This window comes from Pleurodeles waltl, chromosome 3_1, assembly GCF_031143425.1.
Source record: "Pleurodeles waltl isolate 20211129_DDA chromosome 3_1, aPleWal1.hap1.20221129, whole genome shotgun sequence".
Classification (NCBI taxonomy): domain Eukaryota; kingdom Metazoa; phylum Chordata; class Amphibia; order Caudata; family Salamandridae; genus Pleurodeles; species Pleurodeles waltl.
The window spans coordinates 515,042,308-515,186,486 of NC_090440.1; the positions used below are offsets into that span (position 1 = coordinate 515,042,308).

At 45.4% G+C, this 144,179-nt stretch overlaps 1 protein-coding gene across 1 annotated transcript; it reads left to right on the forward strand.

Annotated features, from left to right (window-relative positions):
• Nucleotides 1–17,877: 17,877 nt before the first annotated feature.
• SYNM (synemin) lies at nt 17,878–115,334 on the forward strand. The gene is made up of 4 exons (XM_069222769.1): nt 17,878–18,907; nt 49,006–49,130; nt 68,866–68,939; nt 109,272–115,334. The coding sequence occupies exons 1-4, from the start codon at nt 18,107–18,109 to the stop codon at nt 113,423–113,425; spliced, it is 5,154 nt and encodes a 1,717-aa protein (XP_069078870.1). The 5' UTR covers nt 17,878–18,106; the 3' UTR covers nt 113,426–115,334.
• The last annotated feature ends 28,845 nt before the right edge of the window (nt 115,335–144,179 follow it).

A 144,179-nucleotide genomic window follows, 5' to 3' on the forward strand; every position in this document is an offset into this window, starting at 1 on the left:
AATCATATATTGGTTTTCACACAGACAACCTATAACATTATGTACAATTGTATATATGCATTTGTACACTGGTATGTGTTGCCAGTGTCTAGTTTTAAATTCAAGGTCTGTATGTTGCTGGCGTTGACGACGTTTCAACCCTGTACAGGATATGAGGATCTCATCAGGACTGTAATAGCCTGGAGGATGGCAGAAGGGGGCATGGTCTGTGTGCAAACCTGCAAAATATGCTGCTATGTGTGTTCCAGAAGGTGACCCCAAATAAAGAAAAGAAAGGCATGATGAAGTAGCTGCAAGGTACACACAGCAAAAAGGACACATGCACAATCCATATCAGGGGAAAACGTCTAACACCATACATGCTGACATTCGACCACACAAGATGAAATACTTACCATACCAAACATTACAAAATGCAGTGACACCACAATTGCATAAACAAACACACGTCCATACAGTCAATATATACTCTTGTCCTGGGTGACACCAGCACTGCCCACAAAGTCAGAGTTTCATAACAACAGCAAGGGGATCAGCAAATCAGGCTGAAACACACACAACTGTAGGCATACAACACAAATTACTCTGGAACAACATAAAAAATAGAAAAGGAATTGTAGGACAAATCTGTACCCCGAAAAAACTACTATTTGGGTTTATTTGAACCAAAACGATTATGGCCAAAGGCCATTGGCCAGTCCATCTTTTTTGTGAAGTAATTCTTTATTGATTTTGTGGCATATTACAGTAACATATGAGAGTATAGAGACCTTGAGGAGGAAATGATTTCCTCTATGACATCTACAAACGATGATATCAAGCCACAAACAGGTATTGAGTCATAGGATACATATAGGATAACAACAGTATTTACATTTGGGGTCTACAATGGGGATCCAGCCTAGAGGTTCATTTTGCAGAACATCATTGAATGGCCAGTCCATGTTAAAGTCTTTACACAATACTGTGCCCACACAACTCCTATTACTGCCAGGGAACCTCCACAGGTAGGGGCATCAAGTGGGCAGGCAGACACCTCAGGGATCATTCTTGGGGAGGGTCAGATTTGGGATGGGTTGGTTTGGGTTTGGGAGGGGTGGACTCTTTCTTAGGAGGGGTGGGCTTCTTCTTTGGGGGCGGGCTATGAGTGCTTGGAGAGGGGCAGGTGTCACAGAGGAGGACTTGGATATGGAAGAGATGGGTTGGGACGTGGGTCGGGACCTCTAGGGTTTGGGATGGGGTGGAGGGAACAGGGGAAAGAGCAAGCTCAAAAAGGAAACTCCTTCAGAACATGGGGACGGTCATCAGAAGGGGTTGTGAATTTGGAGGTTGAGGGAGTGGTCATCTGGTGTGTTGGGTAGATGTCTTGGGTGTGTGCATGTGTGAGGTATGCTTATGTTTGGGTGGTGTCTGTTGCATGTGTGAGTGAGGGCATTTGCATGTCTTGGGGGGCTGGGAGGTGGAGATGCTGGGTGATGGAGTGGTGGATGTGCATGTGTTTGTTGGGGTGGTGTCTGCAGGTATGCTGGTAGTGGTGGATGTTTGTGTGTCTGTTGGGGTGGGATCTGCAGGTATGATGGATATGGTGGATGTCTGTGTGTCTATTGGGGTGGTATCTGCAGGTATGGCGGGTGTGGTGGATGTGTCACTGGCTGTTGTGGTGGTGCCTCTAGGTATGCTTGCTGTCGTATATGGGTTGGTGGGGGTGTCTGCTGAAGTAGTGGCTAATGTGTTTGTGGGTGTATGTTGAGTGCCTGCATGCTGGTGTGTCTTGTGGTGTTTGTGTTTATTTGTGCTGCTTGTGTGTATTTAGGTGGGTGCATGTGGATATGTCTGTGTGCTTGTGATAGATAGGGGATTTGGATTAGGAAGAGGGAGGTGGAGAAGGCAGAATGTAGAGGGTGACTGGCTGCCATCAATGAGGAGGCCAGAACCTAAAAAGATCTCTGGAGGCCAGACATGGCACTATAAATGCTTTCCAGGGAACTAATGGTCTGCTAAAGCTGGCTGGCCAACCCCTGGATGGCATTCACAATGGCAGTCTGACCCACAGAGCTGTTCCTCAGGATGTCAAGGGCAGCAGGGGTAACAGTGGCTGGGGTGGAGGTGTCTGCGGCAAAGGAGACGCCCATCCTCTTGTTTGAGCGGGCACGGGCAACTGGGTGGGGAGCAACAGGGAGGGGGGTGCGATATAACTGGGGGTGGTGGACCCTAGAGGATTAGGTCCCTATGGGTCCACCGCTACTAGGGAGTGTTCACAAGGTAGAATCTGATGATGAGGATGTAGATCCGGTCTCCTCCGTGGCACTCCCTTCACCCTCTGGGCCACTGGGTCCCTCTGTGTCCATGGTGTTTTGACCAGAGATATTGTTGCCAGATGCTTCCCCACTTGGTTGTGCCCTGTCTCCCTCCTTTGCCTGGGCTGATGCGGAAAATGCAAAGAGAAAAATGGTCACCACATGTTCCTGATCACACTTGAACAACAGCTGTGATTAGCAAATATTATCATGATGTCAAGGGCCAGCAACAAACTCCACCAAAGTGGCCCCTACATGTACCATACCATATACATGCATGCCATCTGAACTGTCAACAGTTACCCACAGGAAAATCAGAATCTCAGAGAACTACAATTGCATGGCTGAAGTTGTGCAATCTCAGTAACCATTGAACAAGTAAGAGACCGCATCACCTTCAGTACTTTGCCTCATGAAGCATACCTCAGCTGGCCTCATGGAGCATACCAATAGTTAACTGTTGTCATACAATAGTAGGCCAATGCCAAGTTCATTCCCACAGATCCCACACAAGGTCATGCAGACATTTATTTGCCACGTACACAATAACACAACAATGTGAAATGATGCTCCCAGAACATGCCATGTTGCTGACAACACTACAGTAGCATGGAGAAGGTGACATGGAATTACTCATGTCACACTGGAACAATATCAACAATGTACACTTCACCAAGTGCAATTTGTCCCAGTGGAGTCATGGTGGTAGTACCAATGTTGCTCTGATATTCTACACATTTGGCATGAAATGTACACATGTGTAAATTGACAGGTAGATAGGTCCCTAAAATCGACAACGCAGTGAATCAGCAAGGCCCAGGGTAATCACCACTAATGTCTGGCACCCCTTACAATTACATACTCTGATTGCATCAGTAGACACCATTAGTCGTTTGTATGTTGGAGAGGCCCAGAGATTTCCAAGTACCTGTAGAAGGCCCTCAACATGTTGTCCCATGGAAAGGTACATCACTGTCTCCATTTTGGCCCTGCAAGCCCATATGTCTGTGGATGAATGGTTGTACCCAACCACATGTGATTTCAACGTAACTGTAAGTCATTCCATGATGCATGCCAACAGCCAGGTTACAAACCTTCCCCATTACACATGTGCAGTGAATTTTGCTACATGATGCCACATCAATGGCCTGGACTGCACATGATGGCTAAAAAATCTAATCATACACGTATTGTTCCTCATTGCCACTGCAGTTGTACATGGCAAATGATGACATGTGATGGCGGTTGAGGGTATGTGTCAGCCAACAACCAATGGTAACACACTCCTGTCTGTGGCACCACATGAAATGCATCCCCATTGCAAATGTCCTACTCCACACACAGGTTGGCATGCATATATATGTGAGGGAATACAGAAATCATCCCATGAACACAGGTAGACCATGCATGAAACAGCAGCGTACACATTTTGTCAAAGGAGAAAGGGACACGTGTTAACATGTAGGCACAAGGAATGTTGGCAACAGTGATGGCACACAAATCATGTCAATGGACATTCCCCACTTACCAAGGGAAAGTATTGATCTGCAGCTGACCTAAAGAACAATGGCCCTCATTCTGACCTTGGCGGGCGGCGGAGGCCGCCCGCCAAAGTCCCGCCGTCAGGTTACCGTTCCGCGGTCGAAAGACCGCGGCGGTAATTCTGACTTTCCCGCTGGGCTGGCGGGCGGTCGCCTTCAGACCGCCAGCCAGCCCAGCGGGAAAGAGGCTTCCACGATGAAGCCGGCTCGGAATCGAGCCGGCGGAGTGGAAGCTGTGCGACGGGTGCAGTTGCACCCGTCGCGTATTTCACTGTCCGCGCAGCAGACAGTGAAATAGATGTAGGGGCCCTCTTACGGGGGCCCCTGCAATGCCCATGCCAGTGGCATGGGCACTGCAGGGGCCCCCAGGGGCCCCGCGACCCCCCCCTACCGCCATCCGGATCTCGGCGGTCCGACCGCCGGGATCTGGATGGCGGTAGGGGGGGTCGGAATCCCCGCGGCGGTGCAGCAAGCTGCGCCGCCGCGGAGGATTCAATGGGGCGGCGGTACACTGGCGGGACCCCGCCAGTGGTGCCGGTCCGACCGCGGCTTTACCGCCGCGGTCGGAATCCCCATTGGAGCACCGCCGGCCTGTCGGCGGTGCTCCCGCGGTCCTCCGCCCTGGCGGTCAAAGACCGCCAGGGTCAGAATGACCACCAATGTATGCTCTGTCACATGTATAATGGCCATCTTCACATTACAGATGGTAGTGAGGCACAAGCACCCGTCACACACTGAAGACAAGTAGACTCTGGGTGGCAGATGCCAATATACTCATTTGACCAGACACATGGCTGAGGACAGTGATCCATCACTTCCTTTCCTTTGGCCTGTAACACTGAGGAACAGTGCTCTGTTGCATAGAATGTACAGTAACAGTACTTGATTGATCAATGTACACAGTCATATGTTGTCCCTGGAGAGCAAATTGTTTGTGGATTGTTCATAGTTGTGGCCTAGGTCCCTGAGCCACTAGGCAAGGCACATCAGTATGCACCACGTGACATATCTACACAAACAGGCCCTCATCTACTGTGTCACATATGGCACATCCCTAATCACCAGGGGGCGATGTCAGAACCTAACACATTAACTTGGTAATATGATAGGCAGGAATAAGCCATGTACTCACTCCCTTGTGGCTGCTGTGCTCCCCTCAAATGCACATCAAGGTCTGGGTAAGCCACTGCCAGAATGCGGGCCTTTATGGGAGTCATGGTCTGACATCTGCCCCACCCACGCTGGAATGACAGCCCCAGTTGGACCTCTGCTATCTTCTGGACCCAGGTTCTCAGGTAAACCCACCTCTTGATATAGTGGGCGCTCCTCTGGCTATGGACGCCAGGGTCCGCACCTTCGGGCGATAGCTCTCCAAATCTCCTTCTTCTGATGGGTGTTTACCTGCATGGATGCGGAAAACAAATCAGGAGATTATAATCACACGTTTTGGCACAAGTGGTTGAGTCACACACATGTCAGAAACACCATATATATCCATCTGCAGACTACTCCACTACCCTGCTCATGGGCTACAATGACTAAGCAGGCCTACTGACATCATGTAGCCCATGCTCCAGCAATATGTATGGTGGTGTGAGCCACAATGGAACACTACACACATATGTGGTCTCTGAAGGGTAAACTACTTAGGCCTGAATGGGCCCACACATTCACACTCTGCGAGATTGACGCACCGCATACAGTCCTTACAGGCAACTGCCATAGTCTGACTTCACCCTTACACTTGAGTGATAATGAAGGGGGTGGTGTGGTAGGTACAGAAAGTGTCTTCCTTGTGTATGTATGGTCATGTGGCCTACCATATGCAGACTCATGCCACTTCAGGGGATGGGTTCTGTGATATGTACCTGTACCACAGAACACACCTTTGGACATATGTATCTATCCTACAGAGAAGGCATCCAACATACAAAGGTATGCATTGTACAATTTCTGGTACGTGACCAAGGTGGACAGTGGACTCACACATCATGGCCTCCCAGGAATCAACACACTTTTCTGCACTGTAGGACTGTCATTTGTGCAACAAGCCTGTACAGGACAAATATGACTTATGTGAAGGTGACAACAGAGCTGTGGGAGTAAGAGACCTGTCATGAGTCAAAGACACACATTGACAATGATGCATAATGCACATATGGACTACTTCTGGGTTGTACCTCAGTACCCATTCCTAGATCAGTCAATGGACTGAGGCATTCACAGCACGTTTTGTCACTAGAACATTATATTGTCCACATGCTAGGATCTGCTGGTGCACAGGGAGTGAGCACAGTGCCACATTTGCATAGCCACAGTGACTCCACCCAAGCCTGGACTATGTCCCATTCTGGTAGATACATTTGCAGGCCCTGGTCTATGCAGGCTGAGCATACAGAACCTAAATGTAACTACATTTCCGTTACTCCCATGCATGACAGCACATCCTGTGGCCATCAGCAATTTGGCATGTGGTGTGTGTGGCAACCTAAAGAGCAGAGTGAGTCAGGATGTGGATTCCAGACCATAGTTTGGCAAGGCTAGATGTGGATTGAAAGATCCGTGGTACTATACACATTACTTACAAGATCCACAAATTAATCATACAAGATGCATACACAGCTCATGTGTCATGCACAAACATGTTGTCTAACATGTACAACAATCATGAAGAAAGAGATGTCATTGGATGGCAGTAAAGTATCTACCTAGTTATGTGCATCCAACACAAGGAGGATCTAGGACCCCAAAACCCTCACACAACACAATGTGACTGAACTTAACATATAGTACTAGCCACCAATACCTACACAATGTACATCCCATTAATGCCGCACAGACTGCAGCAACAGACACACAGGAAGCTTATTGGCACACAAGGGCACATTGTAGCCTATGAAGAGGGAAAAGATGGTGTAGAACAGAATCAGATGTGCCTATGAGATTCTTACCTGCTCCTCTGGTGAGCCATCGAGCTGTCCATTCAGGGGTAGGACCTCATCAACATGCCTCTCCAGCTCCTTTGGAGAGAAGGCAGGGGCCCTATCTCCTACTGGACATGGCATGATTGCTCCCAGAGGCGGCACACAGCAGCTCAGTTAGTGGAGGTGTTGGTGGCAGCAGTGTCGGGAGTCAAGTGAGTGAATGTGCACAACATGGCAGTCACGTCTGCCATGTATTGGGTCGTCACTACTGGCAGACACAGCATTGGCCCGTGACCACCACAAGCAACAACATTAGGCTGTGGCTGTGTCTGCCGCGTTTGGAACCGCCTACTGCCCTGACAACTTCCGCTGGTGGTCGCAAGCGGTTCCTAATGTCTAGTGGAGTAAGCCAGGCATCTGCCATTTTGGCGCCCTGAAATGCTGTATTTGGCTTTGTAAACTGCATCATACCTACAATATATGTGTTGTAGCATCACAGACATCCTTATTCTGTCTTGTCATGTAGGTCCTTCCACACAACACCAGTGTAGTGTGTTGCAGGGCACAGATAGCATTTGAAGGCAATGCACAGTCTACCACCGTCGACGGTCCTTTTGGTGTTAGGAATATACAGTCACATTTCAAGGGGCAATTGTGTAGCATATCTTTGAGTTTCATCCAAATCCATGTTGTGGACACCTTTGTTGACAATCATGTGTGTCACATGTGACCTTTGTGTACTTGCCAGCTGTGATGTGTACTGTGTGTCATGTCTATCCTGTCATAAATGCTTTGTCACATGATATTATTGACATGCATCATGTATGTTGCTGTGGACACACTACTAATGCTCCAAATCATGTCTTGTCACACAGAGGTACCCTCGGAGAGGGAGGATGCGACAACCTCCTGTCTACCAACCACTGCCAGACCTTCAGACCATGAAGCAGTGGCATATTATTATGTTATACCGCCTGGATAGGCATACAATAGTGGACGTATGCCGTCAGTTGGAGCCAGATCTGATGCCAGCTATTAATTATCCAACCTGCATACCACTTATTGTACAAATCATTTCAGTATTTCACTTTCTAGCCAAAGAGTCCTTCTAACATACAGTGGCTCTATCTGCTGGTATGTCCCAACCTATGTTCAGTCTGGTGTTCAATGATTTACTCCCAGCAATGTTGAAACACACTAACAGCTATGTCAGATTCCCCCCGACATGAAGATTTAGCCAATGTGAAGGATGACTGTTATGGTTTTGCCCGCCTCCCACATTTGGTGGAGGGCATTGATGGCACACATGTTGCCTTGGTGCCACCGCAGGCCACTGAACAAGTCTATTGCAACAGAAAGAACTTCCATTCCATCAAAGTGCAAGTTGTCTGTTTGGAGTATCTCTACATCGTCAACGCTTGTGCCTGTTATCCAGGATCAGCCCATGATTCCTTCATAATGCGGAACAGCACCATATCCCAGTTGATGTCACAACTGCACCCAGAGAGGGCTTGACTGCTTGGTAAGTCACGTCTGTCTTGATTGTGTTTGTGCAATGTAAGGTGCTATATTGATAAAGTGAGTGACTTGTTGCACTTAGGTACCATTCCTTAACAGGAGACTCTTCATATCTAAACCATCCTTGGTTGTTGACGCTGCTGAGGAATCCAGCCATGCCAGGGGAAGTCCACTTCAATGAGGCCCATGGAAGAACAAGGCGGCCAGTGGACCAGGATTTTGGGCTCCTAAAGGCCAGATTTAGGTGTCAGGACAGGGCTGGTGGAGCCCTCCTCTTCTCACCCGGGAAAGCGTGTCAGATCACTGTGGCATGCTGCATGCTCCACAACATTGCCATGCGGAGGAATATCCCGTACATCCCAGAGAAGGGGGAGCCTGCAGCGCCCCCAGGTGAAACTCCTGAAATGTCAAGTGAGGATGACAGTGGTGAAGAGGAAGGAGCTGACGTGCGAGAGAAGATCTCATCAACAGCTACTTTTCATGAGTGTAAGTATGTCATGGAATATAATGACTGTGACTGTACAATGAACTGTAGTTGTGAGAATGTGTAGAGTTGAGTGTTTTTGAAACAGCTAAGGAGCTGGTACTCCTCAATATTCATTCAAAGGCTGCTTGATAAGATAGCTTTTGACACATCCTCTCCTTGATGATGATGCTTTGGTTGTGCAGTTTCCTTGGAATGTACTTTGTTTTCGAGTTGCTTGCTATGTGACTGTGTCATAGGTATGATTTCAAGCGTATACTCCTTGTTTTGTTCTTTGTACAGGTAGCTTCACCATGACATATTCATGTGGCCATTTCAGAGCTGTGACATTGACAGATGTCTGATGCTGTTTTGACATACAAAGTGGTCATGGATTGTTCCAGGTAATGTAGGTTGCAGAGTTTGGATGTATGAGTCCTGTACCAAGACAGTTTGCAGTGTTTGGGTGGAGGTACAGAAGTGCCCATTGCACTTGTTTTGTCTTGTGGTGGGCCTGATGCATCATGTGTGTCATCATGTGGCCTGAAAATAGGTAGTCCTAGCTTTTGACCATCATTTATCCTTCACATTAGCTAAACACTCTTTTTGTATGACCCATATTTAGCTGTAGATGTGTTTCATTATTGCAGGCCACAGTGTCTGTGCCAACACACTAAAATATGTTTGTGTCATACCACCAGATGCATTGGAATTGGATTCTGATGTCCCTCTGATCCAGGGCTGTTGTACTGCCATCTGTCTGTATCTTGGATTATGTGATGTTGGATTACTTTGGTGTGGTATGTGATAAGGCTCAAGCTGCTGACATCAACTACTTTAATGTTTACCCATACTACAGGACATTGTCTGACAAATCCCTTCCATCCGTGATCTGGGGGTCTGTACCTTCAAATATGTTCATTTACTCAGTATGAGTCACTCATTCTTGGTTTTAATAGTCCAGACATATTTACAGGATATGTGCTGAACACAGTAATAAAATTTGTGGTTTGACCAGACACTTGTACTAATGTGTTGATGTGTAATGGTTGTAATCCTGAGCTGGACACTGTGTACCTGTAACATATCCCTGCTTGCACACGTAACTTGTTTCTTCATCATATGGTTCACATGGTCTGAAATTAAGCAAGCAGACAATGAGTTTGTGATGGGTGAATTTATTACAATGCTAATAGAGAAAATAATTTTGGACAGAAAAAAACAAAATTGTAAAGTATAGGGATCAGTAATGTTGAATGAAATCATTGGAGTAGATGCCACACCAGTGGGAATCAAAAGTCAAGAATACTCCTCCCATTTGAACTGGTAGGTGGTTGAGGATCAGTTAACAGAATGAATGTGTGGCACACAAAGGAAGACCTTTAGGAAGAGGGGTGGGCGACTTGCCATCTACATCTCCTGGATTCTTGGGTGTATATCCCTCTTGCATAGGGGATATCTGCTGCTACAGAGGCAGGGGTGTCTGGGGCTGGTTCTTCTTCTGGCATGGCCTCACTTCCAGTGGCTGGCACCGGTGTTGATGTGCCTGGTGTTGATGAGCCAAAAAAAGGATAGACTGATGTTTAAAAGCCCTGCTCAGGGTGGTGTGAATGTTCCTCAGCACCCCTCCTAGCGAGGCCATGTTGTTATTGTAGGCCTCCACCTGTTTCCACATATCTCTGTGCATGTCCCTCTGTAGCTGCTTGATTTCCTGGAGTTTGGTCAAGACCTGACCCATGACGCCTTGGGACTCCTGATAGATGCCCATGACGTGGCTGATGGTGCCCTGGCTGACAGCAGCCCTAGTGGCCACATCCTGCTCGCCCACAGCATCCCTCCCACGCAGGGTGCCCTCTCCAACTTGTTCCTGGACCCTCATTGTCAGAAGTGTTGTGCTGCAACTCAGTATCCAGGACTGGGTTGCACAAGATGGTAGACACTGTGCTGGGACACAGGTTGGGGAGCGAATAGTTGCCTGTGATATTGAGACAACCGGGCTGGGAGGTATTGATGTGGGCACAGTGAGACTCACTGTTGCCGTCTGACCAGGCTGCTCAGATGGGTGAAAACTGTCCTCCAAGTCCAGGAGTGTCTTCTTCACCGAGGGCTTCATCCAAGGGGGTAGTGGCAGTCTGTTCTGTGGCCTCTGTGCGCACAGCAGCAGCTCGACCTGTTGATGTAAAACGTACAGTGTTATTGGTTGTATTGTGACATCTACCTCCAACAGTTTAGAGTTACAGTAAGCAGAGACCTTGTACAAAGCTTAATTGCAGTTAATCCTATTGTGGCAAGTAACCATGGCATGTGGTGTAATGATATGATGTGTGAAGCATTCCATTTCATTTTGACTCAAGCAGCTGCTGAAATGTGCTGATCATTTGAACTTGTGAGGATGGCCTGAAATTACATCTTACTACCAGTGCAGGCACAACAGTGGCTAGGCAAGATATGGCTTTGCCCATATAGAGGCCTAGTTGAGTGTGATGCAGGAAAAGCCAGGACTTTGTTGTATATGTGACTGAAGTCATCATGTGCACAGTGCAGTGTGAATGTGTCTGCTTCCAATACCAACCTGGTGAGGCATCCTGAGGCCTTATTAATACTTGCTATGCACACAGGGTAAGTGTCATTCTTGTCCTCAAATATTTATTCTTGAGTTAGCAAGTCAAGATGGAGCTATGTTGACAAATACCTCTCTGATTTGGGCATTATCTGTGCTTGATCACTCCCAGGTGAGTATACCTCATTTAAGAGTTGACAAACAAGGGTATTTGGACTAGTGGCCACTGTGCTCATGGTTGGAGTTAGAGTAAGAGGGCCCATTGGGCTTTCCAGTCACGGCACTCCCTCTACTTCCCAATACTTAGCAAACGGTATCCTCCGAGGTGGGTACACTTCAATTGAGAGCTGCCAAATAGCTGTTTTTGGAAAAATGAACACTGGTCTGGTGTTTGGAGTTAGAGAAACAGTGCCTCCTGGGAGTTGCATTCTGGTCATTCCCTCTACTTCACATACTTGACAAATAGTATCCTCCCAGGTGAGTAAACTTCAATTAGGAGTCACCAAACAGGGGTCTTTGGATAAGTGTACTCTGGCCTAGTGTTTGGAGTTAGAGACACAGTACCTCCAGGGAGCTGCAGTCATGTCACTCTCTCTACTACACACAATATACACACGGTATCCTCCCAAGTAAGTACACTTCAATTGAGAGTTGAGGAACAGTGGTATTTAGACCAGAGAACACTGTGTTGGTGAGTGGAGTTACAGTAACAGAGCCTCCTGGCCTTAGCAGTCATGTCACTCCCTGTACTACACACGCTATACAACTGTTATTCCCCAGGTGAGTATACTTAAATTGAGAGATTACAAAAAGGGTATTTGGACACGTGACCACTGGTCTGGTGTTTGGAGGTTCAGAAACAGTGCCCCTTGGGAGTTACAGTCAGGTAACACTCTCTACCACACACACAATACACATGAGGGCATTGGTATTGTGTGTGTGGGTCCCGTTGCGTCACTTTTCTTGCATCACCCCTGCTCCACCGATCAATTAGGACAATAGCATCAACATTTTTGATGCTATAGTAGGGTTTGGTTGCTCTAGAATCAAAAATGTTGATGCTAGTGCAGCAAAGCACAGGGAGGCCCAGTGATTAAAATGGGTGCATCATTTTAATGCCTGCTATGAACAGGAGCTAAAAATGATGGAAAAATGGCACAGTGAAATGTAAATTTCACTGCACCATTTTATGGGTCACCCCACCCTACGTCGGAACGCCCCCACTTGCATACATTATGCCTGGCACAGGCATAATGTGGCGCAAGGATTTACAAAGTGCCACTTTGTAGATGCGGCATGGGAGAAAGACCTCCTTAACGCCACCTTAGTGTAAAAAACAATGACGCTAGGGTGGCGCAAGGTGGACACTGGTGTGGTGTTTGGAGTAGTAGAAACAGTGCCTCCTGGGAGTTGCAGTCAGTTAACTCTCTCTACTACACACACTATACAAATGTTGGGTATTACATAACTGTATGCAGACTGCATTTAGGTTTGGGCATACATTTACCTGTTGAGACATACCATGAGTTCTGGGATTATCTTTTTATATTGAAAGACCTAAAGGCCCCATTTGGACATATGACATGTGATGGACATTAGTAGCTGTGATATTGGGTCCAACAGTACAGCTTGACAGTGTCAACACTCGTATACTCTGGGTATTGAATGTTGGTGGGGTACATGGACAAGAGAGTGGCAAATGGTGTTCTATGAGCATGCATCATATAGCATTTTTGTGATGTATTTTTGTGTTGTGACTTACCAGACTCCACTCCCCTAGATATTACTGTGAAGCCCTCAGGATGCAGAATGGCCAAGACCTTCTCCTCCCAGGGAAAGAGATGTAATGGGACCACCGCCAGTCTTCTTGGCCTGCAGTTGGAGCCTGGAGACCAGTGAACGGACCTTACCCCTGAGGTTGTTACACCTCTTCCTGATGTTCTCCTTTGTGCATAGGGTGGTGCCTTCAGCATGCACTCTATCAATGATCCTATCCCACATTTTTATTTTCCTACTGAGAGGAGTATGCTGGACTTGTGCTCTAAACAATTGTGGATCGACTGTTGTGATTTCATCCACCATGACTCTTAACTCATCTTCTAAAAAACAAGGATTTTTAGAACGTGACATGGTGGGAAAAAAATGGGTGACAGTGACTTATTAAACAGGGGAAGTGCAAAAGGGTGTGAATCGGCAAAAGTGTGTAAAGAGGTGTTCTGTGGGATGGTCAAAAAAGGGGCACCTAATATATGTACTCTGTGGCAAATAGGTGCTCTGGCTTCTGTGTCTTGCTGTGTAAATGTAAAGGAGTGTGGTCTGGGAAGGGGTATGTTTTATAGTGTCCTTTGCAGGTGTGTCCACTACGGCAATGTGTGCCAACTGTGTTGTTGTCAAATTAATCTAATGTGCAGCTGTCTATTACTTTGCGGACCGCGAACCGTCGTGATTCAGACTGCCATTTGCTGACCGCCATGAAGGGACCGCCACGGCAACTGTGTGCTTGTAATATGCTCGGTGGTTGGTCGCAGTGCTGTTGGTGCTGCCAGTCGGACCGCCTATTTCCAGGCAGCCATGCCACTGGCAATCTGCCATTTTCGCTTAGCCGTCTGTGGTCCTGCCTGTGTAACTCGTAATAGGGCAAAGACTGCCAACATGGCAGTCTTTTCAGATGCGCCAACATGGCAGTCTGGCAGTCCAACTGCCACACTTGAAATGATGCCCTGAGTCTTGATAGTACTCTCTGTTTTGATCAACTATAGGTTATTTATGATTCATTCCTTACAGGACTTCCTGTTTTATCACACTATTTTTTTTTTTTTTTAGTTCATTGCGAACGCTTGTTCTAAATTGAGACTTGAATGCAGTTGCAGTTAGGGAAGTACCAGGCAATAGTTTGTTCATGTTTATTTGTTTTATAAAGCACATCTATCACCCTTCTGGGGTATTATGGTGCTAAAACAGGCCATAAACCAATTCGTAGTACTTCTATCAAGTGTCCAGATTAAATATGAGGATAGAGCCTGGTGTGCAGGTCTCGGAGTTGTAGTTCTTCTGGTACTTTGCTGACTTTTTGCTCATTCCATCTCTGAGTTCAGGATGAAGAAAAGCGCCATGAGGTTGAGCACTAGCACTGTACTTGGCAGCAGGGGGGAGGCCCCCTGCCTTTACTGCAATGTTGCTGTCTCTTTGCATTTCATCAGAAGAAAATAGCAGTTTTGCAATGGCACGGGTGCTTGAACAAAAGAAAGACACATATATATATGTGCGTTCCTTGTTTCGTTTTTACAGGAAACTACAGAAAATACTAGCTACAAGCCACAGTAGATACCATTCTATTCAAACATTTTGTTATGAAATGCTTAGACTGGTTTCATTTGTAATTAATTGGTGTTCTAAGGGAGCTAATATGTTGGATATATGCTATTAGGCCACAATATTGTATTTTGGACAACGAGCACGACTCCTTTCTATCTCTTGCTCTATATAATGCTGCTCATGTGCACAAATATTCGAATACTTTTGTATTAAAAAACAGCATATTTCATTTCTGACAGTAGCCCCCCTCTATGGGTACAGCATTTAAGGGATTACATATTATAGGGAATAAGATGCCCTCGATGTTATATAATGACAAAATGCAGGTTACCTAGCATCTCATGACCTTATAAGAGTACTCAGCCCGAGTCTTAGGTTTCTGAATTCACGAAGTTCACTGGAGGTATCCAACATTAATTAAACACATGTAATACTTAAGACATCTTCTGAAATATGGCACTACTAGAAGAGTAATTATAAAACTCTTAGAATCATTTAGCAGTCTTTATCGTCACTTTTTAATATTGCTTACAAATAAATCGGTATTTTTGGACCGCTCCTTTAAGCCTGCAGTTATTCTGTTTGAGAGCAATGTCCTTTCAGCCAGAAGGGACCACATTGCCAGCTGTCATCTTGTCTTTGAGAATGTCACAAGAGGTGCCTTTCTACGCCAAAGGACAGCTGTGACCCATGGGCTTTTGGGCGGGGGGAGACAGCAGCCTCAAATACTCACTAATCAATCACTCTGTTCTTACATCCTTCATGGCTCCCTGTACATCGCTCCACTGATATAAACATATAAAGAGTCTACAAACACAAGGAGCAGTTCAGAAAGAAGCTGACATTGCTTTCCACAGAGAGCACCTTGTCTGGCCTCATTGGGGTTTTATGGCAGAATATTTTATATGACATAAATACTGTCTCCTAGATATAGTTTACAAAAAAAATTGTCTCGATTTGTGCATATTTTCTATTATTAACGCCAAAGGGGCAGTCCTTAATTTGAGCCGGTGGTTTCCGGTGCCGAGCACCGGCACTTATTTTTCTGCCTCAAGCATCCTGCGAGCAAAAGACACACATAGGAAAGACGGAGGAAGAGAAAAACGAAAAGGCGTCACAAAGGGAGAAAGCGGAAACCACAAGAGTGAGCTGAAGGGCAGGGAGTGGCTGTAATAAGGATTAAAGAGGCCCGAGAAGGCTTCAGGGTTTCGCTGTCACGGTATTCTGTGCTCCCGCATTTAATTGCTGCAGCCGCGTGTTTTCAGATGAGAGCTTGGAGCACCGACAAGCTGTTATTTACAAATTAGGCACTGCAAAGGGGGAAATATGTTTTAGACGAAATTTAGGGAAGAATATTTATACTGCCAATGTTCTGACCTTGAGATTCTGGAGCCCAGTCCCCTTCGAGCACCCGGCCACAAGTATAGAGACCTCCCTCCTCACTGATTCGTGTTCCTGCGCTCACCTTTCCCTGGCTCTGTTCCTTGCCAGCTAGGTCTGCGCTACGCAACTCACGGGCAGTACACTACAGTCACAGTACAAGGGCTCGGGATGAGAACCACAGTCTCCGAAACCATCATATTAACCGTTTGGAAAGAGCGTATATCGCTCCTTTCCCGTGTAATGTCCCAAACAAAAGTCCTTTACTATATAACATGCCTTCCCGCGAGTGGCTGTACCCAGTGGCGTAGCGTGGGTTGTCAGCACCCGGGGCAAGGCAAGTAATTTGCGCCCCCTAACCCGTTGATTTTAGCACTCGCGAGTGCGAGCGCGCCCCCCCCCCCCCCCCCCCCCAGATGTTGCGCCCGGCCCCCCCTGCACCCCCCACGCTACGCCACTGGCTGTACCCAAATCGTAGATTGCATATTGCACGCCGACAGATTGGTGCAAACACACAGATAACTCTGAATCAGCCCAGGATGGGTCTGACGAAAGCTGTGGCGGGGTGCCCATCCTTGCTTCACCTACACTTCATTCTGCATTTGAAGGAGGTCAGTGGACCCCTAGGTTAACCACAGTTGACATGAGATCTTGCTGGCCACACTAAACTGCTCATGGCTGCCCAGTGGCCTAACGTAAAAGGATGTGCCCCGCCCCCCGCAGAATGTGATGAAGGGTCCATGAACCTTCCCAATCTTACATATATTAATTGGTCATGCGCTGACACCCTCCTCCCCCATGCAGTGCAGTGGCTGCAGGGGTCCGCGTTACGGCCTCGTGGCTGCCAAGGGACCCAATGCCATGCGTGACACCATTATCCACTGTAGACATTTTAGCCAACAGAACTTTGTAAGCTTGGGTTTTTACCACATATATACAATATTGAAAGCTTGGATTGTTAGCACACATATACAATATTGAAAGCTTGGATTGTTAGCACACATGTACAGTATTGAAAGTTAAACTGCAATTCCCAAAAAGCAATGTGTTGCTTGGTAAAAAGCTAGGAAGGTGTCACGCAGGACTTGTGACCACCTTGAATCAATGTGCAGAGAAGCCCCCAAATAGAAAAGTGCTAAAATAATCTACTGCACATGGGAAGTTGTCAGTAAGCGTTTCTGAGTTAAGCATATGCTAAAGTGTCCAAATCTGGGGCTCCCGGTTCATTCCAATTATCCATTTGTTGTCAATTAAATGAAATGAGTGTGCTGAACTAAGTGATTAAAGCATGTTATGCACGCAAAATACCTCAAAAATGTCGCCTTTAATTAGCTATCCTTGCAATCGGTTGGTCAAAAAAACGATGCTTGTTTTGACTAAGTGTTTTAACATTTATCCTTCCCAATGTGAATAGTCAATGTTCGTCTTCCTCAAAAAATGGTCTTGATACATTGTAGCTAAAACTGTTTGCTTATAGTTTTTACTTCCCCCATTACAATACTATAGTTTGCAGGAAATGAAGATGAAAATAAGTACAGTGAAATCAATCTGGGGAAAAAAAGTTTGTGCGTTTTTTTTTACATTTGTAAAAAACTGAGATTATCAGGTTTGGCACTTTAGTTATACAAACCGACCAATCGGCTCTGTTTTTGATTTACTCCGAAATACTGGTCAGCTATAACGTTTTCCTCTTTAGGCTTGTAGTTAGATCACGAAGTTAAGCGCAGAACAATAGTTCAGTTCGTAGTTCTAACTATGAAAATTTATGAGTATTTATGGTTAAAAAAATCAACTTCACCTTCCGAAATAAACGATTCTCTCTCCCCTCTTCGTTCGGTATCCCTCACTGCTCCAGCAGAGGGCAGTATCTCCTTGTCCTAATTTAGGATGGACTCTGATGAGAAGGAGGCCTGGTGCCAAGCTCACTCCTCTTCGCCTAACTTTTTCCAGTCATTATTCCAAACTTGGTGGCGGGTTCAGGCGAAGAAGAGGCGAAGGCATCAGTGCTGCCAAGCGTTGCAGCGGGAGCAGAAGTAGCAGATCTGCCACTCCAGCTTTGCTGTGCTGAGCAGAAGGAGCAGCCTGACTTCTTCCTGGGGGTCTGAGCCATGTTCCCCTCCAGAGCAGTGGTGATGGACGAGCAGGCCGCCCAGCTGCAGGAGCTGAACAGCCGCCTGGGGGTCTACCTCTCCCGGGTCCGGCAGCTGGAGCAGGAGAACCAGTTCCTGGTGGAGGAGATCCATAGCCTCCGGCTGGACGGCGAGGTGGAGTGGAAAAGGGGCTACGAGGCCGAGATCTCGCTGCTCCGCCGGCAGGTGGAGGAGCTGACTCTGGAGAAGTCTCGGGCGGAGATAGAGCGGGACAGCCTCTGGCAGGAGTTCCAGCTGCTGCAGCTTCTGTGCGAGGAGGTCCAGGCCATCCGCAAGGAGCTGGACCAGGAGCTGGCGCGCCACCGCGCCGACCTCAAGCAGGCCGAGGACGGCTGCCGGGCCCTGGAGGAGCTGCTGCTCCGGCTGGACACCGAGCACCGGGCCCTTGCCGAGGCCTGCGAGCACGAGGTGGCAGAGCTCAGAGGCGGGGTGCTGGGCCTCACCGTGCAGCTGGTGAGGAGGGAGCACCGCGCAGCCTCAAGCCTGTCCCTGCAGGAGGTGGAGAGCTACGCCGTCCAGGTCTCCGAGTCTTGGAAGGAGACCTTCCGGCACTATGAGCTCAAAGTGGAAGAGCTGGAGGCTATGATAAGAGCGAGCGGGGAGAGCCTGGGAGATGTGGATGAGGAGAAGAGGCGCTACGTCCTGGAGATAGAAGACCTTCGGAAAGAGGCAGAGCAGCTGGACAGGATCCGCCAGTCCTTGGAGGAAGAACTGAGGAACATGAGGGAGAAATTCATCGTAGAGGTGGATGAGTACCAGGTCTGTAAACATGCGCACATTGTGGAAAGGCTGCTTCCATGTGATGCCACCCTACTGTCGCACTCGCCCTCTTTTCCTCACACACTTATTCCAGGCCTAGGTAAATACAATCTAAGGAACAGACTCAATTCTCCTCGCAAGATGTCACCTAAAACTCGAATCTGAAGCCAGGAGAAGTAGCTGGCTGGTGGCAACAAGACAGGCTCTTTACTTCATCTTCCAGCACGGTTCTGCTCCAATTCTAGCACATTTCCTGCCCACCTCCAGCTGTGTTTCTGTTGGTGTTCTATTTCGGTTCTGTCCCTGTTCTGGTTCTGGCAGTGTTCTGCTTCTCCCCCGACCCTAGCAAGGATCCTGTTCTCTGAAGGTGATAGCCCTGTTGGCCTGGTTGCTCTTTTCTGAGACCTCTTCTAGTTCAGTTATGGCCACAGCACTGTTGGCGTTCTCTTCTGGTTCTGTCCCTGTTCTGGTTCTGGCAGTGTTCTGCTTCCCCCCCCGACCCTAGCAAAGATCCTATTCTCTGAAGATGCTGGCCCTGGTGGTCTGGCTGCTTTATTTGTAGACCTCATTGCAGATCATTTGTAGCCATGGCACTGTTGTGGTTTATGTTCAAGCCCTGTCATTGTTTGAGTTATGTTCTAGTTTTAGCATTCTTTTAGGTGCGTTGTGTGTAAATACTGTGGGTATAATGTCACAGTTCCTACTGGCAGTGTTCCCATATTCACACTGTTGTGGTTCTGTGTCTGGTATATCGCTCTGAGACACTTCAGGTCTTGTTACTATTCTCTCTGAGTTGTGTCCCCCTTTGATTCTGTTGTAGTCCCAGGGTCGGACTGTGAGAGAAAATAGGCCCAGACAATACAATTAAAGTGACCCCCATTAGTGAATCCGATGGATAAAAAAGATGCCATGTTTGCAAATTGAGGCAGTTTTGAGCTTGTAAAGACATGCTGTACAAGTGTTTTGCAAAGTATGGATGACTGCATGGCCTTGAGCTTCCAGCAGGAAATGTTGGTTTTACTATCGGGCAAAGCAACAGTAAAAATCGTCCAACCAGACGAAACTGGGCCACAAACAGCCAAAAGAATGACCCACGCACTGACCCGACAGTCCAGGCCATCGGGCTCTGCCTGATTGCCCTGAGGCCAGTCGGACCTTGTCTGGTCCCTCCATTTGTGAAGCTCTTTCTGTTCTGTCACTGCTCCAGTTCTGTTCCAGCACTATGACTCTTTTGGTTCTGTTCCAGTTCTGTCCTCCTCTGGGTTCTGTTCTGGTCTTGATTCGGCCCGGTTCCTATCCGTTAATGCCTCACGTTTCCAGTTTGGCGCCAGCCTATTTGCGTTCCCATTGGATTCTTGTTCTGGTTGGCATCCTGTTCTGTCACTGCCCCGTCCCAGTCTGTGCACGTCTTCTTGGCCCTGTCAGTTTCTGGGCCTTTTGTGATTCTGTTTTATTTTACAGTGGTCGCGCTTTGTTCCACTTCCTTTACTGTCCTGGTGTTCTTCCATTTCTGTGTTTGTGCTTTGCTGGCGCCGGTTACGGTTCTCATTCTCATCCAGTTTCGTTGTTATTCAGGTTTTTTCCGTTTCTGTGCAGATTGTGCACTTGCTTTGGAAGTTCCAGTTCTATCATCTTCTCTCTTTTGCATCATTTTAAGTACTGTTCTGTTTCTTGTCCTGTTCTGTCCCTGTCCGCACTGGACTGTCTCAGTCATAATTCTGATGTGTTCTGTTTTCTCCATCAAGAAATAAAACTTGAAATGTACATATAGCTGAACCTATATTGCCTTCCACTCAACCCTTAGCGAGGCCCTGTATCCCTGAAGCTAGACCTGTACCTCTAACCCTCCCTAGCACTGATCACAAGCTTCTAACTAACCTTTATCCTGAACACAGGGTTGGGTTTTTTCCTACCCTGACCCAGGGTGTAGGGGACAACCACTCGCTTCACCTCTTACCCTAGTTTTAACGCTTGTTACTGTCCTTAACTTCACACGGTTCCCTTCCTAACCCGACGCTTGAACCTAAAGTATTCTGTCTCAAACCTCTTCCTTTCTGGTACTTTTACTCCAGTCGTGTCTGTTTTTTTCAAACCTTTTGCGAATGATGTAATTTTTCTTTCTTTGTGTGTTCTCGCTTTTTGCTTTTTCTCACTTTTGTGTCACTTTTGTCCCGGTTGTGTTCCATTTCTAGTAACTTTCCGGCTTTGTTTCAGTTCCCGTCTTCTTTATTCTCCAGTTCTGGTGATGTCTCATTCAATCTCTTCCTCTGGTTCTGTTCCATTCCCAGCACTGTCCCAGGTGTGCTTCGGTTCTGGCACTCTCCCGCTTATGCTTCAGTTTGGGCCTGACCTGTCTATTCTAAAAGACAAGCGCCCCTTCTCCTACTAATACCAATTGGCACGGGTTTAGCGCACCCTTGACAGTGTCATCACTCAGGCCATTTGCTTCTTTGTTGCATAGTTCGAACTCTGTCAGGCACCTGCGTATATCTGAAGTTCTCTCTTTTATTGCAAGAAAGTCTCACTGAAAAGCAGGATTTCAAGCCCCTGAGGTCCTTTCGTGAACACCAAATTCACACCCTGCATTTATTCCGAGTGTAAGCAGTCAGGTTTGATTGCTCAGCGCACAAGAAAACGTATTATTGTACCGTGAAACTGCAATTTCAGGGTGTGAACCTAAAGTGGCTGTTGTACAGGTGGGGAGTGGGCCTTCCCTCTGATTCGCATACATTATTACATAGTTGACAAAAACATGGTTTTAGTGAGTACATAGTGTATTGATTCACTTGGGGATCTGAGTTCTAATTCTGGCTTCTCTCCACTTGACTAACATGTGTGAGCCTGGGCAACTTATTCTTATTTCTTCTTCTGTTTTTCTTTGGTCCCTACTTTGCCAAAGTTGGAATCCTTAGAAACAGGATGCTCCTGAATTAACCGTGAAAAAAACAAAAATGTATTTAGGAATTCGGCCTGTAGCTTATTAGCTTTTCACTGCGTTAAGCACTACATACAAATGTGGTATTTACATCTGCATATATAGAGATGTTTATGTATAAAATGAGATCTACTATATTTTAACCCATCCCCCAACGAAACCTCAAAAAAGTCATTTAGCTGTTGCTGCTCGTTATTTCGATCACGAGTATATTATATTCGTCATTTTTGCTAGTTTCAGATTTAAGATCATGAAATATGGAGGAGGCTTGTGGCTACGAGCTCAGAAGTGTGTCACGGTTCTTTTAACAGCTGCAATATCTGAAAAATAGCACACAAACTCCCAACAGAAAATATGCGACAAACCATCTTTTATGTTTGAAAAGGGCCATGATATGCAAGACACCATGCTGCTTCAAAAAACACAAATTATGTAGAAAACAGCACACACAATGCCCGAAAAACCACCCACTGAATTCATGTCTTATACCTAGCAGTGCCCAACACACACCCACGTGTTTAATAACCAAAAAATGCGTGCGCCACCGGCACTCCCTAAGGCTGTATGTCTCAAACATGAAATCACAAACCGGCCTCTCCATGAATGAGGTTTGCTCCCCCATTCCCGAGGCGAGAACTGGGCCACAACTCTAAAGCCATAACACAGTGCCACAGGCCAAAAAAGACTTCAGTTTGCAGGGTAAGCTCAGTAACGGGTGGAAGTCACCAGCCTGCAGAAAGCACCACAGAGCCACAACAAAGACAGTGTGCTAAACAAAGGTCGATAACAAAAACATAACGCACTTAATGCTTGTGTCTATTTACATTTGCTCTAGAAGTAGAATGTTGGGAGGTTTATTCCTGTCTCCCATGAACCACGAATGCATAATATGCAGCAAGATTGGGCAGACTGGGGATATTTATGAGAGCCCGGAGTATCTTGGGAGATCGGAGATCGGAAGTTCTGTGTTTATTTTGTGGTATCAACAGTTTTAGACTCCTTGTCACATGGACACCTTGTTTCTAGAACTCTGTTTCAATTTCTTAAATCCTTTTTTTAGTTTGTTATAAGCCATTTGGCTCACGTTATCTACATCAACATTATCAAGTTGATGCACATAAGGGTGACGAGGTGATTCGGGAAACCTAGTTTAAGTGTGCATGAGTCCTGGATATGAGCTAGTTGGATCGCTCCATGTTATTTTTTATTTATTTTGTAATTGTATTTATATAGTGCTTACTACCCTTGATGAGGCATCAAAGTGCTTTTCGGCGATTAGCATGCTACTCCGGAACCCAAGAGGAATTGGTGGATTAGTGCAGGGAAATAGTAGTACAGTTTTAGTATTATTATGAGTTAATTTGAGAAGAGGATATGTGAGTTTGTTAGTTGGATTGACTAGAGTAATGGAGAGATGGAGGAGGGAAGAATCCAGAAGTGTTATTTGGAAGTTTATAGTATTAGGATGAGGCTTGGGATGACAAAAGGAGAGATGGAGGAGGGACGAGTCTGTGGAAAGTGTTAGGGAGATCATAGCAGCAGGAGGGCTTTTGGATGAGTCAAAGGTGAGATAAATGAGGGAGAATTTAGTAGGGTTGTTTGGGAGATCATAGTAGTAAACTGAGGTTTGGGGTGAGCTTGATGCGGTAGAGGAAGGAAGAGCTTAGGCAGGGTTATTTTGGAGATGAAAGTAGTAGAATGGGGTTGGAATGGGTCAGAGTGGGGCTGGAGGATAGATTGATAGAGACATAGGGTGATGGAGAGACAGAGTAAATCTTACGAGAGAGTACGTTTTATTTTAGTTTTTATTTTTTCCTTTTTTTATTTTTTATTTATTTTTCTCTAGGACAGTAGGACTAGAGTAATAAGTAAATAGATATGTAAATACATATTAGAGGAATATATGTGTTAGGAATAAATGAATATAATAGTGGGTATAATAATATAAGATGTAAAGTTGTATTGTATAAACAGACTTTCAAGATTTGCAATATTTGATGTTAATTTATAAGTGTACTTTTTAACATTCATTTCTCTCCTCAATTTTTCAATAGCAAAATACTTGCTGATAAAATATTTAAGATAACATTTGCTCACTGCGATATAAAAAAGAAAGCGGGGATTCATAAGTATCTATTATAACAACTTACTAGGAGCTATGTAATGACCTATGAACATGTTAATCATAGAATAATATACACATATATATGTATATACACACATGCACGCACAAGCATACACACATATATACATTTAACTGTGAGTAAATATACATTTGTTAAACAAGCTTAGAGTATGTGCATATTTTATTATTATGAAATAGTAACTGTACATATTTCTTAAAGAACCACACATATCTACAATATAAACACAATCAGATTATAAATATTTATCAACACAGGCATATCCTGTCTATTGCTGTTTGAATATGGTGGTTATGAAGGAAAGAGCCAACTCTTGAGTAGTGTTCTGAAGACAAGATAGTTATCCGTGGGTCTTATATTTGGGGGTAATGAATTCCATAGTTTGGCTGCTTGAACAGAAAAGGATGTACCACCTATTGTCTTTTTCTTGTATTTTGGTGTTTTAAGGAAGGGTGCCAATCATGAGTGAAGTTTTCTTTGTTGAATGTATTTGGCCATTTTGTTTGAGTGAGACAACACAAGTATTTGAGTTGAGCGAGAGAGCATAAGTGAAAAAATAGAACAAGACCACTGACCCCACTGAAGTATTTGAGCTGAATGAATGAGAATAAGTGAGACTAACAGCGTAAGAGACTAGTTCTCTGGAGAGTGAGTGAAACTCCGATTTATGGGTATGCAGCTAGTGAAATGAACTCAGCGAGACTCCTGTGGACCCAATAAAATCTGTGATAGAGACTGAGAGAGTCTCTATTCAGTCACAGGTGGGGGACCACCGCGAGACCGATCATATCCCAACCAGACATTAATCTACTCACCCATCATATGGCTTATTATGCAAGAAGTTCTCAATGCAAGCCAATTTCTTGTGTTAGAGACTATAACATTCTACTTCTTTAAAATGTGTGAGGAAGTGCCCCATTTCTATGCCTCCTTGAAATCAGAAGCTGCACCTTGAACAAGATGGCTGCCTTCAGGTCCTTGCTCAACACATTTTAAATGCTCAGCATGGTCTCTCATAGACCATCCACCTCTCAAACACAATATTGTGACTAGATTTGTCCTTCATTGTAAGCAGTGAAATTCAAGTGCTCCCACACAACATTTTGTCACCCGGATGCATCTAACTACAGCTAACATTCATATAGTAATGTGTCACTAAAGTTCCTGAATACTGACAACAAATTATGTTACCCCTCAACTGAAAACGACTCATGTAGGCACCCTCTCCAGGATTTGCACTTTGTGCCTTACAGAATGTGTACCATAGCATTTTTAAAAAACAACTTACTGCCCTGTCTAATAACCTCCACAGAGTTCTAGCTCAGTGCCTGGATAATCGGCATAACATAACATAACCAACCTTTTCACTGCTAATTTATTTCAATGCAACATCTCCCAGTAAATTCTCGTAAGTGTTAAAAGGCATTGAGAGACTTCACAGGCCCGACAGACAAACCCATTACTGTGCCTGTTCAGCAAGCGGAACCATGATTCCCCTCTCTGAAGTTTTGCTTGTCCTTGCCATGCTCGAGATGGAGCCTGGACCACGGGGCACTCCATGCTCCAACGACACACTTGCTGGTTCATGCTATGTTGAGAAAGATCTGGGGCAGGAGGCTATTTCAGAAGCACTGCAAAAAGACAAGAACTGACAAAGAGCGAAGGACTCACTGACTATGAGTGATGAGCCAAAGGCTGTCACATAACTTGTGATGTGGAACTCTAATTTGCATCTTGTGTCTCCAATTTACATATTGTGACACTAACTTACCTATCAGGGACAAGAACTCTTCATGGTTAATGCTGTGAAAAGCCTCTGACAGACCCTCCAACTCTGATTTGCGAAGTGTTGTTTACAAATTCCCTGAAAAGGGCAGATCTGAATTGGCAGAGTAAATATTGTGTTACTTTGCCTGCAATACATTATGTGTGGCGATGCACTTAATAATTATACCTAGGTATTGCTACTACAGTTGTGCCATTTGATAGCGCTGTAAATACCAAATGTTAATAGTACACAATTTAATGTATTCTTCATAAAGTTCTGCAGTGAGGCTGTCCATTCTAGGTCCTTTACTATCACCACTGGCCAGTAATTTAACTGCAGTTTAATTTCTTCAAGAGAGAATAGCATATTGAGTTGGCTTCTGACTTTCCCATCACTCACACTAATATAACATTGTTTAGATGGTTGCGACTGGCTTTGGAGCGTCTGATGTATTATGGAGGGATCAGTGAGCGTTCGGGGAGGGGGGCAGCTTTGTGTGTTTTTTACCCTGTACAATAGGATTGACAGGATTAGCCAATAGTCTACATAAGTGTTTGAATTGTGGACTGAGGAACTGTATGTGAAGTGTTTTTCATAATGGTGTTGAGTTTGCAATGTATAGAGAAAGCCATTAATTTGCATCAGATGAAATTTGTGGAGGGGATCTTGGAGTCTGCAGCGATGTATCTAGTTGTACATTTAGAAAATAACTGAAACCACTTCCCCATTGTTAGAAATGGGGTCTTTGGTTGATAGTCAGGTTACCCCCTGTTAAAGCAAGGACCCTCACTCTAGTCAGGGTAAAAAAGAATCACCCTCTGCTAACCCCTGCTTAACCCCTTGGTAGCTTGGCAGAGCCGTAGGATTAACTTCAGAGTGCTAGGTGTAAAGTATTTGTAACAACACACATAGGGCCTGATTCTAACTTTGGAGGACGGTGTTAAACCGTCCCAAAAGTGGCGGATATACCACCTACCGTATTACGAGTTCCATAGGATATAATGGACTCCATAGTACCTTAATGAAAACACTACAAAATGACATAACACCAGTTAAGAAAAATAGAAAATATTCATCTAAACAAAACAAGACCAAAACGACAATAATCCACAATACACAAGTCAAGTTATCATAAAAAATTTAAAAAGAGTCTTCATGTAATTTTAAACACACACTAATACTGTTAGCGTGAAAATGTACCTTGGGTGCATCAAAAATAGCCCTGCACGGGCGAGTGTGCGTTAAAAAGGGCTTGCGATGCGTCGATTTCACTCATTCACGAGACCCTGCATCATTTCTCCTTTCGTCGGGTCGAGCGCTTCGTTTCTTCTCCCTGCAGGAGAGCGATGCATCGATCCGGTCAGCACTCTCAGGTCCGGGCAGGCCTTGCGTTGTTTTTACACGCCCAGCGGTACTTGCGTCAGAAATCCTGCTGCACAATGATCTGAAAACGATCTCACCAGTCTCCGTCAGCGATGCTGTGCATTGTTTCTCCAGCCCTGGGCGTCAATCTTCGGGTCGCATTGCAGGCAAGCTGCGATTTTCAGCCGCGAAGCCTGCGGTGCGTCAATTTCCCAGCCGCAGATCAGAGTCGCAGTGATCTTTTCCCCGCACAGGGTTCTGTGCGTGAATTTCTTCCTCTTAGGCTGCCAGCTTCTCTTTTCAGGGTCCCAGGAACTGGATGGGAACCACAGGGCAGAGTAGGAGTCTCTCCAGAGACTCCAGGTGCTGGCACAGAGAAGTCTTTGCTGTCACTGAGACTTCAAACAACAGGAGGCAAGCTCTAAGTCAAGCCCTTGGAGAGTTCTTCTCAAGATGGAAGGCACACAAAGTCCAGTCTTTCTCTGGCAGAAGCAGCAACTGCAGGATAGCTCCACAAAGCGCAGTCACAGGCAGGGCAGCTCTTCTTCCTAAACTCTTCAGCTCTTCTCCAGGCAGAGGTTCCTCTTGTTTCCAGAAGTGTTCCTAAAGTCTGTGGTTTTGGGTGCCCTTCTTATACCCAATTTCTCCTTTGAACTAGGCCTACTTCAAAGCAAAGTCTCTCTTGAATGTGAAATCCTGCCTTGCTCAGGCCAGACCCCAGACACTCACCAGGGGGTTGGAGACTGCATTGTGTGAGGGCAGGCACAGCACTTTCAGGTGTGAGTGACCACTCCTCCCCTCCCTCCTAGCACACATAGCTCATCAGGATATGCAGGCTACACCCCAGCTCCCTTTGTGTCACTGTCTAGTGTGAGGTGCAACCAGCCGAACTGTCAAACTGACCCAGACAGGGAATACACAAACAGGCAGAGTCACAGAAATGGTATAAACAAGAAAATGCTCACTTTCTAAAAGTGGCATTTTCAAACACACAATCTTAAAATCAACTTTACTAAAATATGTATTTTTAAATTGTGAGCTCAGAGACCCCAAACTCCACATTTCCAAAGGGAGTCTACACTTTAATCAGATTTAAAGGTAGTCCCCAGGTTAACCTATGAGAGGGACAGGCCTTGCAACAGTGAAAAACGAATTTAGCGATATTTCACTGTCAGGACATATAAAACACATTACTATGGGGGTTATTACAACTTTGGAGGAGGTGTTAATCCGTCCCAAAAGTGACGGTGAAGTGACGGATATACCACCAGCCGTATTACGAGTCCATTATATCCTATGAAACTCGTAATACGGCTGGTGGTATATCTGTCACTTTACCATCACTTTTGGGATGGATTAACACCTCCTCCAAAGTTGTAATAACCCCCTATATGTCCTACCTTAACCATACACTGCACCCTGTCCTTGGGGCTACCTAGGGCCTACCTTAGGGGTGTCTGACACGTAAAAGAAAAGGGAAGGTTTAGGCTTGGCAAGTGGGTACACTTGCCAAGTCGAATTTACAGTTTAAAACTGCACACACAGACACTGCAGTGGCAGGTCTGAGACATGATTACAGAGCTACTTATGTGGGTGGCACAGCCAGTGCTGCAGGCCCACTAGTAGCATTTAAATTACAGGCCCTGGGCACTTCTAGTGCACTGTACTAGGGACTTACTAATAAATCAAATATGCCAGTCATGGATAAGTCAATTACATGCACATTTTGTAAAGGAGCACTTGCACTTTAGCACTGGTTAGCAGTGGTAAAGTGCCCAAAGGGAGACCACGCCAAGGATGAAAAGCCTAACACCCATATTATGTGAGATGTTGTGGACAATGCCAAAGAAGTCAAGCGAGTTTTATGTGGAACATGTATATTCATAATGGCCGCTGGCGAATCTGCCATGAGTGTCTGTGATACATTTCTGAGTTTGAAAATTAAGGTCTTCTTACAGATTAAGGTTACCATGCTTCTAGAATAGTCTTTATAGGAGAAATAATCCATGCTTACTTTCCACTTTACAGCAAAGGAAGTTTGTGTGCTAGGATGTAAGAGTGTCCCTCGCAACATCGCTATATCAGTGTTATGTGTCTTCATATGCAAGCACTTGTAACATCATCCTGGTGTTAGTAAGTGAACAAACATTCTAGTATAGGAGATAAGCATAGTTTGGGAGTTCTCCACGGGTCAGGTCCAGTATGTTTATCGTCTACAATGTTGGGTCCTGTTTAGAGTGAGAGCTGATATGTTGTGTGCAGGTCTACGAGTTGACCAAGATAATGTTGTCCTCTTGCAAAACTATTACCATTTCTCGCTTCCCAAAGACAACCTGAAATGCCAATGATAGTCCCTCCTAACTTTAACCAGAGGTGCCATAGAATGTCAAAAACGCCCATCCACCATATACTGGGTGCTACATGCATGGGGGGTCTAGGGTGCAGAGCAAGCCTGGGATGCCAACTTAGTGGGTGAATCTGAAATGTTTCAGCCATTCTAAGTGGGCCATTTGATATATTCCTTCATGAACATGGGAAAAATAGTTTTTTTGTTATAAGGTGTTTTAATTGTCTGCTGTTAATTTTGCAGTAAAGAGAGAGAAGTATAATAAAGCCTCCGGTCATGACATATAATCTCACGATGCATCTCTAGCGAATTGCATCAGGCCCTATTATTTTCCTCGACTGAAAAATGCCTCTATACTTGGCATAATAGATCGTCCACGTGCACCTGCCAAGATGAGTGCGGCACAGCAAGACTTCTGGAGGTTTTCTTTATTTGATTACGTGTAGCAAATGGGAGTTTCTCATTTGAAAAGTGAGCGGATTTTCCAAAGGTTTGTTGCCCTTTAATTTCATAGTCCTTTCTGAAAGATTGAACAAGTCTTTTATTTGAAAAAAGAAAGTCTTTCGTGAGGTAGGTAGGGAATGCTAACAAATTCTCTTTTCACATAGAAGGAGAGCATTCGGGCAGTTGCAATGACTTAATCCATTTCTTGATTTCAAACAAGTCCACAATACAGACAAAACAATCCTCAGTGAAAAAACGATGGAATACATATGAGGAGGGAGATGCAAAGCACGTATGGAAAGCAGAGTAACTGCTGGCTTGGACGAAAGTTTTAAAACTGCTGGCTTGGAAGAAAGTGTTTTCTCAGCTGCTACAGTGCTTTCTTCCCTGACTTTGGCGCGGCCCTGGGGGAAATGCAATTAAATATTCTACTAACCTATGTTCCTTCAAGCTTTGGTTTCTTGTGTGACGATTCCAATCATATTGGTTCTCTTCCCTTTCCTGCACAATTGTGAGAATAAAACATGCTTGCAGCTCGGCTCTTCTGGAGGCCGCACAAGTCGCGACTGTCAGCTGACTGACCCCGATTCTGAACCACACCCCAGAGGCAGTGGTATAACGAAACTTGAGAGGCCCACCTGCAAAAAGCATGGAGGGAGGCCCTCCTGACTCACCTATCCCAGGAGCTGTGCAGGGGGGGGCCTCTGGAGCTTGCAACCCGCTCCCCGTACCACGGGGGCTTAGAGGGCCTTTGTTACGCCCCTACGCAGGGCCGACCTGACAACTCTCTTGATTCCACAACATCACATGTGATATTGACTTTCATCACACTGTCACCTGTGGAAGAGCCGATCTCACGGTGAGCACCTGGTGAACTAAAGACCCTTGTACCGAGTGGGCTTCCAGCTCATCTTTGGAGACTCTGTACAGGCATGTTCATTATGGGTGTTTGACCCACCCGAGGACCTCGCCGGTAGCTTACGAAGAGCATGCATATGTGTTTTTTGTGGGAGAAGTCAGAAGGTCTAAGTGCTTTTTAGGCTGTGCTTGACACAAAGTCTCACCCATTTTAAGGTCCCTCCCTGTGCTCACATGGTAAATATTGTTGTGAAGTTGGCAGGTATGGGCAGAGATGCTACATTTTGAAAATTCTCTGACATTCACCTGCTTGGTACTTTACACACCAGATTTACAAATGGTAATAAGAAAATGCTAAAAGTCTTCAGTGTTCTGAACAGTAGATTTATTTGCAATTTATCTTATTTGCATACTGTGTTAAAAGTTGCTAGTGAAACAAACTTTCAAGACCAGTACAGCACACTCCCTCTACTCAGGGATTTGATTAAACTGCTTTGCAGAGCTCAGTGCTATAGATTACAACAGTGATCTCAAAGTCACTACAAGCGTTTCCCTTTCAGTTTCCCCCTTTTTATCCTAGAATGCACTCAAGTTGTGGGGATGCCATTCAGTAAAGGATGCATGCAAGTCTCAGTCGCTAGAAAATCTTACTACAGTATTGTTACTGCAAGCTAGCTTTGTACGTGTGTGTGTGTGTGTGTGTGTATATATGCACAGCAAAGGGTAAAGTGACATTATAGTTAGGTGTGATAAAAGGATTGATTATGTTTAAAGAAAACCATAGAGATTCACTGAAAAAAACAAAGTTTATGGGCAGCCAGAAAAGGGTCGTGTCCACTGCAAAGAAGCACTCAAGCTGTCGCAAATGGCAGACTCAGAGTCGCAGATTCTTAACTTAGAAAGACAAATGCATAACAGGCCCACAACCATTTTAGAGCGCAGACTGACACTAGCGAGATCCAGGTTAAGACAGATTTCCTTTGACGGGAATGTTGCTGGACGTGTGATAGAGGCTGAGACCAGGTTGTCCTCAATGGAAGACAAGGTGGCCGCCCTCATACTGCAAGTATCAAAACTGCCAAACTGCTTAACACCATGATGTCTCAGGAGGAACATGCTGAGGATGCGGAGAAGAGATCACATAGGAACAATCTCTGATTTATTGGTTTCCCCGAGGGCGTGGAGATGCTGAGAGGGATTGGTCGGGGGAGATCCTGGGAGCAATTGGTTGGGGTCCTGTAACCCTTCTGACAAACTATCCAAATGGTTTGTGATAGAATAGGCACACAGATCCTTAGTGAAGTGACCACCACCTCCCCATCCCACAACTGTCTGCATCCTTAACCACAGAGACCACAACACCATCCTTCGCAAGGCCAGGATACACAGCGACTTACGCTTTCAAAATATAAATATTATGATTTTTTCTGATTACACCTGCACGGTCCGACAGCACAGACGTTCTTTTGAAGAGGTGATGCAGAAACTTCATTTCCTCCTCCTGCAATATATGTTCCTCTTCTCAGCCAGCCTGGAAGTTGTTTTCAATTCCTCCATTTATTTCTTTGACACTCCGAAACAGGCATGGAAGTAGGCAATAAAGCACTGTCACTCCACTGTCCTGACAATCCAAAGTGTGCTGACCATGGGGTGGGGGAGACGGCCCCACTCCCAAACCACCCCAGAGACGTTGCACACATTCCCAGAAATCTCAATCTGTCCAAAGCAAAGGACGAGCCTCACCAAGCCTGGATCACCGCTGTGCTGGGACTGGTGCCCTGGACTTGGATGCTCCACTCTCAGACACCCCAGACCCTTTTCACTCTCCAAAGGACATTGCAGGCGCTCACAAAAGGCAAGTGCTGCTGGACTGCTGCAGTCTTGGGTTGATGGGGGGTGGGGGTGGCTGTGGCGGTAACCCTCACCACACATACTCCTTGCTCCCGTTAGGCCCTGACCTCGGTCCTGGTTGGATGCATGTGGTTGATGTATTTTCTTGTATTGTTCTGTTGATATGTGGTGGGCTATATTGTAAACGCTGTCGGGCACTAGGATCCTTATCTTTATGGAGGCAGTTTTGGAGCCCCTCAATGGCTTTCAGTCGTACCTTAGTGTTGCTATGTTTGGGGCGACAGATGCTTCATGGTTGGAAGTGTGGGAAGGGAGCCAGTTGGGGTGTGTGTTGTTTTATCTGGTATTTTTAGTTTGTCTGCACACATGATGCCTACAGTCCATACACAACACACAGTCACATTGCGACACACCCCTCTGAATTCTCCCACAGCGGTTCATTCCTACAGGCCCTCCTGGCATCCCCCATGTGGGGCTGATTCCTCTGTGATTCCTTCTCTCGCTGTGGATGGTAAAGATTCTAACTTGGAATGTTACTGGCCTCCTTCATTGCTTTAAAAGATCAGCCATCCTACCGTACATTAAACATATTCAGCCGGAGATGCTCATGCTTCAAGAAACTCACTTATTGGGTACACAGTGTTTCTTTTTCGTTGGCTTTGGTTATGAACAGGGGTTCCATGCAGGCTTCTCCCTGGGGTTCCTGTGGGGTGGCGATCATTGTCCATGAAGAGTTTCCCATTGTAGCCCTGGCCTCCCATGTAGACCCCCACGGCATTTTCTGGAAATTAAGAGTCGATTTGAAACCAGAAACTTTAACTTTCTGTCTGCCTATGGCCCTCAGCTACAACTCCAGATGACACTACAGGCTCTCCGAGACCTTTTATTAACTCTGCCCCAAGGTCTCACTTTAATAGGGGGTGATTTTAATACTGTCCCAGATCCAGTTTGGGACACCTCAGACCCTCAAAGTAGGTGGCTTCCCCATGTGGCTGGCTTAATGGGGTTTGGACGTGGGACAGGATTGGCATTGCTCATCTTGGGGGATGTCAGGCTGAAAGATGCCCCATAGTCCTTCCAGGACATGCGGGAACACTTCCACCTTTCCCACACACAATTTCACCAATACCTGCAGCTGTGCAATGGCCTCTCAATCCCCATCCCACCATGTACTCAAATCCCTGAGTTTAATCCTCTGGAAGCTAAGCTCTTAATGGGAAGGCTGGGCAAAGGAAGCATTTCCAGGATTTTTTGCTCCCTCATCATCAGTGCCCCAGATCGCTTCACTGGATTGCAGACATGATGGAAGACATGGATAGGAGACCTCAATGAAGACAACTGGCATGAAGCCAGAATGGCCCAGAGGGAAGTGATTATCTCCTCACGCATCTGCATGATTCAACTCAGTTATATCAATTTTGCTTATTTGATTCCCCAGCGATTACACCAAGCAGGTGGATCCTCCTGGGCCCATATGCACGCTGCTTCCTGGTGGAAGCTGCCTCCTTCCATATGATCTGGGCTTGCGCCTGACTGACCCCCTTTTGGCAGGGAGAGGGCGAGGAGCTTCCCAGGATTCTGGGGTGCTGATTTGAATTCATCCCCCAAGGTGGCCCTACTGGGCTTGTTGGAGAAGGTGGGTGCATTGAGGGTGGGGCAGGTCTTTAAAGGGGTGACAACAGTAGTGGCAAAACTTGACATTGCATGTAAACGGAATTCCCCCAAACTCCTGTTGCTGGTGGAATAGAGAAGGGGTGTGGGCTAGTGTGCCCAGCAGGAACAACCGATTTATGAGGGGCAGGGCTGCTCCCAGAATCATAAAAATATCTGGGGAAAGTGGTGTGAATACAATGGACTAGCTGTTGCAAAGTCTTAAATATATATTTTCATCTAATGCCTATGATCTGGACATGTGGAACTAGTCAATGTGTGTCGGTAATGTTTTTTAAAACAAAATAAAAAACAATAGTTACTGAAAAAAAAGTATCTACAAACAACAGTGATCACTCTTTGCAAAATATGTCCAAAGAGAGACTATTCACTTAAAATATCCTAGAACTGAAGGTGCTAAAGTTCATACTAGCTGCAGCCTTTATACTGTGGTGTTCTGAAGCTAATCAAGCACATGTACATAGGTTTCTACCTAGTACACCCAGTCTTCTATCTATGTAGAAACTGTTATGCTGAGACGATTCTCTCAAAATACTCAAGGCTGCTTTCAATACTTAATATGTACTACCCAGAATCTTTGCACTGTTGGAAAAGTTTTCTGTAAAATCAAAAAACTTGTGTTGAGCATACTGGACACAATACAAAGATGTATAACACATTCAAAATCTCTACTCATGTATTAGGCATTAGGAGCACATGTATTTTGTAAACATTTTCACCCATTAGCTGGACAGATGCTTTATAAAATTAGGTAGAGAGGAAATATGGTACTTACCCACCACTATGTAAGCTATAAAAACAAACTAACACACTCATTAGATGATGTAATCAGTGATGTAATCAATGATATCATTTGAGGTGTCATAAATGATGTCTTAGAACATGCCATGAGTGATGTAATATGTGAGGTCATCAGCAGGGCATGGCAGGGGCGTAAGTTATAGATAGCTCTGCTAACTATAACTGGTGAATTTCTGTCATTTTTTGAGTTCAAAATGTTATGTTGGCACTGGCATTTGGCCTTTTCAGTGAATTTCTATGTTTTTTTAAAAACAAATCAGATCTTTTTATTACACCTAACTATAACATCAATGTATCCTTTGTTTTTTTCAGTGAATTTCTAGGTTGTCTTTAAAAAGGGTAGGGGGTGCATGCAGCCCAATTACCCAAGCCGCTATCAAGCTCGGGGACCCCATCCTCCGAGGTCAACAAATATATTATTTGGGGAGGGTGAGGCATGGTCCCCTTCCCTGAGCTTCAAGAGACCCTGGAGAAACCAACTGCCAGGGCCAAATAAATTTACAGTAGCTGAGGGGGCATTTGGTTCTGGGCTGTGGGGATCCCATCTCCGAGAGCCAAACTGTAATTATAGATAAGGAGAGCACATGCCTCCGAGCCTTAAAAGGCCCTGGGAACCCCATCCAATAAGGCCAAATACTTTACATTAAGGCACTGGGTACATGGTCCCCCAAGCCCAAATGGGCCCAAGGACCTCATCTTCTGGGGACATAATTTAATTACTGGGGAGGAAAGCATGTGGCCCCCCCACCCCAAGCCTTATGAGGGCCCTGGGACCTCATTCCCTGAAGCTGCGTACCATAACTAAGGGAACAGTGCAGCACTACCCCCTTGCCAAGCCTCAATAGGCCCTAGGCACAAAATCAATTAAAAAGGGAAGGGATGGCGCTTGGCCCCCATCTTTGAGCCTCATTAGCTCCCCTGGTACCCCATCCTCCCTAGGGCCTAATGCAATTATAAAGGGGAGAGGGTGTGCATCCTCCTCCCCAAGCCTCATTAGGCCCATAGTGCCTATCCCCAGGGCACAATTGTATTATTAGGGGTAAGGGGACATGAGCTGCATGGTATCGTGGACCCACCTCTCAACCTACGAAAGGCAGTATATTGGCCTGCTATAGTCAGTGGGAAAAAGTGTAGAGACAACTCAGTTAACAGTATGTGCTACCTGAAACATGCACTCTTGCTTCTATTTTATTTATATGCTGCACATCTTGCTTACACCACAGACTGATGATAGGCCCAAGGCAGTGTGCAATATGGCAAGCTCTGTATAGTGGGCTAACCCTCTTATCATGGGAAAGGCCCTGGGTAGTTACTGGGTTAAAGTCCAAGTGCTGAGTGGCAGGTCACCTCACAATGTGCACTACTTGAAAAGTACACTCTCCTGCATGTATTAGACAATAATGCTGCACCTCTTGATTACACCAGAAATTGATAATAGGCTTAGGAGGTGTGCAGTTTGACATGCTTTGTATTGCAAGTTTACACTGTGAACATGGGGGAGGTGGTATATGTAGGGTCTGTATAGTTACTGGGCTAAAGTCCAAGTGCTGAGAGGCAGCTCAGTTCACTTTGTGCAATGCATGAACAGTTCACTCTTTTGCTTGTATCTAACTTTAATGCTGTATGTTGGATTTGGTCCTCTCTACGGGGTCACTCCAAACTTTTTGCCTTGACCCCTTCTGTTTTCTGAAACTGCTTTTGTTGGATTTTAGGACTCTGTGCACTGTACCACTGCTAATCAATGCTAAAGTGCTTATGATCTATCCCTAGAACATGGCACAATTACCTTACACCTGACTGGTACATTTAATTTACTTGTAAGTGCCTTGTATATGGGTATGCAGGGCCTGTAAATTAAATGCTACTAGAAGACGACAGCAGCGCTCAACGTTTCACACACTAAAAGTATTTTTTAAAATCTGAGGCCTGCCATTGCAGCCTGTGTGCTATGTGTGACCTAAATACCAATTTTCAATACATATAAGTTACTCCCAAGGTAGGTCCTAAATAGTCCGCAAGGCGGGGTGCATTGTATTTAAAAAGTTGGACATGTACTTTTAGTTGTAAATGAAATGGTATTTAAAAACTCCCGAATTCAGTTTTCACTACTGTGATGTCCCCCTGTTCCATAGGATAACCGTGGGTTACCTTAATATATATAATAAGTGCTAACTTTTGATCGGTAACAGGTGGAAGTATAATATTTGGGCTCAAACGGATTGTCATTTAAAATCCTCTTGAATGGTATAATCAGAGTTTAGATTTTGAAAATGCCACGTTTAGAAAGTTGGCATTTTTCTGCTCTAAACTTTCTGAAGCCTTGTAAGAGTTTCCAGATGCCTGGGTCTATATATTGCTCCCCCAAACAAGAATCTGTATTGGGCACAAACACTGAGCAATAAGACCTGGATGAGCTGGGAGATGGCCATCCTGACACAAAAGGAGGAATGGAGCTGTTCCTCGACCCACTTATATTGCAAAGGATGTGCCTCAGCACACTCACAAAGAACTTCACATTAGCCTTTTGTCACCCCAAAGTCCTTGAAGCCAGGACAAGGAAGAAGGAAATTCCAGAACCATCTTTGGGGCCAAAACTCCAGAAGTTCAAAAACTCCACTTCAAAACTGGCACTCGTACCCACTCTTCTGTACAATCCTGGACCTGCAGAAGACTACAGAAAACGTGCCTTGTACTCCAGTGGATTACAAGACTGCGTGAGGCCTGTCTTGTTGCTCAGAGGACTGCCCTTCTGCTGCTGCTTTAGGCCTTCCTTGCTGCTTGAAGAAGTGAAGGGTAGAGGACCATTTCCTTCAACCCAGGACTATCAGAAAGCCTCTAAGGGTCAGTTGACTTCCCTCCGGTTGTGAGCTGCAGGGTCACAACAAGCTCCAGAAGCCTCCCTATACCTGCCCAACTGACTTACTGCAACCATCCCTGCCTGAACCTGTAACTGAAGGTTCTTGGACCTGCAAATGGACCTGCCTGAAACCTTCTGGACTCTGTTGGAGTGAGTTCCTGATCCTCAAGAGGTGCCCCACCCAGGCCCTGGACACTTGGCTGGCATCAGTTGAGCTCCTCCTGTGAAATCCCAAGGTTTTGACCTTTACATGCCAGTCTTTGAGAAGGTAACTTTTTCATCAGAATTAAACTAGTCCCTGTATCCGAAACGGACTCGATTGCTGTCGGCCTGAACCTGTGGCTTTGGCTCATTCTAATGCGACCAGATACCTACAATTAGCACTTCTTGCATTTTGGAGCTATTTTTACTTAAACCTTAAAAATTGCATATCTCCAGTTCTACTGATTGTACTTTTGTCATTTTGGTGTCATTGAATTTATTAAAATGTATACTATAGTTACTGTTTGTGTGCTGCATGAATACCTAACAGTGCCTCTAAGTTAATCCTGATGGCTTTTGTGCCATGCTACCAGTGGGTTAAGCACAGGTTAATTTAGTGGCGTTTGGAGTTGACCCTGACAAGGACTGTGCTTGTTGCTTTCACCCCCTTCAATCAACTCAATTTCTTTCACTGGATTACACCACAAATTGATAAATTTTCCAGTGTAGGTGGACCGCTGCGTCCGGCGGGGGCCTTGTCTGGGCCAGCGGCATGCCTCACACTGCCGGCCGTATTACGAGGGTGTTTACCGCCAGGGTTTTCGTGGTGGTCACCCTGCTATGAAAACCCTTGCTGTAATGCACCTGATGACAGGGAAAACCATTCCTGTCGCACCTACACGCACTCCCACACCTACAACACGCCCATGCAGACTCATACACATGCCCGCACACACACACACACACACACACCACAAACATACACTTTTCGCCAGTTTCCTCCCCATTACAGTCATTCCACCTACCTGTCTGGACCACACAGCGGCCCATGTTGAGGAGGTCGTCTGGTAGGGGGCATGTGACGGCTGCCGGGAACCTGACCATCACCGCTGGCAACTGTCGTCATGGGCCGCAGTCCCCCATTGGCAGTGACGGCAGCCCATTGGTTGATGTATGGCGATGCGAACTGCCAATAGTTCACCACCGTGCAGTGACTGCCATGCAGTGATTTGTCACATAATATGGCAGGCAGAGTCAAGAGGTTGTCGCGGTGCTGTTGGTTAGCCCGCCTCTCTGTCACCCTTGTGGTCTTTGAAATCCGACCGTATTTGGGCAGTCTCCCATGTGTGGCTCATAAGGCGGCAGTCAGGAGGTCGCCAGCGCGGCTGTCATGACGAAATACCGCCGAACACGTAATGAGGGCCCGAGTATGTTTTTTATAAAACATCAAGCAGATCCTATTTAAGCACTGATTAGTATTTGTTTTGAAAAAAAAACACTGGAACACATTATATTAACTGTTCTTTCTATGCCTTTCAGAAGAATATTTTGTGTAAAACATTTACTATGGTGTCCAGGCAGAAAGAAAGCTTAAATGTGCACATGTCTTGTGATAAAAATTATGCACTTTCTGTTCTTTGCATCCAACTGTGCACACTATATAGCTCCGGGAAACACCACTATTAAGAGTAGCCCAAAAGAACACTACTCTACATTCCATTTTTAGGTCGGGCAAAGACGCATGCAAGCGCTGCTTTTGTGACATGTTGTTATATATTTGGGTTTTTAACCACGCCCACCTCACAACCATCACTTTCACTCGTTTGTGGGCTTGCCCTTCAAAAGTCCTTTGTTGTCATAGGTAAATGCTTTACATTTGTCCCTCCTTCAGCGGTTTGGTTACTGCCTTGGAAATTGACCCTGTTACATGGCTAATTGCACTTTCACCCATACCTTTGACTGCGAACGAACTTCTTTTTCCTTTTGTTTCTCTCCGTTGCGCTTATGCCGTGGGGCTTTAAATATGCTCGCTAATGTGAAACCATTTTACTTTTCATTTTCAATTTATGTGACAAGAAAAGTCCAGTTAGGAGTTTACATCGCTAATAGCTCTAACTCGAGCAAATGCGAGACCCATTGCATTGCAAATGCTTGTTATCATATATACTTATGTGACTAGGAGGCATTCAAGATTTAGATAGCGAACTTTAAAAATACCTAAACGTATCTGATTGCCCGCTTGATGTAACTGCAGATGTGAAAACAGTACTAGTGCTGCTTTGAAAAAAGTATTTGTGATGTAAACATGAATTTCCATGAAGTGTCGCACAATATTTTCAGTACTAAAAAGAAGTACTTCTTTCTGTTAGATTTTGAATTATGCTTCAGGCTCCCTGTTCTTTGATATTTATTTTGTAATAATTCCATTTGTATTTATCCATATTTTTGGCTGTTGGTATTTATCCATATTTATTTTATGTTTTAAGAATAAATGTAGTGTAAAGTGGCATATGCCCACATGTATTCAACCGTTAAACGTGCACTCATACTTTGATACCTTTTGCATTTCAGCAAATTAAGCAGCCAGATATACCAACAACATCACACCTGCAGATACATGTTAGCATAATGTACAAATCTTTCTTAACATGTGCTTCGATTTAAGGAAATATCATTCTGTTTTTAACTCCCCATGCTCTCTAGCTGCTCAGTTGTTGGCCTGGGGTCACAAGAAGCTCAATTATCTGTAATTTTCCACATTTAAAAATCAATACAGCCTGTAAATACATGGTTTCTGTCTGTATTTATCTGTAAAAATCAATCAAAATGCAGATCTGGAAGCCCTAATTATGTTTAAGTATGTATGACCGTCATTTCCTGCTACAAGCAAAAAGGGTATCGCCAGTGCCGCAGTAGGTGATGTTAGCATCATTTTGGCAACTTTGTCATCTCTGTAGTGCGTGAACACAGCCATTAAAAGCTGCCCGATTAACCTTTGAAAAGTGTATTTGGGGAAGAAGGATACCACACCGGCTTGTTGTTGTGTGAAAAAGGCCGCTTTATTGGAAACAGGTGCACTCACAATTTACATACCCTAGGCTTTACGCCTCACAAAACTAAAAACCTCACTATACATAAAACTTCCTGTAACCTCTCACCCCCACCCCTACCCATCCCACCCCCTCCCCCCCATTTTAAACCGCATGTCCTGTAAACCTTTGACTGTAAACCCTGTTGTCATCAAAGAAAGTCCACGTAACTATTCTTAAAGTCGACCTATCTGTCCTTATTTGTCCTGTTCTTCACTCCCTTTTTCCCACGAGTATGTTGTCGGCCCTGTCTCCCTTCTCTGTTGTCACATTCCTGATCCGTCCCAACCCCCCGCTGCACCTGTTCCTCAGCGACAATTACAACTACAACCGTCCCCTTAATTGTGCACCCGTTTTCAACCAAGCCCAGCCTACCAATGCTCTTAAACGACCTAAAAACCCCTTAAAAGAAAAAAACCCTCACTAAAAAACTGCTGCCCCAAATTGGGGAGGGTGGGAGGGAGACCGAAAAAACCTCCCCACCGCCTACTTCGTCGTCACCAACAAAATGGTGGCGACCCAAGAAAATGGCAGGTATAAATACCTGCTCACAAATAGCCCAAAAGGCGCCCAACGGCGCCCGTGGGCCATTCCACTTCCCCAAACCTCCCGGGGGGGATACAGCCCCTTCGGTGATCCCCCCGGGACCTCCTTGGGGAAGAAGAATACCACACCGGCTTGTTGTTGTGTGAAAAAGGCCGCTTTATTGGAAACAGGTGCACTCACAATTTACATACCCTAGGCTTTACGCCTCACAAAACTAAAAACCTCACTATACATAAAACTTCCTGTAACCTCTAACCCCCACCCCTACACATCCCACCCCCTCCCCCCCATTTTAAACCGCATGTCCTGTAAACCTTTGACTGTAAACCCTGTTGTCATCAACGAAAGTCCACGTAACTATTCTTAAAGTCGACCTATCTGTCCTTATTTGTCCTGTTCTTCACTCCCTTTTACCCACGAGTATGTTGTCGGCCCTGTCTCCCTTCTCTGTTGTCACATTCCTGATCCGTCCCAACCCCCCGCCACCAGAAAAAGGCACGCACTGCCTTTTTCTGCCCCCCACCTAAGTCTCCCTGAAAAGCAACCGCAAAACCTCTTTTAGTTGCAAAAGGTATAGCTCCATGCCTATAAATGACAGGTGCACACCGTCATCTCGAAAAAATTCCTTGTCCTCAAATCTCAAATCACTATGTTCAATACACGTGATGCCCTGCGAAATACAAAACAGTTTCATTTCCTTATTTACTTTCCGTCTTGCCTTTTCAATCGCTGCCGGCTTCCTGGCCCCTCTCCAAACCCTACGTGGCACAAAAGCTGTCCACACAATATGGCAACCATGCCAAAACCTCCGTATCTGCAACAAGTCGCCCTTCATATCCTTAATTAAGTCCAACCCCATCCTCCTCACCATGTCATTTTCCCCTACATGTAGCAACAAGACAACAGGACAAAACCCTTGGCCTTTCATCTCCTTCAAAGTCCCTAATAACTGACCCCACTGCATGCCCCCCTTTCCTTGCCACCTCACCCTATATCTGTCCCTGTCGAGCCCTAAATTGTCACCCAAAACTGTAGCCCGAGCTTGACGCTGTGCCCACTTCACGAACGAATGGCCCACAACCCATATCTGGAGAGACTGCACTGCAGGACCTGGGACAGAACCTGTGGCAAAACAAAAGTAAAACCTGTTAATGCGCGCCGCCCAAACCCGGTCCCGCTTGCCGCACGTAGCGCTTGTACGCATCCGATTGCCATCGCCCTAAAGCCATTATACGCGCATCCGACCATCCTCTGCACCCCGCCTCTGTAGCCATCCCGATCCGAAAAGAATGGGTGCCAAAAAGCCCCTCACTCTGCCCTACTCTTCTCAAACCCGCGCGCAGCACTCGAAGCAACTGATAGTTCGTCACCCCCTCCTTCGAAAAATGTCGGAAAACAGGTTGCCCTGATTCATAAGACACCGCGCCCCACTCCCGTGCCCATCTGAAGGGACACACCGCGTGATCTTGATAAGACGCCAAAATTACCCTCGACCCAAAACCCCTCTGGTCCGCTTTTGTCCTCCCGAGCTGTAAAACCAGGTGATCACCCCTGAACAAAACGTCGTCCCATAGCACCCCACCAGACCCATGGGCCCCCAACAACTCCGATACTCGAAAAGCTCCGAAAAACATCCATGTCATCAAAGTGTGGAATAAAAGGCATTCCCATGCGTCATAACAAATCTCCGACAAAACCCCAGTCACCTCCTTCAATAATGACAACGTTAAAGGTTGTCTCCTCAGCCCCTGCCTACCCCCCTCCCGCTCCCACCCTTCCAAAATGCGCTGACCCAACTCCCCAGCCGAAGGTGGGTAACCCCAAAGCAACTTGCCCATAAAAGCAATACCTGCCAATTTACCCGCAATGGTGACCCTGGACTGACGTCTTTCGACCAAGTCCAAAATAAAGCATACCACGTCTTCCACTCTATCCCTCTCATTGATCCGACGGCGTGCTCCCAACCTCGTGAATTCTCGCCATGCCCGCAGATACGCCCGTTGAGTAGATGGCGCCAGGGAATTTAGCAGCAGCTGAAGCATTCTGTGTCGCCCGCAGCCCAAAGCACGTCGGGCATCCACGTCCTGCATAAGTCTTCGCCCGCAATCAGCCCATGGAACCTCTCCCACTGAGAACGAGACAACGCATCCGCAATGTCATTGTTCACCCCCCGCACGTGTCGCGCGGTAAAATGAATATCATGTCGCAAGCAGTGTAGAACAAAAAGGCGCAGCAGTCGCAGCACCTGCACATCCCGCGCGGACTGCTTGTTCACAATATGCACGACGGCTAAATTGTCAACTCGAAAAAGAACCCTCCGATGGGTCAAAAATCTCCCCCAGACACATGATGCCACAACCAGGGGAAAAAATTCTAAAAACGCGATGCTGCGTCCGCCCCCCTTCCAAGACGCCGGCCAAGACTCCGCACAGTACTTACCGTCCCAGTACAAACCAAACCCCGACCCCCCAGCTGCGTCTGAGAAAATTTGAACGTCCCAGTCCACCACCTACCAAGACTGCAAGGGAATGCCATTAAAGTGCTCTAAAAAGACCGCCCACATCCTTAAATCCGCTTTTACTCCCGCACTCAACCGCACATGATGGCGTGGGAGCTTACCTCCTGCCAGAGCGAAACCCAGCCTTCTACAAAAAGTCCGCCCGGCTCTAACCACCCGACACGCAAAGTTGAGGTGGCCCAGCAAAATTTGAATGTCTCTCACTGTTGCCTTTTTACACCGTAAAATTGCCATCAAGGTTCTTAGCATGACCTCTTTCTTTTCGACGGGTAGCCTCGCCACCATGGATATAGGGCCTGATTCTAACTTTGGAGGACGGTGTTAAACCGTCCCAAAAGTGGCGGATATACCACCTACCGTATTACGAGTCCATTATATCCTATGGAACTCGTAATACGGTAGGTGGTATATCCGCCACTTTTGGGACGGTTTAACACCGTCCTCCAAAGTTAGAATCAGGCCCATAGTGTCCAATTCGATGCCCAAGAAGGTTAGCGCCGCGCAGGGCCCAACCGTTTTCTCAGGGGCCAGGGACACACCCAGGTCCGCCATGAGCTCTTGAAAGCGCCACAACGCAACCGCGCATAGGTCCGTGTCTTGCGGCCCAACGAAGAAAAAATCATCCAAGTAATGTGTCACAGCCCTGTGCCCCGACACCCGCACAAAAATCCATTGAAGGAAGGTGCTGAAACACTCAAACAGGGCGCATGATGTGGAGCATCCCATCGGCAGCGCTTTGTCCACATACCATTGGCCCCCAAACTGAATTCCCAGCAAACAGAAATCGTCAGGATGGACTGGTAATAACCGAAAAGCTGACTTAAGGTCAGTTTTTGCCATAACTGCTCCCGGTCCGATACCCTGTATCAACTCTATGGCCACATCAACCGAAGCATAGGACACCTTGGTCCGCTCCACCGGTATGAAATCATTTACGGACGAACCCTCAGGCCAAGATAAATGATGTAGCAGCCGATACTGACCCAGCTCCTTCTTGGGCACTACGGCGATAGGCGAAACCATAAGATTGTCGAGTGGCCATTCCCCAAAGGGACCTTCCATGCGTCCCTCATCCAATTCCTTCCATAGCTTTTCTTGTACAATGGCCTCCTTTCCCCGCACTGACCGCAAGTTCTCCGCCCAACGTCGCTCCCGAGGCCCTTCATAACCCAAAGAAAACCCGTCGGAAAAACTGTGGTACAATGTCGCAGCCGCATCCCTGTCATCATAGAGTCGCAGCCATGGGACCAACTTGACCAAGTCAACTGTACGAGCTTTTTCCCAATGGCCTTTGTCCTCCCCTGTACCGACCGATCTGTTGTGTAGCCCCTCCGCTGACTTGTTGCCCCTGGGTAGCTGCCCCGACTCCTTGGGCAGCAGAGACATTACAATGCACGACCCCGTGTCGTCCCGCGCAGCGTGAGCACTCATGTCGAAACTTACAATATTCGCGGGTACATAACCCTTTATTGTAGTCCCAACAAGCTCCTGTTTTTGAGGGCAAGGTCCCAGCTGGGTACCCTCCCTTAGCCGTACCGCTTGCCCCACCCTGAGTGGGGCAGTCCCGAAATTGCCGATAAGTAATCGGTAGTCCGCTGGCTGTATACACAGTCTTACCAAATTTTGCGGGCCCCATGGTGTGCTGCCACAGGTCCGCATCGATTTCTCCCCACTTTACCTCCTCGTCCACCGCCAATCGGGCAAGAAACTCTTCGTCGTACTGAACCCATGCGTACCCACCGTAGTTAAGGTAAGCCTTCCGAATCACATCCATGTACTTAAAAAGCGCCACCGCCCTTTCTGGAAAGCGCTCACAATAAACACTGGCATAAATTAGAAAGGCAGCCGTCCAGTTCTCGATCGTAACCGGTACCCTGGGCTCGTTTTGCCAACTCATTTTCCTCTTCTTTAGAACCCTCCTTAGCTCTAATCTCCCTGTGAAGTAACTTCAAGATTTCTACGTACTCACACTTCCAAATTTTCTCCTTCGTCACCAGCATTAAGTGAGCACCCAAAGGCTTTGCTGTCCCCATATAAGGCAGTTTCTTAGCTTTCTCTCCTTCCCGCTTCTCTGACCCCCCACCCGACTTCTGCTCCCCTTTCGCCTCAGCCTGAGCCGCCTGCTCCCCTTTTCCAATCTCTGGTTCGGGCCCGACCCCGATATCGCTTACGTATACCCCTTTATAAAGCCGATCCTGCCCTTCCCCCCCTTCGCCTCCACCGCTACCGAAACTACCCCCCTTCGCTCCTTACCTGGAACCAAAACCTGCTGCCTCTCGCGAATACCCCTGCGCAGGGGGACCTGCGACCGCCGCTCCTGCACCGGACCCTGCAACGACTGAAAAACATCGTTAGACTCCCCCCTCGCTTTCCACCACGCCCCCTCCTCCCCGTCTCTTAGCTCGCCTTCCTCCAGACTGTCCTCGTCATAGTCCAGCTCACCCAGCATGTCCATCTCCTCGTCTAAAATTTCATGAAAGTCCCCAGGCCCCTCCCCCCGTCCCCGCCCCCCTACAGTCACCCGCTGCTCCCTTGCAGCAGCCTCCGCACCAGGTTGTCGCTCCCGCAGGCCTCCCATGGCGTAATGCGCAACACCCAATCCGCCACCGCTGCCTGCAGGAACCCCCTTGGTCGCACCATACTTCCCTTCGACGTTTGACCTCCGGCCGGCCGCGCTTGGCCCCGCCTTCGCTTCTTCCCGGTGTATTCGGGCCGCCCGAGACCCGCCCAGGTCCTGCCGCATCTCCTCCTTGCCCTGCCGCGGAAAAACCGAAACGCTGGTGAACTCCTCTCGCCCCACTCCCACAACCTGGCCAGCCTCCCTGTCTCTGACCTCCTCTGGACCTTCCTCCTCTACCTGTTCCCCACTCCAAACCCACCCAGTAGCCTCAGACCCTCCATCCTGCTCAACCTGAAATGCCCTGCCTCTTTTCCCATACGTACGGCGAGGGGGTAGTACGCGAAGCGTAATACCATCCTCCTCCACTCCCCAAACTTCTTCCCCCTCCCCATCCCCCTTCACCCTCCCCCCAAACCTCCTCTAGCTCCTCTCCCTCCCACCCCTCCCTCACCTCTTCCCTCTCCTCACCCTTCCCTTCACTCCATTCCAAGCTCCCCAGCCCCATCCTTCTCCCAATCCCCCCCACCGACCTTACCTGCCCCTCTTCTGCCATTCCTTTTTCCCGTGCTGCCGCCTTCCCTGACACAGGAATGACCTGCTCCTGGCCAAGGGCGGGGGCCCGCCCCAAAACCTCGCTCCCGGTCCTCACACCTGTGGCCCCCCCCTGCCCGTCACTAGGCCTCCTGAGCGCCGACACGCGCCCGCGCGACGCGGCCGTCCTGCCCTTAGCTGCAGCAGTTCTCGCTGCCATCACCAGAAACGGTCCTCTCCCCGAGAGGACCCGTCCACACCTACTAACGGGCGCCGCGGGTGCGCCCTCACCCGAGAGGTGTACGCGCCCCGCGGCGTTGCGACGCTTCGGGGAACCCCGGGCCACTACCCGGCGGTCCCCAAAAGACCGCGCACCTGCGCGCCGCCCTTCTCCCCGCGCCCGCAACCTCCCCCCACCCCTTCCACTCACCAATTGGCGGCTGGTCACTCCTAGGGGCTCCGAGCAGGCCAAAACCGCCGCCGCTACACCACCGGATGCCCGCCGCGGGGGTCGCGACGGGCTCCCAACTCGCCCTGGATGAGGTCGAGGCGCCCCGCCTCCCTCAACAGCCGAAGTGCCTCCTGCACCCTGGCGTCGGCTAACGGAACCCCCATGAGGCCAGGAAACCTTGGTAAGTGCCAAAACTTACTGAAACCCCTTGACTAAACGCTATAGTCGTTTCCTTGCCAGGAAACGTTATTTTTCTTTTTTTTTTTTAAACGCCACCCGCGACCAGACCGAAAAAACCTCCCCACCGCCTACTTCGTCGTCACCAACAAAATGGTGGCGACCCAAGAAAATGGCAGGTATAAATACCTGCTCACAAATAGCCCAAAAGGCGCCCAACGGCACCCGTGGGCCATTCCACTTCCCCAAACCTCCCGGGGGGGATACAGCCCCTTCGTGATCCCCCCCGGGACCTCCTTGTCCAACATTGCACCCTGGATTCATCTCTTATAATAACTTTTCATCGGTTTGATCCGTAATGAAGTTTAGGGTGATGTAATATTTTAACTTCACTTGTATAGGGAGTATGCGACTCTCAGAGCATCTGTATGCATGGTTTATGCCATTCTATTTTTTCATGTGTAGAAGTTACACATTAGTGTATTTAACCAGAAACGGCGCACAAGACGTTACATTTTTGAATTGTGAAAAAGTCTCAGTAGGTCTTCTGACTACCGGCCCAGTTATCTACTAAGTACACTTTAAAAGGAGAAGTGCCTCATTTTGAGCATGTCTAAAAAAAAAATTGTTGCAGTGAATTGAGGGATGTGTTTTGCGGTCAGTTCTGATTTAAAAAAAAACAGGAACTGTTGTTGCTCGTCAGTCTTATTACATTATACTTTTTTGTTGACTTACTTGTATGTTTATCCCACCTTAACCAAGTACAAAATTGCAAGGACACCCTCTTTTATCTTATCTTTTTGCAAAATGCTATTGTTCGAAACTTTTTGCGATATTTTGGAGAACATCTTGGGCATAAATGTCCAGAGTCGCATTCAGACTGCCAGGAACAATTTAAATGGTGGTGACTTAACAACGAGCCTGGGTACAATTTTATTTATCGCACAACTTTAACAGTGGGATTGGTGATAACCGGGCATAAAAAAAGGAAAAGGGGAGAGAATAGACCTGAAGATTGTTAATCTTGAAAACACGTTCTCCTATTAACACCTGTTATGTCATGATTTCATCGTAACACATATCTTGATATGTAATGCAGCAGTAACATTGAAACTGCCCCACCTAAAAGGAATTGTGTATCTTTAGATCTTGATTGAGTCCTTGGAGGATGAGAAGCAGACGCTTGCCCTGACCATCTCTGACCGCCTTAAGGACTACCATGAACTGATGCAGGCCAATACAGGGCTCAGCTTGGAAGTAGCAGCTTACCGGTAAGAATTTGGTTTGTAATTTATGTTCATGTATAACCAGTCTTCATACAGGTGGTTGTGCAGCAATGGACTGGCCTTAAGCGAAATCCAGAGGGTTCTTGACAGATGGCGTAGCTGAAAAAAGAACAAAGTTGAGGCATGTTAATATATTGCACTTAACATTTGGCTGTCTCCTTCCCTACGAGGATTCCAGAGATCCCAACCTGTCAGCAGTTCTCAAAGTTTTCACATGGACCTAGAAGGCCTCTGTTCCACTGACCTATTAATGGTCTGCCTCTGTCTGAAAAAATATGCCACCTGAACACATGCACAGGGGTTGAAAACAGCCTCCTACCCTTCGTAGAGAAACTCACCGCCTACAGAAGACTGGAGGCACTCAACAGAGTGTTATATGGAATTATTTAGTAAGATATGAAGACCTGGCTGTTACGTTTGTAAAATGTTTCTAAGAGTGCAAACTTTTACATTCTTCACCCTTTTTTGATGCAGTTGTGTGCTTCCTACGATGTGCTTTACAAGATGTCCCATTCATTCACCCACTCCAAGCATTCTGGATTGCTTGGCCAGTCCTGAAACCTTTGGTAGGATGAACGATGGCAAGCCATTAAGCTTAGAAGGAACCTAGGCCCATATTTTTTTTTAAATGGCACATCAGCTCTGATGCGAACCTTTTTCTGTGCCCCCTTAGTGGCACCTAACAATACCATGGTGCAACATATATATAATATGGTGCACCATGGCGGTCGTCCGCACAATAGTGTCAACATTTTTTACGCTATTGTGGCACTTTGCTACACTACCGTCAAAAATGTTGACGCTAGTCTAGCAAAGTGCATGGAGGTCCATAGGTTTCTATGGGAGGGTCACTTCAACGCCTGCCGCAGGGGTGAGGAAACACCCAAAATCTTTGAAACACCAAAAGCAATCAGCAGAAAGAGTCCTGGACAGTGACGATCAGCGGTACTGGGCCCGGATCGCCTTGAGTACTCTTGAATTTTCACGGTTTTTGTGTAACCCTCACCCTGGGCCTGCAGTCAGCCCTGTCGGCCGTCGCTCGCCCTGGATGCTCCTGGCTTTTCACAGATTTTAAATTTCTTTCTGCACAATTATAAGGTGTACTGTGTCCCTGTACCTGGATTTTGTGGGTGCAGGAACTGCAGGGTTGGTTTCACTGTCTTGATTTAAATCCCAAACGGAAATGGCTGCTTTACAGTCCGGATCCATCTTCACTGGCTATGCCCGTTCTCTAACCAATAATGCTTGACCCGTACCCCTTGTCATCCACCTCTGGACGCCTACACCCTGCACACGTCTTAGAGCAGGCGGTTCATGTCACATGCAACCTTCCATAATCAGGAAGATCATGCGGAATACCACCCAGTAATTCCCCTTTCTGAGGGGTTTGGCTGCAGATATTCCAAGTAGAGAGTTTGGAGTCAATCATTCTGGCCTTCCCTAATCTTCTCATGAAATTCTACAATAATCGAATTTGAGTTCTGAACATTTTGGAATACTAATGGCAATGAAATAAACGAAGCCTAACCTATGGCTGACTAAACCCTAGAAATAAATCCATGTGTTCATAATTGTGTGGGGGTGCACATACAGGTATTTTCTGGTCCTTGTGCCTGCTTAGAGCCTTAGGCTGGTGAAGACACCTGTACTCGTACACACTACACATTCACTCATTGTAAGTCGTTTTTTTCTAAATTTTACATTTTATTGCTTCATCCCTGTCTTCTGCAGGTTGCAACCGATCCTCTTCACAGAAAGCAGTAACATAGGAATGGCTTTTAAGTAACAGCCCCCCCCCCCCGCCCCACCAATGGAGAAGCACTGTATTGATATTTGCATGCTCTCAACCCTTTAGTTAACTGTTATTGGACATATATTGTTCCCAAAAACATAACAAAAATTTCAAAGATGAGGAGGCAGAAAGTATCAGGGAGCAGGTTAAGTGTGGCTCCTCTGCTGACACTTCCCTGAGCAAGTGGCGTTAAACTCAGATGCAGGTACAGGCAGCTTAGTGGGAAGAAGCAGAAAAGACGGCGAAGTCTTCAAGGCGTGAAGGAAAGTCAGAGGAATGTTAGGATGGTGGCTCTCATTAGTACAGGTACAATGAGATGCCAGAATGCCAGAAGATGCCAGAAGTAGACGGATGCTTAGGAGGCCCTACAATGTATACATGACAGTACGCTCTAAATAAGGCATACAGGACAACTGCCTATATTTAGCAGATGTCTTCTACAACTGTACTGAACAGTATCAATATCCGCCGACTAAATTTGCTCCACAACACACTCCTTCAGTTGGAGGAAATTCAATTAGTAGATTCTACTCCATATTTAAAGTTTCCTCCAGAAACTGCAAAATTTGTAATTCCCTACAATTTGTTAGTAAAACCCCAAATGTTTCAAGCAAGAAGGGCAATGATTAGTACTAAAATAGAGCAGTGAACGAATGTCTCTAATAATTGTTGCCAATGTGCTCCAGCCATCTAAGAATATTGCTGACTTGTTTATCCTTGAATAACATGCCAATAAAGTTGTTTATAACAAATAATAGCAGGCAATGACTTAGCAGCAGATCTACAAAGGAGCAGGCATGGCCAAGATACCAAGCAACAATCAGTGCTGGAATAGCATACCATATTGTTGAAACAAACAGGCAAAGTTGTTAGTACAGGTATCTTGATAAACAGGCAATGATTGGCACTCAAACAGCAGGAAGGGTTTCTGCCGCAATCATTCAAAGGCGCAAGCAAAGACTGATCCCTGTGTATGTGGCAGACAGTACCCGCGTTACAGGAAAAGCCCATGGGTGTGAAAGTCACGCAACATGTAAGAGACCTTTTGTAACACCTCGCTTTCAGAGGGCGAAGGATATATCTCCTTGGGACAGGCACGTGCATCAGAGGGGTATCCAGTAGTAGCAAGTTGAGTGTGGATGCATGTTTGTCGAGCAAGAGTGCCTGATGCTGCCACTGCCTCTTCCACAGCACTCACCATCTTACAGTGGAACTCCAGTCAGATCTTGACAGGAAGAAAATGCATTCCAAAGAATTTTGGTTTAAAAGCTTCAAACTCCCAGGTGTAAAAGCCTTAATTATGGCTCTCGTGCGATTCAAATAGTGCACCATAAACAAGGCAAGACTTTGAAGTGATTTGAACAGAAAGATGCATCATTTGCAGAATGGATGTGGTGTATCCTCTGTACAGGATAATGAATGACACATCACTCGTGATTTTTCGTCCACCCACCGGGGTCCATCAGTCAGTATGACCTGATCTGGTGTGTTTTGTCCTTTCACTAGTGAGACTTCCTTTGAGGTACTATATCCCCACGAGTAATACTTCTCGTCTGTAGTATTCCTTCTACTGACTAGTGAGACCTCATGCAGGGCACTGTGTTGGAAATTATTAAACACTCACCTGGGGCATTGTGTCCATCCAATAGTGTGACCTCATCTGTGGTGTTGTGCCCGTACCTTAGTGAGTTTGGGTTTGGGGTATTGTATTTACCCATTAGTGAGACTTCACCTGATGTGTCTATTGACGTGGAGACCTCATCTAGGGTATAGTGAGGCTAAATTAGTGAGACCTGACCTTGGGTATTGTATTATTGAGGAATCCTCATCTGGTGTACTGTCCCCTCCCATTGGTAGTGGCACCTCACATAGAGTGTCGGTGGTCTGGCTTGGGGCAGTATGGCAAGGCGGAGGGCTCCTAGGCAAGGGGTAGAGTCAAGGTGGCAAACGTTAGAACTTTGTCGAATGGTAATTGCAGTAGTAACATGAGTTGGGAGCCAGGGGGCCAGTGCAGTAGGCACTAGCGAGTACGAATGAATTTGTTGTACATACAATAATCTCTTATTACGTCCAGAAAACACCTTTTTGCCCAAGTAGGGTTTCAATGTTACTTTAGTGCATATAAAATAGCATCCCACGCAGGTTTCATGTTTGCGCACATTATAAATGCCAAATAAATAGCACTGAAAACTCTTTTCCTAGTCTGGAAATGTTGCACAAGACATATTAAATCCTCTTCAGTCATCCAGCAATGTGTTTTCTGTGTCATTGACCTGACAAGAACAGCAAGATATCCAACATTGTTATAAAAAAATTAAATGCTCCGCACAGTCTGGTCTTGAAAATCCCGTGAACTGTAGACGTTTCAAAAATCCAGTCACAACTACAACGTCTCAAACTGAAAATGTTCCCTCGAAGTTATGGAAACAAGTCGTACTTCACAGAACTTGGTCTGGTGCCTGATTGTTGCTCTAAAAATTGTAGCTGCTCAGCTTTAGGGCCTCAGTTTGTGCTAGTGGTTACCTTCATTGGGAGCACCAGGCACAGACAGTTCTGTGCGACCTTACACTGTGGAAAGTTTGGCAGTTAGCTCATACACAAAAGAGAACATAACAATGAAATGCATTGTTGCAACTTTAAAATGGCCACTGTATGTTATGTCATGTCATGATATGTTATGTGTGTTTGTTAAGCTCACTGTATGTAACCTGTGAGGGTATCCAGCAGGAAACACGGAATGCTCCTGTGCCAGAAAATCCAGAGGCCTAGATAAAATGCCAATATTCAATTTAGACACCAGCAATCCCTCCAAAATGACAGTGGCTTAATCAGAACCGGATCCATTGCATTCCAAAATGTATTTCAATTTATTTATTTATTTATGTTATATGTTTGGAAGCCATTTTGCCATAGATACACTTGGTCCATAAGAATAAATACCACAAATAATATGGTGTTAATGCTGAGATAGGGTGATACCTGTTTGTGAGTATCTGAGGTGCGAGAAAGTAGTGTCTTGTAGCTTGGCTGGTAGAATACCCTCTGGTGGCCACTAGTCACTGGCCTTCATGACTAAAAAGCATAACATTAATTTTCAGATGAATCCCAATCATACTTAGATCCGTCACTGTTTAGAGAGTGAACCTGAAAGCCAAGCATGTATCACACATTGACCAGAAAATAGCCATGAATTGGCGCAACAGTGGCTAGACCATATTTGTGATTGTATGAGAGTGGTTAGACCATATCTATGGTTGTATGAAACAATGGCAAGATAATCTCTATGGTTGGATGAAACACTAGCCGACCATATCTATGACTGGATAAAGGAATGGCTAAACCAAAACTGTGATTAGATGGAAAAGTACCATAAATGTCCCATTACCCCCACAATTGAGGTTTTGCTTCTAGATGGTGAGGAGGATAAGATGTAACCATTCACCTGGCCTGCACCCATGGCACCAGCTCGACACTGAATAAAAACGTAGAAAATTGGGGAAACGTGCTGGCTCAGATATACTGTTTCCTCCAAACTAAATGTAAAGTTCCAGGGTTGGAAATTTTAATTGTCTTTGCTGTGAAATGTATTTCCTCTCCTATAAAGTACTTGGTGTGTAGCTTACCAGATCCTCATCCATGACACACCTTGACCAATGGAATATACTCTACAAGGTTTTGCCAAAAATGTATTGCTAGATTACCATGAGTCCAACATCTCATCAAAAAATCACAAGACCTTAGGAAGCCTGCCATAAACGTATTCAGTGGTACTCAGTAGCATGCAGGATTACATTTAAAAACATCATACACAATGGACCAGACATTCAGGACCAAGAAGTAATAAGATTTATGCATCACTGTTTTGTGAGGTTTTCAATTCTACAGAAAGAAAACTATAACAAGGTAGTATTTTGGAAATCATGCCTTATTGTGATTATAATTGACTTATGTATGACCTTGATTTCGTTATTGTTGTTTTTTGTATTTTGCATGTATTTCCTTTTCATGTAGTACTCCATAATAAAAAAATGCTTAAAAAGTAATAATAATGTCATTTGCTGCTCCCAGAAAGCTACGTGATGTTTTCTGCTCAATAAAAAAGATGAGGGAATTTTCATCATATTGCGTCAAGTCAAAAAAGAATTACCATAATTGCAAAGCTCATGTTTACAATTGGTTTTGACCACAAAAGGCTGTTTTACTACAGTACAGAGTGGATCGAGAATGCAATCCTAGATCTGATTGATTTGCTGTCTGGTGGTTGTTTTCGGTACCAATATTTTCTGACGCGTTTACCTGGATTCTGCACTGCATAAGGATGGGATGGGAATGGCGCCTGCATTCTGTGCTAGGATTTTCTTGCATAGTCCCAGTGATCAGGAAATTCACATTCTTCTCATGCCATCCGAACTCATTGAATCGTGCAATACTGTGAACCATGGATGATCTAGCTTTACCATAGGGTCACGGTATTCATGGTGCTAGAGGTCATCTGGCGAATTTCTCTTGTAAACCACGAATCATCTTAGAACAAGTAATCAGTCAGAAGACAAGTCGGAAAGCCAGCGGCTTGAGATAAGGAAGCTATTGGATCTTAGTATTGTGGGCTGTGGAGCAAGAGCAGACCTTCTTGGTCCCCTGTTCTTGTCAGCCTGTCATCTGATTCGTGCAACGGTCTATTTACCTGTTTTGTTTGTCTTTCCACCATGGTCGTATAGAGTGCACTGTCACTCGCAATTACAATTTCATGCACTTTTATGGGAGAGAGGTGGGAGTTTTGACGGCTTGCCAAACGAGACCTTGACATGCACTCACTTGAAAGTTCCCTATTCAGTTACTTTCTTCTGATCTTTTGTTGATTTTTTCTTGAGAATTGATTTAGGCCATCCGTACATTGGAGGTAAGTGAGAGCTTCTGGCCAGTGGTCCTCACAATGCATGAACTGTTCAATGGGGTTCGTAGGATGTTTTATGCGTCCACAGATTGATAAAAACAGAGTTCTACTAATTTTGCCATCTGACTGTATCTGTATGCTGTATAAGTGTGATGATGATGATGTTGAAAAACAAGTAACAAGAAAGAGGGAACTCTACGGTTTAAAGATTTGACAGATTAAGATGCAAGAGCGAGAAAGAGACCGTAGAGGGAGCAGGTAAAGAAGCCTTGGTTATAAAAGTAAAGAATGTGGGTTGTGAAGTGAAAGTTACCTGGGAACTCATGAAGGTAGAGCCAGAATCCTCCCTTCACGTAGCTGATGAGCAGACAGGAAAGTGGAAAACAGTGGGGATCTACACAAGAAGATCAGTGGTGTAGGGGTTGATCAGGGCATGGAGAAGGCAAAAAGTGCAGGAAATACTTTGGGAAGATTGAAGGACAGGGAGGGCATGGAAGCAAAGACTGGGGAAATTAGTATAGAAAAGTCCAGGAAATACCTGAAGGGATTGTAAAATAAATGTGGAAGTCAGGAAGATAGAAAGGGCAGGTTTTACAAACAAAAGTTGAACAGAACATAGATGAGAAGTATAAGCAATGTGGGAATGTGATAAAAGGAAACATGAAAGGAGATTCCAAGGCTAAGGACAGAGGATGAATCTGATATGGAGGGAAGGGAGAAGATAGAAAAAAAGAGTGACCAAGGGGGGGTAGATGGGTGAGGACAAGGAAAATTTCAATTTTGGAGATATTATGATTCATGGAGCACTCGGACATGCAAAGCTGATTTGCAGTCAGTCAAACAGCAGGTGAGTGCTTTGAAATGTATAAAATAAGTGAAGAAGAGAACGATATGGAATATCACCAAAAACAATTATAAAGGAGCTGAGGGTTGGGTTAAAATTTAAAGCATAAATCTACAGGGGCGTCATGAAGAAATTGATGGATAAGAGTAAAGGTCAAAGTCATTGTGCTTACAATGGGCCAGATGTACGAAATACTTATTTTGCATTTTCTAAACAGCGACTCCTTCGAACTCGCTATTTAGGAAATGCAACATGGTATGTTCAAAAAATAGGGATTCCCTAATAACGATTCCTACAGTGTAGGAATCGCTATTAGGAAATCGATATTTAGGTAATACCAAACTGTTTGTTCCTATGGGCCTAAAGGCCATGGGTATGAATGGTTTAGCATTTACTAATTTGCAATTTCTTATTAAGCCTCCTCTTGCTGCACCCCGAAAAAAGTAGTGCATATGTAAAGAGTACAGATGCCCTAGGGGCAAGTGCTTTATTGCACTTTTAATAAAGCATTTTGGGTGTTTGTTTTTAAATTTTACATAGTTACCATCGACTTGAAGTCAATGGTAATTGCATTTCCTAAATGCTCAGTTTTGCATTTAGGAAATGCTTTGTACATTTGCCAAGAAATCTCAAATTGGAAAACCCTATTTGCGATTTCCTATTTAGGGAATCGGGATTTCCTGTTTAGGTAACCGCAGAATACGATTCCCTGAAGGCCTTAGCACATAGGAAAGGCTGTTTTGCTTTTCTTAACAGATCGAAATGGCAATTCGGCACTTTAAGAAAAGCAATAGGCCTTTGTACATCTGGCCCTAAGAGTGGTTAGATAGGTTGTAAGAGAGTTATTGAGGGACAGTCCTAAAGATTCCCCTGATGGGGCGAGTTTAAGTTAGAAATGAACATGGGCGTCAATTCACCAAAATGCCAGGGGGAGCAGAAGTGACATCATGTGCCCTTTGACCTTTACTTTCAGTCACAGACACATACTACACATACAGACAAATTCACACTTACACACACAGACTCACATAAACACACTCCCACCCACAAGCACACACACAACATACATTTAAAATCATTTGTACTTACATCAGCTGTCATGAGAGGGCATATTCACCTTTTTATTATACTAACAGTGAGTAATATTTTATTATTCACTATTAGTGTAATAAAGAATTGAGCGAAAACAAAGAGAGCGGAGCCCCAGTTGACGTCCATAGGAACCAGCTGCCACTGTGCTTCTGGCACTGAATTTGACACTTTTGAAGCCAGGGGTCACAAAGGCAGTGCCATGGGTCGCAAAGGGCAAGCCAGGGGTCATAGCTGCTACCTCTGATGACCCCTAAATGGCGTCCATGGAAATGGATAACAAACTATATCAACCCTTTCAGAGCAAAAAGAAAACGAAGAAGAAAGCAGAAAAGGATTTAACACAGTAAGAGGAGGTGAGGAGGGATGGAGAACAGAGCAGTTTCCATGGATCCTACCAAATAAAGATCTAAGATTGTGCATTAGGAATAGTGGACAGCAATAAATGGGCCACGTGCTTAAGGAGTTCGGAAGATATTTTTTCCTTAAGAGGTTTTTAAATAACATCTCTTAAAACAAGGTTATTTTTTGATAGTTCAAAAAGTAAAATGCTTGTGGGCGGAGATGAGTGCCTTGCAGTGGCGGCTGCCGCAATTCTCAAGGGGGAGAGGGGAATGGTGAGGGAGAGGGTAGAGGGACGGGAGGAGTGGCTGAGAGGGAATTAAAAATACTTTAAACATTTATTTACCTCTTTCCATCAGCTCTGCCGCCACCTGCCGCCTCGATCCTCTTCTGGTGCTCCAGCACTCACTGCTGGGACACCATTACAGGCTCCCCACAATATTGACGCTTCTTACATGCTATTCATGCTATAGCATGTAAGCAGTGTCAGGAGTGGTCTGAGCGGCTCAGGCACAAGCCTGGGGTCTGTGCAGTTTCTCCAGCCCCACTGTGTATGCAGCCGGGTTGGAGAAACCTATGTGCGCATGTGTGTTTGGAAACACATGTACAGTTAGCGCACTTTCCCCTCTTCTCCCTTCCCACCTCCCACAGCCCAGCCCGCCCCTCCCTGCACTGCTAAGTCAGAAGCAGAAAAATAAAACAATAGAAAACTATTTTTTTATTTTTCTGCTTCTGGCACAGCCAGTGGGGTGAGGCTCCTTCGCCATAAGAAGTAGCCGCCCTGTGCCTTGTCAACAAACACTCGTTTACCAAGGTAATGTTGCCCACAGACTCTTAGGGAAGTGTTCCAGGGCCAGACATAGGGTTTGTTTTGGAAAATTAACCTTTCACAACTAATGGAAGAATTTTACTCTGAATTGGATTTGGATTCACCAGATGGCTGGATGTCGCTGTGGCACCGTAGTTCCTGTGCTTTGTTAAATTGTTGTAGTCTTGTACTTTAATCCGGCTAGGTCGAAAGGCATCAAAACCGCAACTTTCAGAATGCATTTCTTTGTTAAATGAAAAATGAGAACTAAAAGACCGGAGTGAAGATGATATGGTCACCATGCCTGTTCTGCCCTGTCCCTGCCCATATCCTGTTTTGGGAAGTCATCTGCCCCGTTTATGTTGTGTATGAATCTTCACCAGGGCTCATGTCTTCCTTGGATGGTGCCCGCAATTGTTAATGAAATTAAAGGAAGCTTCCCCTTTAATCACACACATTGTACCACGCACAATAGAAAGCCGAGCTGGATCCAGATCCCCCTGGACCGCCTCATAACTTATTTTCGGCTGTAATATTTGCAGCTCTGAGCTTGGCTTGCTTGCGAGCCGCTGCCCTTTGCCATATACAATGCCTTTCTGGGAGCTTATTTTTAGTGACTTCATGCATTGCTCTAGCAACTGAACAACTGTTTTGCTAACAGTAAAAGTATCCACATTCCCATCTTCCATCTGCACAGGACTTTAACTCTTCACGTGCTCTTGTAGCCTGGGTTCTCATCCAGCTCTGCGAAGTGCTTACAATTAATTCTGGTGTGGATTTACTTTAGGAGCCGATTTTTACACAAGGAATGATAGGCAATAGTTTTACTCTTTGTATACAGAAAGTTTCCCTAAGCTTTACTAAGTCAGAAAATTGGCTCCGCAAGCAGTAGTGCAAGAATCCCTTACTCACCGAGCATGTAAACACCCCCCCCCACACACGCGCGCGCGCACACACACACGCCCCTCCCCCCCACACACACACTCTCTCAATAGGGAAGGGAAGCTTGCCTCAAACACACAGAGCAGGTACAACACAGGCAGTTGCGTGCAGAATTCTCCCACATGCAGCACACTCAGCAGTGCGTGGCGTCCTCCTGCTCACTTAAACACACACCCACGCACTGCACATACAGTGGTATTGCAGGCTTATTTCACGCAGAACAGGTACACTACTGGCGGTAACCGTGAGAGTTTCGCTCATACAGAGAGTGGCAGGCAGCCCACCTAAAGAGTGGGGAAATAGTGAAAGAGGGTGGCAGTGGAGTACGAAAGAGTTTGTAGTGAAAACGTTTGAGTCTCTATAATAATGTTATTGTAGAACTCTACTGTCTCTTGTAGTCCTATACTGTCTTGAAAGTTGTATTATTAAAACTAAATATTGGTTATAGAAATTAAAGAAATATTAAAATGTGTAGTATAGATTGTATGGTGGAAGAGAAAATCAGGAAAAAGTGTGTTTTAAGTTTCGAAGTTATACCAGATTATACCGTTTACCAGTTATCTTGAAGGTATGTGATATTGTTATCAATTAATATAGCTGTTTGCACATTTATGTTCACCTTGGGTGTCCAGATGACATGATTTTCGAGTGTAAATTTAATGTGGAATTCACAGAAGCATAGTTTCACACACATAAACTGATTTATTCACATTTAAAATCACGCCTATGTAGTGTGACCTATCATAGGGAGTAAAAAATATTTTATTAGAGACGAGTGTGAATTTCAGGGCATTGATACTATAGAAAGTTGGGGAACACCTACAAACTGGTGAGTTTTTAGGTTTTCTCAAACAGTTTCATGACCCTGTCCAACTGGGGTTATGGTTGGAAATTTACACCTGTCAAGAGCAGGATTAAATCCATATCCAGGGTGGGAATGGGGAGGGACCAAGCCCAACAAGAACAGCCACAAAATGTGTGGGGGAAGAGATTTTAGGATGGAAAATATCTTCCTTGTGGAAAATAATACAAAAATATGCATGTTTGCTTAGATTTACAAACATTTAAATACACACGTGTAAATGCCGAGGTTGTAAATTAGCAAATGGAGTTACAATTGTTCTAACTTTCTAAGAAAACTCCAATAATTTCATGTGTATCAATACAAGTAAATTTTTTTATTTAAATCAGATGTAGGATCAAATTTAAATCGAGATGGAAGGATGTAATAAACCGTGTGGGTACTTGGCCCGGTGTGAACTGATGAGTATATGAGAGGGATAATGGCCCATATCTGTGTTTCTGTGTTCATTGGTTGAAAAACTAATTTCCATCCGGCTGCAAGATTGGCACTGCAGCCGAGTAAGTTCAGAAATACTTTGCACACCTGGCAATTGTGTCTTAGTCCAGATACATCAGTGGTTGTGCACTTTCTGTTGTGTAACTCATGACATACCATCTCCTAGAATGCATTACCTTGTTGAAATAAAGCCCAAACTGAAAACTTTACATTTAGTAACTCTTAGTAAGCTCAGCATTATACTACTTAGAGAGAGACAGTCCATCATAAATAGTATTATGGCGCTAAAGAGGAAACACTGCATAAATACACATTTCCCTCTCCTCTTTCAGAGAATAAGACCCTCTGTGCAAATAACTATGGTCAATTGAATGTCAACAAATATTACCAGATGTCTTAGAATATTATTATCTTATTAAGTAGGAAGTGTCAACTTCTTTCGTTGGCAGCATTTTTTTAAAATGAAGAAAAAGATGGTTGTCGACTTGTCGTGGATAGCTGATGCCCTTATCTTTTAAAGCTGCAAGAAGTGGGAGATTGCATCAGAACATTAGATAATTACCATAGCAAACTGTGGTCTGCTCTGTTGTTGTGCTTTGCATAGGAGCAGTTGCAAATCTGCTGCCTTCCTGACAGGTTTCCATTTTCTAACTTTATTTATTTCTGTTTTTAAGTGTGGTGAGGGGCCATGACTCGCAAGTGGCGAAGCCTCGAGAAAGTCATAATGCTCGTCCTTTCCGATAACATTGTTAATGATTTGCATATTATACGCTGTGTATTCGCGTATATGGTTTATGTCACTGGTACATAGCCTATGGTCCATGAACTCCCAGGAGACTGTGATGCCTATACATTGGGTCTGCAAATATTTAGAAAATTAAATATTATTAGCTGATTAAGGGCCTGACTGGGAAATTGACAGACAGGTTACTCCGTCACAATAGTGACTGATATCTCGTCTGCCGAAATCTAAATCCCATAATATCATATGGGATTTAGATTTTGGTGGACGGGATATCAGTTACTGTTGTGACAGAGTAACCCATCTGCCAATTTCTCAATCAGGTCCTTAGTACACATAAAAGCAAAATTGAAAATATTCAATTTTAAAACACTCTGTAAATGTGAAGACATTTTAAGTTGGATGCTAAAACTTAAGTTTGAATCTTTATCTTGGTTTATGGGAACAGCATTTTAATTAACCAGTTTTACTACACAAAACTAAACATTACACGTACGTAGTTTGCACCGATTTGTTTTACAAACTGACAGCTGACAGAAAGTGAGGTTTTAGGAGACAAATTGCTATTGAATCTGATGTCTGTGGTTTATGTATTTTAAGTTGTTAATGGGTACATTAAATTAATGCAGTATTTTCTCTATATAGTCTTTAATGTAAAGTTTTTGATTCCTTGAGTTAATTCCTTTTTTTCTATTGTTTGGAAACAATTTAATTAAGCTTGATTGTAATTTTCTTTCAAGATCAAATGAATAGTAGTTTGATCCGTTGTTGCGGGGCCCCTAAAAGGAGTGGGGACCATAGGCCGGTGCCTACTTTGCCTATTTGGTAACCGACCCTGAATGGAAGCTTGCACTACTGCCTATGGTGAAAGATTCAATATTTGGAAGCGGGAGCATCCCTGAATATCATGTTTGTGTTCTGCTGCCTTTGATTTTTAGCGCCAAAAAATACTCTTTAGCATTCACTCCTACACATATAGCATGGTATATCGAATGGAAGGATCAGCATAAAAATGAAGGCTGCTGGTTTAAATGAACGACTAGAATCATGCAAAAGAAAAAGTAATAATTTACAGTTATTTCAAGATGTGAGTAATTTGCAAATTAAATAAAGAAAAAATATCAACATTAAGTTGACGAAATAACATGAAACATAAAATAAACTCAGTTTGTCTAAATTTTTTAAGAAAGTGGTTTTATAAAAGCACAAATGTGAATTTGAGAATCGTGTCACAGGATTGATCTTGCTGTATTAACTATCGAAACAAACTTAAATGTATTATTTCTTAGTAATTATGTGTCGGAGTTCTATATTGTATCTTGGTGCTAAGCTGAAAGAGAAAAGGCCAGACAGAAAACATTGCTACCCTGCTAAAGATATTTCTTTTCACTTTGGCTTTTTCTTCTTGTTGGAAGGTTAATTTAGATCCTTATTATGATGAATTCCGTACCATGTTGGAGCCAACTGTGATGAAAGTTTGAGTATTTTTATTTTTAAACTGTGTGATGAACGTTTAAGAACTTTAAAAAAAAACTGTGCTGAAGGTTTAACTGTTTAAAAAAAAAACTAACGAAAGTTTAAGAGCTTTTAAAAACTGTGATCAAAGTTTAATAGTTCTTTAAAAAAAATTGACAAGACAATAATGGGATAAGGAGACCTTTGTCAGGATGTCTGTACCTAGAATCTTGCAGATGTGATAAGTCTCAGAAATAGCAGCCACTAAACAGGTGTTAGTAGCTCCTCCCGTTGATCTTGCCTCTCTTTCCCAGTCTTTCTCTCATGTCTTCGTTGGTCATACATTTTTCCTTTGCCTGCTATGTTTCTTTTAGGTAATTCAGCTGCAATCATGTCTAGTTGCTCTTGTCACTGTTCATCAGCAGCCATGCTCGGTTTAATTTGATAACAGACACATGTAGGTGATCTTGCTGGAGCTTGCCATTACCTATCTCGGGGAGATCTTTGTTCATTCAAGCAACAGTCATGTGGTTTATCACGTTGCTGCTTATGGCTAGTGCATCTTTGTGTATTTCATGAGCAGCTTGTCTGAGTTATATAATGGTGTGATTAGGCATCCCCAGCCGCCATGCCTTGTTCTTTTGCAGTCTACAATTAAACCCATTTCTGTCGACCATGATACAGGATTGGGACAGCCCAGTTTTGTTGAAACTAGAAATTATGTTGGCATTAGTTGTGTTTTATGTGCTTGACCCATTATATGGGACCTATTCCTATATACAATAGTGCCCTGAATCAGAGTCAGTTGTGTTGCTCCACTATTACTCTAGTCAGTAGACATGCAGTTATTCATAGCCCTTAAAGAGAATTCAGAGGTGACAAGGCCAGACAGATCGTCTGAGAAACAGACAGACAGATAGATGGACAGACAAAGAGAGAAACAGACTGATAGTTATAAACTCAACATTGTTCGCTCACACAGAAATGTTATGGGTTGGTTCTTGGCCATAACATTGCAGTTTGTGACTTCATGAAAGGATGCTGCAATTATATGATTTTTATTCATGCAAGAGTTCACCAAACAAATGTATACAGTGCACATATCATTACCTTCAGGAGTGCAATGAATGGAACACACTGTTGTCTAGATTATTCACTCTACCACAGTGGCTGGTCCATTAGGGTGTGTGGTACTCTGCCACACCACTTCCCAGTCTGCGGGTCAATCTTCACTCATTTTCAGCAAACGTAACTGCGGTGAAGGGAGCGGCAGTGGTTGTAGCTCCCTTCACAGCAGTGAAACCCCTTACAAGGGGGCAGGTATCTCTAAATACAGGTGGCTGCCCTGCAGCAGGGTGGCAGAGGTGCTGGGGTTTTGTCATTGCTCAGACCATTTCTCTGTCACTGCTATCAAGAGAGATAAGGGTGGGGCCTGGTGGCAGTGCTCAGCTCCTACGGGAGTGTCCTTACATTGCACGGAGTCTTGTACTGACAGGGCCCTTAAAAACACCACTACGACACCTGGGGGTAAATTCCCTTGTAAGACAGCAGAGCATGTAAAGATCTCACATCCTTTGTGATAGGTGATCCGCTGCCTGCTGTCTTCAAATTCTATTCAAAGCCCCCGACCTGCGTCCCTTGGCATCACTTTCCAGAGCCCTGAGCCTTAAAGATAATGGTTTTCTGGTTGTCTACCAGCACGCGATATGGCAATTTACCACCCCAGACCAGTAGAGGGCCTGCTACAAGGTAAGTAAAATCAGGACTCAGTGGGCATTTCAGACCTGTGGGCCCTGTGCCACAGAAGCTGCTGCGACAATGGAAGCTACGCCCCTGTATATATGTATCTGTGTGTACAGTCATGTGTGTACGCAACTGTATCTAAACACACTTGTGTCTATGTGTGTTTCTTTTATTGTGTGTATGGTTCTTTGTATCTCCCTGTACATATGTGTCTATAGTATTTGTTTGTGTGAGTGCCTGGGCCTTTGATGGCCATCCCTGCATATACTATGCACCCTTGGCTTCTGGTGGGAACCCCTGGAGTTTTATTCTTGCTGCTCGTCGAAATCTTTGGTATAAGATGGGCATCCTAAACGTCTAGGTGGACTCCCTGGTATATGGGTGGCATTCCTGGCATGCAGTGTGCACCCCTGGCAACTATTGGGCTTCCTTAGTAAGTGATGGGGTTCCCAATATGGCATAATTGGCATATGGTAGACATCCTGTTCAAATTTCTTGAATCCTGGCATCTGAGTCGTCTCTTTGGAACATGTTGTTCATCAATGATTAGCATCTCTGGCATCTAGTGGGCATGCCTGACTTATTGTGGATGGCCCAGGGCATCAGTGGCAAATGATGCCCACACATGGGCATGTGAAACACTACATGGGCAAGAGAAGCAATACATGCACTTGTGAAGATGAACCAAGGGACCAAAGGTATTCATGGCACATGATGGTGCGTCATAAAAATAGCTGGGAAAAGCAATATCTGTGATTCGGTGTCTGAATCATAGGAGAGAGGCCCTACCATATGTGAGAAGCTGGTATCATGGGATTTAAATCATGTGTTTAATCACTGACAACAGGGCTTTGGGTTCGAAGTAGTTTATTTTTTTAGAAAAAATATTTTGTTTAGGTAAACATTAATTTGATAGCCAAAAATGAAAAGCTAGTGTTGATGGCAAGATTATGTTCTAAAATGAACGCCCATAAGACCCTGCTGCTCTATCAGCATGTAAACTAAGGGATAGCTCTGCTGTCCGAAGCCTGAGTCTGTGAGATTTAGGTACTAATCATATTCCCAAACGGATCCATCCCAGTGGATTTTCAGCCATATGCTACGCCCATGTATATCTTGTGTGTGGAAGAGACATGGAAGAATAAGCATTGGCAAAGCCAATCTGTTTTGCCGAGGGTAAATGAAAGGGACATTTATTTGACATTTTTGATGGATTTGGTCCTTACAGGTGACAGTAACTGGCGTCTTGCATCACATTACATTTACACATTTTCTTAAAAACTCTGTTATATATTGGAGCAGAAGCACATGCTGCCACAGAATGTGCTCTGTGAAGACTGTGTCACTGAGAAATGCGCACACATGGTACCAATGTAGTGCAAAAAGGCAGCCACGTTTCCTTCAGAATCTGTCTTAATGGTTTAGACCTTTCTCACAAAGTTAATATTAAATGCTTAATGTTTAAGCGTTGCTAAAAACGCAAAGCAATTTTAAGAGAAATGCGTAAATCCTGGGAATTGTACCTGTGGCCCCAGTATAAGTATATGCAAATCACAGGCTCCACAGCAACACTAAAGATACACTGTTAGTTTAAGAGCCTCACAGGATGTACCTGAAGTAAAAACAGAGTCAATATACTTGAGCTACTTGGTGCTCATAGATCTGCACCCAACAGGAGGAGGGGACAGTGGTGGTAGCATCACGGGGCAATCGGAGCTCACACAGGTACATTGTTTACAGATTTGTTAGGGAACAGAGGAATGCTAATGTAAGAACATGACATACGCGATTGGCTTGGACAGTGCTGGACTGGCTATGTTAGGTACGGAAAATACTTTTCTATATTTCCACAATGGCCACTGAGTTGCATGATGAAATGTGTTGCGTCATCATTTCATGTAGCCGCCACTTAGCATGATGCAACATGATGACACAATGCACGACATACAATGTGGTGGCCATTTCTGAACTATAGAAAACTTCGTTTTCTACTCATCACAGACAGCCACAGTGTTGCAGATGCGACATAACAAGACAACACCCGTTGCATCACGGAACGCAGCAGCCACCTTGAAAGTGTAGAAAACAATATTATCTATAACTTTAACATTGCCGGTCTTCATCATTGGCTTTGTCAATGTTGGTGGATTTATAAGGCATTGATTGGCAAATATCTGGAGCAGCAGTAAGAAAGTAAAGAGAGGGCAGCAGGAGAGAATACTATTCTGAAGAAGATGGAGCGAGTGTGGATCAGAAGCAACAGGAGAAAGACAGGCGATGGAATAAACAAACAAAAAAATCAGATGATAGAGCAAGTGGGGATCTTGAGCCATCAGAAGGAAGGGAAAAGGGAATTGAAGAGAAGAACAACAGACCATGTATATAGACTGCTAAAAAACAAACAATATGTAAAGCTGGAGAGAGGAATAAATGCTCCCCTCAAGTCAACTATGTAAAGATACACCACAATCAATCAAAAAGCATAATAGAGAGGAAAGCAGCGAGTCTAAAGCAGAACACTGAAAAGACAATAATGCCATTCAATGAAAGAACCTAAAGTACTTGGGAAAGTATGGGATTTTTTTATAATGCTTCCCGCAAACGACAGCAAAAGCTGCCTGCAGTAGGCTGTAAAATAGGGATGTGTAAGTTTTAACTGCCTGTAAAATCTGTTGCTTTTTGGCGAATTTCTATGGGATTTAGGGGGTCATTCTGACCCTGGCGGCCGGTGGCCGCCAGGGCCACCGACCACGGGAGCACCGCCAACAGGCTGGCGGTGCTCCCGAGGGCATTCTGACCGCGGCGGTTCAGCCACGGTCAGAAAGGGTAAACCGGCGTTCTCCCGCCGGTTTACCACTGCCCTTCAGAATCCTCCATGGCTGCGGAGCGCGCTCCGCAGCCATGGGGATTCTGACACCCCCTACCGCCATCCTGTTCCTGGCGGGTCTCCCGCCAGGAACAGGATGGCGGTAGGGGGTGCCGCGGGGCCCCTGGGGGCCCCTGCAGTGCCCATGCCCATGGCATGGGCACTGCAGGGGCCCCCGTAAGAGGGCCCCGCAAAGTATTTCAGTGTCTGCTAAGCAGACACTGAAATACGCGACGGGTGCAACTGCACCCGTCGCACCCCTGCAACTACACCGGCTCAATTCTGAGCCAGCGTCCTCGTTGCAGGGGCATTTCCTCTGGGCCGGCGGGCGCTCTTTTGGAGAGCGTCCGCCGGCCCAGAGGAAATGTCTGAATGGCCGCCGCGGTCTTTTGACCACGGTGCGGTCATTCAGCGGCGGTACCTTGGCGGACGGCCTCCGCCGTCCGCCAAGGTCAAAATGACCCCCTAAGTCTGTAACCAGCACCATTTTCATGTTATTTTTCAAACTCTCTTTCGAGTGAGAATCAACAAACACACTGGTAAAGCCAGCCGCAAACTGTGTCATTGAAATGTTGGAATCATTCCAGAGGAACCATCTCTAAAATCTGGAGTTTTGTATCCAGTTTCTTATAAATTGTACAAATTGTGCTGTACCGTTTGGCTTTATTTTTTCCCAAAAATATATGTCGATTAAACTCTAATCGTCTAAATATAGGATGCTTGAGAATTCGCAATAATGTCCTCTGTTCATTAGACCTGAATGGCAGCAACATTTTATCACCTTGAAGAAGAAAGTAGAATTTAAGGTCGTATGTTGATTCTGAAAAATAGACAATTATTTTATGTCAGGCTTGATATTTCTTTTGTTAAGTATACTTGTTAAATGTGCATTTTTTATGACAGGGCTTTGCTGGAAGGTGAAACTAACAAGGGAATGTTCACATGGACAGAAGAACAAATAAGAAAAATACCCCAAGGTACAGTTATTATTTATGTATCAGCAATGTAAACTCAGTATGGTACTGCTACTACTTGTTTTGAGTCAAAATCAGTCAACTCGTTTTTAAGAATATAATGAGAGAGAGAAAAACTGTGCAGCATTTCTCATTTTGTGCAAAGAAAGTATTCAATATTTGACAATGAGCTGTTGTGTTGTATCTATTATTATATGTGAAAAGCATATGCCGTTAATAGATATTTTTTATTCATCACCGTCAGTCGGCCAAGTGCTGTCCTTTGTGAATCATAAACATATCAGTATTAATTCCTATCCGGAAAACAGAGCGTTAACTTTAATGCCAACGCTAAGCCCAGTGGTCTTATCCCCTAGAGTGGGTGGCTGTAAACAGAGGTCACTATACGACCCTAAAAATGGTAGGCAGGATAGGTTCACATTGCACAATTTAGTGGCGCTGACTTAAATGTCCATGAAGGTGTAAAAGAATGGGGCAGTGCCCCTGCATTAAGCATTTGCATACTTCTTCACAGCCTTGGATAAGGGCTACTGAGTGCGTTTGTGGGCTAGTTAGATGCATGCGGTATTCCACCTCCTTGATTAGCACTGATATTTGTACTGCATAGTGTACTGGGAGAGCGGTCTGTCAAGATAAGTTAGAAATGCAATGCGAACAGCATGTCTGAAGGCATTGGTGTGTGTTGCACCCCCTCCTATTCAATCTACATATTTTTGACATGGGTGAGATCTTGTGGGGCGGCATCCCCCAAACTTGACAATGAGAATATCTCAGTTCTTCATTTTGCATCCAACACAGTTGGGGAAAGTATCTTTTATACCCGGAATCTTTGGCATTAGAAAACAATTATAGTTTTCTATATGTATACGCCATTCAGGAGTTATCTTAGATAGACTCTCTTATTGCAACATATACAGGAAACATTTACTCTGCTCTGGCGCAGGGCACCCCTTTGAGTATTTACAAAGGGAGTAAAATGTTGGACATTATAGAAGCAGGTCTCTGATGAGTTCCTTCGGAGTATTACTTGAAAAGCCATTCAGTGGAAGTTTAGTCTGACCAGGTCAAAAGCCAGCAGTTTTGCTAGGAATCATTTTTAGGTTGAGCATAGCAGCGTGCAAGCTCTGCTCTTCTCGACATGTAATCTATTCTGTGAGCTTTGAACACGCCCATAACTTTTATTCATTCCTAGGCCTGCCTTTAAAAAATTCCTCGAGTGTTGTTGGTAAATGCTTTTGTTTGCCCCACCTTAAGGCAGTTTTTTTACCACTTTGGAGACTGACCCTGTACATGGATTATTGCAAGATCAGGAAGGTACCTTAGTGTGGTGCACTTTTCTTTTGCCTCACTCATGGCGGTATGTTGTTTCTTCATCTTCCTTGGTTTTGGTCACCTTGATGTTTCTTTGCAATGTCTGCAAGGGCTTTTTTATTTAGTCCCCTTTGTTGCATTTTTTTGTAGCATGAACTGGACACAAAGGTAGTGAGGTGCTTTTGTTTTGCAGTTTTATATAGCACAGCGCCTTGATACAATGGTATTACAGCACTTTACGTGAGCACTGGTTGTAACACAAGAACACATTCAATTTTAGTAGCAAGGGGAGTTTAAGTGATTTGCCCAGAATTACAGGATGTTGAGCTGGCGCCGAGACTTGAACCGTATTCCCCATCTCCAAGGTCGTCAGCGCTGGCCCTTACCCCACATCCTCTTCCCTAGGGTTCTTTGTCTGGTGCGTGTTGGAGCAGTCTGGTAACAACTCTTTTTTTTATACAGCACCTGGTAATACAGGTTCTGCCATTTCATAGCGCTGCAAAGCAGGTGCCATTCTTAACAAAATCGATATAAATCATTTTCATCGACCTTGCAGAGATGAAGAGGTGAAAAAGCTATGTCAGGATTGTAATCTGTGACATTCCCGTTTTGTCAAGACCTCTGCAGTGGGTGCATTAACCAACTGACTTCAGTAGAGCTTAACACTAGGCAATAGCACGTGCTCTTGATAACCTCTGGAGGTTCACCAACCAAGCACATAGGTTAGCTCTAAGTAAGAAGATGGCGAAAGGTGTTGTCTCCAAAATGGTGGAAAAGTAGTCGTGACTCCAGACCCAAACACTTCACGGCCTCAAGCTTGATAGCAAAAAGCATCTAGCCTTTGAAGGTAAACTGGACCTTTTCATATAGAGTTCAGTTAGCACAAACTTGATCCAAAGTTATTACAGTGCTTTACATGAGCACCAATTACATTACCCAAGAACACATTAAATTTTGGTAGCAAGGGGAGATTAAGTGATTTGCCCAGAATCACAGGATATTGAACCAGCGTCAAGACTCAAACCATATTCCCCAGCTCCAAAGTCAGCAGCTCTGGCCATTACACCACATCCTTTCCCCTCAGATGTGTCTGGTGCATGTTGAGGCAGTCTGAGAATAACTCTTTTCTTTAATATAGTGTTTGGTAATACAGGTTCTGTAATTTCATAGCACTGCAAAACAGGTGCCATTCTTAACAACATCGCTTTAACTTATTTGCAGTTAAGCTGCCTCTTCTGTTATTCTCTTTGTATACAATGTTTTTAAAATTTAGACTGGTATTGCCAATGTAGAGGAATAATTCCTTTAAAAGTTTAACACACAGAAATATATGGCTGCCCCCTTTTCTTTTCTCCTAGCTCTTTTGACCCCTCATTCACCAGATTAAATGCCACGGACCTGCCTCTTTGTGGCTTGTTTGGTGCTATAAAAGTTTAGGTAAACCCACTAGAAAGGGTATCACAGCCAATCTGTAGGAATGAGGCAAAAACACTCGCTAGATGACGGCCTTGTTGTATCCTTCCTCCTGCAACTACAGGTGTAGGAGATTTGCTGTGGCATCTGGCATACATCCACTACACTCCAAACCAAAACACATAGGTAAAAGACATTGGTGGTCATTCTGACCCTGGCGGTCAAAGACCGCCAGGGCGGAGGACCGCGGGAGCACCGCCGACAGGCCGGCGGTGCTCCAATGGGGATTCCGACCGCGGCGGTAAAGCCGCGGTCGGACCGGCACCACTGGCGGGCTCCCGCCAGTGTACCGCCGCCCCATTGAATCCTCCACGGCGGCTCAGCTTGCTGCACCGCCGCGGGGATTCTGACCCCCCCTACCGCCATCCAGATCCCGGCGGTCCGACCGCCGGGATCCGGATGGCGGTAGGGGGGGTCGCGGGGCCCCTGGGGGCCCCTGCAGTGCCCATGCCACTGGCATGGGCATTGCAGGGGCCCCAGTAAGAGGGCCCCTACATGTATTTCACTGTCTGCTGCGCAGACAGTGAAATACGCGACGGGTGCAACTGCACCCGTCGCACAGCTTCCACTCCGCCGGCTCGATTCCGAGCCGGCTTCATCGTGGAAGCCTCTTTCCCGCTGGGCTGGCGGGCGGTCTGAAGGCGACCGCCCGCCAGCCCAGCGGGAAAGTCAGAATTACCGCCGCGGTCTTTCGACCGCGGAACGGTAACCTGACGGCGGGACTTTGGCGGGCGGCCTCCGCCGCCCGCCAAGGTCAGAATGAGGGCCATTGTCATTTACAATGCCAAAAGCTCTAACTCTCACAAATACAAGACCTATTGCATTGCAAATGCTTGTTAGAGTTTGGGGCTAAGGAAATAGTACCACTTAGGACAGCACAATATCCAAATTGGTGGTGACTCAGTGGTGAACTTTTGACTGATTAATGTGTAATGAGGGTTGGGACTAGTAAGTGTGATCTAATGAGATTAAGTAAAACCAAGTGAAGGATTAGATTTCATTTAAGATGCGAGCAAGGCTTCTTCAAATATGTCCTATGACTACTGGAAGAATACCTACCAGTGTAAAGGAATCTGAAATTATTGGGAAATATTTGCAATCATGCCTAATGACTAAACCACTCACAGTTATTGCTATTATTTGAGACCTGCGCAATAAAATAAGTTAGAGAGTCAAAAGTGAGTTTACGGCAAATGACAAATACAACTCGACTCTTTATCACATAATTTGTGAATGCCCTTGACTAAGATGCAACTATGATTATTTGTGGGTTGATCAGTTGCAGATTTTACAATATTGTTTTCTATTTATGTTAAGTTTTCACATTGATTCATTATCAGTGTAACTATATCTGTACTGCTCAATCATGATTAATATCAATGTTTGAATGGGTCGGGATTTTGTGTGTGTGTGCCTTCATTTATTTATAAGGCCTGAATAGGCTGGGCTTTGGGACCCTGCTCCAGTGTGTGCTTTTTCGGAGCAAGCAATAAAAAAGTCCACCTTTATGGGAACAGTTCTTGTTTTGTAGTGGGAGTTACCTCTGGGCAGGTGATTGTCAAAATATTTTTATCAAGTTCCCAAAGCTCGTGTTCACATAAAAAATATGCCCATGCTGCATCACTTTTTTTCTAAGGATACCCAGTTCAAAACCTTTAGACATGGAGCCATGGGTTTAGAGAAGTGGGCACAGAGAGGGGGTCCTTGCTAAATATGGAAAGACTGAGATGTTGAAGGCTTTTCATCTCATAAGTTACAACACTTTTTCAGTGTCTTAGCAATATGTTAATAAAAGCGCTTAGTAATTCTTTGGGTGGTATGTTACAATGTCACAACTAAAATTGGTTAACACAGCTGTAGAGAGAGCATTCCTGTACATCAAATGAGTTATCTAACATTACATATTAAATTAGCACATTGTGTGAATGCTAGGCCTCCACGAAGTGGCTTTATAATAATCAATGTTAAGTAATATAAAGTGCCTCATTTTTACGTGGGTGGTAATCTGATATCTGCCAGACAATGACGGATGTCCCATTCGGCCTTTATCCCTGTTCCCTGCCTAATTATAATGCAATCGAATAAAGAGTTTCCAAAGGCAGATCCACTCACAACTCTGCCCTCATCAGCACCCTTTTATGGCAATACCATAAGAGGGCTGACCAATTTAGGATGGCTGCCTCAATGACATTTCCGCTGGCATCCAATCCATTTCAGACCACCACTCTGACTGTGGTGGTCCCAGACAGACAATCCTATAATTGCCTCTCACACACTGTGAAACTAAATCAGTGTATCAATGTTACTAACGGTTTTAACAGCTTTCCCCCTCTCTGTCTCCCTCCACCAATCATCCCCCGCCAAAGTCTGATCCTCGCCATGCTACTTCATGTATCACCATGTAATCTCATGCCTAAGGCCTAATATGGATTAAACATTTTGTGTGGATCTTCAACTGGGCCTTCCAGTTTAAACTTCATTTTGATTAAATGTGCTGCTTCCTTCTGACAGACTCAGAGCTTAAAATGCCCTGCTTAGAAACTGACTGGTAAAGCTTGGATGGACGGGAGTTGAGCCTGACATGGTGGTAAATGAGCTCTTTGACCAGAACTTTAAGGATAAAGTATCTTTAAACATCAGTTTATAGCTGCCACTCTGCCCTCAATGAAATACATCTTAGAATAAATCTCTCACAAGTCAAACTGTCCTATAAAGTGAGGCTTTTGGGACCACAGAGGTTACCGATTTGTCTTCTCAACGTAAGAGCATACCCCACTCAATGCGAAGAAATTGCGTAATCCACATATTCTACTTGTGCAAAATACAATTGTGAAAGCAAGTCTACTGGCTCTCTTTTATACACAAGTGATGATGTGTCAGGTTAGCAGGGACACCTTAAGGATTTTGGGGAACCTGGGCCAAACAAAAGTTGATTTCCCCTGTTCGGAACAGCTTTGAATTTATGCTCCAAATTCAGTGTTTATATGCCCTCTTTCTTTAAGTCACTGGCACTGCCAGGCAGACTGGTCCAAATTCTAACTGTGTATCCTTCTAATATTCAGGGATAGTCAGGTGTGTTTTCAATATTGTAATACAGAAGCAGCTCGCTAATATTGTTGCACATTATCTTTGTGGCCTTCTCAAAGTAGGAATCACTATTAGGAGATCGCAAATAAGGAATCCCATTGCATTTGTGTCAATGGGCCGGTATTGCATTTCCCAAACAGCGGTTTCCTTGATGCATCCCCAAAATAGTGGGGCATATGTGAGCTCTATTGCAATTAAAATAAAAACATTTTGGGGTGCTTTTTTAAATTGCGCATAGTTACCATCGGCTTCAAGTCAAGGGTAATTGCATTTCCTAAATGACCAAGTCACATTTAGGAAGTGCTTTGTACATCAGAATAGGAATTGCTAATAGGTATTCCCTATTTGCCATTTCCTTTTCTGGGGATTACAAATTGGGGATTACAAATTCTACATGGTAGAAATTGCAATTTGCAATTTCCTAAAGGCCTTTGTATATCAGATAAAGCCGTTTTGCATTTCTTATCGGCCAGAAATAGCGATTCAGGCCATTAAGAAATGCAAAAAGGGCTTTTTACACCTACCTCTACCTGTATTAAAATACATTGGAAGAAAAAGGTATTTTAAATAATCTGTGTTTACAAATCATTCAAGGTCATCAGGGCAGGACTCTGTGGAGAACAGAGCTGGATGTATCAAGGACCCCTGAAAGGCTGTGGCCCTGGGTCAAAGCCCACTTTGCCTATGCCTTTAAACGTTTTTGCAGGTTAGTATGATCCCCCTTATCACATTCAGAGAAGCTGCCATTGAACTGAAAAGACCTTCCAAGTGCTCAAGAATGTGAACCTTATAACATTTGAGCAGCAATTAATTTGTTCAAGATAGTATATTGATTGAGGGGGGATCGAGGAGTGCACTGTTCGAGCCTAAGTCCTGTAGAGTTGCGAGTGAAAATAGTTTTCAAGATGTTGCCCAAACCTGTTAGATGCGAACAGCCAAGTGATAGGCACGGGGTCTATCAGAGCTTGCTTGAAAATCTGATGTGATGTAGGAGAGTGTGCGACATCAGCACTGTTGGGATTTTCCATGGTAGAGAACAGGCTTCCACATTTACCTCTTTGAGGTTTACTCAGTATTCATGAAGAATCCAGTGCAGTGCATTGGTAGTACTGTTGGAAACTAAAAAGGGGTAGTAAATATTGCATATGAGGATTGGCATTTCTTGATCATAGGGTATAATATGTTAACCATCTTTTAAAAATGTTTTAAATGTCAAAATATTCTACCCATTCTGTGTCTGTGGAGAAATTAAAGCATAACGTTCCAAGTTACTAGTTGGAAACCAGGAGCTTAGCTTAGTCAGTGTGATTCGAGGAGGTTTGAATCCCAAATTTCTCAAGTAAAACAGTGGGTCGCAAGGTGAATGGATGAGATGACCAGGTTTTTGGATGGGCTGCTCTCATAAGGAGCAGGGCCGGTACTGATTTTCATTAGGTCGGCCTCTGGGGCTGATTAGAGTCTGAAGGGCAGGTATTCTTTTGCAAGGATGATTGAGTACCCTGTCCGCCAAACTTAAGGCCTGCCCATTTGATTTTAGGTGGGTGACTGCAAGTGTTACACCGACAGAGTAAAATTTACTCCATCAGTGTACAACATCTTCCAGTGGCCTGACAGAAAAGAAAAATGACCTCAACACTGTGGGAGGTCACCAGTTTTTTTATTTTTCAAAAATAAACTCCCACTTTGGGAGTTTGTTTGGGAAAAGTAAAAAACTTTGAAAAGGTTTGATGACCAGCCGTCATGTTTGACAAATTGGTCCATTAAACTGTTCATACATTGACAGGAACCGCCATGATTGCGGTTACTGGTAATATATAGGGATGTCCACAGAATGGTGAACATCTCTAAATTTGGCAGGAGGTGTAAAGGCAGGGTGGTGGTTTTAAAGTCCTCCTCCACACTGTCTACCTATACCGTCCCTGCCAAATCCTTAACAGGCCCTCTATGTAAAGTTGCACAGTGGCTGAAAAACTGTGGTTTGCAATGCTAACAGAAGGAATTGCCAGTGATTAGACTATTTGCAGGTATTCCTCTCATCATCTTTTGGGTGTTTGGTTGCCAGTAATATAGCCTAGTACTGTCAATCTTTGTGAATCCTAAAAAGAAGTAACTTTGTAATCATTAAATGAGTACTCGTATGGGTGCAGAGTTGCTTCTTATTTTGGCAAACTGGTTACTTTATATATTTAAATTCCTGATCCAAAACATGAAAATGTCAAAAACTTGTAGTGAAATCAAGACGACGAGAAAAAAACACAGTCCATTTATTTCGAAGCTACATCCCTTTTGGAAACTTCCTATTCACAATACATTTATCTGGGAACATTTCCTGAGAGACATTCCACCGTCTATACATTATAGGGTTTGTTTGAAGTACTTTAGTACCAGATTCCTGATAGTGTTCAAATTCTGTTCATGAGTAAACTGCTATATGTTACTAAAATGGGATTATAAATTGGGTGTAAATTGGGCTCCTAATGAAAACCTTGTGGACATAAGGCATGAATTTCTGGTCTGCCCAACTCAGATTGCAGCGGCAGCCGACCATACATTTTAAGTGGTGGGGTAAGTGGATGGGGCACAGGGGGGCACGTGGGGAGGATGGGGGGAGTTAATTAAAAAAAAACTCTTACATGGTGCTGCTGGAGGCCTCGCGCTTCTCTGCTTCCTGGTCCCAGCAGTCCCTATGACTGCATGAAAAGATCCCTGTGCAATCCCCTCGCAGCTCACGGATTGGCTGGTTTGCCGCTTGCTCAGGAACAGGGAGTCTGTGCTGTTTCTCCAACCCAGCTATCAAATACATCTGGGTTGGATTACCCTAACTGCGCATGTCTGTTTGGCCGGCCTAGAATGGCCGGCTAAACAGATATGCACAGTTAAGGGCTCATTCTACTATCCTCCCCACTCTCTGCCCTCCCATGGCCCAGCCCCACCCCTCCCTGCACTCACGGGCTCAGCCAGCAGCAGAAAAATAAAATTATATGAAATATTGATTCATTTTTCTGCTGCTGGCTCTGAGCCAGGGGGCAACGCTTCTCCGCCATTGCAAAGGAGCCACCGCTGTCGGAATGTAAATAACACGTGCAATTTGCATATCTTCTACGATTACGAAATCAGAAACATAAAACAATATGCAAATTGCTTAACCGGTATTACCTTGCCCAGTGTAATCAGTATTTACTGAGTTCAGAATGTTGACCCATAATAGTGCATTAATTGAAATCATGCACTTGGCTGGAAAAAGTTTCTAGAATGCTTTTCTGCAACCTTTCCCTTAAATATTAGCGTCTTCAACTGGGAAGACGTACTATTTCAGCTCCAGCCCTGGCCAGTTTGGGCATTATAATCCAGTTTTGGAAAAATAAGTTGTAAAGACGGCCAAAGTTCGAATTCCAGGCTTTTTTCAAACTATATATTTTAGATTATATGTTTTTCAAACTAAAAGTTTCAACCTAAAAGACTTTTCAAACGAAAGGTATTAAACTATTTGCCCACACCTTAAGAATAGTCCACTCTACGGTGGGCTCTTTAGCTTAGGGGCTTCAGAAGAAGCAATGTTACCATGACTCAACAAGTTTCATGGTCCAACTTTTTAGGTCTTATCTTATCTTAGCTGTTAAATTGTTCCCCTCCCTTTATGTCCATGTCCTTCTCGTTGCTTTCACCTTCAGCTCCCTCTATGTCCTTTGTGTTGTTTTAACAACCGTCGCCCTCTACCACTCCTCCTTCGTGTTGTTGGCCCCCACCCTCGCAGTTTGTCTTGTTTTTCCCCAAAACATTTACTACATGTTAATTTTGCTTACTGTGCGATTAGATTACATTTTTCATTCTCCAGCGCCAACAATTTTTTTTTAATTACATAAAAACAATGATATTGGGTTTTCACTCCACGCTGACAAAATGTAAACTTTATACAACTTATTTCGTATTTAGTTTTCACTTTCTTTTTCACACCCTTTCTTTGTGAATATTTTTTAAGGCAACCACAGTCTGCATTTTCATTCCTATTCATAAATAAACAAAAAGACACCAAGTAATTGCTACACTCTAGCAATTATTTTGTGTCTTTTTATTTTGTACGCACGTATTCTTTCAATGATAAAAAACGCTTTTTAGTTCTTTTTCACAACGAAACATTTACAATTTAGTGCGTCTATTTCTTCATATGCCTTACGTTTCTAAGTGTAGCAGTTACTTTTTAAATAACTCTTTTCTCTTTATCACACTGTTATAATTACATTAATACGTGGATATCATCCTTCCTAGGGGACACTTTTTTTTAACTCAATCCGCAACTTCTTAAAATTATTGCACTCTTTTTCTGTATTTGTGAAGCTATACCACACACTTCATTATGCTTTACACGTGCTCTCCATGCTGCTCACCCTCGTCTGCATACTTAGGTTTTTTTCCCATCTGCTCCCTGGGCCTGTGTCCTTCAGGTTGCTTTTTCCCCCCTTTCCACTTCATGCCCACATTTTCAGGGTTGATTCCTCCATTTGAACCCTCCATGCCTACATCCTTTGTCTTCCTCTGCCATCTGTTTTCTCCACTCCCCCGTTCTTTGTCTTGCTTCCCCATCGGCACAACCATGACAGTGGTCCTCGTGTTGCTTACCCATTCGTTCCCTCTTTGGCAGTGTTCTTGTTTACTCCTGCTGCAAACTTTGTCTTGCTTGTACAGAAATACTGCCTACATGTTATTTTTGCATATTGTGCCTTTGGATTCCACGCTTCAGTCTCCAGCGCCAATACAATGTATTTTAATTAAAAAACACAATGGCATTGGATGTTGTTTGCACACTGACACCAAAAGATTTCTTTAAAAAACAATTTGCTTGTTATTAGAGGTTTTATGTGTAGTTTTCTATGTTTAAACACACTTTTAAATGTGTACTCTTTCTTTTTAGTTACATTGTATTCCTTGCTTTAAAATACAACCTTGAACAAACAAAGCACTCATACATTCACTCGTGTTAAATTTTATAATTAAAAATAAATGTGGGAGACCTGTTGGCTTTGCCACTGCTTGTTACAAATTCTGTAGCTCACAAAAGTAAGCAAACTCCTCCTTGGTTAAAGCCTGACATCAGTCCAGGTTTTCCTTTTATGAGGCTTCACTGAAGATGTGCAACTGATTCAGCACCCCTCACAAAATATGGTGGCACTTCTTTTGGCATTTAGAACTGTAATAATCTTCCCTCTGAATTACCATGATATGTATTATTTACGTTAGAGGACAAATCAGCCAAGCTAATTGTTTTGACGTTGACATCTTTTATATGCTTTATGTAGTATTTATTACATAGTAAGAAATGGATCGAGCTCTATAGCCTTATAGCCCGCTGCCAAGGGCTATACCGGTTATTAAAGACCTTGGACATGAGTAATAGGGAAGAGTCACAGGGAGAGGGACTTTAACAATCGGTATGGCCAGAGGCATAAGGGCAATAAGGCTATTAGCACAGTCCACCTACTGGGATTGAGTGTTCTAAATTAAAAAGGGAGAAACAGAAACACAAACATTGGAATGTTGGAGCTGAAAGCTTATTCCAGCCATTATAAGACCGGAGCTAATCCATTGGGTTCACGGGAGTTCTCAACATTCCAGTGTTCTAATTTGGATTCCATTGCTGCTCTATAGCTTGTCCGCAAATTAATGTAGGACAGTTGCTAAAATATTTTATTTCATGCCTTTTGTGACACAGATATATGGATGGACAAATCATTCTACAATTCGTTCTATTTGTCCTGCATTAAATCATTAGCAGATTCAGATGCTTGTTATAATACTCCCCAATATCAGGCTGGGAATCCTCGGTATAGTCAGCTAATCAGTTTTCATTAGGGCGTGTTTTCACCCAGGCACTTTTGAAGGCAGTGAAGCTTCACCCCTGTGCACCATTTTAGATAGCATGAGGGGGTCATTTTCAGAGATCTTGATCTATTCTACACCATCAAGAGAAATGTATCAGTTACTGCACTTTGTTTCTGGCAGATACTATAAATGGTTTCATAGCAAATTGCAAGACTAAGCCAAGCAAAAAATGAGCCCCTATCATGCATCATTCTGTGCATTCAGAGTGATGGAGCTGACGAAAACCTTGTTTCAGTTGCATGCTTTTTTGGAATTAGTTCTTAAACAAGACTGAAAATAAGTTTTGGAATGTCTAGGGAAGAGAAATCCTCTAAAGAATTGGTTCCCAGTCTGTGGTTCAGGGTCCCCTGGGGATCCAGAAAGCCTCCTCAGGGAGACCACGGCAGCTTGGAAAATAAAATAACATTAACAGATTAATAAAGTGCATATATAAATCAAGTGACTAAATGTACAACTGAAAAAAAAAAAATGTACTGTAAATGTTAAGTAACTTAAAATTGGAGGCTAAAAATTAAATTTGTATCCTCAGATTGATTCAAGGGAGCATTGCAGGTGCATCAAACAGAATATAGTATGGACGATGTGTGTTTTTTATTGAATATAGAAAAGCTCCAACATTCCTATTACAATTAAAATTTTAATGATTTTTATTTATATTTGTTTGCAAATTAAATAAAAAGTGTTATCATTTGTGTATGTGTTTAATTAATACTTTTTTCTGTATTTTTTGTGTATTGTTAAGCGTTTCAAATCATCAACAATGTTTAGTCCGGTGTTCCTGGCTTCCAGTAGTGACGCAGTAGGGGTCCCCGGTTTCCAATAATGATTCAGTTGGGGTGCCCAGATTCCAGTAATGATAAAATGGGGGTCCACAGAAGTCACAAGGTTGGCGAACCGCTGAGTCCGATCCTACCAGAGGGTCCAGAGACAGCCTACAATCCAGAAAGTACCACCTGCACATACAGAACAAACATCATCTGCCGCTAAACAAACAACTGTAGTGTAAAAATCACAATTTATTTTCAAATACAATTTTATTGTTTAACAGTTGGCAAAGTATGACAGTTTAAACCCGTTTCTGAGTATATAAATGCTCAGATCCCTTTATGGGGAGAAACAAAGGAGTGTTAGGAAACATATGCCTGAATCAGGGCCTTTTGTCCATCCCTTTACTCAGGATTGATGTGATGTTTAGATGTTTAATCCGATCATCCTCATACCAATTGTCTTTACTTGAGCCCCACTTCAGTGTGAGAGTAGCCCATGAAACTCACACCACCTGCTTCATATCCTTTTTGCGGGGTCATCCTCTGCTCTTACATATCTTTGTCTTAGTTGCAATTCACCAGTCAATATTTAAACACTAGTCATGGTATTTGTTGCCAGTGTGCTACCCAACAATCCAGCTATATTTCATCTGTCTACGGATAGGCCCATGTCACAAAAGGGCCAGATGAATCATCCATTTTTGCATTCGCAAACGGTGCGAATGGCCGTTTGCAAATGCAAAAATGGCTTTCAGTATTTATGAAAGGCATTCACAACGCAAATTTAAGGAATCGCTAAAATAGCGATTCCTTAAAATTGCAAGCCCGTTTACAGAATTGCAAATTGTGATTCTCTAAATAAGAAATCTCAAATAAGGAATCCTTATTTGCGATTTCTAAACCACATGTAACAAGCAATTCCTTAATGTGAATTGGGCATTAAGGATTCGCTATTACCACCAAGTTGAACTTGGTGGTAACCATGTGCAAATTTAAAAAATGCATTAAAAATGCACTTTTAAAATTGACATGTAGCGCACACATGCCCCTTTGGCATGTGTGTGCCTTACATGTCCTTAAAAAAATTCTTGGGGTGCAGCAGAGGGGGCCTTAGGCCCCCAGCACCCTGGGGTTTGCATTTCCCAAATTTGCAAATTCCAGTTAGGAATTCGCAATTTGGGAAATGCAAAACATTCACAAATACAGGCCCATAGGTGCGAATTGGGCCGGTATTGCAATTTGCGATTCGTTAATAGCATTTGTGATTTTTAATAAATCGCTATTACCGAATCGCAAGTATGATACATAGCATTTTGCGACTCAGAAATAGTGATTTCTTAATCATCGCTATTACCGAATCGCAAAATACATCTGGCCCAAAGTTGTTTGCTGTATCTGCTGACACAAGGGTGGAACAGGGGTGTAATATTGCCTAAGTCACGTGCTTCACAGGGACACTCACTACTTTATCTAAATGTATTTAAACATATTTAATTGAAAACAAGTCTGTTGTCTCCGTTAATAGAGGCAATTTAGGTTGTCCTAGCACTAGATGGCTCCAGATGCCCCGGAATACATTGTATTTAATGCTCAGGTACAAGCTTCCAAAATGCCTCCAACGGCCCTGCATTCATGTTGGCTTCAGACATCACAAAGCCTTCAGATAAGCCTGGTCTCCCAAAATGTCCATGACCTTGGCCCCAGGCTCAATTTGAACATCCAATATTCTCAACAGATGGTCCCTTATCTGTCACCTAAATTCTCATACCAGTGGGCACTCCCACCTCTGTAAACAGAATCCCCCTTAGCACCTCAGCCTCTGAGGCATAAATCAGACCACATGAGGCTGTAGGTCTTCAGTTGGGTTTGCTGTAGTACATTTGGAGTATGTTTAGCTGTATCAGTCAGAACACCACCTTGACAGTTGCTGTCAGGGAATCCCATTTCACCTCCTCTCACCCTGATTCTTCCACTACTCCCATCCACTTGGCTCTCACTGGTCCCAGACCCTCAGGTGCATTTGTTTTTTTTGAATAGCCGAAAAAAAAAACTTTTGTTGGCAGTGGGGCCATCAGGACTCTTTACTTTCAAGGCAAGAGCATTCTGTTTGACTATCAGATGTGCTTTGTATCTCCTCTGGGCATGCTTCATTTGTACATTTCTAAATGCCTATAATCTGGCTAAATTGTATTCCTCCTCCAGGTGTTCATATGGCTTAATTTCCTAGTTATCTTAGATGTCACCTGTAGTGTCTTTGGTATTATGCTAGCTTTAACCCTCTCTGTCCTGGGTGACCTCTAAATAGGAATTACGTAACTGGATGGGAGATGTTAAGGTGTGGTTATGATGCAATGCGTGCAGAGCGCAATAGCATATTGAGGGATAAAGACATCTGTTACACAGCTCCGTGTGTGGCATATTCCTTTGTATGCTCCCAGGTTGGGGAAGTCACTACATCTCCCATTTAAGAAATAGTTATATTAACCCATCGTGTGAATACCTGTAATAGCCTAGTCTCTCTCAGAATATAGCTGAGAAGTTTCTTGAGGTATACTGTACTATCCTATCAATTTAAATAGATGTTGCTGTCCATGCTAGCCCATATGTATTGGTTGCTTGAGGAAGGTCTTTAAATTAGATCATAGCCGGATAGCCCATAATCACCATGACCTGCCTGTCAATTTGGAAGGTAGGGTCATCCTGGGAGGAGAATCCCCCTGCCACTAAGAGCTGCAAGGTCGGAAGCCCAGAAGTATTGCTCACGTGTGGGAGTGTGATTCTACCATTGTATATGATTTTGCAGGGGGAATGCTTTGGGCTTTGCCTTCCCACAACAGGGTTCACTTATCTATGTGTCAGAAGTAGGGCTGAGGCACCAGAGAAGGGATATTTGGTAGTATGTAGACATTTTGTATAAGGCTGCAGGCATATCCCTGCCTCCAGGAGCTGTGTGTGAGAGAAAACAGTCTGCAGAGTGGGTGGTAACCATTGAAATATCTTGAGTACTTTTTCAATAGAGTCCTCAGGGTTTGTGACATATAGTATATTATCATTTGGTAGGATTCTAGAGCCCTATTTCTTCATCCCTTGCAGGCCACTGAGCAGAATCCTTGATAGATCCAGCAAGTGCTTCATCTGATAGGGTGAACAGCAGAGAGATAGGGGACCATACCACTGGAGAACAGGAAGATAATAGATAAAAGCCTATCCACCTTAAGATGCACCCGTGGCGCTATTGTCTAACGCCCTAACTCGGGACAGGATTCCCATCATGAAGCCCATTTTCATAAGGCTAGCAAGAGGAAGCTCTTTTCTAGAGTCAAATACCTTCTCTGCATTGAGCAATGGGACCATCACAGGTTCCGTAACTGACTGCATGTACTTTTGAGGTTTATTGAGTCCTGGGTTTGTGGCTTGTTGTTCTGCCAGGCATAAAGCCATATTGATCAGGGTGTCAACGCGTGAGTAGAGTCTGTTTACAAGTATTGTGGCTAGTATTTTAGTTTTGGTGCTCAGCAATGCAATTAACCCCTACGGTGCCCAGGGCGAGCTGGTCTTATCCTCGGCCACGGGAGCCCAGGGCCGAGGATAAGACCAGCTCGTCCTGCTATGGGCCCTCGGGCGGAGCGCTAGTGCTCCCCTCAAGGGCCAAGCACCCCCTCCCCTGGGCAGGGATGGAAGGGGAATAGCTTCCTCTTCCACCCCCACCCCCTTGCCACCCTCGTGGCAGCTGATGACGTCAGCGCACGGTCGCGCGGTGACATTATCAGAGGCTCCCCCCTCCATGCTGGAAGCTCAGCTTCCAGCGCGGATCGGAGGAGAAATGCAAAAGCATTTCTCCTCCGATCACAAGGCCTTTCCTCTCCTTTCATGTCTCTCTCTGCATTTCTGCTGCCCACTAGACACCAGGGAATAATTGTTTTTATGTTGTTGAATAAGGGGAGCGGCCCCTTGGGCAAGGGCCGCTCCCCAGGGTGGAAAAATATTTTTGGCCTTTTCTGCTCCCCCATGGGGGCAGATCGGCCTATTATAATTAGGCCGATCTGCCCCCAGGGGAGCAGAAACCACTAAACACCAGGGATATATTTATTTTTTTGCGCCAATTTCACACAAGGCAAGGGTCACTCTCCTGGGGGACAAATTTATTTTAGGCCATTTCTGCTCCCCTTGGGGGCAGATCAGCCTATTTCTATGAGGCCGCTCTGCCCCCGGGTGGGGGGCAGAAACCACTTAGGTACCAGGGATTGGTGTGTGTGTATGTGTGTGTTTTGTTTGGGGGGGCAGCCCCTCGGGCAACGGTCGCTACCCATGGGGGCACATTAATGTTGGCAATATCTTTTTTTTAAAAAGAGGGTGGGGGTATGGCCATAAAGCCACCCCAAATAAATGGGGCCAAAGTTGTTCTGCTCACTAGTGGGCAGATGGGACAATTACCCCTGAATCACTCCGTGGGGGGGGGGGGGGCAGAAAATCTACTAGATGCCAGGGAATAAAAAAAAAAAGAAAAATTGTGGTGGCTACAACCAGTGTGGGCATGGTTATGCCCATACCCCAACTGAAGGGGGTAACAGTCTTTCAGCTCTCCCCCTGCACACTAAAAGATCTTAACCCACGGCAAGCAAGAGGATATTTGATTGTTTTGGTTTTACATTTGGGCCATGAGAGCTTGGCTAACTCGCTAAATCGTCCCACTTGGAATGGTGAGGGCTGCACTTTTTGGATTTTGGGATGCTGCCATGTAGAAAAATCCACAAGACCTAGACACATCTGAAAACTCAACATCTGGGTGAGCCCAGGGTGGTGTGCTTCACATGCACCCGCACCATTTTCTTACCCACAATGCCCTGCAAACCTCCAACTTTGCTTGAAATCACACATTTTCCCCACTGTTTTGTGATGGAACCTTCTGGAATCTGCAGGAATCCACAAAATTCCTACCACCCAGCATTGTCTCATCTATACCGATAAAAAGTTTGCCCCAATTTTCAGCCTTAAATTTTTTTTTTTCAAACTGCCCTTTTGGACCCCCGTTGGTTCCTCCTCAATTTCAACATGTTTTTGGCTCTTCCCTGTCACAGGCACTTGGCCCACCTACACAAGTGAGGTATAATTTTTAACGGGAGACTGAGGGGAATGTTGGGTGGTAAGAAATTTGTCCCGGTCCGGTGATCCCACACAGAAATGTGGGAAAATGTGATTTATTTAGCTAAATTTGAGGTTTGCTGAGGATTCTGGGTAAGAAGACACTGGGGGATCCACGCAAGTCACACATCCCTGGACTCCCTAGTTTTCAGAAATGTCTGGATTTGGTAGGTTTCCCTGTATGGCTGCTGAGCCCAACACCAAAAGCGCAGGCCGCCCGCAAAAACAGGTAGTTCTGTATTTGATCATTTTGATGTGTCCAGATAGTGTTTTGGGGCATTTCCTTTCACGGGCACTAGGCCTACCCACACAAGTGAGGTACCATTTTTATCGAGAGACTTGGGGGAACGCTGGGTGAAAGGAGATTTGTGGTCCTCTCAGATTCCAAGACTTTCTGTCACTGAAATGTGAGGAAAACGTGTTTCTTGCCAAATTTTGAGGTTTACAAAGGATTCTGGGTAACAGAACCTGGTGAAAGCCCCACAAGTCACCCCATCTTGGATTCCCGTAGGTATCTAGGTTTAAAAAATGCACAGGTGTGGTAGGTTTCCCTAGGTGCTGGGTGAGCTAGAGGCCAAAATCCACAGCTAGGCACTTTGCAAAAAACAGCTCTGTTTTCTTTGGGAAAATGTGATGTGTTCATGTGTGTTTTTTGGTGCATTTCCTTTCACCGACACTATGCCTACCCACACAAGTGAGGTACCATTTTTATCAGGAGACTTGGGGGAACGCTGGGTGGAAGATAATTTGTGGCTCCTCTCAGATTCCAGAACTTTCTGTCACGAAAACGTGAGGAAAAAGTGTTTTTGTGGCCAAATTTTGAGGTTTGCAAAGGATTCTGGGTAACAGAACCTGGTGGGAGCCCCACAAGTCACCTTATCCTGGATTCCCCTAGGTGTCTAGTTTTTAAAAATGCACAGGTTTGGTAGGCTTTCTTAGGTGCCGGCTGAGCTAGAGATCAAAATCCACAGCTAGGCACTTTCCAAAAAAAACACATCAGTTTTCAATGTAAAAACGTGATATGTCCATGTTTCATTTCCTGTCGCGGGTGTTAGGCCTACCCACGCAAGTGTGGTACCATTTTTATCGGGAGACTTGGGGGAACACAGAATAGAAGAACAAGTGTTACTGCCCCTTGCCTTTCTCTACATTTTTTCCTTCCAAATGTAAGTCAATGTGTAAAAAAGACATCTATTTGAGAAATGCCCTGTAATTCACATGCTAATATGGGCACCCCGGAATTCAGAGGTGTGCAAATAACCACTGCTTCTCAGCACCTTATTTTGTGCCCATTTTGGAAATACAAAGGTTTTCTTGATACCTATTTTTCACTCTTTATATTTCAACAAATGAATTTCTGTGAACCCGGTATAGAATGAAAACCGATTGCAAGGTGCAGCTCATTTATTCGCTCTGGGTACCTAGTGTTCTTTATGAACCTACAAGCCCTATATATCCCCGCAACCAGAAGAGTCCAGCAGACGTGACGGTATATTGCTTTAAAAAATCTGACATCGCAGCAAAAAGTTACAGAGTAAAACGTGGAGAAAAATGGCTGTTTTGTTACCTCAATTTCAATATGTTTTATTTCAGCTGTCATTTTCTGTAGGAATACCTTGTAGGTTCTACATAAATGACCCCTTGCTGAATTCAGAATTTTGTCTATTTTTCAGAAATGTTTAGCTGTCCGGGATGCAGCATTGTTTTCACACCCATTTCTGTCACTAACTGGAAGGAGGCTGAAAGCAAAAAAAATAGCAAAAATGGGGTATGTCCCAGTACAATGCCAAAATTGTGTTAAAAAATGTGTTTTTCTGATTCAAGCCTGCCTGTTCCTGAAAGCTTGGAAGATGGTGATTTTAGCACCGTAAACCCTTTGTTGATGCCAATTTTAGGGGAAAAAACACAAGTCTTCTTCTGCAGCCCTTTTTTCTGATTTCTTTTTAAAAAACGAAATTTTCGCTGTATTTTGGCTAATTTCTTGGTCTCCTTCAGGGGAACCCACAAACTGTGGGTACCTCTAGAATCCCTAGAATGTTGGAAAAAAAGGACGTAAATTTGGCATGGGTAGCTCAGGTGGACAAAAAGTTATGATGCGTAAGCGCAAACCGCCCCAAATAGCCCAAAAAAGGCCTGGCGTCTGAGGGGGATAAGGCTTGGCAGCGAACGGGTTATTAATTTGTAGGGCACCAATTCACAGGGTACTTTCCTTATTCGAATCACCAGGCCATAGTTCTTCATGAACAGCCCGATTTCCCTAGCCTCAACAAAATTATTTTCAAGTGGTTACTAGTTTTCCGGAAATACACTGGGACCTGGTGTCTTGAAGGGGTCTATTGGGACATTGTGCCTTGCTGCTCTGCAGTTATGATATTACAGTCAAAAATCACCTTCATTTCTATTTCCCTAGGTAGCATCTGTCTCTTTTCCAGGGAAAGTGATAAGGTCGGTAAATCTGTAACAAAGCTAAGCATGTCAGTCTCATCTACAGAAACATTAGACCAGGATAGTTCTCCCAGGAATTTAGCTAATGTTCCCGCTATGCCCTTGTTACCTACCACCATCATGCCAGTAGTATCCCTGATTCCATGTATCCATTTATCATCTTTGTTTATCTTGTCTAGTCAAGCAAGGCATTTTTTTGGCCTTGTTACCAACTTTGTGTAAGTGGTTTTATGTGCACAGATACATTTTCTTGACTTCATTCTCTGCTGTGGACCTACATTCAACCTGCTTCGTCTCTAGTTTCTAGAGAGAGTTCAAAGATGGTTTCTTGGATGTGCTGCCCCTCAGGTTTCCTTAATATAATTGCTTAATCCCTGAGTTTTTGAGTGTGTAAATTTTTAAGGCTGGATATGCAAGAGCGAGGCTGGATATGCAAGAGCTAGCTGGACCGATAAGCATAGTTTTGAAAGCTTCCCACATTATTATTATTTGTGACTTGACAGTGTCTTTGATATCATTTAAATAGTTAGTGGTGGTATCTGTAAGGTGTCTCACTCTAAAAGAACACTTACGTCGAATGAATTAACCTCCAACCCTCTTGCCATCATTGTCTGCATGATTAAAGTGGCATGGTCAGTGCAGAATGATCAGAAGTGCCCCTTTCTAGCAGACTAGTGTCTCACAACCTACTCACATGAAGGTGAAAATCTAGTCAGGTTGTGAGATGGAGTTGCAGGCTTCCAGAAAGATTGATCATTGCTAGGAGTTCCCATGTGCTGCTCTAGATATGTCTGACAGGCCATGAGGTCATGAAATTCAGCAGTGTTCTTTCATCCCTTCTGATATTGTTATTGGTGTTGTGGTCCTTTATGGTATCCTTGAAGTTAAAGTCACCATAAAGACCCCCCAGAAATTGTATCAGCGCCTTGCCCACAATACTCATCATCACTCCCTGCATCCGAGGAAGTAGGTATACAGTGACCAGCATCATTGTCTCTCCATCCCAGGACTCCGTCAGTGCAGCACAGCATCCCTGATGGCCAGTCTGTTTTTGCAATACTTCAGCTCCTCTGGGGCCAATGGAAGAACCCAATATGGACCAGGACTTTGTATTCCCTCCTAGTTAGTGGCAGGTGTGACCCATCTTTTGTGTTTGCAATAGCACCAACTCGTCATTATGTATTTACAACATTCATAAAACTATACCCCATTTTATGTTATTTCCCAGACTGTTGACGTTCCAAGAGATTACTTTCAATATGTTGTTTTTATCCATTTAAGCACTGTGTATGTAGTGTGACTAGCAGACCTGTTGCCATAGTATGATAAGCATCTGGTCCCAACCCTCCAAAGAAACCTACCAACCAATAGAATAACACCATCCCGCTATTGCATCCTCTGGTGGCCCTGCCATTTCGTACCCCCCAATATAGGACGTGTCTGTCCAACAAGGGCTTATTACAGTATATATACAATTTTGGATTAAACCATGTGTTTATTGGGGTGTGATGTGAAGACTCCTTGCACTCCTCATTTCTACCTGCGGAACAGAACAACAATCACTCATGCACCATAAACCATTATATGTATCTATTCTGAATTTATGTGCAGCATTACACTCATGGTTATTACAGTATATATGCACAATTTTGGATTAAACCATGTGTTTATTGAGGTGTGATGTGAAGACTCCTTGCACTCCTCATTTCTACCCCCAGAACAGAACAACAATCACTCATGCACCATAAACCATTACATGTATCTATTCTGAATTTATGTGCAGCATTACACTCATGGTGACCCCCAAAGCCAGTTCTTGTTTAATCACGGAGTCATTCGGAATCGTCCAGACTGAATACATGTGTGAGCCTATTCATACTGTGCCTACAGGGCATCCCGGTCATGCTGTACCTTAATAAATGTCAGTAAACATTGGGCAGCAGGGGCTCAGGGTCCCCTTGGTCCACTGTGTTCCCTTCCTTAACTTCCACAACTTGTGCAGCCCTGGGTTCATCGTTAGTCAGTCCCTGGTACAGGCCCTTGTCTGAGGGTGTCTTCCCACCATCTGCAGGGCATCACCTCTTGGCATCTATCCATGCAAAGCGCCACTCTTGGTCATAGGTACCCACTACTAGCCTACCCCATGCCTCCTCTAGAGTCAGGAAGATCCAAGATTTCCTCTATGTGACTACCCTGAGAGAAGCAGGAAACAACATCAAGTATTTAATCTCTGTCTCTGAGCTTCTTCATAGCACTGGAGCATCTCCTCTGTTTTTTAACAGCCACAGTGAAGTTTGAAAACAGTGATGCCCACACATTCTTCTGTGTGATGGTTCACTGACACTTGGCTTCTTGAAGGATCATGTCTTTGTCCCTAAAGTTCAGCAAATGGGCCACAATCACAAGTGGAGAGGGCCTCTAGAAGGGGGATAGCTGGTGCCCGGTGCTTCCAGTCGATCACCAAGAAGGAAGACAGGATTTTTGTCCTCAAGAATGTTATCCATTCTTGTACAGAGAGGTCTACAAAGTGCTTCTCTGCTTTTTTCTGAATTTCTACGATGTGGATATTATTCCTTCTGGCTTCTCCCTCGGTATGCTCTACTCTCAATCAATCAGGATTTGTATAGCACTGATAATCAACCAATAGGGTATCCAGGTGCTTGCAGGTCCCAGAAGGCTCAATCAAACAGCCAGCTACTGGCAGGTACTAGTTTAGCGTTAGCTTGCAGTTGTGATCGTAGCCTGTAGAGTCTTGATAGCATCTGCATATGCTTTAGTCAAGCGTTCAAATGTGCTGATTCTCTCTTACATGTCTTTTAAGTAGACTCTCATAATGTTCCCTTGTAACTATCCTTTCCAATGTAGACCTAGATTCTTTGAACACTTCCAGCAAACTAGCTAGTAAAGGCTCTTTCATGTGAAGCACACAGTTGCTTAAGCCACTTCCTGATCAGAGTCCCATGAGGAATCCTGTTTTAAAAGGCATTTTAATCCAGCCAATTGTTTTACCCTTGTCCCCACATTTACCTCCCATTTATAATGTACTCCCATTAGAAGACACAGGCTATGATTACGGTTGGTCTAATTAATTGTGATATGTGCAGTATTTCCTGTTACCACACATTTAAAAGTTATGACACGGGCCCCCTGAATTTTTCCATGGTAAATTTTAGCAAGTAAAACTTGTTGAAATTTAACAAGGAAAAAATGGCCAGTAAATAACTAAGCAATGACATTTGCATGTTATGATCAAGTTATTTCAAGTTTTCGTGCTATAATCATAATTGGGTGCTATTTTCATACTGATAAGTTCAGACTCATGCAGTAGTGGAATATATTGGGTGCAATAAATATTACACACGACTGGGTGCACCAAAATGGGGGTATGGGGACCTTAGAGGGTTAGTTCGGATTTGGTGGATGTAGGACATCCCCCTTAAATTGATGGATCTTCTTCTACAACAAACCTGCAGTTCCCCCTCCTCTTTTATCAGGTGGAGGGAGTTGGCTTGGTTTTCGATGCCCCACTGTGACGGGAGAAAATCGCCTCTTTCTCAGGGACATTTCTTTTTGTTTTTCAGGAATAAGTTCCTGCTCTGGGGGTATGCTTCTGAAAAACTATTGTAAGTCTGGTGTGGGAGGGACAGAGGGGGGTGGGGGCAGCCACATCATTATGTCACTCCTGGAACCGTGATTTTGTTTGCCAAAGGTGCTCCCACCTCAGTGAAAATGCCCCATCAAAGCAATGGGAAAATCTTGATTTGGTGGGTAGTCTGCTGCCAAGCTTGCACAGCAGTGTCTCTGTTGTGCCAGTAGTTGGGCGACCTGTCTACCAAATCATTAATGATGTTCCTGGACTTTCATCTTAAATATTTCTTTCCAATTTTACTTTCCTGACCGGATTGTACTGTTTTTGTTATTTCTCTACAAAAACAGTTATAGAAAACCCTAATTTGCATAATCAACAAAAAACATTTATTTTCATTTAAAAATCTTAATGCACCTGGTTTCCAATATCAGCAAACAAAGGACATATTTCTCTACATTTTTCTGATGGATTTACAACAAACTACAAAAAGGACCTTTGCATAGTTATGTCTTACTTCCAATTTTCATGTAATTGTGTTCAGCAATGTTTGCTTCTATTCGACTTAAACGGGTAATGCTACTTTTAGATCACTGCAATTAACTTTGACACCTTTCTAGTGTTTCAGCATGAAATTATGAATGTAAGCGCCCGTTTTCCAAACTTTATGCAAATTTAGCAAAAAGTGCCATTGTTGTAAGTAATTTAAAAAAATTCTACGGTAGTCTCAGCTTTCTGCTTTTAACAGTATTAGCATATACATCCTACAAGGGAGATATTGATATTGATAGATTTTATGAAGCACAACTAATGCCTGGAGGCACCTTCGCGCTAAAGTCTGAAAGGATTAAAGCACCAGATTAAAACTCCATGAGGTTAGAGGGGGAACGAAAAAGCTAGTTTTTAAGTTGCTTTCTAAAGCAGGTAAAGTTTTGCTGATTTTTAAGATCCCTTGGAAGTTTATTCCACAATTTACAAGTTGTTACATTTAGGGACTGCGAGTATTTTGGATGCAGCTGAACACAAATATCTCCTTGTAAATCTCTCCCTCAAATACTCTGGGCCAGTTCAATGGAGACATGTATATCTGTAAAGAGTGCCTTAAAGGCTATTCATTTCTTGACAGTGAGCTAGTGAAGCTCCACTACATCTTGGGACACTGATTGAAATTTGGGTATTTTCTTTAGGAGCCAGGCTGCTAAATTCTGTAAAAGCTAAAGTTTATTTAAGCAGCATAGATGAACACCCCGATAAAGGGCTTTACAATAATCCAACCTAGACAGTACCAGCGCAATGACAACTGCTTTTTGAAGGTCATATGGAATAAAAGTAAGAACTTTTCTTAGTGTTTTTAAAATGAAAAACAGGGAAAAGTGAGTTTATTGATCTGATTTCCAAAAGTAAGATTGGCGTCGAAGATCACCCCTAGGTTCCTGAATTTCGAGACGGGGTAGGAAAGGAACCAAGAAACTGGGGCCACCAAGACGGGTCCTAAAATGAAGTTTGTTTTCAAAAGGAGAACCTCTGTTTTCTCTGAATTTAACTTAAGGCTGTTGCTTATCATCCTGTTGATGACCTCACACATGCAACTGTTAAAGCACTGAGAAACCTCTTCAGCGTTCTTGAAAAGGGCACTATATTTTGATTGTCGTCTGCATATGCAGTTGTGGAGAAGCCAAAAGATTGTATTAATTTGACTGGGGGGTAAAGTACATAAATATTAAAGAGTGTAGGGCTAACGATGACCCCTGATGGACGCCATAAGGCAGAGAAAAGGGTTTTGACCTAAACTCACTTAGGGAATCAACTGCTCTCTGTCATTAAGGAAGGATCCCAGGAGATTCAGGGCTGATCCACAAATCCCAATATTAGTTAAGTGATCTCTGAGGACAGCGTGGCTCACAGTGTTGAAGGCTGTAGACAGATATAAAAGGATCACTGCACCCTTCCCGCCACTGTCCACCATTGCTCTTATCTTCTCTGTGGCTTCAACCAAAGCTGTTTCAGTACTGTGGTTTGATCTAAAACCATGTTGAGCTCTGCCAAGAAACTCAAATCTGTTTAGAAGTTCCGAAACAGCGATGTTAAGGTGCTTTTCAATAATTTTCTGCCGGCATTGGTAGGCGAGAGATTGGACCATATTTCTTTTCCTCATTGGGGTTGAGAGAGGATTTTTTCAACAAAGGAAGTATGGAAGCCTTTTTCCATTCATTAGGTAATTGTCCCGATGTGATGTCACTATTCATTAATTTATGGAGAGTGGGTGCTATGGTCTCAGCTATATCCTGTAAACTTTTTGGAGAGCAAGGGTCCAAGGGAGCTCCTGATTTTATTGACGATAATTTCAAGCACCCTATCTTCGGTAAGAGAGGGCCACTCGTTGTACTCCTGTTTACTAGGCCCTGTTGATTCCTCTCCTGAAGAACCAAGGTTAGTATTGAGACTCAAATAAAAATCTCTATATATTATCTCAACCTTATTCCTGGAAAAAACTACCTAAACTGTTGGATATCGACAGGCAAAGCATCACTATACTAGTTGAATTGGGGCTAGAGGGCGTTTTAACTGTTTTACAAAGTTCTCTTGTGGAATTCTTTTGCTTGTTTAATTTTATCAGTAAAATACTGAGTTTTCTCTTTTGATTATTGTGAGAAGGTAGCCTCTTTCTAGCCTTGTTACCCCCACTTTTGGCCTGTTTGTGAGTGTATGTCAGGGTGTTTGTCACTGTTTTCACTGTTTCACTGGGAGCCTGATAGCCAGGCCTCAGTGCTCATAGTGAAAACACTATGTTTTCAGTATGGTAGTTATGTGTCACTGGGATCCTGCTGGTCAGGACCCCAGTGCTCATAGGTTTGTGGCCTATATGTATGTGTCACTGGGACCCTGTCACACAGGGCCCCAGTGCTCATAGGTGTGCATGTATAAGTTCCCTGTGTGGTGCCTAACTGTCTCACTGAGGCTCTGCTAACCAGAACCTCAGTGGTTATGCTCTCTCATTACTTTCAAATTGTCACTAACAGGCTAGTGACCAATTTTACCAATTTACATTGGCTTACTGGAACACCCTTATAATTCCCTAGTATATGGTACTGAGGTACCCAGGGTATTGGGGTTCCAGGAGATCCCTATGGGCTGCAGCATTTCTTTTGCCACCCATAGGGAGCTCTGACAATTCTTACACAGGCCTGCCACTGCAGCCTGAGTGAAATAACGTCCACGTTATTTCACAGCCATTTTACACTGCACTTAAGTAACTTATAAGTCACCTATATGTCTAACCTTTACCTGGTAAAGGTTAGGTGCAAAGTTACTTAGTGTGAGGGCACCCTGGCACTAGCCAAGGTGCCCCCACATTGTTCAGAGCCAATTCACTGAACTTTGTGAGTGCGGGGACACCATTACACGCGTGCACTACATATAGGTCACTACCTATATGTAGCTTCACCATGGTAACTCCGAATATGGCCATGTAACATGTCTATGATCATGGAATTGCCCCCTCTATGCCATCCTGGCATTGTTGGTACAATTCCATGATCCCAGTGGTCTGTAGCACAGACCCTGGTACTGCCAGACTGCCCTTCCTGGGGTTTCACTGCAGCTGCTGCTGCTGCCAACCCCTCAGACAGGCAGCTGCCCTCCTGGGGTCCAGCCAGGCCTGGCCCAGGATGGCAGAACAAAGAACTTCCTCTGAGAGAGGGTGTGACACCCTCTCCCTTTGGAAAATGGTGTGAAGGCAGGGGAGGAGTAGCCTCCCCCAGCCTCTGGAAATGCTTTGTTGGGCACAGATGTGCCCAATTCTGCATAAGCCAGTCTACACCGGTTCAGGGACCCCTTAGCCCCTGCTCTGGCGCGAAACTGGACAAAGGAAAGGGGAGTGACCACTCCCCTGACCTGCACCTCCCCTGGGAGGTGTCCAGAGCTCCTCCAGTGTGCTCCAGACCTCTGCCATCTTGGAAACAGAGGTGCTGCTGGCACACTGGACTGCTCTGAGTGGCCAGTGCCACCAGGTGACGTCAGAGACTCCTTGTGATAGGCTCCTTCAGGTGTTAGTAGCCTTTCCTCTCTCCTAGGTAGCCAAACCCTCTTTTCCGGCTATTTAGGGTCTCTGTCTCTGGGGAAACTTTAGATAACGAATGCATGAGCTCAGCCGAGTTCCTCTGCATCTCCCTCTTCACCTTCTGATAAGGAATCGACCGCTGACCGCGCTGGAAGCCTGCAAACCTGCAACATAGTAGCAAAGACGACTACTGCAACTCTGTAACGCTGATCCTGCCGCCTTCTCGACTGTTTTCCTGCTTGTGCATGCTGTGGGGGTAGTCTGCCTCCTCTCTGCACCAGAAGCTCCGAAGAAATCTCCCGTGGGTCGACGGAATCTTCCCCCTGCAACCGCAGGCACCAAAAAGCTGCATCTCCGGTCCCTTGGGTCTCCTCTCAGCACGACGAGCGAAGTCCCTCGAATCCAGCGACACCGTCCAAGTGACCCCCACAGTCCAGTGACTCTTCAGCCCAAGTTTGGTGGAGGTAAGTCCTTGCCTCACCTCGCTGGGCTGCATTGCTGGGAACCGCGACTTTGCAAGCTTCTCCGGCCCCTGTGCACTTCCGGCGGAAATCCTTCGTGCACAGCCAAGCCTGGGTCCACGGCACTCTAACCTGCATTGCACGACTTTCTAAGTTGGTCTCCGGCGACGTGGGACTCCTTTGTGCAACTTCGGCGAGCACCGTTTCACGCATCCTCGTAGTGCCTGTTTCTGGCACTTCTCCGGGTGCTACCTGCTTCAGTGAGGGCTCCTTGTCTTGCTCGACGTCCCCTCTCTCTGCAGGTCCAATTTGCGACCTCCTGGTCCCTCCTGGGCCCCAGCAGCGTCCAAAAACGCCAAACGCACGATTTGCGTGTAGCAAGGCTTGTTGGCGTCCATCCGGCGGGAAAACACTTCTGCACGACTCTCCAAGGCGTGGGGGATCCATCCTCCAAAGGGGAAGTCTCTAGCCCTTGTCGTTCCTGCAGTATTCACAGTTCTTCAGCCTAGTAAGAGCTTCTTTGCACCAACCGCTGGCATTTCTTGGGCATCTGCCCATCTCCGAGCTGCTTGTGACTTTTGGACTTGGTCCCCTTGTTCCACAGGTACCCTCAGTCAGGAATCCATCGTTGTTGCATTGCTGATTTGTGTTTTCCTTGCATTTTCCCTCTAACACGACTATTTTGTCCTTAGGGGAACTTTGGTGCACTTTGCACTCACTTTTCAGGGTCTTGGGGAGGGTTATTTTTCTAACTCTCACTATTTTCTAATAGTCCCAGCGACCCTCTACAAGGTCACATAGGTTTGGGGTCCATTCGTGGTTCACATTCCACTTTTGGAGTATATGGTTTGTGTTGCCCCTATCCCTATGTTTCCCCATTGCATCCTATTGTAATTATACATTGTTTGCACTGTTTTCTAAGACTATACTGCATATTTTTGCTATTGTGTATATATATCTTGTGTATATTTCCTATCCTCTTACTGAGGGTACACTCTAAGATACTTTGGCATATTGTCATAAAAATAAAGTACCTTTATTTTTAGTATAACTGTGTATTGTGTTTTCTTATGATATTGTGCATATGACACTAAGTGGTACTGTAGTAGCTTCACACGTCTCCTAGTTCAGCCTGAGCTGCTTTGCTAAGCTACCATTATCTATCAGCCTAAGCTGCTAGACACCCTATACACTAATAAGGGATAACTGGGCCTGGTGCAAGGTGCAAGTACCCCTTGGTACTCACTACAAGCCAGTCCAGCCTCCTACATTGGTTGTGCAGTGGTGGGATAAGTGCTTTGAGACTACTTACCACTCTTGTCATTGTACTTTTCATAAGAGAAAAATATACAAAACAAGGTCAGTGTATATACACATAGCCAAAAAGTTTTGCATTTCCTCTTTTCACTCTTTTCTAAGTGCTGAAAAGTACTTCTAAACTTTCAAAAAGTTCTTAAAAGTTTAAAAAGTTTTTTCTGTCTTTCCAAAAAGTTCTGAAAACTTTTTTCTCTTTGTCTATCACTTTAACTCTCTCTAAAAATGTCTGGCACAGGCCAAAAAGTTGAACTGTCCAAACTTGCATATGATCACCTTAGCTGGAAAGGAGCAAGGAGTCTCTGCATAGAGAGAGGTTTGAGTGTAGGGAAGAATCCTTCTTTAGAACTGTTAATTAATATGCTTAGAGTACAGGATAAGGCCATAAGTGCCCAATCTGTAGAAAAAGTAGCTAATGGTTCTCAATCTGATCCAGGGACTCCCCCAGGAAAAAGTTCAGGAAAGAAACTTCTCAGCCTGCCCAATACTAGACAGTCTAGCATAGTTGGTACAGAGGTTGAATCACATCATACTGATGATGTGCTCTCACATTATACTGGTAGCCAAGCTGTTAGGGTGCCCTCTGTAAGGGACAGGTCTCCTTCTGTTCATTCCCATCATACCTCTGTATCTAGAAATGTCCCTCCCACCCACCCTGATGACAGATTGTTGGAAAGGGAGCTCAATAGATTGAGAGTGGAGCAAACCAGACTGAAGCTCAAGAAGCAACAGCTGGATTTGGATAGACAGTCTTTAGAAATAGAGAGGGAAAGACAGAAAATGGGTTTAGATACCCATGGTGGCAGCAGCAGTATTCCCCATAGTCATCCTGCAAAAGAGCATGATTCCAGGAATCTGCATAAGATAGTTCCCCCTTACAAGGAGGGGGATGACATTAACAAGTGGTTTGCTGCACTTGAGAGGGCCTGTGCTGTACAGGATGTCCCTCAAAAGCAGTGGGCTGCTATCCTATGGCTATCATTTACTGGAAAAGGTAGGGATAGGCTCCTTACTGTAAAAGAAAATGATGCTAACAATTTCCAAGTTCTTAAGAATGCACTCCTGGATGGTTATGGCTTAACCACTGAACAGTACAGGATCAAGTTCAGAGATACCAAAAAGGAGTCTTCACAAGACTGGGTTGATTTCATTGACCAGGCAGTGAAGGCCTTGGAGGGGTGGTTACATGGCAGTAAAGTTACTGATTATGAAAGCCTGTATAACACAATCCTGAGAGAGCATATACTTAATAATTGTGTGTCTGATTTGTTGCACCAGTACCTGGTAGACTCTGATCTGACCTCTCCCCAAGAATTGGGAAAGAAGGCAGACAAATGGGTCAGAACAAGGGTGAACAGAAAAGTTCATACAGGGGGTGACAAAGATGGCAATAAGAAGAAAGATGGTGAAAAATCTCAAGATAAGCATGGGGATAAGGGTAAAACCAAAGATCCCACTTCAAATCTTAAACACTCTTCAGAGGGTGGGGATAAAACAAATTCTTCCTCTTCTTCCCAACCTGCACACATTAAAAAGCCTTGGTGCTTTGTGTGTAAAAATAGAGGCCATAGGCCAGGGGATAAGTCCTGTCCAGGTAAACCCCCTGAGCCTACCACCACTAATACATCAAGCTCTAGTGCCCCTAGCAGTAGTGGTACTAGTGGTGGGACTGCTGGCAACAGTCAAGCAAAGGGTGTAGTTGGGTTCACTTATGGGTCCATAGTGGAAACTGATGTAATCAGTCCCAAGACAGTTTCTGTCACACCTAGTGGCATTGGCCTTGCCACACTGGCTGCTTGTCCCCTTACAATGGATAAGTACAGGCAGACAGTTTCAATAAATGGTGTTGAGGCCTTGGCCTACAGGGACACAGGTGCCAGTTTCACTTTGGTGACTGAAAACCTAGTGCCTCCTGAACAACACATCATTGGACAACAGTATAAGATTATTGATGTCCATAACTCCACTAAGTTTCTTCCCTTAGCTATAATTCAGTTTAGTTGGGGTGGAGTTACTGGCCCTAAGCAGGTGGTGGTATCACCTAGCTTACCTGTAGATTGTCTCTTAGGTAATGACCTAGAGGCCTCAGGTTGGGCTGATGTAGAGTTTTATGCCCATGCAGCCATGCTGGGCATCCCTGAGGAATTGTTCCCTCTCATTTCAAGTGAAATGAAAAAGCAAAGGAGAGAAGGCCTGAAAACTCAGGATCCCTCTCCATCAACAGGGAAAAAGGGTTTCACAGTATCCCCTAACCACCCTACCATTCAGGATACTATTCCTGTGGTGGGAGAAACCTCTCCTGGGGTGGCACCTGTTCCAAGGGAATCATCAGCTGGCAAAGCTGGACTCCCTGAGGTGGAAGTACCTCTCTGTGGGATAACTAACATTGGTGAGAAAAACAGCACCATTTTAGTTAACATGGAGCATCCCTCCAACCCTCCCAGAGAAACTTTAGTGCAGAAACCCTGCACTACCTCCCAACACTTAGGACAGCATCCCTGCCCTAGTGTGGAGCTCATAGGACAGCATCCCTGCCCTGCTCCAACTCAAGAGAAACAGCATCCCTGTTCTCTCTTCCAGCCAGATGGACAAAGTTTTTGCCCAGCTATGGCTTTTCTGAGACAGCATCCCTGTCTGGCATTTCCATCACTACAAATAGGTTCAGTGGACAATTCCCACTGCTCTAAACTAAAACTTACTGATAGAAACTCTGAAAATACATCTTCACATTGTTGCTTAGCTAAAAAACTTCAAACAGGGTGGTTTACATCCCCACAGGGAAGTAACCATATAGTGGATGATAAAGGGAGTAACCAGTCTATTGCAGAGCTACTCTCTACTTATCACCACTTAGACAATAAAGTCTCAACTGGCCAAGGTTAGCCTTATTGTCCTTCGTTTGGGGGGGGGTTGTGTGAGAAGGTAGCCTCTTTCTAGCCTTGTTACCCCCACTTTTGGCCTGTTTGTGAGTGTATGTCAGGGTGTTTGTCACTGTTTTCACTGTTTCACTGGGAGCCTGATAGCCAGGCCTCAGTGCTCATAGTGAAAACACTATGTTTTCAGTATGGTTGTTATGTGTCACTGGGATCCTGCTGGTCAGGACCCCAGTGCTCATAGGTTTGTGGCCTATATGTATGTGTCACTGGGACCCTGTCACACAGGGCCCCAGTGCTCATAGGTGTGCATGTATAAGTTCCCTGTGTGGTGCCTAACTGTCTCACTGAGGCTCTGCTAACCAGAACCTCAGTGGTTATGCTCTCTCATTACTTTCAAATTGTCACTAACAGGCTAGTGACCAATTTTACCAATTTACATTGGCTTACTGGAACACCCTTATAATTCCCTAGTATATGGTACTGAGGTACCCAGGGTATTGGGGTTCCAGGAGATCCCTATGGGCTGCAGCATTTCTTTTGCCACCCATAGGGAGCTCTGACAATTCTTACACAGGCCTGCCACTGCAGCCTGAGTGAAATAACGTCCACGTTATTTCACAGCCATTTTACACTGCACTTAAGTAACTTATAAGTCACCTATATGTCTAACCTTTACCTGGTAAAGGTTAGGTGCAAAGTTGCTTAGTGTGAGGGCACCCTGGCACTAGCCAAGGTGCCCCCACATTGTTCAGAGCCAATTCACTGAACTTTGTGAGTGCGGGGACACCATTACACGCGTGCACTACATATAGGTCACTACCTATATGTAGCTTCACCATGGTAACTCCGAATATGGCCATGTAACATGTCTATGATCATGGAATTGCCCCCTCTATGCCATCCTGGCATTGTTGGTACAATTCCATGATCCCAGTGGTCTGTAGCACAGACCCTGGTACTGCCAGACTGCCCTTCCTGGGGTTTCACTGCAGCTGCTGCTGCTGCCAACCCCTCAGACAGGCAGCTGCCCTCCTGGGGTCCAGCCAGGCCTGGCCCAGGATGGCAGAACAAAGAACTTCCTCTGAGAGAGGGTGTGACACCCTCTCCCTTTGGAAAATGGTGTGAAGGCAGGGGAGGAGTAGCCTCCCCCAGCCTCTGGAAATGCTTTGTTGGGCACAGATGTGCCCAATTCTGCATAAGCCAGTCTACACCGGTTCAGGGACCCCTTAGCCCCTGCTCTGGCGCGAAACTGGACAAAGGAAAGGGGAGTGACCACTCCCCTGACCTGCACCTCCCCTGGGAGGTGTCCAGAGCTCCTCCAGTGTGCTCCAGACCTCTGCCATCTTGGAAACAGAGGTGCTGCTGGCACACTGGACTGCTCTGAGTGGCCAGTGCCACCAGGTGACGTCAGAGACTCCTTGTGATAGGCTCCTTCAGGTGTTAGTAGCCTTTCCTCTCTCCTAGGTAGCCAAACCCTCTTTTCCGGCTATTTAGGGTCTCTGTCTCTGGGGAAACTTTAGATAACGAATGCATGAGCTCAGCCGAGTTCCTCTGCATCTCCCTCTTCACCTTCTGATAAGGAATCGACCGCTGACCGCGCTGGAAGCCTGCAAACCTGCAACATAGTAGCAAAGACGACTACTGCAACTCTGTAACGCTGATCCTGCCGCCTTCTCGACTGTTTTCCTGCTTGTGCATGCTGTGGGGGTAGTCTGCCTCCTCTCTGCACCAGAAGCTCCGAAGAAATCTCCCGTGGGTCGACGGAATCTTCCCCCTGCAACCGCAGGCACCAAAAAGCTGCATCTCCGGTCCCTTGGGTCTCCTCTCAGCACGACGAGCGAAGTCCCTCGAATCCAGCGACACCGTCCAAGTGACCCCCACAGTCCAGTGACTCTTCAGCCCAAGTTTGGTGGAGGTAAGTCCTTGCCTCACCTCGCTGGGCTGCATTGCTGGGAACCGCGACTTTGCAAGCTTCTCCGGCCCCTGTGCACTTCCGGCGGAAATCCTTCGTGCACAGCCAAGCCTGGGTCCACGGCACTCTAACCTGCATTGCACGACTTTCTAAGTTGGTCTCCGGCGACGTGGGACTCCTTTGTGCAACTTCGGCGAGCACCGTTTCACGCATCCTCGTAGTGCCTGTTTCTGGCACTTCTCCGGGTGCTACCTGCTTCAGTGAGGGCTCCTTGTCTTGCTCGACGTCCCCTCTCTCTGCAGGTCCAATTTGCGACCTCCTGGTCCCTCCTGGGCCCCAGCAGCGTCCAAAAACGCCAAACGCACGATTTGCGTGTAGCAAGGCTTGTTGGCGTCCATCCGGCGGGAAAACACTTCTGCACGACTCTCCAAGGCGTGGGGGATCCATCCTCCAAAGGGGAAGTCTCTAGCCCTTGTCGTTCCTGCAGTATTCACAGTTCTTCAGCCTAGTAAGAGCTTCTTTGCACCAACCGCTGGCATTTCTTGGGCATCTGCCCATCTCCGAGCTGCTTGTGACTTTTGGACTTGGTCCCCTTGTTCCACAGGTACCCTCAGTCAGGAATCCATCGTTGTTGCATTGCTGATTTGTGTTTTCCTTGCATTTTCCCTCTAACACGACTATTTTGTCCTTAGGGGAACTTTGGTGCACTTTGCACTCACTTTTCAGGGTCTTGGGGAGGGTTATTTTTCTAACTCTCACTATTTTCTAATAGTCCCAGCGACCCTCTACAAGGTCACATAGGTTTGGGGTCCATTCGTGGTTCACATTCCACTTTTGGAGTATATGGTTTGTGTTGCCCCTATCCCTATGTTTCCCCATTGCATCCTATTGTAATTATACATTGTTTGCACTGTTTTCTAAGACTATACTGCATATTTTTGCTATTGTGTATATATATCTTGTGTATATTTCCTATCCTCTTACTGAGGGTACACTCTAAGATACTTTGGCATATTGTCATAAAAATAAAGTACCTTTATTTTTAGTATAACTGTGTATTGTGTTTTCTTATGATATTGTGCATATGACACTAAGTGGTACTGTAGTAGCTTCACACGTCTCCTAGTTCAGCCTGAGCTGCTTTGCTAAGCTACCATTATCTATCAGCCTAAGCTGCTAGACACCCTATACACTAATAAGGGATAACTGGGCCTGGTGCAAGGTGCAAGTACCCCTTGGTACTCACTACAAGCCAGTCCAGCCTCCTACAATTATTAATTTTTTTCATCCTGGAAAAATTGTTTATATTTTCTTCTTTCCATTGGATTATAAGTACTTCTCCAAATCCTCTCTTGCCTATGGCATTTTTGTTTAAACTCCCTAAGATGCGGACAGAACCAGGGTGCTGTCAACTTGGTTCTATGACTTTTTGTGAGGTTTAAGAGGAGTCAGCTCAGATACTGCTGTGTTAATCCAATCAGCATACTTAGCCGTATCTACATTTGGCTCGTTCGACAGATGAGGTTGAGTAGTAATCAGTATATCAGTAAGTTCCTTCTACTCAACTTTAATCCCCACCCACGATTTTATAGCCTGCAGTGTCCCACCAGGTCGAGAATTCGGGGCAGGGATTATTAAACTGAAACCAACGGCTTTATGGTCAGACCAGGTTATTGGTAGAATAGCTTCTAGCTGCAAGTCTGGATGAATTGAAAAAACGTGTCTACGTCGTGACCCACCTTGTGTGTAGCTACATTCAAGAGTTGTCTAAGATTGAAAGAGCTCGGGTAATCTATGAGTTGTTCAGTCTCTTAATGGGTGGAATCTTCCTAGAGGAAGTTGAAATCACCTAAGATGGTATAATTAGAATATTGAATACAGGATTCGATAAACTCACTTAAGGATGTTAAAAAGTTGGCTTTAGGGCCAGAGGACCTGTAAATCAAAAGACCATTGAAAGTTGTGTTAATATTCAGTTAACATCTGAAAGTGAGTGCTTCGCTATCTATTATGTTTGTTAGCTCGCATGAGATCCTGAGATGTTCACAGTAAGCGACTGCTATGCCAGTAGCGCATTTAGCAACATGGTCTACTCTAAAGATGGCATAACCTTCTGGAACTGCAGCAATTAAGTCAGGATTTGATGCTTCATCTGACCAAACCTCAGTTAGAAACGCTAAGGGCCTGATATAGAACTTGGCAGAGGGACATACTCTGTCACAAATGTGAAAGATATCCTGTCCGCCGTATTACGCACCCTTTAAATCCTATGGGGATTGTAATATGGCCGATTGGATATCCGTCACGTTTGTGACAGCGTGTCCCATTTGCCAAGTTGTAAATCAGGCCCTAAGTGTGGAGCATATGTATCTAGGTGAGTGTAAAATTCATATTTATGCTTAATGACTGAATGTACATTAATCAATACACAATTCAGCATCAAAGTCTCAGTGTATGAGGAGGGGCTGGGTAATTTTCTTTACTACTGTCAGCTGCTGGCCAGAGCACAGTTTGACACACAGTGACAGTGAACACAGTAATTATTTTCCGATCCCCTTTTAAGATTAGATTTGTTACAAAACATTTGCCTTCCTGGGGTGTTAAATTGAAGAAGCTTTTCTCTACAAGACTTCAGGGGAGAAAATTGGGCAGGGGTTCTGCCACAAGGTGCACTTTGGGCGCAGACGGGCTTGCCTTTGGTGCGCTGGCAGCACGTCCGCGCATCAGCCCAATTTTTATAATTGGCTAGGGACATGTCAGAGTCAGCACCACGCAAGTGCAAAATAGGAGATTTTGTACCCCCAGAATGGTACATGGTTCTATTTATGTTGTTACTTGTACATTTGAAATATTATTAAAAATAAGAATGTTGTGCCTTTTGGGCATCAAAATATCAATAAAATGTTAGGTTGATGTGAACGGTGAAAGAACAGCATAGAAAGCCCTTTTTCAATTGGGTTTAGTCTGTCCTGTAAAAGCTTAATTCTCAGAGGTTTGTCAGAGTGTAAGCAAGTCCTTAAAAAACTTTATGCCTAAAACTGATGGATTTGTACACAAAGTCAGTTGCACAGTAGGGATAACAGTGCTGAAACATCTAGTTGTAAATGTCGACTAGTTTTACTCTACTCCCATTTTACCATGCTGGATTCCCCGTTCAGTCATACACATGAGCCTATATGAGATCTGATGCTTTAGAAAATCCAGTTATTTAAAAGTAAATGTAGCTCACAAGCATCATAATTGCTTTTTTTTGCATCATCACCCTGAAAGTTGTGTACTGATCCTGGTGGTTTTAGGAATCTGAGAGTGCACAGAGGCCTGCTAACCAGATGTTAGTGCCTGTACTAGGACCCTTAAAAGTGCAGTTTAATTGGCCTATACTCAATTTAGCATACGTTAACGTACTCATGCATCTCTAGTGTATGGTACAAGGGGTACCCAGGGCCTATAAGATAAAGTGTCCCTCATGGCGTAGACCACTTATTGGGCCACCATGAGTGTGACAAACTAAAACATGTCTCACTGCCTGCCACTACATATTGGTAGAGCAGTTTTAAACTGCTAAGTAGACCCTGTCATTTAAACTAATGACAAAGTCCAGACCTTCCCTTTTTATATATGCATGTCACCTCTAAGATAGGCCTTTTGAGCCCGAGGCAAAGTGCTGTATATTAGAAAAGTAAGATATGTATTTTTACTTTCATTTTTACTGTACAATGGCTATTAGTCCCTAAGCAAGTATAGGGATACACTCTGAAAACTGAGCTGTTCTAACTTCTGAATGAGGCTACTAAAGTTAATACTTCAAGGTATCAAAAGAATTGTTGCATTAAATCCAACGTGGTGCTCTTCGAATTTAATGTAACTTTTGAGTATAAGGCAACTTTAGAAAGTTGCCACTCCGTTGCCCAGTTTTCCAGTGTCTATTTACAGTTGCTGGTCACAAGACAGCCTTGTGCCGTCCTGGAGAGAGGTGTGAATGACTCCCAGGAAAGGACGCAATAGATGCTTGCCATTGGAAGAGGTGTTACATCTTCCTGGCAGGAAGCCACACAGGTTATGAGCCAAAAAGTGAGCATCAAAGAGAACACAACCTCTGACAGCAAATGGTGGACACTTACAAGAAGGGCTGCTCTTTTGTTCTGGTACACTGGGTGACATATGGGACAGAGAGGGGAAAACAGTTGCTAAATCGGTTTTCCTGTGGGCGAGTAGCCCTCGGTTAGCCACACCTATTGGGTGGGTTACTAAGCTCCACACACCATTAGAAGGGGCGTGCCATCATGGAAGTGAGCAGAATATTGCACTCTGGGGTAGCTAGATGCCACACATTGCAGGGAGTCATCAACAGGTGGGAGAGGACCTGGTAACCCATTGGCTAGCAGTCACCACATCTCACGAGGGCAAGTTGTGAGCATAACAGTGGTACCCAGACCTGAGAGCACATCTGTACTGGTAGGGGACTGAAGAAGGACTGCCCTGATGTTCCCCAGACCTGGCAAAGAGAGGCTGCACCAAAGACTGGACTGCGCCAACTGCTTATGGGGTAGCAAAAAGAGGACTGCGTCTGTTGTGCCCTGTTTAAGGAAAAGTTATTTCTCTGGCTTCAAACAGAAGAAGTGAACTTCAAAAGGCAGTTGGCTGACTTCCTGTTACAGTTCTAGGAGCATGAATCAGAAGAAGCCACCTTTGCAAAGTTGGTAGCCACAATTGCTTGTTTGCAGCTGACCGCCAAAGTGCAGCCCTAGAGACCAAACCCTGACACTCAAAAGTCATACCCAAGTCTTCTAGACCCAGGAGAGTCATCAAAGTGAGGCTTGGTCACCCAAGATTGACACTAGCTACAGGTATATAAAGGGAACAGCTGGTTTTACTGTGACCAGAGACCAGTAGACCATTGATAACTGTTTTTTGCCTGGTAGACACCTGGAATTTGAGGGACATCGACCTCTGTGGCCAAAGTCGCTTATTGTGTTTATGGCCTGATGGGAGGCCCAAGGAAGACTGCTGTTGACCGGATCAGCATCCTCTGCATCATATTCAGTATCCTGTATCCTTTGCATTAGGACCACTCCATTGATCTCTACGGCAGTTTAACCATAAAGCCTGAAACTGGACTAGAGGCTGCTTTGACTGCAAGGTAACTTTCGTGCTAAGCCTAATTATCCCCCTGACTTGCTCCCTTCTAGAGCTAATCACCCAAAACGGCCGGAGTAACACAAATTTATAAAAAGTTTTCAAAATATCCAGTAACCATAGTAGTTGTCAGTGTTTGTTATCATTGTGAGTGAAAAGCAGTGATTTATGATTTCTTGAAATCCTCCATTCGATTTGTTTTATTTTAGTGTCTAAAAATGTATTAAAATAAGATCTATTTTTCTAAATTGGTGTCAGATCTCCTTTAGTGTGGTGCTTCTCTTTTATTCAATAGTTTTGTTACTTCGAAAAGCTTTGCACCTATTCTTTTGTTAAAGCCTTACTGCTTGAAGCCACAGCTTCCCAGGGTGGAGCCGAGGGTTTACAAATGAGGCTGACTGGACCCAAAGTTGGTTTGTGAGTTTATTACACCGTGATACAGCCATACAATATAATAAACCGCTTTTCCTCACAGTATCTTTTAAAAATTAAAATGTGACATACCTAAACCTCGTGATGAGGCAAATGTGACTGCTAATTACATGCTCAGAATTGGTCTAAAGGCTGAATAAATGTTGACTCTGCAGGACCTGCATAGATGTGTGGGTGAAAACAAGTTCTACTCAATGTAGAAAAAACTGTAATCTAGTAATTCAATAATAGTGAATTTATGCTATTTTGGAGGATTCCTAATATGAATTTGGGAAATATTCAAACAAGTGAATCAATCAAAGGTACTTGTTGTTGAGAATTATAGTTACAGGTTGATTCCATTAAGTTAAGAATTAAAGGAAAAAATGGGAACAAAATTATATTGATTAAGTAGCCTTCATGTGTAAACTGAAACAAAAATCTGAATAGTTTACAGTTTTTTTTTTCCCTTTTCAGGTTCTCGAATTGCTGCTCAGGAGCATGCCACTAACTACTGCCTACAGGAGGGTCAGAACTCCAGGAGATTTCTCCCAACCATTCACAGCAACGTTGACACTAGACACAAAACTCATATATCTCATGTCAGCGGGGCTGGAAGTACTGTGAAAAAGGAAGTTCTGGTGTCTGGACATCGTCCATTACCCACTGTCAGAGATGAAGCTTCTTACCAAAACAGTATCCGAAAGCACACTGGGTTTGAGAACTTCACCTCAGGACAGAGTCTTTCAAGACACACTGAAAACTATCGACCAGGCCTCTCAGTTGGAAAAGGTACTGCTTTCGCAGTGCAAGAATCCAGCACTAGCTTTCGGGTGTCAAGCAAGGACCTTAAGAAGACCCTACAACCAGGAATCTCACGAGCCACTGAAACAAAAATGGAAAATAGAAAACCTTCAGGTTATGAGCTGAACTGGGAATTGAAAGAAACAAAACAGGTCAAAAGTGACACACAGGAAATGTTGAAAGAGAAGGCGAAGGGGGAAGAGCAGTACAAATTTACAAGGTATGACTTGCCGGGTGAGGAATCTAAAGAAGTGAAAGCATCATTAATTGAGAAATTTGTACTCCTTGAAGGAAAGTCAAATAGACAAGAACAAAGTTATGTTTCTGAGAGCAAGGCCAAAAATACAATTGTGCTGGAAAGTGAAAATGGTCAAAAGGAAGAATTGATCACTACTGATGTGCCAATAAAAGTAATGGCAGTTGGAAAAGTTCAAGAAAAGAATGAAGGTGAGAATCAGATTAATAGGGAGAGGATCTTGATGGTGGATGAGCAAGTGAAATCAAAAGGAGAAGGTGTTACACATGAAGGCCTAAGGACAATAGAAATTCCGATAACAATAACTGGTTCAAGAGAAACGCATGAGAAGCCAACTGGTGTTGATCAAACCCAAGAGCATGGAAACATCATTGTGAATAAAGAGTGTACATCAGGTGCTGGTGTGACCTTTGTTGAATCAGAAGAACTGATCAGGGAGTATGAGTCCAACAAAGATGAGGCCAGAAACATAATGGCGGAGAAGAGCATAAAAGAAGACAATTGGGCTAACCATATTCCTGTTAGTGTTGAAGCCCTTGAAGGGGAACAGGTATCTCAACACATGAGTATGCATGCACCTGTCAAGGAACATTCACCTACAAAGGGTAACGAAGACTTTGACAAACATGTTGAAAACCTGGTGTTAAACCTTCCAGAAATAGACGTGGGCCTCAGCACCAGGAAAGATGTCAGTGCACAGCACAATTCAAAATCGGCTGAGTTGGCGGAACATGTAGCTGTGGCAGACATTCTTAAACATTTTGGCCAATCTGCTGGCCTGCAAACAACAGATGAAACCTATTCTGATTCAAAAGTGACATATTCTGAATCCAAACAAATTGCCAATGATGGTACTGTGACAACCGAAATTATCATGCAGACAACAACAGAAGAGGACTATGACCTATCTGATGAGGAGGAGCTCGAGCAACTTTTGAATAAAAGTTTAGAGAAAACAACCATGAAGCATTTAAAAGGAATGCAGGCTGAAACTTTTTTGAGCAGTATTCTGCACAGTGGCTTGAAAGGAAAGAAAGGTGTTGGGATTGAGATGATTGAAGAGCTTGTGGGATCAGCCACTGATGAGCAAGGTGATGTTTCCGTGCCGTTTGAGGTAGAGGAAGCAGATGATTCTTCTCCAATTTTGCTGGGTAAGGAGGGAAGTGATGAGGAAGCTGCTGGTGCATCTATGGCTGCATTTGGAGGTAAAGACAAGACAAAATCCGGAGAAGATGTGACTCATGTAGAAGACGTAACAGACGGTGGTGATACAGGCGAAGACCTAGAATACATAGTATCCACTCCAGATGAGCTCCCACTAGCACCTGGTGAAGATGATGAATCATTGTATGGACAGATTCACATAGAGGAAGAGTCTAGTATTAGCTATTCCTGGCAAGATGATTTTTCACAGAGCTCACAAAATAGCAAACATACCAACAAACGTTCTGTGCATGATGACAAAAATTACACCCTCAGTGAAACCAGTGAGGAAACAGGTACTTCCCTAGTGGAAGAGAAACTTTCAGGGAAAGAACCTGTTCACAAAGAAGGTCTTGTGATTGAAAAAGAAATTAAAATTCCACAAGAGTTCCAGACGGCAATACAGGGTCTATTGTCCAAAGATACCAGTGATCCTAAACATCAACTGAAGGGGGCACTTGAGCAGTTAGAAGAAAGTCTTCCCGGTATTTTGAGTGAAGAGCTGTCTGCCTTAACCAGTGAAGATCAAAAAGATGTGAACAGCTTGGCAGTAGATATTAAAAAAGTTCAACAAACCACAGACAATGGTGTGGTAACTATTGTTGCAGAAATCAGTGTCTCACAAACAATTGATTCCGAAGATGTAAATATACTAAACAATCTTCAAAGTAGCCCAAATGTCATTGAAGGGCAAATATTGCAGTCTTCAACAGAAGAGCATGTTGGGAATGAAATTTTAACAGATGTGTCCAACTCCACAAGTAACACAATGCTCTCATCTTCTGGACAATTGCTTGACTCACCAAAGATAAACACCAGTAATGGTTTATCACATTCTATTGCAGAAGAATCCCGCCAAGAAAGTCCTACTCCTGCCCCACCACAGCCCAGTCCTACCGGGGAGGAGACTGACACGTGCATGACAGCAGAGATGAACACATTTGTAAGGCACATTAAGCTAGGTCCAAAAGAATTTCACACAACCGAGCATGTCATTTTTGAAGGCCCCATCTCTGAAACACTGGAGCTTGGTATTGCCGGAAACCATTCTCCAACAGGTGACTTAAAAGATGCTAATAGTTCTGTCATCAGGCATTTAAAATTAAGCCCTGTGGATGTTACTGCTACAAACACATCCGTATATGATACAGCCTCTTCTGAGACTTTGGACTCCAGTGCAGAGCTTTCTCCAACAAATGGGGCAACAGAGACAAACAGATCTATAAGGCATATTAAACTTGGCCCAAGAGAAGTGTATTCCTCTGAACAAATTATCTTTGAAGGGCCAATCAGTGAAGCACATGTATTTGGAAATGTGCCTCCAGAAGGTTCAGCTGACATCAGTAGATCTATGCGGCTGATCAAATTGGGCTCAAAAGAAGTTCAGACAACTCAACAGATTGTATTTGAAGGAGCTATGTCTGAGCCTTCTGTTAACGATAGCAGAGAAGACTTGTCTGCAAACACTAACAGGTCCATAAAGCATTTCAAACTAAGTCCAACCGAAATTCAGACAACAGAACACATCATTTTTAAAGGTTCATTGTCTCAGTCTGCAGAGCATCTTGGTATAGAAACTCCTTCTGAGGCTGGAATCAGCACATCAATCAGACACATCACTCTAGGTTCAGAAACACAACCCGCAGAGCAAATCATATTTAAAGGACCTATATCTGATTCTGCAGCAGATAGCAGCACATATGTGAGACACATTAAATTGGTCCCCAAAGACTTCCAAAACAATGAGATAATTTGTGAAGGACCTATTTCTAGATCTCTTGGTGACTTAGGGGAAGTCTCAGCTTCAAAGGAGAATGCAGAGGTGGCAACCTCGATGAGGCACGTTACGATTGGACCAAGGGAAATTAAAGCCACCAAAGGGGTAACGTTTGAGCATACAGTTTCAGAAAAAGAGGGGTCCAGTGAGGCAAATTTTCTTCCTCCAAATCATTCTGTGGAAGCCAGCAGCTCCGTCTCCCACATTAAGCTGGGTCCAACGGAAAAATCATTCACCTTTCAAATGGATGTGACACAATTGACAGCAACCCCGTCCACGGACAGAGGTGCCCAGGAAACGAAAATGATCTTTTCAAGTAGGAAATTTACAGAGGGTCCCGACGGCAGTCTTTCAGTGAAAACAGAAGCAGGCAATCAGGATGACTCCAATGATTCAAATAGTGAAGCAGCAAATGTTGACACAGTGCCTGATGCACATGACGACTATTCCCAAGCCCATGGACAGAGAGTCATTGACACATCTATGTTTGATAAAACAGTGCAGCTGACAAGAATGGTCGACCAAAGATCAATGATTTCCGATGACAAAAAGATTGCCGTTGTGTATCTCGATCACGGAGAAGATGTCTAGTGGGAAAAGCATGGTATTGCATTCTTTGGACACGTTTGCATTGGACACCGTCATCGAAGCTTCACATAGTCCGCCTATCTCTTTTTCAGTCAGAAAACGATTGCCAGATGTTTTGATCTGCTTCCAACAACCGGGGTTTATGCTAGAGGGCGCCCTCTGGTGGAAACCGTTATGCAGTGGGGGCTGCTGTTTTTCTGCTACTAAACTGCAGAGTTTCTTATGAGTGAACACCATCCATTGTCACGGAATGCCTTCACGTAAATGCCACAAAAAATATCTCATGCTTTAAAAGCACACCTGATGAAAGAAATTAAATCTCTTTAGAACATTTTCTTTTTCTTTTGGCATAAACATTGCATTATTGTGTTCATTAAGCAACCTTTCCACTTTGCACAAGCATGCATCTAAAATGAGTTGTCTTTTTACCAGTTTCTTTATACTCGTCTGCTAGCAATGCTTTAAAAGAACCACTAACTAACTACCCACCGTCCTTATCATATAGTCGTCCTAACACTGTGCAGTGCCTAGCTGTTGAGATTTATGGGAATGCACTTATTAGTTAACTAAGAGCGTCTTGCAGGAGTTCCTATCAGGTTATTTTACACCCGCATGAGCTGGCATGGAAACCAGGGATGTCCTGTGGCAGTAACCAAAAGTGCCCTCAACGTTCCCCTTTTCTGGATCCTAAGGCTCAAGTACAGAGGGGCATTTCATCTCGCAGGGAGGTTTTTTTGTAACTACATATTTTATTTAGCAGGGGGACACCAGCAGTAGGTTATAGTGTTGTACAGGAATAACTAGATACCTCAGTGTCAGTCACAGTAGTCTGCCTTCACCTGCATATAGAGCAGATGAAATTCCACCTGCTAGAATTGGCAGGCCAGCAACCGAGGCAAAACATTTAGGGAGACGGTTCTAATTCTCTTCAAATTTACACAAATACGAGGAGCTGATTATACCCTAACTGATCAGATGAGTTAAACGGGTTCTTGATTAGTGCTATAGGCCAAATACGCTGACCGGGACTACTAAATACCGGTAGCCCCGCACTACTTAAGCAAAAGGATATAAATGAGTGAAGACCCATTTTCAACATTGGGGTTTGTGAAGGAAAACATCTCTTAAGCTCAGAAATCCTTGAGTGTTCTCCTGACTATACTGTATGTACATAAGCAATAGGATTCCTTCACAACCTCCATTCTGTTTGCTCTGCAGGTCCTCGAAGAACTGCTTGTTTTGATTGTAGCAAATTATGGAGTAACAATACTTGGTATCGGGTAAGAAAATCCAAAGTTCCAAAACCTTTTTATAGAAATTTCAGGGGAAAAATGTTTCTCAACCATAAAATTTAGAATATTATAAACAGTTAGTGAAAAAGTTAGAAATATGTACTGTTTTTTCAGCAGGGAAACTGACTTTCAGTTCCCTCACAACAACTGCCTTGCTTGCTAGTAGCGGGTCATGGGAAGTGGTGTTCTTCTGCGATGAAGCATCCTAACAGAAGCAAATAGGTGGCAGGGTACTTATAAAGGGAATAGGCGAAGTGGGTTACAGCGGGTATCCTTTTCACAATCTCCTGCACTTTTGGTACCAGGAAAAGCTGTATTCTTTGGATTTGGGTCCCAGTTTTTTTCCATGAGTGGGGCTGACTTATTTCTAGAAATTCAAAACTAATTGGTAACAACTCACAAACAATCCTTGCAAATCGGACCCCTTGTGAGGAAGACTTGTGACACAAAGTTAGTGGAAATCAGTTGCTCTTTTTGATCTCTGTGGCACTGTTAACAATATAGTTGTGTCTATTTTAATTACTTTGCATTTGAGTTACGTTTCTAGCAAATTAAACTTGTCAAACATGTAACAGAATTAACTGTTCTTTGTATGTATATAAAGCCACATATATCATCAATACTCGAGTGCAAATGTTTTACACTATAGTTGTGGTTTAACCAGTGCTTACTTTTTTTTAAACAATCATTGGCAAAGCCAGTAGGTGTCGCTTATGAGATAACTATTGATTTTGTCAATTTCATCAAGCATGTTGTACAGCAGAGTGGCTGCTATGCAGCATGGCTGAAAATTAAATCAAATGTTTTTATCATTCATCCAGCAGTGACCGCAAGGGACAGTGATCTATTTCCTTAGTATGAGAATATTCTCTGCCTTAAAAAAAAAATGTTTATCTTACATCCTAGCTGAAGTTCTCCATTTTGGGCCCTCCTGAAGAAAGCACCTAAAAGGCCATGTAGAGGAGGTAGCACAGTGCCATTTGACACCTTATAGTATCTTGACACCACTGGGGTGACTTTTTAGCATTTTTTTCTAACAGGACAAGAGGGGACAAGCAACGTAGAGGGAGGGGGCCAGGGTGGACGGGGCAAACAACAATAGGTGAACTGAATGAGCTACAAAGCAGGAAGAGAGTGGGGGGCAAGCAACAATGTGGAAGGGGGTGGTAAGAAGGGAGTGCAAGTAAAAGGAAGAAAAAGTACCTCTGAAAGTGGTGAGCAGTTAAGGACACTGGGCAAGGAAAGCAGTACTTTGACTATCCTCCAGGGTAGGGACAAACACAAGAAGATCAAGCAAAGTCAGCACCTGCTGACCAAAGAGAAGCAAGGAGGCAAAGTGATGATAAAGCCAACCAATGGTAAGTAATGGATGGGCCATAAGCACCCTAAAAAGTAAAATATCTGCAAGCGACAGTGCATGCGCAATTTCAGGTGATACCTAAAGTATAGGTTGTGAGGGGGGGCAAACTGTCGAAGAGGTGAAGGTGACTGGCAAACGTACTGAAGTGCATAAAACAACCCACAGTCCCCCCAATGTGTCCTGCCTGAGAGGAAACAGCCTTTACCTCGTAGCCTTTACCATGCTTGTCTTGATGGTTTAAGGGTGGGCTGAGGTAAAGGGAGGTGAGGGTGACTTTGGAGGTCGGGTGGGTAAATGTAAAGAGATGTGAGGGTGACTTGGGGGCTCAAGGGTGGTAGATGTAATGGTAGGTGAGGGCGACGTGAGGGGAGTAGAGGAAAAGGGTGTTGAAGGTTACTTGGTGCTCAGGGGTGAGTGGAGGTAAGGTGAGATGAAGGTGACTTGCAATAAAGGAAGCTGAAGTTGACTTGAGGGTTAAATCAATCAATCATGCACTTGTAAATGCTTATCACCCATGGGGTCTCAAGGCACTGTAGTTCATGCTGATTACTCAAGAGCTAGGTCTTGAGACACTTCCTGAACTACTTCAGCGAGGCAGCCTGTCTGAGGTTGAGTGGGAGTGTGTTCCCTGTTGGGGCTGCGAGGTGAGAGAAGCATCTGCCTCCGGCTGTGCTCTTCCTGATTCTGGGGATGGCGGCGAGGGTGAGTTGGGAGGACTGGAGTTGCCTGGCAGGGGTTTAGAAGGTCAGGCGGTGGTTGAGGTAGTCCGGTCCAATGTTGTGAAGTGCCTTGTAGGTGTGTGTCAGTAGCTTGAAAGTGATGCATTTTTCGACCAGGAGCCAGTGAATGTTTCTGAGGTGGGTGGAGATGTGGCAGGGGATATCCTGGATGAGTCTGGCTGCTGTGTTCTGGATTCTCTGTAGTCTCTTGTCGCTTCTTTGTGATGCCGGTGTAGAGTGTGTTGCCGTAGTCCAGTTTGCTGCTGACAAGAGCATGAGCGACCATCCTTCTTGTCTCTGTGGCGATCCACTTGAAAGGCTTCTGAAGGAGACGAAGAGAGTGGAAGCATGATGATGAAACAGTTGGTCATGGTAAATGTGGAGTCCAAGATGATGCCCAGGTTGCTTGCGTGGTTGGTGGGGACGATTCCTAGGGTGGTTGGCCACCAGGAGGCGTCCCAAGCGGGGATGTTGGCGGTGTCTGTTCCAGGGTTCGTGAATTCCTTGACTACGGTGAATAGCTCCTTGCTGTTGTGTGCATTGATGCTGATGCGTTTTTGAATAGTCGCTTTCCTGGAAGCTCTGATGCGCTGGTGGTGCGTGGTGACTGCGTTTTTGTAAGCTGTGTGGTCTGTGGGTGTTTTGCTCTTTCTCCATTTTCGTTCCAGAGGTCTGCAGGTGCGTTTTGACTCTTGGAGTTCTGTCGTGAACCAGCTAGGTTTCTTACGGTGCTGGTTTCAGACAGGTTTTCTGAAGGGGGCTATGGTGTTTGCGCATTCTGTGATCCATCGGTGCAGGTTGCTTGCTGAGTCATTTGTGTTTGTGGCATCCAGTAGCGGGGAGTGGCTGAGTGCGTCAGTGAGCTGGGCTTCGATGACTTTTCTCCGGTTTCTGCCAGGTTGGTGGGGGGCGTGGTGGCATGCATTGGTCTTTGTGAAGGCAAAATGAATGCATCGGTGGTTGGTCTAATGGTGTTTGAAGGTGTGATAGATGGTGATGTTGTTTCCTGCTGAAAAGACGAGGTTGAGGGTGTGACCTGCTAAGTGAGTGGGGAGGTTGACCAGTTGCTTGAGACCAATGGTGTTGAGGTTGTCCAGGAGGGTTGTGGTGTTTCGATTGTCGTGGTTCTTGAGGTCGCTGAGTAGGATGTAGTTGGTGGAGGCGAAAGCGTTGGGGTCGATGAGGGTGGCGATGGCTTCGCTGAACTGGGGCCCGGGAGGTCTGTAGATGAGCGTACCACGAAGGGAGGTGTTCGGGTTGGTCTGGATTTGGAAGTATAGGTGTTCAAGGATGGTTGACTGGTTCTGGGTCTTGATGGTGGCCAACAAGCAGAGGGTGTTCCTGTAGACTATGGTGACACTTCTTTCTGGTCGATTGACTCTGTCTTTGTGGACAATTTTGTAGCCATCTGGAATTGCAGTGGTGATGTCCGGGGTTGAGGTTGGGGTGAACCAGGACTCGGTTAGGAAGGCAACATCAGGGGCGATTGAGTTGAGAAGGTCCCAAACTTCTACTGCATATTTGGCGATGGAGCAGGTGTTGAGGAGTCTGTCTGGGCCATGGGTGGGGTGGGGTGGCACACGAAGTCATGTGAGGCAGCAGAAGTGGCAGGTGAATGGTACTTAAGTGTTCTTTAAGTCAGCGTGGTGGCAGACTGAGGATCTTCCAGGGTTGATTGCATGCAGAGCTTTGTCGTCATATCAGTGGTGGTGCGGGAACCAGGGTTCATGGCACTGGGCATGGTCCGGGCACGGACGGGCGCAGATGGGCTTGCTTTCGTGTGCCAGCGGTGCGCCTGCTGTACACACCCATTGCGCGATCCCGCACAGCTGCCATTAAGAAGAGGAGGGAAGTGGGAGGGGCCAGTCAGCTGGGAGGTGGGAGGGTGGGAAAGCGCTTCACAGGAAGGGGGGGCGAGGCCATAGGGGGAGCAGGGGCAGGGACAGAGCGCTGGAAAAACAGCAAGCAACACGAGTGCAAAGGGAGGAAAAACAGACAAAAAGAGTAAAAAAGATGAAAAAGGCAAGAAAGACAGAGACAGACAGATACAGATGGCCAATAAGCCACCACGGATCAGGTGCAGGTGGGTGCCTGCGGTGGAGGTGGGCCTCGATCTCAGAGCCAGCAGACTCTCAGAGGGATCAGCAGCAGGTTCATGGGTGGATAGAGGTAAAGAGAGGTGAGGGTGCCTTGAGGGTTCAGGGGTGGGTAGAGGTAAAGGTAGGTGAAGGTTACTTGAGGATTCAGGCTTGGGTAGAGGTAAAGGGAGGCGAGGGTGAGTTCAGTTTTCAGAGCTGGGTAGATGTAAAGGGAGGTGAGGGTGACTAGAGGGTTCAAGGGTTGGCCGAGGTAAAACAAACTGAGGGTGACTTGATCGGATAATATGATATGGTACGGCCTGTCTCTGCACAGTGTATTATGATGTTGTGTGGTATGGCATGGTGAAGTATGGTATGGTATGGTATAGACCATCATTTTATAGTATGGTATGTGCAGCATAGGCGAGTGTAGAGAACATACAAACAGTGCACACTCACAAAAAAAGTTAAGCAATCCAAACCCAAGCAGCGCTTAAGCACACTAATCAAAAAATCAATCAGTACTTGGTCCATGCTCCAGGGAAGAAAACAAAAACATGGAGACAAAGTGAAGCTGACATGCGCAGACACGCACTCACCATTGAAAATAAAAGTGATAATGAAGCCAAAAAATGGTAAGTAATGGGTGGGCTAAAGGCTCAATTTTATAGGTTTTTTATTTAAACAATAGATTGTTGCATGCAAAACCTAAAAAGTTGTATGGCCCAGAGTTTATGTCACAATGCCCTTCACCATTTCTGCCAAATGCCAGCTTTGCCGGATACCAAGCATGCATAAATTTGGTTTCACTGCAGGCCTCTTTCCTCCTCCACCATTACGCTTGTTTCTTTTTCTGTCATGCAGGTTCTTTTTCTTTCTGTCTTTATCACAGTTTTCCCATCTTTCTCTCTCCCCTTCTTAATACATTGTATGCAATTCTCCCTATTACTGTGGGTCAAAGTCATGATTAAAAGAATTCCCTGTCTCCAAGACTGTGTACTGGTGCCTCTCTTGTGAACAAACTAAGCAAAGAGTTTGACTTTAACTTTTGTTGCTCATGACAAAGGCTTACTTTACATCAGCACTGGTGTTACCAATACCATGGGGCATTGTAATTGCCTCATGGGGTATTATCGTGGCCTCATGATTAATCCCATGTACGTCTCTTGGGGTATGGGGAATAACATGCAGATATCAGTACTACCTCACTGATTTAACCTTGTGGATTTGTCCCCAGAGTCACCCATGTTTATACAGCACACATTATTACTAATGGTCTTGTATTTCCGATTTAGGCAGAAATTTAAGATCCTTCAAAACTGGTATTGACCCAACTTGTAATGCATGCCAAGGCATTTCAGGAAATACACATTTTGGCCCTCATTATGACATTGGCGGTAAATCCCACTTACCGCCATGCTGACTGCCGCCAACATACCGCTGCCACGGCTATCCATTCATATTATGATACACACACAGCAATCCGTCACTATTCAGCCACAGACACAACTCTGCCACACCAAAGGTCAGTGATAAACTGGCGGTATCCAAACCCACACTGTTACGCCAACAGAACAATGCCTATCACAGTATGACCCATGAATCACCACAGCGGACATTCAACCGTGGTAACCATTGGCGGTACATACCGCCACGCTCAAAATACACACACATACAAAACAACACAACATTGGACAATTGAAATGACCCACACCTGACACCCATACACACAGCACACCCACACAACTATAAAACACACACCCACATTACCCAAAACCCTTTACGACTACAAATAATTGCCAACAGAGAGAGACAGCAAGAGCACCCACACAACCAAAGCCACATACCACTTACACCTATACACCACTCACACACCCCACATCACACACCTCAACACATTACACTACACACCCTCACCTACACACCTCACACAACAACCATGGCACCACAAAGACACCCCTGATTCTCAGAGGAGGAGCTAAGGGTCATGGTGGAGGAAATTATCAGGGTAGAGCCACAGCTATTTGGAGCACAGGTGCAGCAGATATCGATAGCTAGGAAGATGGAGCTATTGCAGAGAATCGTGGACAGGGTCAATGCCGTGGGACAGCACCAAAGAACCAGGGATGACATCAGGAAGAGGTGGAACGCCCTACGGGGGTAAGGTACGTTCCATTGCAGCAAGACACAAACTCGCTGTACAGTGGACTGGCGGTTGACCCCCACCTCCTCCGCCACAACTAACAACATGGGAGGAACAAGTCTTGGCAATCATGCATCCTGAGAGCCTGGCCTGAGTAGGAGGAGGACTGGACTCAGGTAAGTCAACTCTATACAACTACTACCCCCGTACCTGCATGCATACACCCACCCTCACCCTCACTCCCATCACTCCACCATCTCCCTCACACCCCACCATCACATCTCACTTATCCCAATGCCAAGCCATGCTTGCCATACCAATGCATGGACACCACTCACAGCCCTGCACGGACACCAATCACTAAAGCATGCACACTAGAGAGCTAGCCCACCACATACCAACTTACACAAGTAAAAACTGCGAGGGCAAATACAACCAAATAGGGCAACCCACTGATGCACAATATGTCACACACAGAAACAATAACACAGCATTTACATCCCCACAGGTATCCCAGCCAATGCTACCAGAGAAGAGGTGCCAGCACTATCCAGTCCCCCAACTGAAGAGGCCCACAGTGATGACAGCAACTCTGGTCGCCTGGATCTGGATGAACAACCTGGCCCATCAGGTTACCCGGGCAAGTCACACACCACCACAGAGCCTCCCCAATCTGAAACCACCACCACATCACCCTCCCAGCATATCCACACCACTGTCCTCAGGACACAACAATCAGCAGTGTTTCCACCTCCACAGGGACCCAAGGGCACACCCCATACCCAAGACAATCAGAGACCTGGGGTCAGTGGCAGTGAGCACACTGTTCAGGGGATAGAGGCACAGGACAACAGGGAAACTGGGAGGAGTGCTGTGTGCCAGGGGAGGACAGGCCCAGGGAACCGACTCTCCAGGAGGCACTCACTGAGATCCTGTGAGCATACCAACATTCCCAGGATACAATGGGCCAGATCCTGGACAACGTGCAGGAGAACAGGCGGCTGCAGGAGGGACAGTACCAGGGGATCAGGGAGGACTTGCAAGCCATCAACACCACGCTGGTCCCCATTGCAGGGGTGCTGGCAGACATGGCCAACATAATGAGGGAGGCAGTCTCACAACAGCGGGCTCCTGCCCCTAGCCGGATATCTGAACTGCCTTCCACCTCCGCTGCCACTAGTGGACAGGAGGCCCCGCCACAGGACCAACAGGCCACCAGCACCACTCCCCCTGCAGAAGGAGAACCACCCTGCGTTCCCTGCGATCCAAGCAGAAGCCAGAGACTATTGCCACATGAAATGAGACTCTCCTGATTGTCACCCTTGTGTCCCACTCTGTCACCATGTCCACCATGAACTGCCATTGCTCCCCTTCCTATGTCCCCCTGGACAATGCATCTGTGCTACAAATAAACTGGAATAATACCATGGACTTTCCTCCATCATCACCCCATCTCCTTGCACTTGCCTCTCTTCTTCTGACCACTTCAACAAACACCCTTGGAAAAATAGACATATGGAGTATGTTACATTTTTTAAGTATGTATTCGCTTAACCAGGTTCAAACATTGCAATTCAACTGTACAGTAACTGTGCACATTGGAAAGACCTGGATTTGGCTGCTGTGGTCAAACCACGAGTGATAGTGGGGCACCAACATCTGAAAAATGAATTGCCAAAGGGTACAGTAAGTGGGCATAGAAGTGGGAAATAACAGCATGCCAGTGCCGAACATATACAAATAATTGACAATGAAATGTGAACTAACACAGTCTTACCTGTGTGTCATTGGAAGTATTGTTGTATCACTGCTGTTCTGTTGTCCCCATCCTCTGACTCCTCATCCTCCTTGTCCACAGGGTCCACTGCTGCCACACGGCCATCTCCAGCCTCCTCCTCCTGCAGAAAAGGCACATTGCGTCTCAAGGCAAGGTTGTGCAACGTGCAGCATGCCACAATTATCTGGCAGACCTTCTTGGGTGAGTAGCACAGGGATCCACATGTTCTTCTGCCCTTGTCCTGGCATTCCTCACAGGGGTCAGCAGCCACGATAGGTTGGGGTAACCAGAGTCACCTGCAAATATTGAGGGACAACATTTAGCCACACACTATCCCATATGGCCAACACCATAACCATACACCAACACCTACTGGGTGGGAATCAAGGCTCACCTATTAGCCACACCCTGTGCCTTTGTAGTTGTTCCATCACATTTGGGATGCTGCTATTCCTAAGGATAAAGGCATCATGCACCGACCAAGGATACTTAGCAGTGACATGTGAGATGTACTGGTCCACCAAGCACAACATCTGTACATTCATGGAGTGAAAACTCTTACAATTTTGGTACACCTGTTCATTGTGACGGGGGGCACAAATGCAAAATGAGTTCCATCAATCACCCCAATTACATTAGGGATATGCCCCATTGCATAGAAGTCAGCCTTCACTGTGGCCAAATCCTCCACCTGGGGAAATACAATGTAGCTGCACATGTGTTTAATCAGGGCAGACAACACTCTTGTCAGCACTATTGAGAACATTGGCTGTGACATTCCTGCTGCCAAGCCCACTGTCACTTGGAAAGAACCAGTTGTCAGAGGGGGGATCCCAGTGGGGTGATGGATATCGGATATCAGATATCAGGTCAGGCTCCAATTGGGCACACAGCTCTGTGATTGTGGCCCTGTCAAGTCTATAGGTGAGGATGATGTGCCTGTCCTCCATTGTTGCCAAGTCCACCAGGGGTCTGTGCACGGGGGTATGCCGCCATCTCCTATTCATCCACAGTGGTAGCAATCTAAGGGACAAAGGATTGAGGAGCCGGTCACAAACTGAACATTGGAGCCACAACAGTACAATGCATGATGTCAATTTGTGTTGGGTAATTGGGATTTGTCCTGTATGTACAAATGTTAACTGTGACTCATTTATTATCAAGGGCCTGCCCCCCCCCTGAAATGGCGTCCACCTGTCCTGTATGGAGGGACAGATGGAAGTAAGGTAATTCCGCTGACGTGCGCAGTTACGGAAGGCGGTCGGGAACCGCCGTGCAACTCCTCATTGGTTAACATTGGGCCCTATGGCGTACAGTGGCCAATGGTGATGAATGCCGGTGGTGACAGTATGCGCGGACGTGATCGCCATTTTCTATCTGATTCCTCACTTGCTTCCTGACCTTCAGCAGGAGAGGACTTACACTGCATGTGCTGCTGTGACCTGTGTCTGGAACCTACCATGGCCCATGTGACTGGGTAAAGGGCCCCTGCCTTCACCTCAGCGGAGTTGGAGCGACTGGTGGATGGGGTCCTACCCCAGTACGGACTGCTGTATGGGCCTCCAGACCAACAGGTGAGTACACTGTGAGCACGATGCATGTGGCATGAATGCATGGCATGGTGTGAATGAAGGCCTTGTGTAACGGGGGTGAGTGGATGTCCTCTGGGCGAAGTATTGGTTGTGTGCTGGGCCATGTGTGTGTGCAAATGGTGATGTGAAGGGGTATGGGGGCCATAGGTATACCAGGCAGGACTGTCTGACTGAAACTATTTTGCTGTGTGTATTCCCTCTGCAGGTCAGCGCCCATCAAAAGAAGGGTATATGACATGCCATCGCCAAGGATGTGTGGACCCTGGGGGTCTACGGCAGGTGGAGCACCCAATGTCAGAAACAGTGGGAGGACCTGAGACGCTGGGTACAGAAGACTGTGGAGGCCCAGCTGGGGATGGCCTCCCAACGAGGAAGGGATGCCCATCGAACCCTGACCCTCCTGATGGCCTGCATACTGGTGGTGCCCTATCCTGAGCTGGATGGGCACTTGAGGGCATCACAGCAGCCACAGGGGGGTGAGTACAGTGCCCTTCATTACAACTTATGCATGGTAGGGTAGAATCCGGGTGGGGGATGTGTATCAGTGGATGCCCCTAGCCCATGCCTGACATTGCAGAGTCGGTCCCCTGTTGGCAAGGGCCCTGATGGGATAATCATGCTACCTAGCTCATAGGCATCTCCAACTGGTCAGTGCTGCGTGGGTCCCAGGTGTGCTGCATTTGGGGGTGTGTGCCCCTCACCATGCCTTGGTGGCTAGCAAAATAACTGGTAGTGCAATGCATAGTGCGTAGGGCTGTTCCCTGTGTGTGAGAGTGGTGTGTATGCCAACGGTGGTGTTGGTGCAGCCATTGACCAGGTGTATCCTTTGTCTCTTCCCCCCATTTTGTTTTTTCACCCTATCCTTATGTGCATAAGCATCATCTGGCGGAGGAGCAGAGGCACCGGCGATGGAGGGAGCTGCATCCCACAGGACCCAGGAGGCAGAGTCCACCGCCGCTGAGGGCACCAGTGGGATGGAGGGTGAGGGGAGCACCAGGCGGAGACTGGAGGGGACAGTTCAGACTCTGATACCTCCTCGTATGGAAGCTCCCCAGCTACAGGTACAGCCGCCACCCCGTACTAGCACCGTCCTCCCAGCAGCCCCTCAGCAAGTTGCCCGTGCCAACTCACCCAGGAGGGTGGGCATCTCCTTCGCCCCAGGCACCTCATGTCCTGCCCCAGTTAGCCCTGCTGCCCTGAGTGAGGAGGCTATTGACCTCCTGAGATCCATCTGTTGGGCAGATAACCATTGTGAAAGCCATCCAGGGGCTGGCAGCCCAAATGCAACAAACTAATGCATTTCTGGAGGGTATTCACACTGGCTTGGCGGCCCAAAAGAGATCGAACCAGGATCTGGCCTCCTCTCTAATGGCAGCCATTGTCCCTGTTTTCACCCTCCAACTTTCTCTTCCCAACCCCATTCCCCTCAACCCCAACCTATCCCAAGCACATAGGCAGACAAGCATGCACACTAGACAGCACACAAAAGTGGTTCTGGCAAACACAAGCACCACACATCATCCCACAGGCAGTCACACAAACACCATCCAGATGCAGACATAACAACATCCACTATTTCCACTGTCTCCACCTCCTCCTCCCCCTCTACCTCCCTCACAGTTACGTCTACACTCACAGCTGCATGAACTACACCATCATCCACTACCACCATCACCACCACACCTAGCAGAACACACACCTCACTGGCAGACACCTCCACAACAGCCATGCACATGTCCCCTGTGTCCTCTCCCACTGTGTCTGTTCCCCCTCCTAAAGTACACAAACACAAGCACTCAGACACCCAACAGCCATCTACCTCACAACAGCATCCAGCCCATGCACCTGCATCCAAAATCAGCAGACACCTCCTACAACCACTCCCTCTTCCTCCACTCCCAAACCTTCTCCCTCTTGCCGCCTCAATGTCCCTAAGCAGCTATTCCTCTCCACCATTTACCTCTTCCCTACCCCTGCCCCCGACCTTCACATCTGGCCAGGGTGGCAAAAACCCAGGCAAGCACCTCAGCCACCCAGTCCACGGGCCAGTAATCTCCACACCCACTCGTGGTGGGAAAGGATCCAGGGCACCTGTGCAGAGGGTGAAGGAGCCTGCACCAGGCAGCCTCAAGGAAAGGGTGCCTGCCCCAGCTGCTGCCAGGAAGGGCAAGGAGCCAGCCCCAGCTGCTGCCAGGAAGAGACTCAGATGGAGCCCCCACTACCAACCATGGTTATGCAGCCATCCGAGGCTGCAGGGGATGGGCTGGAGCTTCCCCCCACCACCACCAGCAGCAGCACCACCAATGTCACCACCATTGGGCAGCCATCTCAGGCTGCAGGGGATGGGCTGCAGCTTCCCCCCACCACCATCAGCAGCACCACCACCACCAGTCGGCAGCCATACAAGGCTGCAGGGGATGAGCTGGAGCTTCCCCACACAAGTGGCTGCAGCAGCACCACTTCCACCACTGAGCAGACATCACCACCGGCGGACGGTATGTAGTCCTGCCTCCATGGGCTGCTGTGCGGCCTGCCCCTGGCAAATCCAGTGGGTATGACACCCACCTGAGAGACTGTGACCTTGCACTCCCCAGGATCAAGAGCACAGGGCACAATGCCCCCTCCAGAACCAGTGGGTAAGACACCTACGACCCCAGCCTCCACAGGATCAAGAGCACAGGGCACAATGCCCCCTCCAGAACCAGTTGGTAAGACACCCACCGACCCCAGCCTCCCCAGGATCAAGAGCACAGGGCACAGTGCCCCCTCCAGAAACCAGTGGTCTTGTTCCATCTGCTGGCTGAGGTGCCCCCCGTCCCCTGTCCCCCTGAGGTGCCTGCCTATTTTCCAACTGATGCCCCTGCAGTGTTCTCTCTGTGTTGGTGCAGGTGACAAGTGGGGCCTTGGACTTTGGCCTGTGGGCCTGTGGCCCACACACTGAGGACTGGGCAGTGCCGCTTGAACTGTACATTTGTATATATCAGTTACATTGCATATTTCTTATTTCTACTGTGCTGATCTTATTACACTCACTTTGGATAAATGTATGTTGTCCTTGCATTTTTCATCCAAGGTACAGGGTACAAATGTCTTGGTAATGCATCTGATTGTGTGTATGGTGTTGGGGGGGGGTGTGTGTGTGTGTGTGTGTCACTCTCTTTTTCCTCCCCCCTCCCTTGTGTGCTAGGCGGCTATACTCACCGTCGTCGTCTTCGCCGTCGCTGGTGTTCGTGGTGGAGCAGCACTTAGAAGAGCATTGGGAAGACATGCAGCTCGGGCTCCACGGCGGCGTGGTTATTCCCTGTGTCTCCAATGGTGAGTCCTTTGACTTCTGAGCTCTGTTTCCACCAGGCTTTTGATGTCGTTGGTACCACCCCGGAAAAGGTGGCGGTTTCCTGTGTCTTAATACAGTGGGTGGAACTTTGACTTTCGCCTGGCTGTAGGCGGCTAACGCCGTGGTGGCTGTTGTTTTTGCCCTGGTGGTCAGTGTGGTAAAGTGGCTGTGTATCTGAGTTCTCACCACCATGGTCATAATATGGCGGTACTTACCTCCAGCCTGTTGGCAGTATTACCTCCACTTTATCACCGACCGCCAGGGTTATAATGAGGGCCTTTATGTCTATGTGCAGAGTTCATGAGTATTCTGTTTAGACTGTATTTTGAGGTTTGTGTTCAAAAAACATTTGCAGATGTCAGTCAGAAAGATACATGGATTCTTTCACCGTTGCTGTAGCACTGTAATTTATCAACACATGCTTCTTCACCCTAAGAGCACATACAAAATTGAAGGTGTGTCATGATGTAGCATCAGAATCATTGATTGCCTCATAGTAGAATGTGAGGAGCAGAAGTGGGATATAGTGAGGAGTGGAGTCGTGGGAGAGGTGCATCTCTTATGACTTCAACCAAAATAGTTTTTGGTACTATTCGTTTCCCACTAATCTCGTGACCCAGATAGGTGACACTTCTCTTAACTAGTTTTTTGCTGTATTCTACAGTTAGACCTTTTTCTTTTTAAGTATCTAGTACTTTAATTAAATTACATCCTTAGAACCTTTAAATAATATAAGCAGGAGATGCTGAAACATGGCCGTTGCCAAACCAAAGGGCACACTTACAAATCAAAAGCATTCAAAACAGGGTAAAGAATGTTGTGAGTCTGCGACTGTCCTTATGAAGAGAAACCTGATGGTAGGCTGATTTTAAGTCAATAGTACTGAACCACTCTTTTCCTTTTGTTAATGATAACAACTCATGAATTTTTGGAAAGGAAAACTGGTCCACTAGAATGTTCCTATTAAGATCTCTCAAATTTAAACAGTCTTAATTTACCATTGGGTCGCTGCACCACCACCACTAATGGTGCAACCCAATCTGAAGATTCAAGGGGCTCAATAATTCCCGAATCCTGCAATTTTTCCAGTTCAGACAACAATTCATCCCTGATACCCATAGGCACATTCCTGGCGTTATGAATGCTAGAAATTGCATCTTCTTTTAAAACAATTTTATACTGAAACCCCTTCAGGGTAAGCTGAAATAAATGTATTCTCTTCTTTATCATTATTGTTACTCACCACTAATACGGGCTCTGGACTATTGGGATCTAAAATAATTCCAAGATCACCCTTATCCCACCACCCCAGAACCGATGGCCCATTTTAAAAAATGTATACTTTGCATAAAGCCTCTCTATTTAAAAAAAATAAAAAAAAGGTAATGTTCTAAAACCTAGAGGGTTACTGGAATCTCCTGTAAAAGTTATTGGAGATACATCTGTTGGTTTCAAAACATCCTCCAATTCTGATGCAAATTTGTTGTCCCATAAACCTTCGCTGAAGATAGTGTAAGGGGAAACTGAAGCAGCCGTTACTGTGATTTTGATACCACCAATACTTAACTTACATTTGAGTTTGTTCATTTTTTAATAGATTTTACCTCCACATTTGTATCTTCGTCAACATTTAGCACATACATATTTTTGTCATCATCTTCCTCACTACTATGTGACTCTTGAATAGCTGCATCCTCCAGCACTTTTATGGCACCAAAGTTTTTTTCCTGCACACTTTTTTAAAATGGCCTGCAACACCGCATCCTACACAATGTTGATTCCGTGCAGGGCATTTCTTGTCATTGGCATAATGATCAGAGAAACCACACCTGTAACATTTGACTGCACTTTTATCATCTAATTTTGCTTCTTGTGAGCTAAATGTTTTTTTTCCTGTTCCGCGATCAGTATCCTTCAACTTTTTATTAGCTTTGATTTTATGAACCGTATCTGTTAATTTATCGCTGTCTTCTGTTGCATCTTTGTTATTCTCACTTAATACCACTTTCGCGCATCTACCCGTCAACTCTGCACATTTGACAAAGGGGGTGATTCTGACTCCGGCGGTACTAGACCGCCGGGGCCAGGGTCGGCGGGAGCACCGCCAACAGGCTGGCGGTGCCCCGCAGGGCATTCTGACCGCAGCGGTTTGGCCACGGTCAGAAGAGGAAAACCGGCGATCTCCCGCCGGTTTTCCGCTGCCCTTCTGAATCCTCCATGGCGGCGCAGCCCGTCAGAGTTAGAATGACCCCCAATGTCTATAACTTTCTGCAAAGAAGCTTCCCCTTTAGCCCAGAGATTATCGTGGATGGACATATTTGCAGCATGCTTTACATTCTCGTCACGTATGAGTTTGTCATGAAATGAACTGAAACAACAAGTTGATGCTAAGTTTTTTAATGCTGCTACATAATCTTCAATGTATTCTTGTTTGGCCTGCTTTCTGTGGAAAAAATTACATCAAATACGGGTTTTATGGGATATGAATTATTTTGCCTTAGAATTCTCTGTCATAGTTTCTATATGTATGGTGAATCCTGCACATACATGCTCTCTGACATAAGAATCTGGTTCCCAAATCATAACAGTGATGTCACTGGTTAGGGCTGCTGACATCACTCCTTTCAGAGGGCGAGAAGGGTTACTGGGACCAACTGTGAAGGTTCAGGCCTTTTACTCCTGATGTCCTGGAGCCCGATGTACTATGGATTCTGAGTAACTGGGCCCTTCTGCACTTGACTGTCAGAGTTGCATGGTCTGAGCAGTCCAAGGCTCCCTCCGGGGGAGATGTGGACACAGATTATTGAATATGACCTCACAACTCAAAATGCGCACAGCAACAGCAATAAATCATTGTCCAGCCAAACATTCACTTTTATTAAAGAAGAGAAATATGTTTATTCTAATGCTACCCACACAAAAGACAAACACACACAATTTACACAGTTCTCCTTTGAAGTTATGGCTGTAGTGTCTCTATGGAGGTTCTCAGTCCCACTCACTCCTCAGAATAGGTATCAGCTTTATTCCCCATTCAATACTGGTAGCATCCAGGGTTTGCCCCACTAGTAGTCCATCTCTAAAGTCCACTACGACTCTGATTTACAAAGTCAATAGTGTTCCAGTGCACACACACTTGATTTTAGCAGCAAGTTCCCCTGGGGCCGTCAGGCCCAAACAATTCTTACCCCTCCTGGCATTAGGGAAGTGTTCAGAGTCTGTGAGTGTGCCCTATCCATGAGCTCTCACCTCAAATCAGTCCAGGCAGGTGAGTCACTCGCATGTAGACTCAGTGGCTGCACTCGGTGGGCACAGGCTCTCTCCCTCGGGGTCCCTCTCCCGCAGCGATCAGAGGTTTTCTAAGGCTTTTCTTGCGGGGTCAGTGTTCACACCCTCCTGATGGGGTGGGAGGGAAGGTTATGACAATCCTATTCTTGTTCCCACTTGGGTGAAGGTGCTGCCACGGCATCCTCATTCATTCAGCGGAGTTAAAATAGTCACAGTCTTTGTTGCTCCTGGTGACCTACAGGTGACCACTGCTTGTTGTTCATGGGCTACGGCTTGGGCACAGCAAAGTCATCCATGGCAGCCCCTACAGGCATACAAGATTTCTGCACAGCTGCTGCACAGGCTCCAACCCTTATCACACAGTAGTCTTTCTCTTCTCCAGCCCCTCCTGGCATACAGGGTAGCCGCACAGCTACTGCACAAGGCTTTGGCCCTTACCGCACGGCAGTCTTTACCACAGTGGCCCTCCAGGAATACAGGATTGACCCATAGCACGGGGCTTCGTCCTTAGGAGCACTGCAGTCTTTACCACGGCTATCTTCATGGCGACCCTCTTGGCATATGGGGGTTACCGATTAATTCCTGAATTCAGTTACCCAATCTCTGCAACAGCCATCTCCTCACACCTCATACAGGGAGTCCACTCCACAGAGTTCCACATGGGACCTCAGTCCCCCCAAAGCTCTCTTCTTCCTCACAGGAAACACTAGTTTTGGCAAGCAGGCAGGTGCTGGTGCTCCAACGCTCCAGGGAGGTGGTATTGTATTTCTTGGGTGATGTCCCCTCACGTAGCAGGGAGACTAGTAGGCCTTGGCCCTCACTACTGGTCACAGGAAGAAGTCTTGCAGAGCTTCCCCTCCTAAAACACCTTGCCTGGGTGCTTGGCAGATGACAGTTTGTGGGGTCTCAACTTTCCCGTCCATTTCCAGGCACCAAATGTGATTTAAGGTCTAACTCTTTGAAGTGTTATGTTGGAGTTCTGCCTTATTTGAAGTGCTTACTCCTTTTTTCCTTATTCTCCTTGAAAAGCAGTCCGTCACAGCAGGATGTCTTCAAAGTGGGCAGTCCCACAATACAGACCATGGGAGTGAATAAAGCCTGGATGTCAGCCACAGAGATATGTGCATCAAAAGATTAGCCCAGGGCTCCCAGTCCTGCTCTGTATGTTTCTCTTATCATCCCCTTCCTTAGTTGTGCCCAGGCCCTCTCCTTGTGACCTCTCTCTGAATCAAAGGGCACACTTTGAAGTGTACAGGGGAGGCCTGGTCCTCCCCTTCGTTGTGTGTGTTCTACCCAGTTTACAGGTATGAGGCAATCCACAAAATCTACCTGGGGTATCTCTCTATCTCCACTTCATTTTTCACCATGCTGGCCTAGGCCTCCCAAAATAGTACCCAGAGTCCTCCATGTATTGTACCATCCTCAGCCACACATACCCCTAGTGTATGTATACAGCATACACACACTGCAAATGCAGCTCCAGCACATGCATACATCATGCGTGCACGCCTCAGTACTGCATTGTCCATGTATAGCACCCTCCTAAGGCACACATACACGCAGCGCAGATACACCACTTCTGCACTGTGCAGCACTTTATTCCATTCTGATGAAGCCAAGGGTGAGTTAAGCGCACAGCAGTGGAACTTCAAGAAGTGAGTGAGCCTGCCGGCCGGACGCCAGTGACACAAGTTAAAAAGGACCTGTTTACTCCTACTGATCACTACACAGTATGCTGCCACCTTTTGAAGCTCCCCCCTTGGTCCAACAAGACCCCCATCCGTGAGGCAGGCCTATGTCATGTCACACATGCATGATCCATGTTTGCCTACAACAACAAAAATCAGTATTAGAAATCCAGACATTAGGGCAGTTGGGCACTCAGGGCAGGAGTGCATGATCATTACCATACAGAGGATATTTCTATCACAACAGTTACTCATGTTGCTACGTGGGAGTGATGCATTGTGAATATTTGCTGGGAAATGAGACATAGTCACTCAAAGAATCCAGAACAGTTGGGAATAGAGTGCAGCAAAATATCATCTGGCTCAATTAGAGCCCTGCAACAATATTATTTTTAGACAAAACTGTGTTATAACCCAATTCCCATAATTGTTGATATTTAAATGAATTGAGAGTGGTAAAGACTTACTCCTCTAATACAGCATCACATCACAGACATACAGTTAAATGGCTTACACCCCAAACAGCTGTTGTAAAGCACACAAAAAGAAAAGCAGGATGAATGTCAGCCAAGCTAGTTCCTATTTAGTTCCATTAAACCCTAAATCAAGAGACAAGGCTGAATGGTAACAACCTGACCCTCTGCTTTAGAAGTGATGCTGCCTTGCGGTCAGCCTCAGTGCAAGTTAAGTGGAGGTAAAAATGTTTTTTCCCTACCACACCCAAAATAAAATTTCCAAGTTTCTCACCAACAAACATTGAATGATTTGAGACAGGGCTCAGTGGCTGTTAAAAGGCCCGTGACATGCAATAAGCGCCAAAATAATTGCCAGGAACTGTCGGGGTGCTGGCTAGGACTGATGGCATGGAAGACAAGAAGGCAGAATGCTGAGTACGGAGCTGCCCAAGATCACATGTAGACACAGAGGAGAGAGGGGATCCGAAAGAGAAGATCTATTCAAGAGAATAAGAGAGATAAGTCTCAGAAACAACAGGCATTCAAGAGGTAATGTGGCATCCAGACTAAAATCCCTGGAGGAATATGCAAGACATAAATATCTATACAACATTAACAACAAAGGGAATGTGGGGTGAAGCACTCAGGAGATCCACATAATAATACTGAAGCCCCTAAAGTTCCTCACCCACAATTGCTGTTACAGATTCCAACTGCTAATACCCATATATTGGACATACATGCAAAGGCAGGGTCTGTGGAACTGACCATTCTGGTGATGTTATAAAAATGACTGAAACTAAATACTCACAGTGAACAGGAAACGCCAGCTAGGTTGTTAGCTGAGCCCACAGATCCTGGTGATCAAACAGAAACATGCAAGACGGTAACAGTAAGGGTGAAGAACTAAATACAACTACGATAGACAAAGAGCTAGCAAGGAGGAATGCTTAAAAGGAAAGAAGGGAAACAAGAGCACACTTGGCAGAAAGCAAGTAACAAACACACAAGGAAACTAAAAGCATTACAGCAGGACAACAGCAAACTAGAAACTGGAACAAAGAAATGGAAAGAAAGGCAAGGACTGGGAAAAGGAAAATGCAGAAGGAGAGGCTCCAAGGGAACACAAGTAGTGCTGGTGCAGGAATCAAGGAAACAAGGAAAACACAGCAGGCAGAAATAGTTCAAGGAATAGCTGAGGCTCAGGAGTCAAGTAGCACTGCAGGGAGTGCTAGTTCAGGAAAAAGGATTTGCTACAGCACAGGAACAACGATAGCTACAGCTCAGAAACAGGAGCAAGGAATGACTACAGCTAAGGAACAAGGAATAACTACAGCTCAGGAACAGAAGCAAGGAATGCTACAGCTCAGAAACAGGAGCATGGAATGCTGCAGCTCAGAAACAGGAACAAGAGATAACTACAGCTCAGGAACAAAGAATAAGTATGGCTCAGGAACACAGGAAATAAGAATAACAAATGTTCGGAAAACAAGGGAGGAATAACTGGGCTCTGGAAAAGAAACAAAGAATAACTATGGCTCAGAAACTTCAGGAAACAATTGTTTGGTCTCTCCTGAAAACAGCTACAATACCAACCCTGAGCTGAAGGGAGCGGAGGCTTAAAAGGACTCTCAGTCATCACATGCATCAGGTGTGAGCAGGATAGCAGCAGCCAGCTACAGGTGTGCGGAATTCCCCTACCCATCCTTGGCCTGCAGGAGTGGAGACAAAGCAGTAAGCAGGGGATTATAGGTATTGGCGCTCCAAGCATGAGCTGACTGGCTTCCACAAAACCTGGAATGGATTGGGACTGGATTATATTTTCCAAATGGCGTCCAAATGGCTGGAAGTCAGGATATGCATACAGGGAAAGGACTGGAAACTTATTAGAACATTAGAAAGTCCTGTAATTCAGCCCTCTGGTGGTGGGCACGATATCATGGTGGGCATCATAAAATTCCCAGTTTTGCAGGCAAACTTTGTCATATGCAACAGTTATCGTACCCCATAAATTCTGAACGCCTGGGTGTCAGTTTTTATCAGATGCAATAATTATCGCCTCCAATAGCAGGATCCTAGTAATGATGGTTGCAGTATTCAAATTTTCCCTGCAGCCCCTGATCCTCACTTAGGTCCCTTTTTGTTGATTTTACTTTCTTTTTTCAAAGCAGTCTTTATAATTTGGTCCTTTTTGTCAAACCACTGCAAACCTTACAAGTAAGCCTGCAACAGGTGTAGGAGTCTAGCTCTCTATGTAGTGCGCAAAACCAGGCACACTGTGCAACCACACGTTGGCTTACAGAGGTAAATACTAGACCACCTAATGCTCTAATTTTTATGGTAGCTTGGTGGAGCAGTTAGGCCAATCTTGGAGAAGTGCAAATCATTTGTTGTACTCACTGTATCAATAAAGCAAGACACACACTAAAAGACATAACTCAAGTCCAATTTACAAAAATACTTCAGATTTTTATAACATTATTAAGACCAAGATCATAAAAATTGGTAAGTACTTTTTAAGTTATGATTTTTCAAAGTTTAGAAAATGTCTTGTTTCTGTGCATAATTACGCACCATAAGAATCAATGGATGAAAACTTTAAAAATATATATAAAATCAGGTAATGCGTTTACCAAAATCTCCTTTTGTTTTTAGGTCGAAGTCACGAAGAAGTCCTGTGGGCCAGCCAAAGGAGTTTGGGTGGTTCACAGCTTTGGTGGGAAGAGCTACTGAACAGTCCTTGGAGCTGGTACAGGACCACTGCGGGGGACCATTTGGAAAAGCAATGCACAGGTGGACTTCAAAGTGAGTCAGGTGGGTCCCCTTGGAGTGTAAAGGTTGCACAGCTGTTTCTCTGGTGCAGGGCCCAGGGAGGCCGGGTGCAGAGCAGTTAGATGAGCCAAGTGATGTGCTCAAAGGTGCCCTTGGAAGCAGGAGGCAGGCCACTTTGAGGGTCACTTGCAGGTCAACAGGGCCACTTTGGTGGGTGGTTCTGGTGGTTTTTGAAGTCTGAACGTTGAGTGACTATCACCCTTGGCTATTGCATGGTTCAGCCACTGGAGGTTGCAGTGCCACCAAACTTGGCACACTTGCAGGGTTTGTCCTACAGGTCCATTGGGTGAACTTTGTCCAGCTGCAGCTTCCGGTTCCTTGATCAGCAGCCGGTCAGTGAACTGTACTTCACTGGTCTTTGTTGCAAAAGAGTGATGCCTTCACTCTGGAGGGAGATCTTCAGGGATTTTCAGAAGAGTGGAAGTCCTCTGGGGATTTATAGAGCCTGTCTGATGTCCGACCAACCCCAAAAGCGGTGACTGTTGAATGCTCGGTGCAGCAGGCAGGGTTTAGCACCTTTCTTTTTGTGCAGCAGGAATGCAGCTCTCGAGCCTTGGGTCTTCTTTGTTGCTGGTCTTCTTGTGTTCTTTGAATCTGACATGCAGGTCTAGGGATGCCCCGAAAATACTACGTTTAGGGGAGTACCTAGTAGTGACCAATGGGTCATCTACCTGAGGGTGGCTTCACCCACTATGTGATCACTTCCTGTCCTGTGGGCATAGGTCACTTCCCTATCCCTGATAGGTTATTTTCCTATCATGCAAAATGGAGGAAAATTAAATGAGGAGATCACCTTGCATGCAATGCCTTAGGGGTGGTGCAAGCTGGGGGTGGCCACTCCTCCTGTCCTTTGTGCATTTTCCTGTCCAGTAGTGCTGAGGGTCAAGTTTCAATGGCGGTATGCCCTTTGAAGTTCATTGGCAGGGCTGTGCACATTCTTGGGGGAGGAGGTGTAAAACTTCTGCCCAGGAAGGGCTTAGGTTCTCTGGACCAAGAAAGCACAGGCTCTCACCCCAGGGTTACAGAATCCTGTCTGGTGGTGGCAGGCTGGTTGTGACCAGCCAGAAACCATGCCAGGGCAGTTAGCTTTTGCAGGGGGCACCTCTAAGGTGGCCCCAGGGTATATTTTATTGCAATAAATCCAATGCTGGTACCAGTTTGTATTTATCATTCTCAGTTGTTTGATACCAATCAACCCAGGGTGCAGAGTGGCCATCATGTAGCAGTGAAACTTGGGATGACCGGTGTCCAACACATGGATGTAAAATGGTTGCTCTTTTCACTTACTATGTCCCAGGTTTGGCAGGGACGCAGTAGGGGCATATTGCTCATGCAGCTATGCCCACACATGCAGTATAGTGCACCCTGCCTTAGGACAGGAAGGCCTGCCAGAGGGGTGACTTACGTATATTGCATGCAGTGTGCAGTGGACAGGGCACACAGGTTGTGTGCCAGGTCAGTTTAGCATTTTCGGATTTGCACCAGGACACTCAGCCTGCAATGGCAGTGCTGAGTGCACTTGGATGCATGGTCCATGAGGATGGCACAATCTGTGCTGCTGCCCTCAGGGGCCTACCCTTAATGCCCTATGCCTTGGGTACCTTAGTCCCATTTACTAGGAACTTATAGAGGCACCTAAAGGTGTTTCCAATTGTGCCAATGCATCACAACAGTTTTGGGAAAGAGGTCGGGCCCAGGGAACCTGGTTAGCAGGGGCCCTGGGCACTAACAACTTTGAAACCTAAATGTACTTGCCACGCCTGGAACTCCTCTTTTACTACATTTAAGTCACCCCTAAGGTAGGCCCTAGCTAACCCTCTGGGCAGGGTGTTATGAATGTGAAAGGCAGGACATGTTCTTGGTTGTGTGGCCTGCCCTGGAAGTGACAAACAGCCTATTTGGTTTCTCACTGCTGTGAGGGCTGCCTTGCTCATAAGATTGCATTGGAAATGCCCTACCTTATGTCTAGGTGGTATTGTCTAATCGATGAGGGGTAGCTTAGGCATGTTTGGTATGGTTGTAATAGTAGTGAGAAATACTGCTTACTGGTGTAGGTGGATATTTTATTACCATTATAGAAATGTCACTTTTAGGAAGTGGGCATTTCTCTGTGCTTATGACTCTGGTGTTTTGCAGCTTGTCTCCAATCAATGTCTGGGGCAGAGCGACATCTGGGCTTTGTGCATACTTTTCAGACAGCCTGTACAGAGGGAGGGTGGAGGTGTCACACAGGTGCATCTACATAGTGAATGGTCTTCCTGGGCTGAAAGAAGAAGAGGCGGGGCACACCAGCATTTGTAAAGGCTGTGCCCTGGCCTCACACAAAGGATTTGTTTACCCCCCCTTGATGTCTGTAGCCTGTGCTGGAGGAGAAAGGGAACACTCCTGGAACCAGTTAGTACTGGTTGAAACCCCTTCTCCCCCTTTTGTGGAGACTGCACAAAATTAGTATAAATACAGGGGGTCTTCCCCCATATTTTGGACTGATCTGGCCACAGGATGCTGCTGGAAGGACTCACCAGGAACTGCCTTTGGATTACTGCTGTTGTGCTGACCTGTGATGTGCTGCATCACTAAGAGGAACTGCCACTGCCTGCAAACCTCTGTGCCCACCTGTTTGCTTGGGCCCTGCAGCCCTGTGCCCCATCTGCTTTCTCCAGTGGCGGGGTGATGTGTCCCCTGTTACCCTGCATTTTCTTATGTCCTCAAGTGCTGGGAGGGTGATTTGCCTTCTGGCATTTTAGTGCAAAAGGAGTGCTTTGTTTTATAAGTGAGCTCGTGGAGAGGAATATACGACGAAACAACGACTGCAAAAACAACTACTGCCTTAACAACGAGGTCGGAACACCGACCTCGTTGCTACTACTAATGATTTTACCACGAATGCCTTAACAACGATATTTCGTTGTAAAGGGATTCCTGATAAAATCATTAGCAATAGGCACCATTCACCCTACATCCCTCACCCCACCCCCCCAACCCCACCCCAAAACCTAAAACCCCCTGACCTCCCACCCACTCCCCAAAACCAAAAACGCCCCACCCCCCCAAACCCACCCCAGAACCGAAAACCCCGTGACCCCACACCCACTCCCCAAAACCAAAAACGCCCCACCCCCCAACCCCACCCTAAAACCTAAAACCCCCTGACCCCCCACCTACTCCCCAAAACCAAAAACGACCCACCCCCCAACCCCACCCCAAAACCTAAAACCCCCTGACCCCCCACCCACTCCCCAAAACCAAAAACGCCCCACCCCCCAACCCCACCACAAAACCTAAAACCCCCTGACCCCCCACCCCCTCCCCAAAACCTAAACCCACCACTTACCTTCGCCAAGTCCCTTCTTTGTACCTTAACCACACATGTTCGTTGTTCAGAACATACGTAGTTAAGGCACAAAAAACCGAAGTCGTGGTTAAAAAAAGCGTTGTTGCGCTTTCGTTAACCACGACCTTCGTAAAAAAAAAGTCATAAAAAAGGATGTTTCCCCGTGGAGAGTGCTCTATTTTCCTGGCTCAGCTCATGAAGAGCGCTTGACGTTGCCGGTGGGAGTGCTAGTCACCCCCTGTGCTCCTGCGTATGAAGCACTTGTCCCACACAGAGGGATTACCATATCCCACATAATAGGAGTGCATGACCTCCTGGATTAGGACAGGGTGCCTCTGTTGTAAAAAGAGGCGCAGACACGCTGTAACCTTTGTGTGGAAGGTGTTCCTGAGGCTCCCTGTACTTGTTGCCTTTCCCCATCAGATTATCCTCCTCACTACTTATGCTGACGGTTATGCTATGAGTAGTTATGTCATTCTGCCTTGCTGGGGGGAACAAGCTTTTCAGGATCCACCTTACTTGCATTGGGGGGATATTGTGCCATGACAGGGACAACATGGAGATGTGTTTCACTTGACATTCATGATGATGCCATGGCCTCTCTGATAATATATTTATCCTGACCAGAGAATTGTGAGTGCCTGACCTACATCATTTAGGAAGGTTTCATTTCATGTATATTCATGATGATGTCTTGGCATTTCTGCTTAAGTGTTTCATCTGACTACTTCTTGTGTTGCAGAATAACCAGTAACCTATGTGTTTTATATGGCTACTGCTGGCTTTTGCAGAATACTAGTAACTGTGTGATGTTCTGACAGCTGCTTGTGTAGCAGAGTATTACTGATGTATTGTGTTTGGTCTAAGGATGTTTTATGCAATACAGTTTATTTTTATATAACTTGGTGTTGTCTTTCCTTTGTGGTGTATTTACTGTGTCATGTGTGTGTTGCATGTGTTGTGCAATCGCTTTACACATTGCCTCTGGGACAAGCCTGATTTCCCGTGCCAAGCTACCAACTAGGTGAGCAGGGGTTATCTTGAGTGTGCAACTCCCTCGCCCTGACTAGAGTGGGTGGGTTCTGCCTGGCTTAGGTGCATACCCTAGCCAACCAGGTTCAGGGTCACGAAGGCTCAGATTTAAGCAGGATAAGAATGAAAGGAAAAAAAAGCTGTGCTCCATTGTGCAGGAAAACCAACAGTCCACTTCAAGTGATACCTGTACTGGAAAGCAGGCAGTAATCTGCAGCTGTAAAGGTGGCAAATCTACTCCTCCTACGTCCACAATGAGGAATCCTCATGGATATTGTAGAGAAAGGAGCCGCTCCCACGGGGCAGTTCTGAGGCAAATCAGCTTTGGAGTTTTGGGCACGGCTTATGTAAACATCTTCACATGCCATAACCTGGAAGACTGTTATGACCTGCTGAGATCTTGTGAGGTCCCAGCCACCATAGGACTATATGGCTAACAATAGCAGATTGTGTTCTTGCTCAGCCTGTCCTCAACTCGTAGCAGATATGTGTGCAAGGCTGAGGATGCGTCGGCGGCAGCCCTGGTTGGAGGTTAGTACCGCAAGCCCCTCTCCCGCATACAACCATAAACAGGCAAACCAATTGGACACTACTAGCACTGCCCAGCCCTGCACCCAAATGACAAGTGCCCATAGCCCTGGCACTTTTTCTCTTCAAGACAACTTTAAGGTAGAAAAGCTCAAATAAACGTCAAAGTGATACTCTTTTCGCTTTTTAAATCTTACAAAGATTTCAGTACATAGGCTATCGTCGCTCATATCCCCCAATCTAGCTGTCAAAGTCCATTAAAACAAGTATGGGAAATGAGATGGCCTGATGTCGATGGCGACAGCAGCAGCCTGATGAACTCCCAGGCCGAGGGCCCCAATATTTCAACATTCTGGAGTGCATCAGATTTTAGAGCCAATGGGGTGGAGCAGACCCCGATTGAGAGGTGAGCGGCACATTTCCGGTCCCAGAGAGGGCGAGGAGAAGGTCTGAACAGTGCAGAATGGAGGATGAGGCAGCAGTCGAAGCAGCGCAAGATGACACCTGCAGGCATTGCAGCAGTGTCTGGGGTTGCCCGAGTGTAAGCAGCGTGAACTCACTGAAGACTGGCTGGGTGCCGTGAGACCCCCAGGAGGATAAGGAAACCGGAAGAAGTGTCCAACCCCACATCAGAGGAAAACTTCAGTCTGAGAGGTGAGGCTGAGTGAGAGACGAAGAGACTCTGCCGGCTGTTACGGTACAGGAGGACTGCTGCTGCCGCTGCAGCGAGAACAAAGGCCTCGCCGTGGCGGGGTAGCAGATAGCTTGGATGGAGGCCGACCAGAGCAACTGGGAACAGGGGGAAAAAGCTGTAGGTTGCCGTGGAGAGCCACGACCATGAGAGAGGGAGTGACCCCCTGCGAAGTAGAAAAGCGACTCAATCCCATGAGCGAGGCTTGGGGGACAGGCAGCCTGCCCGTAGACGAGGGAAGCAATTGCCTCACAATTATGGAGAGGTGAGGCGAATGAGCCTTTGGCCTCGAGCAGAAGGCAAAGCTGTGCCAGTGGGGTCAAGAAAGGGAGCAGAGCGGCAAGGTGAATTGGCCCAGGCCAGCTCCAGCTTCATCCTACAGCACTTAAATGGGGGAGGTGCGCGTGGGCGCGCTGTATGAGTCAGCTGATAGTGATTGCAAAATGAGTGGGAGCTGAGAGAGAACAGGATTGAACTGGCCCACCTAATCCTAGATTGAAGTGAATTCTTCTGAAGGCCTTCTAGTGCAACTACAGGACACCTCACTGCTGGATGGGTGAGGTTGCCATGGGGAAAGCCTGGAGGAAGAGAGATACTGTCCCCCTAGCAGATGAGGAACCAGATGCGGAGGGGGATGTGCGGCAGGGACTGACACAGCAAGGTGTGATCCAAGCCATAGCGGCTACTACGGAGGCATTCCAAATTAAAATAGACAACTTGGGGGCTGATTTGAGTTTGTTAAGAAATAACAACTACCGGTTGGCGGAGCGAGTGGCCACAATGAAAAGAGAGGTAGCGGAACTGCCCCCAGCGGTTGCGGCTCTGACAAATCACTTGACAGCCATTGAAGCGAAGATTAAAACTTTGGAACTGTGGGCTGAGGATGCACAGAATAGATCCTGCTGCAATAACATTCGCCTGGGGGGACTGCCGGAATGAGTGGAGGGGAGCAACATGGTTGACTACCTAGAAAGATTCATCCAGACCCAGTTTGCCCAGGAAGGCGTATCCTCCTTTTTCGCATTTGAACGGGCGCACTGAGAACCAAGCAGGCCGACCCGTGAGCTCGGCCATGACTGGTGTTAGCAAAACTATTATTTTACAAAGACCGAGATTACATACTGAACAGGCCCATTAGAAGGGGGATCTGACGGTGGACAGTAACAGAGTACAGGTGTACCCTGGCATCTCCTGTGAAGTACAGAAGAGGCACCCTACCTTCAATGAGGCTAAAAGACACCTCCGACTGATGGGGGTGTCATATAGCATGATGTTCCCAACACATCTCCGGGTGGTGACCGAAGAGGGAATCCTTTTTTTCTCTTCCCCGCAGGAGGTCTGGAACTGGATCGACAGTCATCCGCAGTCTGGACCTAGCAGTTTGCGAAGAAAGCAGCGCTCCTTGGGTCCTAGGAGAAGGACCTGTCTGTGCACTGAAGTACTCCTGTTGGGTGAGGAATCACAAAGGGAAAAAAGAAGAGCAGTCGAAGCAATGGTACACATGAGCGACTCAAGTTCCAGATCCCCACTGGTGACGAGTGGCGCCTGCACAGAAGACTATCAAAGAGACTCAGCCTCTAGTAGGTCCAGCACATCTTCCACAATACTCCCTCATGTCACCCCTGGAACTTCAGATGACATCATATGGTGGCCTGGCAAAGCATTGACTGTTGCCTAATGCTGAAATATATGGCGGACAATGTCTGGCCTTCCCTAGTAGATGGAAGGTCTATGAGGAAAATTTAATACGGATGCACGAAATTGTCTATTGCACAATCCTGGTTGGGGTTCTGGGTGGGAAGCCCAAGCTGGAGTTTCTGGCTTGCTTTCCCCATGTATGTTTTGTGGGAAAACCCATAATGTTTGGTTAGGTTTGAACTGGTTTGGACAGGGGGCCTTGCCCGATTTGTCCTGGGGAGGGACTATTTGTTGAAATGTTGGGAGCTTACTTGTTTGGGGTCACAATGATGGCATCAAAATATTACACAAATTGTCTCAAATGGGAGCCTCGGGGGCACACGAGCGGGGACCAGGGATAGGCTGTCAGTATATTCAGATCATCTATAGCTAGTATGACTCCACAAACAAATTACAAACTAATGTCCTTAAATATTAGAGGCATGCATACTATATCCAAGAGGTATAAATTATTCTCATATTTAAATAGACTGGGCATACACATAGCTTTACTACAAGACACCCATCTAATGGCCCAGGAGGGAGCAGCACTGCAGCAGATATGGCGAGGCCAGGCATATTATACCAGTTACTCTGCTTTTGGTAGGAGGGTTCTCATCTGGGTAAGAGCGGGGGTTCCCTTCCAGTACATAGCAAATGTAGCGGACCCCGAGGGGAGATATATAGCAGTGAACGGGAGGCTTGAGGGCAGGGACTTGACGATAGTCAACATTTATGCTACAAATGTGGATCAGGGCTCTTTTATAACCCCTTCGCTGCCAGGCCTTTTCCCCCTCCTGTGCAGAGCCTTTTTTGGCTATTTGGGGCAGTTCACGCTTAGGCCCTCATAACTTTTTGTTCACATAAGCTACCCATGCCAAATTTGCGTCCTTCTTTTCCAACATCCTAGGGATTCTAGAGGTACTCAGAATTTGTGGGT

Bases quoted from the DNA above. Each gene is read 5' to 3' on its own strand.
- SYNM (XM_069222769.1), top strand. From the start codon at position 18,107: ATGTTCCCCTCCAGAGCAGTGGTGATGGACGAGCAGGCCGCCCAGCTG. The intron at 18,908-49,005 runs GTCTGTAAACAT...GTGTATCTTTAG, and splicing joins TAGAGGTGGATGAGTACCAG to ATCTTGATTGAGTCCTTGGA. The intron at 49,131-68,865 runs GTAAGAATTTGG...TTTTTATGACAG, and splicing joins TTGGAAGTAGCAGCTTACCG to GGCTTTGCTGGAAGGTGAAA.